Here is a 119,802-nt window from a genome sequence, read left to right as displayed (position 1 = left end):
GCCGCCCAAATTTCCATGCCTGCTCCAGTGCACCAGTGGTGAGGACGGTGAAAGTATAGTCAAGGGAGGTGGTGGAGTGCTTACAGGACTGTTTCAAATCGGTGGACTGGACTATAGTCAGGGATTCATCTTCGGATCTGAATGAATATGCCACGGCCGTCAGCGACTTCATCAAGACCTGCGTGGATGAGTGTGTACCTTCGAGAACATACTGAGTCTTCCTAACCTAGAAGCCCCGGATGAACTAGGAGATTCGCAGTCTGCTGAGGGCTAGATCTGTGGTGTTCAAGACCAGCGATCCAGAACCCTACAAGAAGTACAGGTACAACCAATGGAAGGCAATCGTGAGAGCAAAAAGGCAATTAAGTGTGAAGTGAGAGACACAATCAGATGCACGACAGCTGTGGCAGGGTTTGCATGCCATTACTTCCTATAAGGCGAAACCTAACAGCATAAATGGCAGTGATACTTCACTCCCTGACAAGCTCAATGCCTTTTATGCATGTTTTGAAAGGGAGAATGACACTACACCTGTGCACGTCCCCACAGCATCTGGCAATCCTGTGATCTCTGTCTCGGAGGCTGATATCAGAACATCCTTCAAGAGGGTGAACCCTTGTAAGGCCCTGACAGTGTACCTGGCGGGGTACTGAAAATCTGTGCCGACCAACTGGCTGGCGTGTTGAAGGACATCTTCAACTCTCACTGCTGCAGTCAGAGGTTCCCACCTGCTTCAAAAGGGCATCAATCATACCGGTGCCCAAGAACTATGGCCCGACTATGGCCCGGTAGCACTCACATCTACTGTGATGAAGTGCTTTGAGAGGTTAGACATGGTTAGAAGTAACTCCTGCCTAAGCAAGGACCTGGACCCACTGCAATTTGCCTACCGCCACCACAGGTCTACAGCAGACACAATCTCACTGGCTCTCTACTCGGCTTTGGAGCACCTAGACAACAGCAAAACATACGTCAGGCTGCTGTTTATCAATTACAGCTCAGTGTTTAACACCATCATCCCCTTAGTACTAATCAACAAGCTTCAAAACCTGGGCCTCTGTGCCTCCCTCTGCAACTGGATCCTCGACTTCCTTATCGGGAGACCACAGTCAGTGCGGATCAGAAGTAACATCACCTCCTTGCTGACAATCAACACAGGTGCATCTCAAGGATGTGTGCTTAGCCCACTGCTCTACTCTCTCTACACTCATGACTGTGTGGCTAGGCACAGCTCAAACACCATCTATAAATTTGCCGATGACACTACTGTTGTTGGCAGAATCTCAGATGGCGATGAGGAGGTGTACAGGAGTGAGATAGATGGGCTGGTTGAGTGGTGTTGCAACAACAGCCTCGCACTCAATGTCAGCATGACCAAGGAACTGATTGTGGACTTCAGGAAGGGGAAGTCGGGACAACACACACCAGTCCTCATTGAGGGGTCAGCGGTGGAAAGGGTGAGCAGCTTTAAGTTCCTGGGTGTCAACATCTCAGAGGATCCATCTTGGGCCCAACACATTGATGCAATCACGAAGAAGGCATGCCAGCAGCTCTAATTCATTAGGAGTTTGAGGAGACTTTGTATGTCACTAAGGACTCTTGCAAATTTCTACAGATGTACAGTGGAGAGCATTCTGACTGGTTGCATCACCACCTGGTATGGAGGCTCCAATGTGCAGGATCAAAAGAGGCTGCAGGGAATTGTAGACTCAGCCAGCTCCATCATGGACACAACTCTCCCTGCCATCGAGGACATCTTCAAGAGGTGGTGCCTCAAGAAGGCGGCATCCATCATTAAGGACCCTCACCACCCGGGACATGCCCTCTTCACCTTACTACCATCGGGGAGGAGGTACAGGAGTCTGAAGACCCACACTCAACATTTTAGGTACAGCTTCTTTCCCTCCACCATCAGATTTCTGAACGGTCCATGAACCCATGAACACTACCTGGTTATTCCTCTTCTGCACTATTTATTTATTTTTGTAACTTTATGTCTTTATGTCTTGCACTGTACTGCTGCCACAAAACAAGAAATTTCATGACATACGTCAGTGATAATAAACCTGATTCTGATTCTGCTCTTTCTCCACCTCCCTGTAAATTATTTTACCTCGATGGCCTGTCACAATCCCTTTTGAAAACTCTGATTGACTGCTTCCATCACTTTTACCAACAGTGAGTTCCAGATCATATGGTCTTCCACTCTTCCTTGTAGAACAGTACAGCACAGGAACAGGCCCTTCGGCCCATGATGTCTGGGCCAACCATGATGCTAATCTAAACTAATCTCATCTGCCTGTGCACGATCTGTATCCCTCCATTCCCTGTTTGTTCATCTGCCTGCCTTGCTTCTTAAACATTGCATCATATCGGTTTCCACTACTTCCCCTGGTAGCATATTCCAGGCATCTACTACTCTCTGTGCAAAAATAATTTGCCTCGTAAATCTCCTTTAAACTTTCCCCTCTCAGAAGCCATGCCCTCTAATATTTGACATTTCTACCCTGGAAAAAAGGCTCTGACCACCTACCTTATCTATACCTCTCATAATTTTATATCGTTCTATCAGGTCACCCTTCAGCCTCCTTCGCTCCAGGGAAAAACAGCCCAAGTTTGTCCAACCTCTCCTTCTGCTCTCTGATTCAGGCAGCATCCTGGTGAACGTCTTCTGCAGCTTCTCGAAAGCCTCCACATCCTTCCTGTAATGCGGTGACTAGACTGTACTCAATTTTCTAAAATATTTTTTGCATCATTTTGAATCTTTGTCCAATGGTTCTTTAGACATCCGCCAAGAAGATCAAACTTTCTCCACTCATCCGATTCTAACCCATCATGATATTGTTCATCTTGAGATTACGGATGTTGGTGAAAAATTAATTGGTCAGGTGTTAAAAAGCACAAAGGCACAATGGGAAAATTTCTGTCCGAATCAGAATCAGGTTTATTATCACTGATATACGACGTGAAATTTGTTGTTTTGTGGCAGCAGTACAATGCAAAGACATAAAAACCTATAAATTACAAAAAATAAATAAATAGCGCAAGAAAAAAAGGGAATAAGGAGGCAGTGTTCATGGAAAGCCTGTCATGGAGGTAGATAGCATCGGGAAAAGAGGGACGGAGTGAGAGAAAACAAAAAAATGTCAGGAAGTAGGTCCACGTGGAAATCAACATGTAGGAATTTGAGGAATGCAGAAAGTGTTTTCGAAGAAACATTATTCAGGATTGAATAGAGAGAGCAGAGATATTCTAATCTATCGGCCCCTGTGATGAAAATTCCAGATCATCCCGCAGCATCCCAATATCCCTCCTCCTCCAGGAATGGATACGGGTGGCATTTTCTGATGCTAGCTCAAGGAGTTGATGGTCCACTTTTATCATAGTCCTCGCTGTGAACTAAACATAGAAAATGTGCTAGAGAAACAAAGGACTGCAGATGCTGGAATCTAGATGAAAAACAGGATGATGCTGGAGGAACTCGGCAGGCCAGGCAGCATCCATGGAGAAAAGCAGGCGGTCAATGTTTCGGGTCAGGACCCTCCTTCAGGACTGAAGATAGGAAAAGCCCAATATATAGCAGGGAAAAGCAGAGCAGTGATAGGTGGACAAGAGAGGGGAGGCAGGGTGGGCACAAGGTGGTGATAGGTAGATGCAGGTCAGAGATAGTAATAGGCAGGTGTGGGGGAGAAGGGGAGAGCTGATCCCCTGGGGGATGGGTCAAAGCTAAGGAGAGAGAGAGGGAAAAAAGGGTTTAGAAAAAAAGAGATAGACTAGAAAAGAGAAGAAGCATGGTGGGGGGGGGTGAGCAGGAAATAACTTAAAGTGGGAGAATTCAATGTTTATGCTGTTAGGCTGCAAAAGGTGCTAAGACAGAAAATGAGGTGCTGTTCCTCCGGTTTGCGCTTCGAATTCTCCTGGCAGTGGAGGAGGCCGAGGACTGACATATCAGTGATAGTGTGGGAGGGGGAGTTGAAGTGACTGGCAACGGGGAGATGCAGATCGCGGTTACGGACAGAGCGCAGGTGTTCGCGAAACGGTCACCTGGTCTGTGTTTGGTCTCGCCAATGTAGAGAAAATGTGCTGAAAGGGATTATGAAAAATAAAGTGCATTCCTTATAGATAACTAACTATTATATAATTTGAATTTTTTATTCAAAAATAAACTTTATTCATAATAAAAAATAAAAGAAAGAAAACAGTGCAAAATACAAAAGCTTAATATTCATGATTGTTATATTTGGTAGTGTAAAACATAAAGAGAAAAAAAACCAGAAACAAACATAGTACCATTGCCAATAATGTGGCTCCCTGAGGTGCACTTTCTTACTTGATTGCATTGAATTTACTAATCCCAAAAGTTGATATAATGCAGGTTTATAACATGCTTGCTGCCCCTCCTCTATGTGTGATTGGATAAATTGCGTACCCAATTTGTCCAATCACATATCCCCGTGTCTCCTCAGAATATGCTCTGTTATCCGATTGGCTGAGATGTAAATGTCAGTCAAAATATTAGTTCCTTCCCAACACTGGCAATTCTGCAACTATTAAACGCACGCTTTAAAAAAATGTTTTATTTTCCCCACGTGGATGGGATGCTTCCTTCTTTAAGTTCTGGGATATCCTCCGAAGAGGTGGCATCAGCTTGGATCAAATTATTAAACGACGTGTGTGTAGCAAATGAACGCGACCACCGTCACAGGGTCGGGTAGATAAGGATAGACAGAGCCAAGGAGCAGCTGGGTGAAAGTCTGGCTTTTGGATTAATAATAGAAATTCCACACAAACTGCATCCATATGGGTATTTAAACCCGCGGCAAGGAAAAAGTATGTAATGCAAAGAGTGATTGCTTAGGCGGTTCTGTTTGGAAATGACCATTTGCAATTGAAAGCGACTCTCCTCTGCTGCAGAAAGGAGGTGAAACTGACCCGGAAGGGAAGTTGGGATTTGCCAGAAAGGGAATTGCAGCAATCTTGGAATCTTGCAGCCTGCAGTTTTAGTTCGGGATCACTCTCGCCTCGGTATCAATCATCCCAACAATAACATCGCCCACATATAAATCCTTTATTTGTACCATGCTGGGTCGTAAAGTGACATTAGCGACGTGCGCATTGAACCAGTGGGCTTTAGATTTTGAAGGAAATCTTCAAAGAATTTTGAAAAGTAAGTCTTAATGGAAAAGTCTCGATAACATTCTAAATAAATACTTTGTACCTGTGTATTGTTTCAATCGGAAACATTTTAAACTCTGAAAAAAAATCAATAGAAATATTTCTGTTTATTTTAGGATTATAATTTACTCCACCCTATATTCTGTACCATTATTGTTTTTTACCTGTACTACCTCAATGCACTCTGTACTAACTCAATGTAATTGCACTGTGTAATGAATTGACCTGTATAAACGGTATGCAAGACAAGTTTTTCACTGGTGACAATAACTTGGACAGCCAGTGCCTCTTTCCCAGGGCGCCAACGCTCAAAACAAGAGGACATGGCTTTAAGGTATTGGGTGGGAAGTTCAAGGGTGATGTCAGAGGGTGGTTTTTCACCCAGAGAGTGGTTGGTGCATGGAATGCGCTGCCTGGGGTGGTGGTGGAGGCAGGTACATTGGACAAGTTCAAGACATTGTTAGATAAGCATATGGAGGAATTTAAGTTAGAAGGATATGTGGGAGGAAGGGTTAGATAGTCTTAGGTGTGGTTTGAAGGGCGGCACAACATGGTGGGCTGAAGGGCCTGTATTGTGCCGTATTGTTCTATGGTAATAAACCAATACCAGTTCCCTCGCAGGATTCTCAAACTGACAATATATCTTTTTAAAGCATGGTAGTTTCATTGTGTAGAAATAGCAAGCACAACTGGAGCATTATCGATGCTTTTTATTATTTTCCAGAAATAAACAATTATAATAGCATCCTTCCCCTTCCCCAATGTTTGTTTGAAGGTGCATTTCCCTCCACCCCAGTAAGGAGGTGTCATATGATCTCCGCTTCATCATTCCAGCCCAGCAGGCAATGCTGCATATTATCAGTGGTGTTTCAAAATGCCTCTATTTACACAGATAATGCTGGAAACACTCAGCAGATCAGGCAACATCTCTGGAAAGAGAAACAGAATTAATGCTTCAGATGAAAGACCCTTCACTAGAATTGGGAATGAAAGAATTTTTAGAGACATAATTCACTGGTGACAATAACTTGGACAGCCAGCGCCTCTTTCCCAGGGCGCCAATGCTCAAAACAAGAGGACATGGCTTTAAGGTATTGGGTGGGAAGTTCAAGGGTGATGTCAGAGGGAGGTTTTTCACCCAGAGAGTGGTTGGTGCATGGAATGCGCTGCCTGGGGTGGTGGTGGAGGCTGATACATTGGACAAATTCAAGACATTGTTAGATAAGCATATGGAGGAATTTAAGTTAGAAGGATATGTGGGAGGAAGGGTTAGATAGTCTTAGGTGTGGTTTGAAGGGCGGCACAACATGGTGGGCAGAAGGGCCTGTATTGTGCCGTATTGTTCTATGGTAATAAATCAATACCAATTCCCTCGCAGGATTCTCAAACAAGAGGTGTAAGGACCAGATGAAGGGTCTTGACCCGAAACATCGACTGTCTATTTCCCTCCACAGCTACTGCCCGACCTGCTGAGTTCCTCCAGCAGCTTGTTCTTAAGAAAGCTTTTAACAAGGTCCCACATTAGAGGCTGGTCTAGGAGGTTAAGGCACCAGGGATCTAAGGTGTGTTGGCAAACAGGATCCAAAATTGGTTTGGTACTCGAAGGCAGAGGGTCATGGAGAAATGGGTGTTTTTCTGACTGGAAATCTGCAACAAGTGGTGTACTGCAGGGATGAGTGCTGGGACTGTTGCTGCTTGTAATATATATAAATGACTTGGATGAGAATGTATTTGGTATTGGTTTATTATTGTCATGTGCTGAAGTACAGTGAAAAAATTGTCTTGCATACAGTTCATACAGATCAATTACACGGTGCATTGAGGTAGTACAGGGTACAAACAATAACAGAATACAGAGTAAAGTGTCACAGCTACAGAAGAAGTGCAGTGCAGGTAGACAATAAGGTACTAGGTCATAACAAGGTAGATTGTGAGGTCAAGAGTCCAAGTAGATGTTCTGATTGGTAAGCTTGCAGATCCTGAGGGGACTTGACCAGCTGGATTTAGAGTGTGTTTCCTCTTGTGGGTGAATCTGGAACTAGGAGTAACTGTTTAAAAATAAGAGGTCTCCATTTTATGACAGATGAGATGAATTTTTTTCTGAAGGCGACGTGTCTTTGGAACTCCTTTCCTCTTGATGGTAGAACCATTTGGGTTTGAATATCTTTAAAGCAGAGATATTTTATGACAAATGAGGTGAATTTTTTTCTGAGGGCCATGTGTCTTTGGAGCTTTCTTCCTCTTGATGGTAGAACCATTTGAGTTTGAATATCTTTAAAGCAGAGATGGATAGAAATTTGACAAGTAATTCAGTGGAAGTGTGTAGATATAAATGCAGAGTTGAGGTAAAAATTAGTTCAACTATGATATTAAATGGTGGAGCGTGCTGGTGGGGTGGCAAAATGGCCTACTTTTCGTTCTAATTTGTCTGCTTGTACATTTATCTTGTGGTTACAGCAACACACTCCATACCTTACATATTGGGATTGTTCTGATCTAACTTCTGTAGAATTTCACATTTCTGCCCAGTTATGAGTGTGATATGTTTTCTCTTCACACCTCTATACTCAGCACCATCATCTGAACAGGATAACAAGGGCAGACATCAGAAATAAGTGTCACAAGCACAAATTCCTTATTTTCAAAATGGTTTAGGAATGATAGAAGCAGAGAGGTGGTGTGGTATCCAGCAGCCTGCAAAACTCTTGTTCTGAAAATCCATAGATCCCCTTCAGATCTCTTTCAAAATCCCCTTCAGCAGAATACGGAATGCACAAGCACCTGAACTTTGAATGCGTTTGGACTGGAGAATCGTCTTTGATACCTTCCTGGTGAACAAGAGTTGAACAGCACAAATTCCTGATTTTCAAATGCTGTTATTATAGCGGGGTTGATAATTTTTATCCTTTCCAACAGGGTAACGAATACATCTAGCTAATTCTGGAAATATTTGAATTCTAAATTGAAAAGCTATTTTCAGTATCATAGTTTGCATCAAAGGTATAGCAGAGAGACAGGCCATTTGGCCCAGATGGTCCAAGCTAATGGACATGTCACATGCAAAACTCCCCCCTGTCGCACTGGCTAAACCCCATCTGTTCCATTTTTCCCTTTATTTCCCTTAAATGGATTAGACGAGGGATGAAAGGTTCCTTTGATATCCTTCAGTTAAGAATTTGAAATGCTTTCATACAATATTTCTCGCAAACTGTTGTCGTATATTAAAGTTCACATTTCTGACAATTGTGTCATGACTAAAGCAGTACTTACCTGACACTTCCGCTTAGGTTGCATGGGTGGGGAGTTGGGAACAGACGTGGTTTTATCTGTGCCTCTCACCTGGGTGCACGAGAGAGGTAAGGCTAAAGAAGTAACTTTGTCAACCAGGTAGTTACCACAGAGAAGTTTGTCAATAACAAAGCCAAATCTCATTCCAAGAGCGTCTAACTGATAAATGGAGTAAGAGGGAATAGAAGAAGGAATTTTTTTTTTAAATGTCCAATCGCTTACAGAGCTGAGCTATGTTCTTTGTTCTCATTTTTTCCCCCTTTGAGTGGAAAGGTATTTATTTTCCCATTTTCTCCATGAGTTTCATTTTTTGCAAGATTGGAAAGGTGAATTCAAAGCCCATGGTATGGAGGTAAAGCCAGACTTTGCCTTGGTTTTCTTGTGTAGACAGATCGTTTGATTCTGATCGTCTTCATCACAAATGACCCCCATCCTCGTTTTTAATAACTTACCCGTGTTTTGTGCTTGTCTAAATTTAGTATCTGGTATATTTTCATTTTTGTAATATTTCATTTTAAATATATACAGGTATTGAAATAGCAAAGTCAAAAGGAGCAAGATACAGAATTGGACCTGAGCTGGAAATCTGGTAGGTAATGTAGGAAAGAGGCTAAAAGAAAGGATCTACATGGGTCCTTTTACTACATCAGGACAGTTAAAAAGCTTTCAGACCAAGGAAGTCTTTTGAAGAGCTGTGGATATTGAAATTGTGGTCATCAGTTGGTGGATTATGTGGCAATGGCAACAAGAACCCGCAGATCATCTGATAACTGACCTTGGAATCAGAGTGACAGAGTAATACATCATGGAAACAGGCCCTTCGGTCCAACTCATTCATGCTGACCAAGATGCCCATCTAGGCTAGTTCCATATCCTGCATTTGGCCCATTGTGCATGGAGATTGAAAATTAACTGTGCATAATGGTGATTGATTGGTATTGCCAGAAGACCTACATGAACATTCAGAATCAGTGAAATGTGTAGCATGCAATTTTCTCTGCCTGGTTGAAGAACGGGCACAGTGGCGCAGTTAGTCGAGCTGCTGCCTCACAGCACCAGCAGCCTTGGTTCAGAACTGACCTCCGGTGCTGTCTGTGTGGCGTTTGCACGTTCTCCCAGTGATTGCGTGGGTTTCTTCTTGTGTGCTGCAGCTTCCCTCCATGTCCCAAGGGTATGCAGGTTGGAAGGTTAAACAACTACAGCAAATTGCCCCTCGTGTGTAGATGAGTGGTGGAAGGGTATGTGGGGTATGACAAAATGGATTAGTATGGGCTCCTGATGATTGGCACAGACTCAGTGGGTTAAGGGGCTTGGGCCTGGTTCCAGACTATGAAAATACTTCTACAAGTTACCCCTTGATTGCTTGTGTCCATTACATTGCTGAAAATATTGGGGGGTATCTCATGGTGGCTCTGGAGTTAAATGGCAGCTTTTAAGACAATGACTCTTTGAAACAGCTTAAAAAAAATCAGATTGATGGTTCTTATTCAATGGATCTTGTGTTTGCATCTCTTTCGGAAAGAGTCATTCTCTGTCTCTCTTCTCTTCAGTGGCTATGGCTGTGGCGACCACTACCTGGAATCTGATACTGTGCTGCACTCCTTCCAAATGCTAGCAGAACTCTTGGTCTCTCCAGTTACTGAAGACATTATTTGTGATGTAGGCATGTGAGTAGATGAAATGCAGAAATTTTAATTTTAATTTATCATGTTATTTACATCTGGGATTTTAGATGAATGAAATAATTACCTGTACCTAACACAGGCATTATAACATAATTAAGTTAATGCCTGTATTGAAACAACAGAAAATGGAACTTGTAAACAAGCACTAAGTCTTCACTGCAAGATCTTTTAAAAGAGACTAACTATGACCAATATAAAGAGAAAAACTTGGTGGACTTTAACTTGTCAGAATTAATTCTATTATTATATCTGGCTTTTGCCTCCATGGTGAAATCACCAACCTTATGGTGGAAATGCAACTCCAAGGTGCAAATGGCAGGAGAAACTGAAAAGTAATGTTTGTACCATTGGCTTTACTGATTTGAAGTCTTTTGTATACATTAACTTATAGTAACAAAAGACCTTCAGATTTAAGAAGTTCCCCAGGGTATTGTTCAAAGTGAGAAGAGTGGATTGTACAATGAGTGGAAGGCTGAATTTGGGGTAGTTACTGATACTTCAGTCCATGAGGTAGATTTTTAGGAGGCTTTCATGATACTATAACTGGATAGAAAAGTTAGAGAAGAGAGTTCCAAAGTTCACTGGTGTAATGGTGAAGGTTCTACCAGCAATGAAGGGAGGAGTTGGATAATTCAAGGATTTGCATGGAACTGGTATGAAGTCGACAGATTCTTTGGTAATCGGTGGAATACAGGTTTGGAGGGTTGGTTACCAGAACAGGACACTGTGTTTGGATTTCGACCAAGAGAGCAGAAAGGAAAGGAGATTGAATTGGTCAGACATTTTAGCAAGAACCATGTGGCCTTGGAATGTCATGCCTAAAAGAGAGGATATATCGATTCAGGTTGGTAAGGTGAACTTTGAGATGTCGTTTGGCTCAGGGAGATGCACGGTTTTTGTGGAAGAGAAACAATGATTCTCTGCTGTAACAGCATAAGGATCAGTAGTCAGATTATGAAAAAATTCCCACACCCAAATCTCACGATCATCTAGACTAGGAAGTCAACAATTGAATCTTCCTTCTATCTGTATTAAAATACACTTTCAATACTAACAGAATAAAAAACAAAATGCTGGAGATCTCCATAGGCTGCATCTGTAGAGAGAGAAAAACAGAGTTAACATTTTGGTCAGCAATCTTTTGTTATAACTTTCAGACAGTCCAGTAGTTCCATGGTCAGGATTACTGATCCTAGCTCCAAATGGTGGGTTTCAAACTTTTGTCTCTGAGTGCTAGTCCATTAAATTAATCACCTACTGCCTTCCCTTCTGTTAAGTGATTTTAAAAAAATAAAAAATTGATCTGAATAAGCTAAGATTCATTAGTAATTGGCTTTATCTCTCCATTTCTTATGCTCCAGGCCAGTCATGCATAAAAATTCCCTCTTCAACTGCAGGGTGATCTTCCTCAACAAGTAAGTTTGATCTTTACTGGCTGCCAATTGTTTGTGTTAGATGTTCTAATACTTTTAGTGAGCATTGTACAAAATGTCTACACTTCACAAGGGTTGCAACAAGTAACACTTAGAAAAACATCAACTCTTCTCAATGCACGCTCTACATGATACTGCATATGTTCACAGGTTTTGCTTCATTCAACTACATTGCAGAACTCTGCTTGCCCAACCAAGTATGTTCATGTAAAAAGAGAAAACTGCATCAAATTGTTATGTTAAGATAAGTTTTAAGAAGTTGACACTGTATGGAAAGCAATGAATTGGGGTTGTGAGTGGTCTTGAGTTATTGAGCCAGACATAATGTGTTCCCAAGCATGACATTTGTTTCAAATTGGTATTGTGTGGCAAGCTCTTTGAAATGGTCCAAGCTGTTTGTACTTTTGAAACTCATTCTATATCAGAGAATGGGACCTGATTCACGTCATTGCACTGTTTGATGCACAAAGTTTCCTTTGTCAGATCCCATTGGATATTTTGTTTTCCACCCTATATTTCCCTAAACATCCTGCATACTAAAATTCAGCAGGCCAGCCCAGTAGTGCATGCCATTTGCAAAATGCACTTCATTTACTTGCACAGGACAGCTTCTATCCCACTGTGATAAGACTATTGAACAGTTCCCTTATACGATGAGATGGACTCTGACCTCACAATCTACCGTGGTGACCTTGCCCTTATCGTCTACCTGCACTGCACTTCCTCTGTAGCTGTGACACTTTGCTCTGTACTGTCATTGTTTTTACCTGTACTACGTCAATGCACTCTGTACTAACTCAATGTAACTGCACTGTGGAATGAATTGACCTGTACGATCGGTATGCAAGACAAATTTCTCACCGTACCTCGGTACAAGTGACAATAATAAACCAATACTAATACCAATACCAATATGTAGTCAGCAATTCCCAAGCTCATGATCACTACTACCTAGAAGAACAGGGGCAGAAGGGGTGCATGAATGCCATTGCCTACATGTTCCTTCCACCTCCCTCAGCACCCTGACCTGGAAATGTATTGCTGTTCCTTTAATTGTTACTAATTCTGTATCCTGGACTCCTTACCCAGCAGCATTGTGGGAATATCTTCACCACAAAGTCTGTAACAGCTCACCGCCAACTTCAAGGGCAGTTAGGGACAGATGGTCAATGTAGGCTTTGCTCATGATATCCAGGTTTCTTGATTAAATAAGGAAAGTTTTGGTGCAGTTCATGGTTTTCATCAAATTAAAATGGATCTGGAATGAATCTTACCTGGGATCAGGCTAAGAGTACATGTGCCAGGTTCTTATTAAAATGGCATCAAAATTGGGATGACTGAATAAGGTGACATCCTCAATTGAGACAATGTGGTTTCTTGAATCCAGTTTAATTATTCTTGTTTTCCCTGTGAACTTGCATGAAATTTAGAACAGGAACATTTTATGTCTTGGGTGCAATAACAAATGAAATACTCAAGGCGTTAATAAGCTTTGTGCATCATGGGTCTGTTATCCGGTGGTTTTACCGGCGTGTTTGTGTGTTTTTTTTCCAATCATAAAGAAAATTGGTAACAAATTTGTGCTGTTAATGTTACAGAAAAATTTTGTTAATTAGACCAAAGATGCTGATGGCAAATGGTGGTAACTACAGGGAATTACGATGGTTCCTGCCATGGAATAAACCAAGGTAAGGCAAAGTACACTGACATTTAATAGAATGATATGTTTCTAGACCAGTAACCAGAAGCCTGGACTGTTATGCAGAAGACACAAGTTCAAATCGCACCATGGCAACCACGGAATTTCATTCAAATCTAGGTTGTCCCCAGGCTACGATAGGGTTCTGTTCCTGTGAACCTGAACAAATCGGAAATGCAACCGTGAACCAAGTCTCCATATGTCAGCAGATGCCTTCAGCCATGCAGCAGCCAGCAAATCCATACCGCCAATCTCTGAAATACTTGTTGGTATGTATAGGCTGTATATAAATCAGGCATCCATAAGCTGGGGAGGATCTGTAATAGACAAAGTCTTGGTAATGGTAACCATGAAGCCACTCAATTGTCATTAAAAGCCATTTGATTCATCCATGTATTTCAGGGAAGGAAATTTGCCACTCTTACCAGGTCTGGTGTTTGAGATTCCAGATACACAATGACTTCCTTACTGAAATGCTAGCTTAGTAGGAATTCTGTCTGAAGGCAACTAGGAATGAACAGGGTATGTGAGCTTAGCCAGTGATGGCAACATTTTTTAAATTTATTCATTTATAGTAGAGAAGCTGGTATTTTTGATTAAACACCTGCAATATGTCGATAGCCTTGATTCTGGACTGACACTTTAACTCAGCCACTTTTGCTCAGTTTTTGGAGGTGATGTATGTGGAACTTTCAAAGCAGTGACAAAACAAAGTGTCCGGATATCGAAGTTAATTCAGTTTAATGCTTGTACCTAAATGATAAGTGTCCTGTATTCCAGTGATCACATGCAGTTTTCTTTCACCAGCCACATTATTGTAACTCGTAACTTTATACCTCCTGAGCCTTTTTTTTTAAGCTGTCATTTTCTCTGATTTATTTGATCATTCTCTGAGAAGGAGAATTAATGAGCTACCAAATAAACTAATCTATTATATATTAGGATCTGTGGGAGTGTAACAGGCATTCTGAATAATGATATTTATTCACTCTTTTCCAGTAGGAAAATGCCAATATGTTCAAACTTCTAGCAATCACTAATAATCGGTAAACTCGATCCAACCACTTCATTTGTTTGGAGTAATAGGTCAACCTCCAATAGGGTATTGCCCTTGTGATGAGTCAAGTAGAACATTAATCTGGTCTTGCAACCCATAGTTATAACTCTAGGCACTTTCTGCTTAACTCTCTTCCTAAGTGTGTGAGAAGTGAGTCTAGAGTATAGAAAGGGATGAGAGAGGAAGGGAAATCAGGAAAACAAAGACGTGGACAAATGTTTATGAGTAAAATTGAGTAAGAGTGAGTGGATAATTAAGGAAGGAGTGGGGCCTGTTACCACGCTGTAAATAAAATTAAAAAAAATTATTATCTGAGGCGTGGAATATAACAGCAAGCTGGTCATGCTGGAATTGGTCGAGAGCACTGAGTATATTTTTAATCATCATTTTAAAGGAAAGATGTACAGAGGAGATTTACAATGTTGCCATAACTGGAGAAGTCTAGCTGTGAGGAAAGATTTAGTAGCTTGGAGTTGTTTTCTTTGGCGCATTTGAGGCTGATATGAGGTGCATAAAGGGTTAGGCTGCTTAGCAAGGATCTATTCCCTTTAGCTTTGTAAAGCTAAGAATTAAGGCATTAGGTAGGATTAGAAGGGAGCTGATATTATGCTGCATAGAATCTGATCTAGAGCCTGACTATAAGACCCAGTGGTGTCGGGATTGGATTGATACAAATAAGAAACCATGTTCCCTGTCTTGAGTTGGGTTCCAATTGGTTGTGGTTGGATTAAGTCTGCATTGGCTTTTAATTTTTATATCCAAACAAACTTCTGATATAAACTTTTCCATATCATTGTAGTGATGAATACGTTAACAGGTGGATGACATTAGGATGTAAACACAGGGCTCTTTGTGTGGAAGTCTGCAGAAATTACCGACAATGATATACCTGAGAGGACCAGCTTGAAACTTTATTAAGTTTATTTAAGCTTGTGATATTTTATCAAATCTAGAATAGTTTTTAAAATGATGTATGCAATCACACCTGTTCTAGTGTCAAACAATCTTGTTTATGCCATGCTTAAATGAAAAGCTCTGTTGAAACAAGGAACATAGAAATACTTGCCAGGGACATTAGATATTGGAGCCAAAATGTCTTAATGTTTTGAACTGACCGTTTCAAAAAGAAAAGCAATGCTTAATAGCAGTTAAAAATTTGAATGAATTTTGGACAGAGGTCATAAGCTTAAAGAGGTGTATGTTGGCTACAGAAAAGTACAATACACAAAACATTTTTTAAAAAAGTGTATTGATTGACTTATCAGGAGCAGTACCACAGGAGATGAGTAAATCTAAAATGTTTAAAAGCTTCTATCTGGAAGAGTGTAAATAATTTAAGTGGTTATTCTTTTGTATCCTTAGGGCAGTGGAAGAGTATTACCTCCCAGAAATAATCCAGTCTGTGACAGGACAGGTGAGCTGAACAGCTATGTGTTTCCACTGGTTACTCTGTTTTTGCCTATCGTTATGGGCTGGATTTTGTTTTGAATGCCACTTGTTTGTTACACTAGCATTTGGTATTTGACTTTCTAAGGGTCTTTGCACTGGATGTTCGTGTAAACCCACAAATGAAAAAGCATAGCACCTTCTACAGAGCCTCTTGGATTCAGAGGCATTTATAGGTTGTTATGTTTCTCCTTTCTCGTATCAATGCCTTAGTCCTCCTTTTGGTGAATTTTGAAATTATATCAACCCTTGGGATAGCTGCTTTTTGGCAACATTGTAAGCTTTTTCCTACAATCTAATATCCTCTTTAGCTCTTTTTGAGAACCATACCTGGATTACTTTGTTCCTGTTGTTGTTCTTTTGACTGTCTTTGAGTAATATATTACTTATAAACTATGCATTAATTCTATTAAATGATAGTCATTGCTTTTTACTGTCATACCTTTTGTAATGTGGTTTCTGAATTTAGCATATCCAATAGTTTTGTAGTTTGTTTTATTCATACTTCTGACCCTGGTTTTAATTTTTATATTAAATGCTACCATTTTGTGCCATGTCCCCTAAAGGCTCCTTAACTACCAGATCATCAGTGAACCCTTTCTCATTACACAATATAAGATATAAACTAGTGTGTTCCCTCATTGGTTCCTCAACATACTGATTTGATGCACTCCACAAATTAGTCCTGAACACTCTTGTTGCTGGTTTGATTTGCCTAGTCTACATGCATCTCTGACCTGCTGATTTATGCCATGCCCTGCATTACCATTACTGTTTGGGGGCATTTACTGAGCTTCCACCAATGTTTCTTCTTCCTTGTAATTTCTTGTTGGCCCCCAAACTGATGCTACTCTTGATTTTCTGAGCTAAGATCCTTCCTATCTACCTCTCATTCCATCCCTTATTACAGAGAGTTATAGCGTTATATAGCACAGAAACAGGCCCTTTGGCCCAACTCGTCCATGCCAACCAAGATGTCTATCCGAGCTAGTCCCGTTTCCCTGCGTTTGGCCCATATCCCTCTAAATATTTTCTATCCGGGGTGATTTTCCCTCCTTTTCCATTTTTTCCTGTCTCTTCTAAGTATCCTAAATTATTTAATGCCCAATCTTGGTTACTGTAATTAGTTATGACCCATTTATTTGTATTACTGCCATTTAATTCACCCATCTTGTTATGAATGCTGTGTGTGTTCAGATAAAGAGCCTTCATTTTTGTCTTTTAACTTTTTGTTTCCACTGCTCTGACTCTTTTCCTGACAGACTCTTCATACTGCTACATGCTGAGTATCCCCAGCATTTTCTATTTTCACATTGGGTTATCGTTACCCATTTTGCTATCCTGCACCATTGCTTTTTCCTTTCTCTTTATCTGTCTAAATTTCCCTCACCAAACTCATCCCTCCAGCAACCCTGCCAGCATTAGTTCATTAGAGCTTTATCTACAGCCCTGGTTATTTGATTTGATAGGACACTTGTCCAAGTCTGATTCAAGTCAAACCTGTCCTAGTGGATCGGCTCGTTCCTTTCTAAGTATTGGTTCCAGTGCCCCAGGATCCTGATGGTCGGGGCAATTCTGCCCCCACCTTCCCACAAAATGTTAGTGGTGGGGAGTCTTCAGTGAGGAGGAACTCAGGTAGACTAGCCACATAAGCACTGTGGTTACAAGAACAGGGTAGAGACTGGGTAGTGGCCCATTTCTTTATATCCCTTAGTCTTCCCACCACCTACAATGCTTGAATCATGTGTGATGAAATACTCTCTCCTTGTCTGGATGCGTGCAGCTTGACACCCATTTGGGATGTAGCAACCACTTCATTGGAACCCATCCATCACTCTCAATATTCATTTTACCTTACACCAATGTAGTGCGGCTGCAGTGTGTACAATTTGTAAAAGACACTGCAACTTGGGTTAGGCTACTCCAGAAGTACCTCCCAAATCCACGACTTCGACAACCAAGGCAGGCATGGGCTGTATGTGTGCATGGGAACACCACCACTTGCGATGTCCTCTTCACATCGCACACTAACCTGACTTGGAAATATATTGCTGTGCCTTATATCAGTGGGCTAAATTCTGGAACTTCCTTCTAAACAGCACTGTGGGTGTACTTTCACTGGAACGACTGGAGTGGTTTAAGAAGATGGTTCAGCACCATTTTTCAGGGAAGCTGGTGATCTGCAATAGACACTGGCCTTGCCAGCAACACACACGTCCCAGAATCTGAGTAAATAAAAGAAACCGATACAGCGCAGGTCCAGTAACAAAGTGGGAGCAATTCTAGAGGATTTGGTGTTCACAAATTGACGTACTTCTTTCTTGAGAATTCAGTGTATTGGAAAGAAAAATAAGAGTGGAGGACAATAACAAAATGCATGTTCTTTTTTCAGGAAACGGTTCCATTCGGTGATGCCGTCTTAGCAACAAAGGACACCTGTCTTGGAAGTGAAATATGTGAGGAACTCTGGGCTGCTAATAGGTATCATCCTTTCCATTTGTATTGTACCTTTCACAATCTCAGCATGTCCCAAAGTGCTTTACCTTAAAATTGTCATGGACAGGGACAGGTTCAGAGAGGACAAGAAGATATTTAATTGGGGAAGGGCGAACTATGAGGCTATAAGGAGAGAACTTGGGAGTGTAAATTGGGATGTCCTTTTTGAAGGGAAATGTACTATGGAGATGTGGTCGATGTTCAGGGATCTTATGCAGGATGTTAGGGATAAATATGTCCCAGTGAGGCAGAGAAGGAATGGCAGGGTGAAGGAACCGTAGGTGACGAGAGAGGTGGAACGACTAGTTAGGGAGAAGAAGGTAGCATACATAAGGTATAAGCAGCAAGGTTCAGACAGGGCCCGTGAGGAATATAGAGTAGCGAGGAAGGAACTTAAGAAAGGGCTGAGGAAAGCTAGAAGGGGCACATGAAAAGGCGTTGGCTGGTAGGGTTAAGGAAAATCCCAAGGCCTTTTTCACGTACGTGAAGGGTAGGAGGATGGCTAGGGTAAAGGTAGGTCCGATTAAAGACAAAGGTGGGAGAATGTGCCTGGAGGCGGCGGAAGTGGGAGAAGTTCTCAATAAGTACTTCTCTTCGGTATTCACCAAGGAGAGGGGTCTTGATGACGCGGAAGGGAGTGCTGGTAAGGGTAATGTTCTCGAGGTTGTAGATATCAAGAAAGAGGATGTGCTGAAGTTGTTAAATAATATCAAGACAGATAAATCTCCGGGGCCTGACGGGATATTCCCCAGGCTGCTTCGAGAGGCGAGGGAGGAGATTGTTGAACCGCTGGTAAGGATCTTTGAGTCCTCGTTGTCCACGGGGATGGTCCCGGAGGATTGGAGGGTGGTGAATGTTGTCCCCTTGTTCAAAAAAGGTAGTTGGGATAGTCCAGGGAATTACAGACCGGTGAGTCTCACGTCTGTGGTGGGTAAGCTGTTAGAAAGGATTCTAAGGGATAGGATCTATGAACATCCAGAGAATCATGGACTGATTAGGGACAACCAGCATGGCTTTGTGAAAGGAAGATCTTGCTTCACAAGCCTGATAGAGTTCTTTGAGGAGGTGACGAGGAAGATTGATGAGGGTAGTGCGGTGGATGTGGTCTATATGTATTTTAGTAAGGCATTTGATAAGGTTCCTCATGGTAGGCTTCTTCAGAAGGTCAGAGGCCAAGGGATCCAGGGAGGCTTGGCTGTGTGGATTAGGAATTGGCTTGCCTGTAGAAAGCAGAGGGTTGTGGTGGAGGGAGTGCCCTCGGATTGGAGGGCAGTGACTAGTGGTGTCCCGCAGGGATCGGTTCTGGGACCTCTACTTTTTGTGATATTTATAGATGACTTAGATGAGGGGGTGGAAGGCTGGGTTAGTAAGTTTGCAGATGACACTAAGATAGGCGGTGTTGTGGATAGTGTGGAGGGCTGTCGGAGCTTACAGAGGGATATTGATAGGATGCAGAGCTGGGCTGACAAGTGGCAGATGGAGTTCAATCCGGAGAAGTGTGAGGTGGTACACTTTGGAAGGACAAACTCCAGGGCAGAGTACTAGGTAAATGGCAAGGTACTTGGCAGTGTAGAGGAGCAGAGGGATCTGGGGGTTCATATTCACAGTTAACTGAAAGTCGCCTCACAGGTGGATAGAGCAGTTAAGAAGGCCTATGGGATGTTGGCTTTCATAAGTCATGGGATTGAGTTTAAGAGCCGCGAAGTGATGATGCAGCTTTACAAAACTCTAGTTAGACCACACTTAGAGTACTGTGTTTAGTTCTGGTCGCCGCATTATAGGAAGGATGTAGAGGTGTTGGAGAGGGTGCAGAGGAGATTTACCAGGATGCTGCCTCGATTAGAGTGTGTGGAATATGAGGAGAGGTTTAAGGTGCTAGGGCTTTATTCACTGGAAAGGAGGAGGATGAGAGGAGACATGATAGAGGTATATAAAATATTGAGAGGAATAGATAGAGTAGACAGTCAGCACCTCCCTTCCAGGGCACCAATGCTCAAGACAAGAGGGCATGGCTTTAAGGTTATGGGTGGGAGGTTCAGCAGAGATGTCAGGGGGAGGTTTTTCACCCAGAGAGTGGTTGGTGCATGGAATGCACTACCTGGGGTGGTGGCGGAGGCAGATACATTGGACAGGTTCAAGAGTTTGTTGGATAGGCATATGGAGGAATGTGAGATAGAGGGATATGCGGGAGGAAAGGGTTAGATAGTGTGAGGGTGGTTTGATGGACGGCACAACATGGTGGGCCGAAGGGCCTGTTTTGTGCTGTATGGTTCTATGGTTTTGGTATAGAGTCAGATTGGTACAGCACAGAAACAGGCCCTTCGGCCCACCACATCCATGCCGACCTTTTTGCCCATTTAGATTAATCCCATTTTCCCGCATTAGGACCATATCCTTATATGCCTTGCTGAATGTTTTTCTAAATGCCTTTTAAACATAATGGTTGTATCTAATTCCACCACCTCTTCTGGCAGTGTGTTCCAGATATCAATCACTCTCTGTATGTGTAAAAAAAAAACTTATCTCCCAGAGCCCTTTTAAAATTCCTTCCTCTCACCTTAAACTGATGCCCTCTTGTTTAACGCCCCTATCATGGGAAAAAGATTCAGATTATCTACCCGATCTGTGCCTCTTATAATGTTATATACCTCTTTCAGGTTGCCCCTCAGTCTCCTTCACTCTAGGGAAAACAAGCCCAGGTTGTCCAGTCTCTCCCCATAACTACAATATAGGCAATGTCTTGGTGAATCTCCCCTGCACTCTCTCCGGCGCAACCATGTCCTTGCCGTACTGTGGGAACCAGAGCTGCACACAATACTCCAAGTGTAGCCAAATCAGTGTTTTGTCAAGTTGCAACATAACGTCCCAACTTTTATATTTTATGCCCCTAAGCAAGCATTGTCATATGCCTTCTTCACCACCCTAGTGACCTGTGTTGCCACCTTTAGGGAATTATGGATTTGAACACCTAGGTTTTTCTGTATATCAACACTTCTTAGCACCCTACCATTTATTTCTATGTATTCTACCCCATTTGACTTCCCAAAATGCGTTACCTTACTCTTGACAATTTTTACAATGCTCTGCCAAAATTCCCATCTGATTTATATAAGATATAAAATATTTATTTATTGGTCACCTGTACATGGAAACACACAGTGAAATGCGTCTTTTTGCGTTACTGAGAATGTGCTGGGGGCAGCCCGCAAGTGTCGCCACTCTTCCTGCGCCAACATAGCATGCCCACAGCTCCTAATCTGTACGTCTTTTGGAATGTGGGAGGAAACCGGAGCACCCAGAGGAAACCCACGCAGATGCATGGGGAGAACATACAAACTCCTTACAGACAGCGGCGGGAATTGAACCCAGGTCGCTGACGCTGTAATGGCGTTACACTAACCGCTACACTACTTCTGCTGTAGCTTTGGACAGCTTTCTTTGCTATCCACAACACGACCAATTTTTTGTGTCATCTGCAAACTTGCTATTCATAACTGCTATATTGACATCCCAGTTGTTAATGTATTATCAGAAACAGCTAAGGTCCTAGCATGGATCACCACTACTGGTACCCCTAGTCACAGACTTCCAATCAGAAAAAACATCCATCCACAACCCTCTGCTTCCTGTCGCCAAACAAACTTTGGATCCGACTAGCCAGCTCACCTTGGATCTGGTGTACTTCTGGAGCAGCCTACCAAGCAAGTGACCTTAATCAGTCGCTAAGCTGTCTTGAAAATGTCATGGCCATGCAGATTGATGTAGAGGCCCAAGAATAATGCTAAGCAGGTTCACGAGCTGATTGGCTGATTCCTACTTTTTCTTATCTAAGATTGTTGGACGCTGCCAAATAATGTTGATGCTAAAATTGACTGCATGCAGATGAATGTACAAATAGCCTTGGCTTGTAGATCTTTCTGTTCTTGGCTCTGTTCCAATTTGCCATAGGCGCATAAGGAACTAGTGGTTCTATTATTCAATCATTTATTCATACATGCAACAGCTCACTGGGGGTCTCAGATTATTCCTGTAGACTGGAGGAAGACCCATCTGGTACAGAAACATAGTAATCCAGAAACACAAAACTATCTAAGCAAATTAGTTTAACATTGAATCTTGACAAATTGTTAAGAATTATTAAGGATGCACCAAATGATTACTTGATAGAAGTAGGAGTCACTGAGGAATTTCATCATCTTTCCTGGAAGCTATCTTATCTTACCAACTTAATCAAATTTTTTTGAAGAGGTTATACAATTGGTGAATAATACACATCTAGTGGATCTTGTGTATCTGGATTTTCAAAGATTTGATAAAGTATTGCACAAATCTTTGTCAAGTGGTCTACTGATTGGTTGAATCTGTGTTGTCATCAGGTGTGGGTGGGGTGGGGGGGGGTGTAGTTTTCTTTTAATTTGGGCAGATTGCACTTGTCCCAGCCCAAGCCTTGTGTTCGTCCCCCACTGTCATACTTTCCCTTTTATTGTGATTCCCAATCCTTGCTGCTGCTTCAAATTGGAGTAGGCAACAAGCGTTATTTACTGAGGGACAAAGGACTGCAGATGCTGGAATCCAGATGAAAAACATGATGATGCTGGAGGAACTCAGCAGGCCAGGCAGCATCGGTGGAGAAAAGCAGCTGGTCAACGTTTTGGGTTAGGACCCTTCTTTAGGACTGAAGATAGGAAAAAGGGGAAGCCCAATATATAGGAGAGAAAAGCAGTGCAGTGATAGGTGGACAAAAGAGGGGAGGCGGGGTGGGCAGAAGGTAGTGGTAGGTAGATACAGGTAAGGTATTGTGATAGGCATGTGTGGGGGGGAAGGGGAGAACAGATGCACCAGGGGATGGGTCAAAAGTAAGGAGAGAGAGGGGAAAAAAGGTTGAAAACAAGAGGCTAGGAAAAGGAAGAAGAGAAGAAGTGTAGTGGTGGGGGGAGTTGTGGGGAAGGGGGGTGGTGATTACCTAAAGTGGGAGAACTCAATGTTCATGCCGTTAGGCTGCAAGGTTCCAAGACGGAAAATGAGGTGCTGTTCCTCCAGTTTGCGCTTGGAATTCTCCTGGCAGTGGAGGAGGCCGAGGACTGACATATCAGTGATAGTGTGGGAGGGGGAGTTGAAGTGACTGGCAACGGGGAGATGCAGGTCATGGTTATGGGACAGAGTGCAGGCGTTCTGCGAAATGGTCACCTAGTCTGCGTTTGGTCTCACCAGTGTAGAGGAGGCCACACTTGGAGCACCGAATACAGTAGATGATATTAAGGGAGGTGCAGGTAAATCTCTGTCTCATCTTTTCAGAGATTCAGATTTTCACCTGCACCTCCCTTAATATCCGGCTTGGTGACCACACTGCGAGGTAACTGAGGAAATACAGTGATTATGGCATCGTAGAAAATTTACAACAAGAAGGAAGCTATACCAGTGTCAGTTGAAGAAGAATTTCTCAGCCTAATCTCATCTTCCAGCACTAGATCTGTAGCCCTGTAAGTCCCCATAGTTCTTCTAGCACCCTTCCAAGTACTACTTAAATATGGTGAGGATTTCTGTTACTAACAATTTTTTCGTTCAGTCAATTCCAGACCCAAACTATCTGCTAGACGAGTATAGGAAGCACGTATTTTCTCAGCATAAGGATTTTAAGCAAGTGATCAAGGAAAGAGAAGGAAGACATTGTTCGCCTAGCAGATAGTTTGGGTTTGGATTTGACTGAACGAAAAAATTGTTAGTAACAGAAATCCTCACCATATTTAAGTAGTACTTGGAAGGGTGCTAGAAGAACTATGGGGACTTACAGGGCTACAGATCTAGTGCTGGAAGATGAGATTAGGCTGAGAAATTCTTCTTCAACTGACACTGGTATAATGGGCCAAATAGCTTCCTTGTTGTTGTAAATTTTCTGTGATGCCATAATCGCTGTTAAGCCCCTCAACTTTATAAACCTTATTTAAGTCCTCCTCCAGTCTTCAGCACAGAAAACAGGCCATTCGGACCTTCTCGTCTGTGCCGAAGCTTTATTCTGCTAGTCCCATTGACCTGCACCCAGTCCATAACCCTCCAGACCTCTCCCGTCCATGTATCTATCCAATTTATTCTTAAAACTTAAGAGTGAGCCCGCATTTACCATCTCAGATGGCAGCTCGTTCCACACTCCCACCACTCTCTGAGTGAAGAAGTTCCCCCTAAACCTTTCCCCTTTCACCCTAAAGCCATGTCCTCTCGTACTTATTTCTCCAAATCTAGGTGGAAAGAGCCTACTTGCATTTACTCTGTCTATATCCCTCATAATTTTGTAAACCTCTGTCAAATCTCCCCTCTTTCTTCTACGTTCCAAGGAATAAAGTCCTAACCTGTTCAATCTTTCCCTGTAACTCAACTCCTGAAGACCTGGCAACATTCTAGTAAATCTTCTCTGCACTCTTTCACTGATATCCTTGCTATAGTTAGGTGACCAGAACTGCACACAATACTCCAAATTTGGCCTCACCAATGTCTTATACAACCTCACCATAACATCCCAACTCCTATACTCAATACTTTGATTTATGAATGCCAGGGTGCCAAAAGCGTTCTTTACAAAGCTTTACAAAGAAAACGATCCCAGCCTAATGTGCTTCTCCCTCATGATTGCCAAGTTATCCCTGTTTCTTGTTGATCTATGTGCTCAGAGGGAATTTGCATTTTTTTGCTGATCTGTTACTATCAATTACCTGACCGAACTTGTCCCAATACTCATGGTGAGAACTCTGTGGCAACAAGGCATTCTGTGACTTAGTGCGCAGCTGGAGGGTGGAACAAGCCCTGCCCATCAATGAGTTGAAAATGCTTTTATAGCTGGCTGTGACTTCTGAAGCTTTCAAGAACTATTTTAAAAAATCAGACAATTAAAACTTGTAAAAATAATTTAAAATCAGATTTTTTTTTAAAAAAGGAAAGCTTAAAATACTTAATTGGTCCAAAAATGCCAAGTGAATTCAGGTACCTTCTAAAGAAAAGCAATTAATCCAGAAATAAATGCAAATTAGCCAAGCCTTTTATCCCTTGCAGTCATTGTCATGCTGATTAGTTTTGGGTGGATTCCCCAGTCTAATTGATGGAGAATTGCCCCAGGTTCACAATGGACTTGTTGATCCCTTTCTTAACACCAGCAATCTGTTCATCTCGCACCTTAACGTTACAGCTGGTACCAAGGCAAGATGCAACTCGTCACAAACATGATAGAACCTGGTATAAAAGCAATAAATTTCGTAGAAATCTATTTACTACTGATATGCTGCTCTTGTGACTAAATTTCACTGGAGTATCTGAATGAATCAAAAAAATTGAAAAGCAATTGCTGTAGTTTGCTGAGCTGGTATGTTTCAGCTCCTTTCTGTGAGAATGTCTCGCTCAATTGTAAACTCTTGTCGTGTGTTCAAAAAGGCTACAGAAAAGAAAGAGAGAGATCCGTTGAGCCACATTGTGCCTTGAGCAGCTTGGGATGTACTAAAGTTCACTATAGCCAATGAAGTACCCCTGAAGTATGGTCACTGTGAGGAATCAAGGGTATAGTTGCATAATGATTAAATAACTTGACTTTCAATCTAGACACTATATCTAATGCTCTGTAGGGATGAGCTCTGATCCTATCATGGCAATCAGTTAAATAAAACTTAGCCACTAAATACTCTGCCACCTTTTTATCCAATGCTGTCAGCCAATGAGTTGGAGGTGGAATGGAATGTATGACTCACACTAAATATCCAATTATTTATTATCCAGTAAACACAGTCTACATAAGGAGCAGAGGAAATAGAACAAGTTCTGCAAATAAAAATGGTTATTTCTGCAGGAAAAAAAGACAATGAGGGGAAGATATTTGCTTATATTTTATGCGTATTGAATCAGTTTAAATCACTTACAGCAGTGTGGTCACCAAGCCTGATTGACAGATGATCCAGTTGTCCACCATTTCATGCATGGCTTGTCAATGCGTGCAGCTTTAAGAGAAACTGTAATGAAAGACCATGAAGCAAGTAGATTAACACAACTCTTCAGATGGTTCAGTTCTTTAGGGAAAGAAATTCGCTATCCTTACCTGCTGTGATTAAATGTGACTACAGTACCATAGCAATGAGGTCGATCCTTGTTCTTAATTGCCCTCACAAATGGTCAAGTGAGATACTCAAAGATAGTAAGGGGCAAACATTAAATGCCCAGCCTTTATTTATAGAGATAGACAAAAGGAGAGTCAGTGGGTGTTGTTTACTTGGATTTTCAGAAGGCCTTTGATAAGGTGCCGCACATGAGGCTGCTGATCCAGATAGGGGCCCATGGTATTACAGGAAGGTACGAGCATGGATAGAAAATTGCCTGACAGGCAGAAGGCAAGGAGTGGGAATAAATGGGGCCTTTTCTGGTTGGTTGCCGGTGACTAGTGGTGTTCAGTGGGGCTCGGTGTTGGGTCCGCTACTTTTCATGTTACATGTTAATGATCTGGATAACAGAATTGATGGCTTTGTGGCCAAGTTTGCAGATGATGTAAAGATAGGTGGAGGGGCAGGTAGTGTTGAGGAAGCAGGGAACCTGCAGAAGGACTTGGATAGGTTGGGACAATGGGTAAAGAAGTGGCATAGGAAAGTGTATGGTCGTGCACTTTGGTGGAAGAAATAAAGGCGTAGACTATTTTCTAAACGGGGAGCGAATTCAGAAATTGGAGGTGCAAAGTGCCTTGGAAGTCCTAGTGCAGGATTCCCTAAAGGTTAACTTGCAGGTTGAGTTGGTAGTAAGGAAGGCAAGTGCAATGTTAGCATTCATTTTAAGAGGACTAGAATATAAAAGCAAGGATGTAATGCTGAGGCTTTATAGGAGGTGGTCAGACCACATTTGGAGTATTGTGCCCCAAATCTAAGGAAGGATGTGCTGGCATTGGAGACGGTCCAGAGGAGGTTTACAAGAATGGTTCCCAGGAATTAACTAATAAGGAGCGTTTGATAGCTCTGGGCCTGTACTTGCTGGAGTTTAGAGGGATGAAGGGGGATCTCATTGAAACCTACCGAAAATTGAAAGGTCTGGATAGAGTGGATGTGGAGAGGATGTTTCCAGTAGTGGGAGAGTCTAGGACCAGAGGGCACAGCCTCAGAATAGAAGGACGTCCCTTTAGAATAGAGATGAGGAGGGATTTATTTAGCCAGAGGGTGGTGAGTCTGTGGAATTCATTGCCACAGACAGCTGTGGAGGCCAAGTCATCGGGTATATTTAAAGTGGAGGTTGATAGGTTCTCAATTAGTAAGGGTGTCAAAGGTTACAGGGAGAAGGCAGGAGAATGGGGTTGAGAGAGAAAAATAAATCAGCCATGATTGAATAGTGGAGCAGACTTGATGGGCCAAATGGCCTAATTCTGCTCCTATGTTTTGTGGTCTAAGTGGTTCTGTGCAAAAACCAGTAACGTTGGTTGAGGGAGAAGTGCTTGCTGGGACATTGTGGAAATCTTTCCTGCTCTTCTTTGTGATACTGCCATGAAATATTTCCTATCCACCTGTGAGGGCAGACAAAAGACAAAATCTAAAAAATGCTTGCACACTATTAAAAAAAAGTCACCTCTGCCAGTTGCATCATAAGTTTGAGAAACACTGACTTCCCTTGTTCTTTTCCCTTCCCAGTCCTCACATCACCATGGCGATGGATGGGGTGGAGATATTTACCAATTCTTCAGGGAGCCACCACGTTCTTCGTAAAAGTTATTTGAGGACCGACATTGTAAAGTCAGCTACTGCAAAGGTAAAATTGTGGGAAAGGAGATGTTTGCAAACGTCAGTGGATTTCTAGGTCTGCTGCAAGAACTGTTTAAGGAAGTACTTTAAGTAGATTGAAATGCTGCTGCCATGAGCAAGTTTCTTTGTTTATCAGTGACTTTTTCACGTTGCTGGCCAGATATTGCACCACATTATAGTTTAATTAAAGTACAAGTACATGACTGTGAAGTCACTGGAGTCATGATCTAGTGGCTAGGCCTGGTAATCAGGAGAAATGAGATTAAATCTCAGTCAGTTCAGCTGCTGAACATGTTTATACAATTAGTGCAACACACTGAGTTCTGTATTTTCTTTGCCCAACTTGGTTTTGCACTAACTCTACACTAAATCTGTATTCTGTATACACCGTATTTTGCTCTATTGTACTTGCACAATTTCTTTGTCTGTGTTTATTGTATGTCTTCTGTTTTATGTATGTCCTCTGTTGTGAGTCTGGGGGAAACGACATTTCATTCCTTCATGTGTTTTTATAGCATATGGGTGAATGACAATAAAGTAACTTGAACTTGAACTAAAAAAGAAAGAAAATTAAGAAGTGGTTAAAAAAAAGCAAATGGGACTTTGGGGTTTGATGAACAGAGGCCCAGAGTTACAAGAACAAGGAAATCATCATGAATTTTTATTCCAGTTGACGCCAAGCCATTGTTTTATATAATATCTTGTTTTAGGCACCACAGATGTAGAGTGGGTGCAGATAAAATCACTGAAATTGATTCCAGACTTCAGTTATGTGGGTAGACGCTGGGGATTCTTCTCCTTGGATCAGAGCAGATTGTGAGGAGGTCTGAGAGAGGTATTTCAAATCGTTAAGGAAATAGACAGGAGGATAATTATACAGAATATTATGCAGAGCCACATCATGTGACATTAGGGGTGATGACCAAAAACTTGGTCAGACGTAGTTTTACAGGTTTCACAGGGCAGAACTAGAGGGACAGTAGAGATCTGAAGGTTTTTGGACTGGGGATGGAAAGGTATGTTGAAATTTGATAAGAGTCATACTGCACGGAAACAGGTCCTTCAGCCTATGAAGTCGGTGCTGGTCACCAATCACCTGTTTACCCTAATCCTGCACTAATCCCATTTTATTCTGTCCACATTGCCTTCAACTGCCCTCCAGGTTCTACCCCCCACCCCCACACTTGGAGTACTTTACAGTGACCAATTAACTTAACCAACCCATTTGTCTTTGGGACAAAACCCATGCAGTCGCAGGCAAAATGAGCAAACTCCACGCTGACAGAACTGGAGGTCAGAATTGAACCCAGATCACTGGAGCTGTGAGATAGCAGCTCTACTTGTTAGGCTGCTGTGTTGCCCTTTTGGTCCGGTGCAAGATCCCTATAAGTAATTCTTGCACGTTGGACTGTTTTCATCGAAGGGGTACAGCTCAAATTAATTGTTGTTTTTTAAAAATCCTTTCTAGTTTTGCCCTGTTGGGTTTTAAGGAAGCATTTTCCCATGTTTACAACTATTGTTTCTGATTATGTCAACCTGATTTGTGTGAGGTAAAACCAAATTAACCTGTTAGCTGGTTGACATCATTGGAACTGATGAGAGGTCGATACCTTTCTCCCTCCACAGATGCTGACTGACTTTCTGGATACTTCCTGCATTTGCAGTTTAATTTCAAAATTCCGGAGTATTTTGTATTTTGCACCTAATATCTGAAATATTGTGACAACGTACTGTTGTAATGGGTGCCAGTATTTAGGTTCTTGCTTGCGTTCCCCACAAAACAAGCTCCCATTCATTCCGTTAATGGAGTAGGAACTGAGCACACCTCTTTTGTAGTTTGGAAAATTGGATGTGGAGCCTTTCCACACCCAGTGTGTCCTCCTGCTCTGTATTTCACAGCCTCTACAATCTTTTGTCTACATTCTCACTCTCTAACTGCTGTCACTCGCTCATTGACCAGATAACCCTGTTTACAGCTCATCCCCATGGTCACCCCAGTTTTACACTATCAGAGAGATCTACCCTCCCGGCAACTTGATCAGCTGCTTTTCTCTCTTTCCCAGTTCTGACGAAGGGTCTTCAACAGTACACGTTAACTCGGTTACTCTTCCTGCTGAGTGTTTCCAACATTTGACCTGCTTGACCTGCTGAGTGTTTCCAACATTTTCTGCTTTTATTCAACTTTGAAACCATGTAGTTGTTCAAAGGAATCTTAGTGATGACCCAGGACTGATTTCTCTCTTCCATCCCTTCAGAATGGTGGAATATACCTCCTCGCCAACCAGAAGGGCTGTGATGGTGATCGCCTGTATTATGATGGCTGTGCTATGATTGCTGTAAATGGACATATTGTGGCTCAAGGATCTCAATTTTCATTGGATGATGTGGTAAGATATGAATAACGTAAGCATTTCTGACACTGACTCTGCTCGTGATTTGAATGTTCAGAAAGTACAAAGTTGCTCTCTGCAGAATTAAACGTTAGTTGGAATCCATCCATCTCCAGAATTTTTCTTTTCTTCTTTCTTTAGGAAGTTCTAACTACCACTCAGGATTTGGAAGACATAAGAGCCTATCGTGTAGACAAGATCAATAGAAGATTGATGGTTTGTAAATGAGTTTTCCTCTTTGTTGAAGTCTAAGTTTTAAAACGGTTTACTTTTCGCAGGCTTCCCTATTTCAGAATGCCCCAATACACATTACACTCAATGAGTGTGGCCATGTTTGGATTGGATGAAATGCAGAAGCCAACTTGGCTGCCGTAAGAACCTGTACACAGCAATCAATGAAACATTGGAATAATCACTTAAAATCAATTTTTAATGTGTTAATCAATTTTTAATCAATTTTTCCTGAAGGAAATCCATGCGGTCACAGGGAGAACATGCAAACAGCACAGAGAGCACCCGAGGTCAGGATTGAACCCAGAGGCAGTAGCTCTACTAACCTCTTGATATCTCTTGTAAACTTTTGTATCCTCCTCTCAATTAGGTTTTCCATGCTTTTTGTGTCATCTGCAAATTTGGCTTCTCTTAAGCTTCCTGCCTCCAAGACACTAATATGTTTTGTAATTGTTTGTGATTCCAGCACTGATCCCTATGGTCACAGGCTGCCAAATGAAAAATGATCCCCTAGTCCCTGCTCTCTGCTTTCTGCCAGTTAGCCACTCCTCTATCCATGCCAAAATGTTACTTCCAAGACCATGGGCCCTTGAGACTTTGTGAGGCACCATGTCAAATGCTTCTGAAAGTCCAAACAAAATACATTCACTGGTTCCCTGCTATCACTCTGGCTGAGACCTTAAAAAAAACTCTAATGAATTTGTCTGAAATGATTCTTCTCTTCATGAAGTTCTGCATACTCTGTTTGATTATGATTTTGCAAGTGTCCTGCCATTGGTTCAATAATAATTGATTCTAACATTTTTCCACGTTAGATCTTAGGCTAATTGGCCTATAGTTACCAGCTTTGTGTCTCCTTCCCTTTTTGAATAGGAGTATCACATTGACATCTTTCCTATTCTCTGGTACTTGTCCAGAATCTATGGATGTTTATAAGATTGTAACTAATTCGTCCACTAAGTAATCACTTTGTTTAGGCTCCTAGGATGCAAGCTGTCCAGGCCAGGGGAATTATCAACCCTTCAGCCCCATTAGTATGCTTGTTTATATTTCTCTAGTGATAGTTATGGTTTTTAATTCCTCCCCAATGTTATTCAGTAATAATGAGATGTTCATGGTATCTGCTACCATAAAGACTATAGAAAATGTCTGCTTAACTCCTCCACCATTTTCTTGTTCCCTGTAACTATTTCCGCAGCCTCGTTCTCTCAGGACCTGTGTTTGCTTTGACCTCTTTCTTCCTTAAAGAAGCTCTTATTATTTATTTTTATATTCCTCACTAATTGTAAGGAGTTTGTAGGTTCTCCCCGTGTCTGTGTGGGTTTCCTCCGGGTGCTCCGGTTTCCTCCCACATTCCAAAGACGTACGGGTTAGGAAGTTGTGGGCATGCTATGTTGGTGCTGGAAGCATGGTGACACTTGCGGGCTGCCCCCCAAAATCACTACGCAAAAGATGTATTTCACTGTGTGTTTCGATGTACATGTGACTAATAAAGATCTTATCTTAGCCTTCTTTCCAAATTGAAAGCTGATATTCCAGGTCACAGAAAAGGTTGAACAAAATTTTCTCAAAACTCACACCTTTTTTCAACCCGTGGTTCCTACTCTACTGTGCATCTCCATCAACCTTTCTCACCAAGGCAAACTGGTCTGATCTCTTACTAGCAATCTAATTAGCAACAGCTTGAATTCTCAGAACTGTCAATATCAATTTTCTTCATTGGTCTTGCTAAACACATTTTTGGGAAGAGTGAAACAAAGTAGAAATTCATCCATTGAACTAAGAGTGCAGTATGTTTTTGCATGGAATTTTAAGGTCCATTTCTGACATTGTCTTTCATTGGCCACTGGAAATGAATTCCACAAGTGGTCTTGGATGTGTATCTGTGTCCGCATTGTGAATTTAGCATAAGCAACAGAGGATGGATCTCCACCCTTGTGTTCAATACTGTTCCCTGTAATTATCTGTGTGATTAATGGGACTCAGTCGTGGGTGAAATTGGGCCAAGATAGCCACGTAAAACAGACTGGATTGGTTTGCAACTCATTGTTGGATACACAGCTTTGTTGAAACTAATGTTATGATAAGATTTCTTTATTAGTCACATATACATTGAAACACACAGTGAAATGCATCTTTTTTGCGTGGAATATTCTGGGGGCAGCCTGCAGGTGTCGCCATGCATCCGGCGCCAACATAGCATGCCCACAACTTCCTAACCCGTACGTCTTTGGAATGTGGGAGGAAACCGGAGCAACCGGAGGAAGTCCACGCAGACATGGGGAGAACCTACAAACTCCTTACAGACAGTGGCCAGAATCGAACTCGGGTCACTGGTGCTGTAAAGCGTTACGCTAACAGCTACACTACTGTCCTTGCCCACTTGACACTGAGCATGTAACACTGCCTGACACTTGAGCATGTAAATGGGGAATGCTGTCTATTGTTGTCACCATCACCGGCTCCTCTTGTGGGAGTTTCGTCTGTGTTACTGACAGCTGCCCTGCTGGTATCTTCACTTGTGCATATTTCCAAATCTCAGAATTAAACCAGTCCTGTGAATGATATTCCAAACAGGCAAATGAAGTATATCATCGAGTGAGCGTCAGCTTCACACTGTCCTCAGCGGATGATGTCTACATGCCCTCTATTCAACCCATTCAGATCCGATACCATACTCCTGAAGAAGAAATCAGGTGTGTTGGGGCTTTCAAATTTTGGCTTTACGGGGTGACATTCTAACCTATGATAAATAGTACAGCTAACATGTTCCTCAATGGAAATACTTGTGTCCCAGCTGTGGGGAAAGAGCATGGGGTCTGGGACGTTTTGGAGATCTGGCAAGGATACGGCAAAATGCACGGATCTGATTGTTAGATTCCTTGATTCCAAACAGTGACATGAAATTTATGCTTTGTGAAAGTGGCAACAATTTAAAAAAAATTATGTCTAGGTCTTAGATTCCTGTGCTGGCACTAACTCTTCCTGCTCAGGTTGTAAATGAATACAGGACGTAGCTCCAGTGAGTGTAAAAGCCAGGTGTGAAACGGGAGAGAATTTTGTTTTAATTGTTCTTGTCTCTGAGCAGAATGCTGTCTAGTATTGGTACTGGTAGTGGTTTATTATTGTCACTTGTACCGAGGTACAGTGAAAAACATGTCTTGCATACCAATCGTACAGGTCAATTCATTACACAGTGCAGTTACATTGAGTTAGTACAGAGTGCATTGAGGTAGTACAGGTAAAGACAATTACAGTACAGAGTAAAGTGTCACAGCTACAGAGAAAGTGCAGTGCAGATAGACAATAAGGTGCAAGGTCACAACAAGGTAGATCGTGAGGTCAGAGTCCATCTCATCGTATAAGGGAACCATTCAGTAGTCTTATCACAGTGGGATAGAAGCTGTCCTTAAGCCTGGTGGGCAATAGATGGGCAAAGGAGTAAGCCTCTCAAACCTGTCCTGCCATTTACCCCATCCCCTTCTACAACTCTCACTTCCTCAAGGCCCTGTATAATTGTTGTAAGATATCTTTACTCCTGTGGCAAAAAACAAATTGCTGGAGAAACTCAGTGGGTCAGGCAGCATCTGTGGAGGCAGAGGGACGATTGACATTTTGGGTTGAGACCCTGCATCAGGGCTCCATCTTTACTCCTGTACTCAACTCCTCTCGTAATTAAGGCCAATGTACCATTTGCCTTCCTAATTGTATGTTGCCTTTCAATGACTTGTATACAGAGACACCTAGGTCCTTTTGAACAACAAGATTTCTTAATTTCTCACCATTTAAAAAAAATAAGTTTGCCTTTTTTGTTTTGTACACCGAAGTGGATGGCCTTACACTTTTCTACATGATATTCACCCAGATTATACTCGCCACCATATTTTCCCGAACATATGACAGACGTCAGGCTGATTTACAGCATGTTTAATGGGGAAATAAAAAAGGAAAGGAGAGAGAGCATGGGAAAAGGCCGGCTGCAAAGATAAAAGGGAATCCCAAAATATTCTCTGGGCACGTCAACAGGGAAGGAGTTGTAAAAGAGACCAAAAAAGGAAATCTTCTGGGGACAGAGGGCATGGATGAGATCCTTTTGATCAATCTGTACTGAGGAAGGAGATGCTCTAGGAGTCTAAGTAAAGGCCAGTGTTGTTGAGATTCTGGATGGGGCTAAAAATTGATAAAAAGGAGGCAGTAGAAAGGCCAGCAAAATTTAATATGGATAAATAACCTGGAGCAGATGGGAGGAATCCTAGGGAAATAGAGGAGGAAATCGCTGACAACCTGGACATGATCTTTCAAGATTAGGTGGTGCCTGAAGACTGGGAAATTCTAAGTGTTGCACACTTGTTCAGAAAAAAAGATGTAGAGATGAGCCCATTAGTTGTACACTAGCCAGTGTAACCATACTAGTGGGGAAGGTATTGGGAAAAACAATTGGAGATAGAATTAGCAGTCACTCAGATGTGTTGATTGTTTAGAGATTGAGAGCCAACCTGGAATTTTTGAAAGCAAATTGTGTCTTTCGGTGAAGTAATAAAGAGGATCAATGATGGAAATGTGCTTTATAATGGACTTCCAGAAGCCTTTTGATAAGGTAGCACATAGTAGGCTTATCATTGAGGCTGAAGCTTATGGAATAGAATAGGCTGCAACAGCGTGGATAGAAAATACGCTAAGTAACAGGAAATGAAGTAGCGGCGAAAGATTGTTGTTTTGAATTGGAAGGAATTGTACATGGAGTTCCCCAGGAGTTGGTACCAGCACCATTGCCTTTCTCTGTATATGTTAATGATTCAGCCTTAGTGCACAGAGCACAATTTCCAATTTTGCACATGGCACAACATTTGGTTGAAGTATAAGGAGAATAGTACTGGACTTCCAGGAGATGAAGGCAGGCTGGATAGGTAGCAGGTGACATTCAAAGGAAAGAAATGTGAAGTGTTAGATTTGATAAGAAGAATGAAAAGAGGCAATGTAAACTAGAATTAACAACTCTAAGTAAGGACAAGCACAGAATGATGTGGGAGTAAACATGCATAGATTATTGAAAGTGCCATGGGAGGTTAAGAAAGTGGTTATAAAAACATAAAGGATAAGATATCTTTATCAGTCACATGTACATTGAAACACACAGTGAAATGCATCTTTTGCTTGGAATGTTCTGGGGGCAGACCGCAAGTGTCGCCACGCTTCCGGCGCCAACATAGCATGCCCACAACTTCCTAACCCGTATGTCTTTGGAATGTGGAAGGAAACCAGAGCACCCGGAGGAAACCCATGCAGACACGGAGAGAATGTACAAACTCCTTACAGAGAGCGGCGGGAATTGAACCCGGGTCACTGGTGCTGTAATAGTGTTACACTAACTGCTACACTACCGTGATCCTGGGCTTTGTAAATAGATGGACAGAGTACAAGGCTAGCAAGTCCTGACGGATGTTTGTAAAACACTGGTTCAGTCACAACTGCAGTGTTTTGGCCAGTCTTGGGCACTACAGTTTAGGAAAGATCCAAAAGCTTCAGAGAGTGCAGAAGAGATTTACCTGTGTGATTCCAGAAATGAGGGACTTTAGTTATTTGCAAGCTGAGGTTGTTCTCCTTAGAACATGCCCTCTTCTCATTACTACCATCGGGGAGGAGGTACAGGAGCCTGAAGACCCACACTCAATGATTCAGAAACAGCTTCTTTCCCTCCGCCATCAGATTTCTAAATGGTCCATGAACACCACCTCGTTATTCCTTTGTTTTTGGCACTATTTATTTATTTTTGTAACTTATAGTAATTTTATGTCTTTGTACTGTACTGCTGCTGCAAAACAACAAATTTCATGCCATCTAAGTCAGTGATAACAAATCTGATTCTGATTGGAATAGAGGAAGTTGCAAAGAGATCTAATAGTGGTATTTAAATTATGAAGGTTATAGTAGATTAGGTAGAGAGAAACTGCTTTTATTGGTGGAGTGATCAAGAACAGTGGGACATAGAATGAAAGTGATTGGCAAAGGAACCCAATGTGACATAAGGAAAACCTTTTTCTTTTTACACAGCAAACACCTAGGGTCTGGAATGCACTGTCAGGGGTGGGAGTGGGGGTGGGTTCAATTGTAGCATCCCACAGGGAGTTGAAAAATACCTGAAAGGAAAGAACTTGCAGGGTTAAGGGGAGAGAGGCTAGCTTCATTGCTCTTGTATAGAGTCAGTGCACATGTGGTGAGCCAAATAGCCTTCATCCATGCCGTAACCATTCAGTGATTATGGGGTTAGTATTAGAAAGTGGCAGTGATTTAAAAGATTTGCAATGATTTTATTGAATAGCAGAGCAGGCTTGAAGATGCAAATGGCCACTCCTGCTTCTATTTGTTCTTTTACATTCAAAAATATTTGTGAAAAAGTGCATGATCTTTTGTTGTTCACTAACTCTTATTCATGTTTTATTTAGTCTTGGACCTGCCTATTGGCTGTGGGATTATCTCCGACGTAGTTCTCAGGTAAGTCAATGTGAGGAGCGAACTGCAGTGTGAGGTATGAATAGAGGCATTTTTAGCAAAGTTGGTTTAACTGTATGAGACTCAGAAATGAAGAACTGACTTATTCTTGCTGTAAATTTAAGAGGGATTTGGTAAAACGTTGGGGTCATATCATGGACTGAAGACTGGTTGCTCGGGATTCCATGTAGCATCTTGTAACAAACACGTGATGATTTAATACTTGGATCACACCACAATTTAGCACTCATCCCCTGTTTGAGTGACCATTCCATATTGTGCTGGTGGTCATTCATATGACAATCTCTGACCATTTCCTTGTGTAGGGAAGAGAGAGACTGACCCTTTGAGCTACATCGAGAGGTTATTTCACTGTGCATGTTTGGATCTTAGTCAGTGTGAGGCATTGCTGCCAAAGATGGAGTAACAGAAATTAGTTTTATTTTAACCCTCTTGCATGGTGATTTTAGCATTAAGTTACCAGTTGGATTTTTAAATGTTCCTATGTAGCCACTTATAAAGAAAGGGAGAAAGTCTTTCATTTACATGTCAGCTTTAATGACTACTGATCATTTTACTTCCCATAGTTTTAAAGATGTTTTGTTTATACATTTTCTTGTGATATGGAAGGAGGCTATTTGGTCCATCAAGTTTATGCTGGGTCTAATCCCACCAAGCCCGTCACTTATTTGCCTGTTACTTATTCTCTCACATGCCCACCCTGATTATCCTATCACTCAAGTACACTAGGGGTTGTTTATAGTAACCAATTAACCTACTAACCAGCATGTCTTTGGGATGTGGGAGGAAACCAGAGCATCCAGGAAAATATGCAAACTCCACATTGACTGCATCAGCTGTGAGGCATTAGCACTACCTGCTGCATCGCTATGCCACCCAGTTACTATTGTAATGTGGGAACTGTGGTGGAGAATTCGTATACAGCAAGTTTCCATGTACAGCAACATGATAATATTCTGATAACATGACCAGTCTCCCAATGCGATAACAAGTCCACGTATTGGGAGCAGACAGAGGTCCCACGTAAATAGCATGAGAAGCAAGCCACCTCCCAAACCTCCAAGCCATTCACCCCTCAGACATTTGTGGAAGCATTTGCAGCTCCCGCTTTGGTCTCGCCAGTTACCCCAACACACAGAATCGGAGTGAAAGCAAGTCGTCCCCGATCCCGAGGCACTATTTAAGAAGAAGAAGAAGACCATGTTTTCTGGTGTTCAGGATATGCTCGTTCTCTGCCATAATTTAGAGCGTTTTTGAGATAAAAATCTGTTGCTTGCAAATAAAACTGAGTTTCAGGAATGCAGAGCATAAATTTAAATTTGACTGTTTACGGAGGGTGCACGATAACACACATTTAAACTTGCACACATTCCCTTAACATGATTATTGTGGGAATAATGAGAAACAATGCCCTGTTAATGTGCACGCTAATACGACTGATATTTACCTCTCTATCTGTAGGAAGTGGGAGTGTGGAGCCTAGGGCTGTGATGATAACTCCATTTCCAGTTTCAATCTTTTCCTGTCAGACCATTCACAAAGTCTGTAGTTGAACACACTGCCTCTTGCCACTGAGTGTCTGTTAGTGTTTAGGTTTTGGCTGATGTGTTAGAGATAAAAATCTGTTGCTTGCAAATAAAACTGAGTTTCAGGAATGCAGAGCATAAATTTAAATTTGACTGTTTACGGAGGGTGCACGATAACACACATTTAAACTTGCACACATTCCCTTAACATGATTATTGTGGGAATAATGAGAAACAATGCCCTGTTAATGTGCACGCTAATACGACTGATATTTACCTCTCTATCTGTAGGAAGTGGGAGTGCGGAGCCTAGGGCTGTGATGATAACTCCATTTCCAGTTTCAATCTTTTCCTGTCAGACCATTCACAAAGTCTGTAGTTGAACACACTGCCTCTTGCCACTGAGTGTCTGTTAGTGTTTAGGTTTTGGCTGATGTGTTAGAGGTTTTCAGAAGTGGTTCAGCATCATCCAACCTCCACTGGGAGTGTCCCCCTGTTCTTTCAGTCAGGATAGAAAGATTGAGAGTGTGAGCTGATGTGATATAATTCTATGGTGCTCTGCATCGGAACATGAGTTTTGGTGCCATAGCTCCTCCTCGTGGTAGACGTGTTTCACTGTACCCTATAATTCTCAAAAGCAAATTTATGTGTATTACCAGTTGAAAATTTAAAAAAAGCTGCAGGTGCTGGAAATTTGAAATAAAAACAGAATGTGCTGGAAAGAATAAGCAGCCAGGCAGCACCTGTAGATGATTCTTCATTGTCGCAGATGTATTGATTGTGGCTTCACTTCTTTATACCTTTTCCTTAGTGAACAAAGTTGCGATTACAAAAATGTTCAACTGTTGTGAAGTGGAGGGATTTGCAAGCTGATTAACGGGGGGACGTGAATGCCTCTCTGTCTTCATATGAGCCATGAGATATGCTCAATTATATGATGGAACCATCGATATGATGGAGAGTTTTGTGGCCTGCTCACAGCTCTTATTGTCAGTGGTGGTGGAGAATACCTCCTCTGTTTGCACACCCAAACTCACCGTGGATGTCCAGCTGCATGACAGCTCTAAACTTAAAGCAACAACCAAAATACTGGAGGAACTCAGTGGGCCAGGCAGCATCCGTGGAGGGAAATGGTCCAGATGAAAGGTTTCGACCTGAAACATTGAACATCCATTTCCCTCCACAGATGCCTGACCCATTGAGTTCATCTAGCATTTTGTTTGTTGCTCCAGATTCCAGGATCTGCAGTCTCTTGTATCTCCACTCTGTTTGGTCCACATCTTGTGCATAAGGTGGGATACTTACAGCTGAACCAAACTGTTTTGTTTTACTTGTGCTGGAGGCAGCTTGTTTGGTCATGTATTCAGCAGACTAAATGGACCTTGCAACAGGAACACAGTGTTTCTTAGTAGTTGTTATAAATTGTTTTTTCTCTAGAACATAGAACATTACAGCACAGTACAGGCCCTTTGGCCCACATTGTTGTGCCGCCATTTTATCCTGCTCTAAGATCTATCTAACCCTTCCCTCCCTCATAGCCCCCCATTTCTTTATTATTCATGTGTCTATCTAAGAGTCTCTTAAATGTCCCTAATGTATCTGCCCCCACAACCTCTGCCAGCAGTGCGTTCCACGCACCCACCACTCTCTGTAAAAAAAAAAAAAAAATTTACCCCTGACATCCCACTTATATCTTCCTCCAATCACTTTAAAAATATGTCCCCTCATGTTAGCCACTGTTGCCCTGGGAAAAAGTCTCTGACTGTCCACTCGACCTATGCCTCTTATCATCTTGTACACCTCTATCAAGTCACCTCTCATCCTCCTCCTCTCCAAAGAGAAAAGCCCTAGCTCACTCAACCTGTCCTCATGTGACATGCTCTCCAATCCAGGCAACATCCTGGTAAATCTCTTCTGTACCCTCTCTAATGCTTCCACATCCTTCCTATAATGAGGTGACCATAACTGAACACAATACTCCAAGTGTGGTCTAACCAGAGTTCTATAGAGCTCATGACCTCACGAACTACCTTGTTGTTCCCTTGCACCTTATTGCACTGCACTTTCTCTGTAGCTGTGACACTTTACTCTGTACTGTTATTGTTTTTTTTTAACCTGTACCACATCAATGCACTCTGTACTAACTTGATGTAACTGCACTGTGTAATGTATTGACCTGTAAGATCGGTTTGTAAGACAAGTTTTTCAATGTACCTCGGTACAAGTGACAATAATAAACCAATACCAATACATCACCTCGCGGCTCTTGAACTCAATACCCTGACTAATGAAGGCCAACACTCCATACACCTTCTTACCAACCCTATCGACCTGCACGGCAACCTTGAGGGATCTAGCCTGTGGGTGTGTGGCTATACAAAGGGCAGAAGCACCTTGAGAGCCTCCAAGAACTGGTCTCTGGGTTTTCTAGTTTCAAGTAGAACATCATCATTTAATCTGATTGACAGATGCTCCATTTGTGTTTCAGCCACATTTCTTGTAGGCTGATCTACACTGACGAAGATGGTGTACTTTTCTTGGTCTATGCTTGCACTTCCTCAAAAAAAATTAAGTAGTGGGATGCGGACAGTTCTGGCAAGGTCAGCATTTATTGCCCATACCAAACTGTTCTCGAGAAATTGTGGTATGTCATCTCCTTAAACCGCTGCAATCAATGGGGTTCTACTTTTGTACAACTGAGTAACCTGTTGGCCCGTTAATGGATAGGGAGGTGTCAACCATTTGACTGTTGCTATGGATTTGCATCTAGGATAAGGATGGCAGATTTTATTCTCCAAAGGACAGTACATCGATTTTAATAGTTTATGGTTGCCATTACTTATGCTTGTTTTTCAGTTAATTTGGCTAGTTAATTACAATGATCTGAATTTACAATCGCCAACTGTCATGGTGGGCTTTGACTTTGTGCCGCCAAATCACCTCCTCCACTCCTCGGGATTGAAGCCCAGTATCATAGTTATTCATGATCAATGCCTGAACTTTGCAGCATGGTTTGTAGGCCGGGGGTTCAGCGTTAGGATTGAATTGTTGGGACGGTTATTATCTCCTTCACCACAGGGTAGAATGGCTGAAGTGTTGGAGTGGGACTACTGGCCAATTGGTTCTCCAGCTGAGCTGGGAGAAGGAAGTTTTAGGATGCTTGTGCAGTGTATGTTATTTGCCATATGTCATCAGGTGCTGATCTTCGGTTCATCTTGGGGTTGAAGTATCTCCACGCCTCTGCTCTGCTGTTTGTTCGCTCAGTTAGGTCACCCACAGCTGCTCAGGACAAGAGTAAATGTCAATCAACCTACAACCTGAACACAACAGCCAAGAAACGATGGGATTGATCTGCAATGTACACTTCTCCTGCCATGTTTAGTTGGCATGCTGCAGATGCCAAAAAAAGGAGCTGGGATATTTTGTAGCTGTAATCGTCCATCTGTTAACTTGGCCCCCACTTGTCCTCCAGTGAATTCAGTCCTCCAGTGGCAGCAAACAGTTTTGAACCTTTCCAGTCCTGATGAAGGGTCTTGACCCAAAACGTCGACTGTTTATTTCCCACCCCCCCCCCCCGCCCCCCCACTGTAGATGCTGTCTGACCTGCTGAGTTCCTCCAGCATTATGTCCAGATTCTGGCATCTGCTGAATCTCTTGTGTCTCAGTTGTGAACATTGCCAAGTCTCCATCCTGGCCAACAGTTTCATTCTGGCCTTTCCTGTTTTGGCCGGACTTGCCAGATGAGCTTTCAGTGTGCACTGATGTTGGAATGGGTGGAGCTGGGTCCCCTCTGCAATGAGAAAATTTGCCAGTCTGACAGCTCTGACACTTTGCAGCTGTTGATTCTCTTTCTAACCTCAAACGAGTTACGTAATTTAGAAATAGCTCCGGTGAATGTGCAGGGACATATATGGGAGCTGTGTTTTTTTTAACTTGGGGTTTAGCAGGCTCCTTGCATGTTGTTCCTGCCTTTTCATCCTTTTCTCTCTGTGTCTGCAGGCTGGCTTTTTTCTACCTCTCAGTGGGGGCATTGATAGCTCAGCTACAGCCTGCATTGTCTATTCCATGTGTTGTCAAGTGTGCTCTGCTGCAACAAATGGAAGTAAGTCACTTCGCGGATCCATTTCTTCTTCTCATTTACCCTCCTAATCCCCTGCAGTTATGGTAGAGGTAGGAGTTGGCCATACAGTCTGTCAAATCCGCTCCATCATTCTGATCCTGCGCCTCAAACCAACTTTCCCATCCCATTTGATTTCCTTGTTATCCAAAACAAGGTCTGTTTGGGTTGAAGTGTGCAAAGGCTTTGACGCTTGATGTCTGTCCTTAACTAATAGCAACCAATGGTTGATTTCAGCAGTGTTGCATTATGGAATGGTAGGTTTCCTATCTGCTTTGTATTGGTGTAGCTTGTGTTTCATACCAAAGTGCAACTAACTTGGCAGTAATATTGAGTAAAAGTCTTATGGTTCCCGACATTTAGAGATCTACTCTGGTGTTAACTTCAAACCAGACCCAACCACGGTCAATATAAACCTGTCCTTAAGCTCCAGGGTTCAATTTTGTTGCCACATCCAACGTGCCACTGCCATTAATATAATAATCACAAAAAGGAATTTGATTGGATTGATGTCAAAACACCGAGCATCGATCATGCAAATCCTTATTACCTGGATGAAGCATGGCCTGATCTGACCCAACCCAAAGCAAAATGTTTAATCAGATTTTACACCCAAGCCGACCCAATCCTGACATATTTCATCATGGCCCATTGGACTCTGGTTGGGTAGCCAAGTTCATTCCCCTCATGAAGGGAAAAGAATCAGGCTGACTTGTTTGTCCCAGCTGTTCTCAAAATCTCTGACCAGCTGTGCACAGACTAGTGCTGGCAGGCAGTGACTAAACCCTGTGTCAGGGTTAGTGTGTGAGGTGAACTAACTGGAGCTGTGTGTTTGTTTTTGATGCTTGGTTTCCTGAGTTGTGTGAGGTTTGTTTTAAAATATTTTAAAAAAAAGAATCAATTATGAATGATGGGATATTGCTGGAAAGGCTAATATTTATTGTCCTTGAAGTGAAAGGCTTCTCAGACAAAGTTAACCATATTTACTGTGCATCTGGAATCATGTTTGGCCGTTTTAATTCCCTAAAGGGCATTGATGAACTGGTTGGATTTTAAAGAAAATTTGTTATTTTCACGACCACTATTACTGACCCCAGTTTTCCGGATATTTTTAACTAATTTGTTGAATTTAAATTTCTCTTCTTTCATGCTGTGCTTTGAACTCTCATCTTTAGATTATTAGTCCATGCTGGTACTAATCCAGCAACACAACAATTTTGCTTTTCAGTGAAAATATTTGGGGAAAGCAATTGAACAATTTCACCAGATTTTGGATCAGAATACTGCTTATTGATGACAGATTGCTGACAATCATTACCTGTGAATTAGCTCTGAAAGTCTCCATAATATCCCTTTAGATCAGCAGGTGCTGGAAGATGCCCGGAGGGTTGTAAATGACCCTAATTACATTCCCAAAGAGCCACGGGAACTCTGTCAACGCATCTTTACCACTTGCTACATGGCCAGCGAGAACTCGTCTCAAGATACCTGTAACCGGGCCAAAGAGCTAGCCGAGCAAATAGGCAGGTGAGGCGTGAGTTGGAAGCACTGAATGTGCAGAATTGGTTCATTCATCTGTCCTAGGTTCTGAACCTTGTACGTTGATTTACAACTCTGCAAACAAATGACCTCGTTGCTTTGAGGCTATAGATGTTGAGTTTACTCGGTAGTGCTTGCAGTTCGGAGAAACCGCAGATGCTGGAGGACCTCAGCAGGCCAGGCAGCATCCGTGGAGAAAAGCAGGCGGTCAATGTTTCGGGTCAGGACCCCTCTTCAGGACTGAAGATAGGAAAAGGGGAAGCCCAATATAAAGGAGGGGAAAGCAGAGCAGTGATAGGTGGACAAAAGAGGGGAGGCGGAGGTGGACAAAAGAGAAGAGGGGAGGTAGATACCTATCACCGCCTTGTGCCCACCCCGTCTCCCCTCTTTTGTCCACCTATCACTGCTCTGCTTTTCCCTCCTATATGTTGGGCTTTCCCTTTTCCTATCTTCAGTCCTGAAGAGGGGTCCTGACCCGAAACGTTGACCGCCTGCTTTCCTCCACGGGTGCTGCCTGGCCTGCTGAGTTCCTCCAGCATCATCGTGTTTTTCATTCTTGCAGTTCAGAATCTGTTTTGAAGACAAAACGTTGATCCCATTTTAATCTGTATAACTATTTTTCCATTAATCTTTCATAGAATTTTTTTGCCTGTGATTTTTCACTCGTCATTCATTTCAAAAGCAGTGTTCTATCTTACAGTTTGCAGTCAGTTTACTGACATTCTTTTCTGCTTGGTCCAGTAGGAACACTTTTATTGTCAGTATTTTTCCCAATTTCTATTTCCACTTGTAGCTTCTCCAGATCTTTATGTCCTTCTTGTGATAACACCATACACTTCTGCCTTGCATCTAAGACTTTTGTCTCGCATCTTTGGGACGTGAGAGGAAAGCAGGGGGCGCATGTTCACAGGGAAAAGCTGCAAACTCCACACAGATAGTACAGAGGTTAGAGATGAAAAACAGGTCTTTCCTGTCACTCTTTCATAGACCTCCCTTTGTGTTCATTCTTCTTTTCCCTACTTTCTCTAATTTCATTTTATTTATTATTTTATTCAATTTTTGGGATCTGGGCATTGCTGTTAGGGTCAGCATTTATTGCCAATCTCTTTGCCCTCATGTTTATTTTGCAACGTCCAAGTGGAACTTACCTCATAAGTTTTCACAGCACACAGTAACACTGCAGATAGCATAGCTCTATCACCGTTCCAGTGACCCAATTCATCTCTGACCTCTGTACTATCTGTGTGGAGTTTGCACGTTTTCCCTGTGAACATGTGCCCTGGTTTCCCCTCACGTCCCAAAGACATGCTGGTTGTTAGGTTAATTGGCCACTCAAAATTGTCCTCAGAGTAGGTGGATGGTAGGAGAATCAGGGGTGGTTAATGGGCAGAGAGTTGGTCACAAGGAAACACTGGGGAATGGGATTGATTGGATTGCTCTGAGCTGGCTGAATGACCTATGTGTAAGGAAATATAAAATATGAAAAGATACCATGGCACTCATTGGCATATCTAAGTGAGCTCTGTCAGTGGGGATCATAAATATTTACAGCAAAAGCATGAAGCTTCTTTGAGAGGAACTCTGTTGTAAAATACCAATTTATGTTGCATTTAATCTCAATATCCTTATGGTTTTGCTTCAGTCATCACATCAACCTGAACATTGACTCTGCAGTGAAGGCTGTGATTATGATTTTCAATTTGGTAACCGGCAAATTACCACAATTTACAGTGCATGGTGGCTGTAGCAGGGAGAACTTAGCTCTCCAGAATTTGCAGGTACGTATGACTAGTTGATTGCTTGCCCAATGTCACTTGCATGGTGTACACAGTAGATGAAGATGGGATATAATACGGTTACAGTTTGTGGAAATTGGTGAATCTGGCTGCATGTGACATTCACACACTGATCCCAATATGCCCAATGTCAGCTTACAGTGAAACTCATGCCCCCTGACAGTACAGTTGGGATTCTTGCAGTAATTCAGCATTATTGATTTGTTTACAGTGCAGTGCACACAGCTGGAATGAACAGCCTAATGACCCCTCTGCAGTACCTTCCCCAAGTTAGTTATTACCTAGCAATGTTTATTTGGTTCTTCAAACTGTTGCCTTCAGCAACCTGTCCCGGATTGTGACCTCTCTCTTCAGTGGTTTTGGAAAATTATCATAATTTATGCAGTGCAGTACATCCAAATTTACCCTTTTGAACTAGTTAATGTTTCCAAGGGATCCTATTGGTGAACCAACTTGATAACGTGCATGTGATTTTTGCAGAAGCAGTGAGAAGTTTCGATCAATGTACGATAGCAATATTCGTTCACAGAACATCTTCCTCCCTGTGCCTGGTCTTAGACCAGCTGTTTTGAATTTAGTTTACTTTATGACTTCCTTTTTTCGATGTTTCTCTGTGTAAATTCTCAATCTGCTAAAACACAAAGATCCAAACTCCTCTCCTCTTACTGAAATGAGAAAATATCTTTTCTGTACAAGTAAACAGGAGAGAATTTTTTTGATTAAACTTGTAACTTCTGACTTGGTATATGAAACATATTGTTTGATTGATTGATAGATTAATGTGTTGGTTCTAATAGTGTTATACCCACTGCCACGAGATGAGGTGCTTTGTTGGTGCAACACTGTCAACAGTCCCATTATCAAGAGGAGACATTTATTACAATTAATGACCTTCCTTGATCCAAAATTTGCTGCTTAGTTTTGATATTTGAGATGTGGTACTTGGTAGTTACCATCTTTTGTTAAGATATTAAGATGATAGAATAATCTCTTCTGATCTTCTCGTCTGTTAAAGGCTAGGATCCGAATGGTGCTTGCCTATCTCTTTGCTCAGTTGAGTTTATGGACTTTTGGGAAACCTGGAGGATTGTTGGTTCTGGGTTCAGCCAATGTGGATGAGAGGTGAGATTAAAACAGCTGGAAATTCTCAACAGATCAAGCATCCTCTGTGGAGGAATAAACCAAAAGACCATGAAATATAGGGGCAGAATTAGACCATTCGGCACATTGAGTCTGTTCTGCTATTCAATCATGGCAGATTTTTTCTCTCTCAACCTCGTTCACCTGTCTTCTCCCCGTCACCCTTAGCCCCCATACCGAGTCGGTACTCAGCAACACCTGTGGAAGGAGGGAATGGTTAATTTTAAGTGGGTCAGGCAGAAGCTGTGAAGACAGAGATCAAATCTGATGAGAGATTGTTGGCCTGAGATGTTCACTTTGTTTCTCTCTCCACGGAGGCTGTCTGACGTGTTGAGTATTTCTAGTATCTTCTGCTTCTATTTCTGAGTTTCAGCATCCCTTTTTCCCTTTGCACGGATGAGAGGTGAGCTTTCTCTGCCCAGTTTGAAAAGTCCCATATTTGGTTGGAATCTTTAATTGTGAAACAACTGCCTAATAAGCAGTGCCATACTGGGTGTGCTCCCAGACTCTGTCCTGGGGCAGGGTTTTGACCCACAACATCGACAGTTCCTTCTCCACACAGAAGCTGCTTGACCTGATGAGTTCTTCCAGCAGTGTATTGCTCCTATGATACTGATGTTGGGTTATCCATGTTGGTTGATGCACGTTGTGGTCATGGGTTCAAGTGTCAAGGCTGCATCAACAATGCATGTATAAGTGCTTTCTTCTCTACCAGACTAATTGCGTTCTAGGGGCAATTTATTTCTTTTAGGGGAAATGATGTAGTTGGCACTCCAGGCCATGTGAAAACACGCCTCCTTGTGACAACTTTGAAATGAACCAAGCATGGACATGGAACTTAAGAGTGCAAAACTGGGGAACCTTTAAACAGTTGCCAGGAATCTTTATGAAGTTGACAGAGATTGGTTGGTATGTTTTCTAACTCTTACTTCCTAACCACTGATCTATTTCAGTCTTAGAGGATACATGACCAAGTATGATTGCTCCAGTGCAGATATCAATCCAATCGGTGGCATCAGTAAGACTGATCTCAGGAACTTTATCCAGTACTGTATTGAAAACTTCCAGCTCACAGCTCTCCGAAGGTAAGCTCATGCAACATTATGTTTTGTTCTTAAATTTTGTATTCAGGATGTAATTTGAGGTTACCTTGGATTCAAGGTGGGAAATACTTTGGTACTTGCACTGCCCATTAGTACTGAGGTGCCATGGTGTTGTTCTGTTACAGCATTATGTCTGCTCCACCAACTGCTGAACTGGAGCCACTGGCAGAGGGACAGATAGCACAGACAGATGAGGTACTCATTTTTTTTACTTGTTGAATGCATAGAAACTTCTAATGGTGTACAATATGCATTTATATTTACCGTATAAATGTAAGAAGCAGCATTGAGCAGAAAAATTAGGGCCAGATGTATTATAAATTGCAATGGAAATCTTGGTGTATGGACCAGCTGAGGAGGAGATCAACTTTTTGAAAGGTCTGTCCCATGTCACATACAACTACTCTTTGACATATTTTGGCTTTAGTACTTGATACTTACCTATCTCCCTGTGAAGACTGGTATTCAATCTGCTCTCATTGGTTATTCATCTTAATAAAGATTCCTGGCAGCTGTTCAATTTTGCACTCAAAGTTCCATGTCCATATTTTCATCATCTGAGCTCTGATTCATTTGTCATTGCACAGAACTAGAAACAATTTCTTTTTTTAACAAAACACCTCATGGTTTTGAGTAATTGATCTCCTTGTAAATTTCTCTTTCATCTTACAGAAATCTGCATTATCCCCTTACCATTCTGGTAAATCTCTTCTGCCACCACCTTCAGATATTCTTCCTGAAATGTGATGGCCAGAGTTGGAGTATATCAGCTGGTGTCTAACATCTGTTTTATGAAGATTCTGTTATAACTTACTTGCTTTTGCCTAAAATTATTTATCAAGTCATGGGTCCTGTATGCCTATTTAACAGCCTTCACAACATGCTCTGCTACTTTCAAAGATCTGTGTAGGTTCACCCGTGGGCATTAAATTTAACAGGTGATCATATTTAACTCCTTGACTGCAGTGAAGTGATGTGCAGTGTGTCCAGGTTAGTACATGGGAAGCACAGAGAGCTCTGAAGATGTGTTAGGTTTATTCGAGATGAACACATGGAAAAGCACAGCACAGGAACAGACCCTTCAGCCCACGATGCTGTCCCGAACTAATTAAACTCGTAATTAAATGCCTAACTAAACTAATCCATTCTGCCTACACAATGTCCATATCCCTCCATTCTCTGCACATTCATGTGCCTATCTAAGAACCTCTATCGTATATGCTTCCAGCACCAACCCTGACAACGTATTCCAGGCACCCACCACTCTCTGTGTCAAAAAAATATTTGCCACGCACATCTCCTTTGAACTTTACCACCTCTCACCTTAAATACATGCCATCTAGTATTAGATATTTCAACCCTGGGAAAAAGATACCAGCTGTCTCTATATCTATGCCTCTCATAATCTTATAAACTTCTATCAGGTCTCCCCTCAGCCTCAGCCACTCCAGAGAAAACCACCCAAGTTTGTCCAACCTCTCCTTGCAGCACCTGCCCTCTAATCCAGGCAGCATCCCGGTAAACCTCTTCTGCACCCTCTCCAAAGCCTCCACATCTTTCCTATAATGGAGTGACCAGAAATGAATGCAATACTCCAGATGTGGCCTAACCAGAGTTTTACCATGATGAAGTACATCATGCAGAGTTGTCACACCTGTCAGCATAATATTATAACATGGCATGCATGAGCTGCAATAAATGTGTTTATTGTTTGCAAGACTGTAGTTCCACCCGGTGGATGACCCAGTCCATTGTCTCACAGTTATTGTGTAGACTGATTGAACTTCCATTTCAACATAACGTAAGTGTTTCAATGCCTCAATCATTTCTGCATAGGCCGATATGGGAATGACGTACGCGGAACTGTCAGTGTATGGGAAACTAAGGAAGATTGCGAAGTGTGGCCCTTACAGCATGTTCTGCAAATTAATTCACATGTGGAAAGCCATCTGCACTCCTAGGCAGGTGAGCCTAAAATTGTACTAACTTTGCAAACCTTTCAAGTACATGGGAAATTGAAAGAAGAAACTCCACTAAATTTTTCAGGATGTATTTTTAGTGTTGCATAGTATCAGAACTGCATGGTGTGTGAAGATGTTGGAAACCAAGTTTTAGATTCAGTTTCAGATTTAGATACAAGATTGTTAAAATCACTAGTTTTGCAAAACTTACATTGTTAATTTTCCACAGAATGTCCAAAATTAAAAAGGAATGTATGCACATAGGATTTTGTACCCCTGATGCTTAAATTGGCTTGCTTTATTCTACTGCATAATTTAGTGCAGAAGAGTTGATTTGTGGACTAAAGTAGTTATGTTAACATGGGAATTGACCTAATGCAATCACATTTCCTGAGGAGTAGTACTCAATCATCACATTACTGAGCTATGCTTAGGAACGGATTTAGACCATTCAGTCCCTCAAGCCATTTAACGACCAAGGTGTATTTGTAATCTAACATCGTATTCCTGCCTTTGGCCCATATCCTGTGACACTTTAGACTAACTAATATCTTACTAATCTCAGAATTTAAAATTAACAATCATCCTATTCAAACTGGAATTTGAAAGAGCATTTAAGCCATGGCTGTTGAAGTAAATTTGAAATGTTAATGTGTTTCAAGGTGGCTGAGAAAGTAAAGCATTTCTTCCGCATGTATTCTATTAACCGGCACAAAATGACTACGCTGACTCCTGCATACCATGCGGAAGACTATAATCCTGATGACAATCGGTTTGACCTCCGACCATTTCTGTACAACATTACCTGGTCTTGGCAGTTCAAGTGCATAGATAACCAGGTAAGGCTTTTGGATAAAGTGGGTCTGAGAGTCTACTTGAATGATCAGATTGATTTGCATTAGCCTTTAGGCTGTAACATAACTGAGAGGAGGGCGATTGGACTGAGAGGAGGTGGAGAGTTCTTCTGGGAATGTTATAATGATGTGGCTTGCAGAATGCTGCTCCAATTACTAGTTATGCAAAAGCAAAATGCTGCAGATGCTGGAAAAACAAAATTAACAACAAAAACACCAGAAATACTCTGCAAGTCAGACAGCATCTGTGGAGAGAGAAACAGAAGCAATGTTTCATTGGTTTCTGGCTCCACAGGAGCTGCCTTACCCACTAAGTATTTGTGGCATTTTCTGTTTTTATTACCAGCTAAGGTTGTGCATAGTAATTTGTAGTGGGATCATAAACATGGCACCTTTTAGGAGAAATCTTCTCATATGACATGTTAATAAAATTTATCAAAAGAAAGAGTAGAAAAAATGGCTACAGTAAAAAAAAAGCAGACGTGAGGCGTTGATGTAAAAAAACAGAAAATGCTGTGGATACTGAGCAGGTCAGGCAGCATCTTTTGAGAGAGAAATGCAGTTCATGTTTTAGGTGGATGACTCCTCATCAGAAGTGGAAAAGTGAGAAAGCAAGTGCGTTTTACTTTGCAAAGAGGGAAAGGTGTTGAGAGAACAAAGTGAATGTCTGTGATGGGGTTTAGACCAAGGTTGTCCAAGTGCTGCAATAGCTTTCGGTACCATCTGGAGGAGTGAAGGTTGTTAGAGAAAAACAGCAATGCTGGTACTGCAGCGTGCTGAACAGAGCAGTGGCTGGACGTCGTGAAACAAAAGGGAATGTGGGAAATTCTCCAGAGATCGGGTGGCATCTTTGGAGAGAAAGTAGTCAATGTTCCAGATCGGAGACCCTTTGTCAGAACTGCGTGTTGACCTTGCATTTGAAGTAACCAGTTCCAACATGAACAAGAAAAGCTGGTTACCTGAAATTGTTGAATTCAGTATGAGTCCTGAAGGCTGCAGGATGCCCAGATGGAAGAAGAGGTGTTTTTCTTCAAGCCTGCATTAGACATTATTGGAACTACGTAGGAGGCCAAAAACAGAGGTTAGAGTGGGAATGGGATGGAGAATTAAACTGATGGGCAACTGGAAGTTCAGGGTCACCCATGCATACTGAATGGAGATGGGTGAGTCACGAACAAGGGAACACAGCTACCAAATAAGGGGATGTTCATTTAAAACTGAGGTGCATAGAAATTTCTTCTCTTGGAGAGTAGTGAATCTCAGCTGAGGGTGATGTAGGCCAGATCATCAGATATATTTAAGGTGGAGATAGATAAATATTTGAAAGATTGAGGAATTGAGGGTTATGGGGAACTGGCACAGAGAGGAGTTGAGACCAGCATAGACCAGCCATGATCTCATTGGATGGTGGGGCAGGCTTGAGGAGCTGAGTGGCCTGCTCCTGCTCCTATTTTCTTGTGTTTGCAGAATAGCTATTAAAGCTGCATTTGGTTTCTCCGGTATAGAGGAACCCATAAATGGAAAGAAGTACGAGTGAATTGCTGCTTCAGCTGCGTCTGTTTGGGTTCCTGGATGGTGGGAGTGTAAGTGGAGGCAGAATGGGTTATGGAGGGAACTGCAGAGCTCAGGACCTCAGCAGATAAGTTGACTGGTTAAACTTAAGGATGGCCAAGAGATCAGAATTGGAAGATTGCAGTTATCTCAACAGGATGCGAAGCTGGAGGAGGTTACAGAGATGAGAAGTTTTGAGACTGAAGAGAAGTTTGAGGAGAATTGCAAAATCATGAGGTTGCTCACAGGCACATTTGGTCAGTAACAGGTAGGTGATGGGTGAAATGGAACGATGCAGTTTGGGACACAGCCACAAGAGATTTTGATAACCTCTAGTTTAAACTGCTTGTGTTCCATGCACAATAAAAGCACCAACTATCTACAGACTTCAATATCTAAATTTGGCGTACTAATTAATATTCCTTGAAGAAAATTCCTTCCTTACCTTCCTTCACTTGGAGCTGCACTTTGGAAGAGAAATGAAGTTTGTCAGTTGATACCTTCAAGGTCTTTCAAAACAGGATATATTGTAGAAACATCAATTTTAATATGATTGTACATTTAATAATTGCCATTTCTGATGTCATTTAAATTTTTTCTCCTCCAGGTCACAAAACTGGAAAGTACTCAAGGAAATTGTGTTGATGCTGTTTGCAATGAGCTCAACTGAGTGCTACTACCTCAGTGTTAAGTACAGGCTCCTTGGATGGATGTAGCCTACCATGTATTCATAGAATCAGACTGCAAAACTTGTTGATACATCTGATCCAAAAATAGCATGATTGGTTCTAATCAAAATGCTTTCTTATTGTGTGATAATACTTGAGGTTTTCCTTCACTTTAATACTACCAACATGTATTTAATTTGGACCTTTAACATAGCAATACCTCCCAAGTTGCTTCACAGAACTATGATCAAGCAAACATTAAGACGATGAACAAAAGGCTTGGTTGAAGAGAGCTTTTTGACCCAAGCAGGTGGATCGATTCATGCAGGGAATTCTTTTACATCTACAATAATAACAAGAAGTGATCCTCAAAAAGCAGGAAAAATCCCACCCACCTAATTACTTCCCATTATCACTAACCTCAATGATCAGCAGCACAGTGCTCTGAAACACTTATGAATTGATGCTCCATTTGGATGATACAAGCAGCACACAGTTCCAGATCCCACCACAGCCTTGGACACAAGGACAGAATTCCAGAGGCAATGCAAGACTGAGTACCCTTGACATTAAGGCAACACAGACGTGGGCCGAAGGGCCTGTCACTCCATTGTACTGTTCTATGACACTTAGTAAAATAGAAATCATTTGGAATTGGGGGGAAACTCTCCGTGGGCTGACATATTATCTCACTCAAAGGAGTTGAGATTGTTGCAAACCAATCCTATCAACTCCAAGACATTTCTGCAAGAGTTCTGTAAGGCAGTCTCGAGGGCTCAACCATCATGAACTGTTTCATCAGTAACCTTCTCTCTATTGTAAAGTCAGAAATGGCCATGATTGATGTAGTTCCACTTCCTACTGCTCAGATAATGGAACAGTCCATAACTGTTTGCAACAAGACATAAGACAACATTCAGGCATAGCAAATAATAATTGTGCCTCATAACTGTCTGGCTGTATATGCCAACTCTCCATGCAATCCCATCAGTCCCATTCCCCCACTTATTTCCCTGTAAACTATTCTTTTTGATATGCCCAAAAGTCTACCCTTGATTACCTTGCCACCTTATCCAATACTTGGAGTAATTTACATTCACCAATCAACCTACTAACTAGCATATCTTTGGAATATGGGAGGAAATGTGGTGACAGGGAGAATGTGCAGATTCTGCACAGTCAGAAACCAAAATCATGATTGAACCCAGGTCACTGGAACTGTGCAGCAATAGCACTAACTGCTGCAACACGGTGTGTCACCCATGAAGAAAATGATATCCCTGAACTGACACAAACATGAACATTGAATTAAAGGAAGAAAAAAATTGAGGAAACGTGGTATATTAGAAAGCCATTCAGCTGCCAGAATCTGTACAGTCACTGAGATGGGGACTGATCTTCATCCAGCTGCCATCTCCTTAAATATTTGGCTCACAATCAATCTTTTCTTCACTTTTCCAGAATGTTGTGGTTCTGCTTTTAAGATTCTGTCCTCATCAAGAGAAAATGTTTCTCTTTGCCTTATTAATTCTTGATATCCTCAGAGAAGTCACTTTTTAAATCTATATATCAGGCAGGCACGGTTCTGCAGCAATTAGCGTAACGCTATTACAGCGCCAGCAACCCGGGTTCAATTCCGGCCAATGTCTTTAAGGAGTTTGTACGTTCTCCCATGTCTGTCTGGGTTTCCTCCGGGTGCTCTGGTTTCCTCCCACATTCCAAAGATGTATGGGTTAGGAAGTTGTGGGCATGCTGTGTTGGCGCCAGAAGCGTGGCGACATTTATGGGCTGCCCCCAGAACACTCTACGCAAAAGCTGCATTTTACTGTATGTTTCCATGTATATGTGACTAATAAAGATATCTGATCTTGATGTAATCTATTGCTTGGTAGTCCAGTGAAACTGTCCTGGACTTTATTTAAGGATATTATTGCATAAGGCAGAGGTTTCCTTCCTTTGTGCTCCTGAGGCAGACCCTCTTATGTCATTGACTCCTTGCCCATTCCCTTTCCCCAACCAAATGGCCATGTTCGTTCCCGTGCTGTTGAACATGTCTCCACCCTGCATGCACACAAATGTGCCGGTGCACTGGACTCGGGCCGCCCGGGAGGAGTCAGATCGTGAACCTGTGGATGTTTTCTCAGATTACATGAATGAACTGCCAGCGCGAAGGCTTGGCGCCAACGGCAGGAGGTTCTGGCACATGGAGCATGTTGTCATCGGCACTGAACGATGTCAGCTCTGGGCCATTGGAGAGAGGCGTAGCTGAAACCAGAGTTGTCGAACAAATAGTAGAGCAGCAGATGTGGTGTTGTGGACCAAAAGAGAGGGGAGGGACAACTGTGGAGTTTCAAAACAATTGTGAGCAGGGGAAAAGTGACCTGCCAAAAGCTTAGTTCGCTGGGGTTCTAAAGTACTTTTGGCCCTTGATTGAGATATATCCAAAGGACCAATTACCTAAAGATTAATTAAACAATAGCTTGTATTTTCAAATTATTTCCGATGCAATGAAACATGCAAAAGTGCGACATAAAGTAGAGTAACAGTATTCCAGATGTATTGGTTTATTATTGTCACTTGTACCAAGGTACCGTGAAAAACTTGTCTTACATACCGTTCATACAGGTCAATTCATTACACAGTGCAGTTACATTGAGTTAGTACAGGTAAAAACAATAGCAGTACAGAGTAAAGTGTCACAGCTACAGAGAAAGTGCAGTGCAATAAGGTGCAAGGTCACAACAAGGTAGATCGTGAGGTCAGAGTCCACCTCATCGTATAAGGGAACCGTTCAATAATAGATGTAGGAACTTTGTAAAGGTGTATCAAAACTTTCACATGACAATTATATTTTTACAGTCAATATATGTGAGTTCCTAAACTTTTAGTAAATCTACTGTATTTATCTATTTCCAGTTTAAATCATACCCTATCTATGGTCCACAATGGAAGTCTTAATACTTAACTGAATTGAAATGTATCTGCCATGGTTTAACCCACTCACTCGGGCTATTACAACTTCTCCATGATAGGGGCAGTCCCCAGGTTGTGACAGGGTTCTGTTCCCGAGAACTGTTCGTAACCTGAACAGTTCGTAAGTTGGGGATGAACAACGGCGTGTGGGAGCAGCTGTGAGGGGAGAGAGAGCAAGTGCGGGAAGAGCGGCCGCCAGCAGGCCTCAAGTGACTCGGTGAGTGAACGAGTGAGTCTGCTCAGCGCTCCTGGCTCTCCTTGACTCCACCCAGCCCCCAGTTGTTGAGGCTCAGGGGAGGAGGGAGAAGGCATGCCCTGTTCCCACCTGGCAGAAGATGCCTGCAGCCCCACAGCAGCAGGCAAATCCGTCCCCGTCCATTCTGCTGGAATGCTCGTTAGTATGTATGGGGTGTCCATAAACTGGGCAGTGGTAATCTGGGATTTTGCCTCTTTTCTGTACCACTTATTCTTCCGGCAATCTTAATGCTGTCAGCAAACTTGGGTTCCTTCTGGTTCCGTGTCACTTCAACTCCCCTTCCCATTCCCACGCTAATCTGCCTGTCTTCTGCCTTCTGCACTGCCGCGGACAGGCCAAATGCAACCTAGAAGAACAAGACCCCATATTCCACCTGGGTTACTTACAACTCAATGGTATGAACATAGAATTTTCCAATTTTGGGTAACTCACATCCGCTGTGTTCCTTTCCCACTTCCATCAGTCTAAGTAGGTTATCTCTCCCTTTGTTTACCTTTCGCATTTCCAACTGCCCATCACCCACATATCTATCCATCTGGGTTTCTTCTACCTATCCCCATCTGGTTCCATCTGCCTGTCTTCTGCCTCCACTTCCCACCTTCCAGCCTCTGTCTCTCCCTTCCCCCTCCCCTTCCCCCACCTGGTACCATCTGCCCATTATTCCCCACCTCACCTGTTCCCTCTATCACCTACCAGCCTCTGTCGCACCCCTCCCTCTCACCTCTTTATACTGACTATCTTCCCTCTGCTCTGTAGGGTCACGACGTGAAACATCGAACATCCCTTTGCCCCCATAGATGCTGCTTAACCTGCTAAATTCCTCCAGCAGTTTGTTTTTTGCTCCAGATTCCAGCATCTGCCGTCCCTTGTATCTCCAGCAAACTTGGGTATATGGCTCTTTCTAAGTCATAGAATTGTGCAGTGCATATTCAAGGCTCCGCCGTAGAAAATTATTGGACATTACTTTCTTCCAGTATGATAATATTAATCATAGCATAAACATTGCATTTTGTTTAATGAGGTTTCTCAGTGACCTAATAATTTGTCTTCAATTCCATGAGCTTTAATTTAAGTTGACTGTGAAGCTTTATCAAATGGCTTCTGGTTGTCTATGAATAAATAAATAAACAAATCTATTGTCTACATCCGTAGACATCCTCTGTCTTTTATTTTTGATGTTTTATGACACTAAAACGGAGAATGTTGGAAATACTCAGAGGGAAACAGAGTTAACGTTTCAGATTGATGAAATGAAATCTATTTAACAAAGTCTATATGGATTCTGCTTCACTGAGCAAATTGTTTTTGTTAAATAGATTTCATTTCATCAAGCTGAAACACTAACTCGGTTTCCCTCTGAGTATTTCCAACATTCACCGTTTTAGTTTATGACCTCGCATGGATGTTTTTTTCAACTTGCAATTTCTAATTACAAATTAGATAACTTCTATCCCTGGAGTTAGCTGCCACTTTGCCTCCTACTCTAGCTTGTTTTATAGCCTATTTTCCCTTGGATGCATATAGAGACAATGGTCTGACCAGATGAGGAGTGGAACAGTGGAGGTTGCATGATTCCATTGCCAATCAAGCTTAACTGAGGTTGATTTTACGCACATGGTTTACATGCAACCACCTACCAATCACTGCATTTTATATTTGAATAAATTACCTTGCTTTTATTCTCCTTTATATAGACTCTGTTTCTCTGAGCAAATTGACTCTGTTAAATAGATGGCTGTGAGTCATATACCCCACCCATTCTCCAACTCATCGGCTGATGTGATTTTGTCAGTAAGTATTGTTTTTCTTCAGCTCTTGAGAACATACAAATCAAATGATAAAGAATTACAAGGTCATGAAGAGCATAGTTTTTTAATATCAATGCCATCAGAAATGTTCATAGTAACGGTGTGTTTGAATTAATGCCAACTGTAAACATGAATTGCAGCATTTCTTTGAATTATATTAAAACCATGGGTGTGGTGCTATATTTGGGTGTCAGACTGTCTCCTTAAATTGTATAAATGGGCCACCTACATTCACATTTTCCTCCAGAGATGTCACAAAAATGTAGTCAGTTTTTCAATATCAGCCATGGCTGAACAGGCAGCATGCTGCCTGATGTCGAAAGTTGCAAGTCCACCTTAGAGCAGCGCTGAAGAGATGCAGCATTGCCGAATGTGCCACCTTCCAGAGGAGAGGTTTAAGTGAGACTGCACCCTTCTTTCCTCTCAGTTGGTTGAGCTATTTTAAAGAAGAACAGGAAATTATTCCAGAAGCCTTGGGCAATATTTATCCCTCAATAAACATTTTAAAATGATATTGCTCATGTATTATGCTTGTGGGAGCTTGCTGCGTGGAATTGGAAGGTGGTTGCTTTATTTTCTACATTACAGTATTGTAAAGTGACATGAAGAGGACAGCTCAATTGGCACTGTAATATTTTGATTCTATCTCAATACAGATGACCCGACTGTGGCTCCAGGATAGTGTGTTTTATTGGCTTAGAGTGAAGTGGCCATAAATATCAGAACACCAATACATAAAATAGATATAGGACTCATAACAGATGGACTGAGATGGCTAATGACCAACAAGGCAGGTCAATCATGATAGCTTAGAGTGGTGGTCTTCTTAGCCATCTTCTCAAATTGGCCAAGATGTTAAGCAAAGACTTGCACCTCCATCTCTCCTCTTCTATTGAATGCTACTCTTTGCAGTCTGAATTTATAATAGATTTGGGGATCAGGGCAGTCTGCCCAAGCAATCACTGATGTAGCTACTTATTTAGACACACCCATCCAATTATGAAGAAGGCAGGCAGTAAAGTGAATGTGTTTCAGCTTGGAGATCTGTCCTAGGACACTTATCTTTTTATTTAGGCATCCAGCTAATTTCTTAAGGGCAGTTAGTTTAATTAAAGGGTCTTTAGGAAGTTGTGGGCATGCTATATTGGTGCCGGAAGCATGGTGACACTTGCGGGCTGCCCCCAGAACACACTATGCAAAAGATGCATTTCACTGTGTGTTTCAATGTACACGTGACTAATAAAAATATCTTACATGGTGCATCCCTAGAATCTTATCAAAAGTGAAACATACTTTAACATTACTTGTTCCACCAACAACTTCTGTAAAGAGTTTGGACTGTATCATGCCATGTCCAACGGCCACTAAGGTGGACAGGGCAAAAATGTTGGAACCCAGACTATGGAAATATGCTAAAGGGAGCTGGCGTTCTCGCATGCCACAAACTCTCAGCATATTTTATTGATCTGGTGTTGGTTTATCATTGTCACGTGCACCAAAATAGAGTGAGACACTTTTGTTTGTGTGCCGTCCAGACAGATTATTCCATGCATTGAGGTAGTAAAAAGGAAAATGGAATGCAGAATATAGTATTACAATTACAGAGAAAGTGCAGTGCAGACAGACAAGTAAAGTGCAAGGGCCAACGATGAGGTACATTGGGAGGGGGAGAGTTGATCTCAACCCATTTCTTCTTATCTGCTCCAATTCTGCTTGTTCCAATGCTTGGAAAGTGCCAGTCCTGATGAAGGCTCTCGACCCGAAACATCGACTGTCCATTTCCCTCTATAGATGCTGTCTGACCTGCTGAGTTCCTCCAGCATTTTGTGTGTTGCTCCAGATTTCTAGCAGCTGCAGTCTCTCTGGTGTCTCCGCACTGCACTTTCTCTGTAGCTGTGACACTTTACTCTGTTGCTGTTATTGTTTTTAGCTGTACTACATCAATGCACTCTGTACTAACTCAATGTAACTGCACTGTGTAATGAATTGACCCGTATGAAAGGTTTGTAAGACAAGCTTTTCACTGTACCTCGGTACAAGTGACAATAATAAACCAATACCAATAGCGCTTTTTGAATTCTGTAATTGAATAAACACAGGATGGATTGGAAAGCAGGATGTATTATTTTATATATAAATGGGATACTTCAGCTCGCTTGATGACGACTGATGGGAGCGCCATCCTAATGGCAATTACCTGCAACGAGGTAACTTCTCGCTTGTGAAGGTGCAGGCGTGCTGCCGCACTGTACACTGGGAATTGTAGTCCATCGTCTGGAGACTTCCCCGGGATTCGAATGCGAGGCTGCGCCGGAGCGGACTACATTTCCCAGAAGCACCACAGCCCGCCACGCATGCGCACCAGTGGCCTGCGAGTTAAAATGCCAAGTTGGGGCAAAAGTTTGGCTTCAACTTCGTCTGAGTTTCAACGGTGGAGCCGCTGAGCCAAGGACGAAGCCCGGAGGAGGAGGAGGAGCAGACCGGGCGGCAAATGTTAGTAACCTGTTAGCAAGCTTTCCACTACAGAAGAAATTAATTTTAAGAAGGGGAAAAAAGTTTTATGGAAATATTTTTGTGGGCGTAGATTTATATGAAACCTACCCCGCCGGCTTGAGCCGGACTTTTCTGTCTCGTCCCGCAGCAACACACCATGGAGACCGAGCCGCTCTTCCGCGGCGGCAGCTCGTCCTACGGCGCGGACGAGGAGAGTCGCCGGTCGGACTCCTCGGGGTTCCGGAGCACCATCAGCCGCCAGAGCAGCAGCAGTAACGGCGGGCAGCTCGGTACGGTGGAGGTGCGGGGTCTCTTGGGGGTGGGGGTGTGGGGGGGATCCCCGGGAGGGTGCGGTCCAACTGTGGGGTACCCCCGAGTTAGGAAATAAGTTCTCTCCCCTCCCTACCGTAGTGGGTGGGGACACTATGCATGCATCTTGTTCCAATCCCAGCGTGTACAGATATTTGTTGCTGTGTCAGGTTTATTATTACTGACTTACATAGCGTGAAATGTGTTGTTTTGCGGCAGTAGTACAGTGCAAAAGACATCAAAATTACTATAAATTACAAAATTGTGCAAACAAAAAAGGAATAACGAGGTAGTGTTCAGAAATCTGAGTGGCGGAGGAGAAGAAGCTGTTCCTAAATCGTTGAGCAGCTTCTTCCCCTGAGGCACTTTAAACCCTGTTTGCACTTCCATGTATTGTTGAGCAATTGAGGGGCAGCTCTATTGACTGATTCTGCCATAGACTCATGGGTTGGGCTTCAGTGATGGAGGCAGGAATTGCAACATTAAGTTCTAGTTGATTTTATTGTCATATATACAAGTACAGTGAGGTACGGATAATGAAAAATTTGCTTGTAGCAGCATCGCAGGCACTTGGCTATAGACAATACACAAGATATAAATTGTATACAATTGGTGTATAATTTATGTATAGACAGTAAAGAGAGAGAGGGGAAAAAGACCTTGCAAACATAAGAGACACAAGGAATTCTGCAGATGCTAGAACCTGGAGCAATACACAAAAAGTGCTGGAGGTACTCAACAGGTCAGGCAGCTTCCATGGAGGGAAATAAACAGTCAACGTTTCGGGCCGAGACCCTTCATCAGGACTGGAAATGAAGAGGGCAGGAGGTAGAATAAGAAGGTGGGGGGAGGGGGAGGAGCACAGACAGGTGATAGGTGAGTTCAGGTGACGGGCGAGTCCAGGTGAGAGGGGAGGGAAGGAAGCTAGGTAGGTGGGAATGATGTAATAAGTTGAGAGGTGGTAGGTAGAAGAGGCAAAGGGCTGAAGAAGGAATCCAATAGGAGAGGGCAGTGGACCATGGAATAAAGGATGGAGGAGGGAAGGAGAGGAGATGGGCAGGTCATCAAGGCGGGGGAAGGGAGCCACAGAAATAATGGAACATGAAGGAGTGGGGGGGGGGGCAAGAAAGAGAAGGGGTGGGGGTACCAGAAGTTAGAGAAATCAATGTTGAGGCCATCAGGTTGGAGACTCCCAAGGCGGAATATGAGGTGTTGTTCCTCCAACCTGCGCCTGACCTCAACGTGGCAGTAGAGGAGGCCGTGGATAGACGTCAGTATGAAGTGGGATGTGGAATTGAAGTGGGTGGCCAGCAGGAGGTCCTAGCTGTTAGGAGTTCCTCCAGCACTTTTTGTGTCTTGCAAAATAAGAACTCAGTAGGGGAAAAAAAAGACCCAATCAGACTCAAGTCCATGATAGTGCAAGAGGTGGTCTGTAGTGTTGCGTTGCTGAAGTAGGGTTAAGGTTGTGCCTGATGGTTATAGGAAAGTAGCTGTTCCTCAGCCTGGTGCTGTGGGACTTAAGGCTTTGGAATTGCAGTACCAGACCATGATGCAAACAGTCAGGATACTTTCAACAGTGTATCTATAGAGGTTTTTGAGCACTCTGGGTCTTGAACAAATGTTCTATTTGAGTTGAACTCCATCAGCAGTTTCAGAACATGCCCCAACACTTGAGATGGGAAACATCTCACATTGACAGTCAGGACAGAAAAATGAGTTGTCATATAAAGGACTGAAGTAATTGTACTTTCCATAATTTAATAATAGCAAGATTGGATCTATGATAGTGCTCTATCAAGTTTAGAAGTGGCAATATGCAAGCCCCATGAACTACAGGGTTATCTTTGCAGCATGAATTGTGATGTATCTTGAGCACTGTTTCATATTTTCTCACTGTTAGGGCAGTACTGGCCTTTGCTGCTTCAATATGAAGTTGCTAAAGAACTGCTTTGTCCAAGTTGTATGTCAAAAATATTAAGTATTAGCTTGTAACAATAGCTTTATCCAATGGGGTCTTGTATTCTAAGGCAGGAAGCCATTGAGAGGTCAAAATTCCTGACGAGAAACCTAGCCAAAATCATCTTCCGAGTACCTGTAAAGACCAAACGCTCTAAAGGCTTGGGTGGAGTAGGAGTTTGGCAGTGTGTCCTGGTTCAGGGCTACTGGGGAAGGACCTGTGGCAGCAAAATTGTTGACTGATTCTTTTGGAGCACCCATGAAATTATAGAATTCTGCAACACTGAAGGTGGTGTTCAGAGTAAACTCTTTTGTTGAAAGGATTTTCCGGTTTAGTTCCACACCCCAACCTTTTCTCCAAAACCCTGTAATATAGTCCTTTTGAAATTTATTTTTAAAGTGTTATTTACTGATTTTGGACAATCTTTTGGGAAATGGCTTTTCTACAATACACAACAGCTCTAACATGAAAGTTCTCCAATGGACTTGATGCCTGGAGTAGGTATTACTCATACTGTCTGTTTTCAACTGATTGGATTCTATGCATATTCATGTACATTTACATTAATTATTTTTAGAACATTGTTTTTAAAGAGACTGGGGGGAAAATAGTCACTCATGTAAAATTGGTTTCTTTTCTGATGATTCAGTTGATCTGTTTTTCACAGCTGCAAGACCTCGACTTTAATTGTTAAAATTTAATTGACAGATGACCTGTGCATTCAACAAGCTGCTGTGTTTATTGAGGATGCAATCCAGGTATGTTTTGAACAATTTCTTCAGTATTAAATATTTTAAAGGCAAGAATTACTTGTTCCAAAACAAGGGATGACTTTAAGATTATTTTCAAAATCCAAGAAATGATATTGAAGGTTTTATAGAACTGTTCCAGCAAATTTCACCAAGCCAGTGTTGGCCTCCAGTCGAGCAATCCTGTTGGTCCCACACCCCTCATGTTTCTTCCTATAGCCTTGTACATTATTTTCTTAAATGTCTATCCACTACCTTTTTGAGAACCTTATCTAACCTGCTACTATTTTCCTTGTAGCCCAAGTTACACATCACAACTACTGAGTAAAATTTTACTCTTTTCCTCCTTGCATTCCCATTGTATTTTTGACCAAAACATTAACTTGTGGCCTTGGTGTTCTGGTCATTTGCTAATAGAGCACCTTTACTGTAACTTGCCCAGTCATATTTTATACCCCAAACAGATCTCTTTTCAGCTTTTCTTGTTTCAGGGCATGTGACAAGGTTCTGGTTTCTGTTGAAGGCAAACTTGTAACTTGCATGTGCCATGACTCACTGAGCTACATTGGGTGGTGGTGAGACCACATCTGGAGTACTGTGTTGAGTATTGGTCTCCCTATTTAAGGAATGATGTTAACCTATTGGAAACAATTCAAAGAAGGTTAATTGGTAGATAATCTGCAATAGGCAGATTGTCTACTGAGGAAAGATTGGGCAGTATTATAAACTTGTATCTGTGGGTGGGGTGTCAGGGGGAGTGATGATTGAGTCTGGAATTTTCTTCCTCAAAAGGCAGAGGAAGCAGATTCTTTGAATGTTCGTGAGAAGTAAAGTGATAACAACTGAGTGAAAGGTTGCTGTGGGTAAATGGGAATGTCGAGTTGAGAGTACATTGGATAAGTTGTGATCTTGTTAACTGGAGGAACAGCTCAAGTGGCAGAGTAACATATCCCCATTCCTCATTTAAATGTTTGTATGAAAACTAAAATGTGTTCTCCCAACCAGTTGTGTAGGATTCAGAGCTAAATTAAAACAATTTGATATAAATGAATAACAACATGACAGCAATTGTGCTTTGGACATGAGGAAATGAATGCCATTTTTAGTTTCAGAAGCAAATATTCTGCTGCTGTCAATACTATATTGGCTTTAATTTAAATCGGCAATCATTGTACTATACTTTGGGTAAAGGAAACAGTTAAATTGTAGCTTGGCTTTTGCAAATTATTCAGTCTCAAAAAGTAAGCAGTTTGTTAAGTAATGGCTACTGACCCAATGTTTGTGTAAGCAGACCGTGTGGAATATCTAATCAAATAGATTGTCGGAAGGGAACTGGGGGGTCAGCAGTATTGTAATGAAGAATTTTTCCACACATTCTGCAAATATTTATTTCGGAGAACAGAGTTGCAAGACTGCATGTCAGACAGTAGGAGGTGTGTGTGGGAAATAATGCAAACAACTGAGGGAGCACAAGAGAAAAGGAATGTGTTTATTTGTATTATCAATTTACATCTAATATCTGAAACGATTCAAAACCAACAAAATGTGGAGGAGTTTGTATATTGAGGACATGAGAGCATGAATTTGTTTGAGGTATTTGTAGCAAAAACTTCGAATAATTCTGTGGGATTTATTTAACAATTCTAATCATGCATTCAGTTGATGTGTTGCAAATAAAGTGGCACCTTGAGTGAATGTGGACTTGTGGCTGATGGCCTGTTTCTGTAATGCTAATGTCAAAAAAAACCTTTCCTCCTTGTGTTGCCATGGAATTTTCTGAGACCAACACAGTGCAAACTGTTTTACTGTATGCTAAACCACTTCAGCATTCAACAGTCCTCCTTGGGAGGAAAACTTATAAATGTCATGGAAATACTGAGAGCTGAATTGGTTTACTATTGTCACATGTACCAAGGTCCAGTGAAAAAACTTGTCTTGCGTACTGTTCATATGGAACAATTCATTACACAGTGCATTGAGGTAGTACTAGGTTAAACAATACAGAATGCAGAGTAATGTGTCACAGCTACAGAGAAAATAGGTGAAAGGTCATAACGAGGGAGATTGTGTGGTCAAGAGTCCATCTTATCGTACTAGGGAACCATTCAATAGTCTTATAACGGTGGGCTAGAAGCTGTCCTTGAGCCTGGTGGTACGTGCTTTCAGGCTTTTGTATCCTCTGTCCAATGGGTGGGTATTGGTTTATTATTGTCACTTGTACCGAGGTACAGTGAAAAACTTGTCTTGCGTACTGATCGTACAGGTCAATTCATTACACAGTGCAGTTACATTGAGTCAGTACAGAGTACATTGATGTAGTACAGGTAAAAACAATAACAGTACAGAGTAAAGTGTCACAGCTACAGAGAGAGTGCAGTGCAATAAGGTGCAAGGTCACAACAAGGTAGATTGTGAGGTCATAGTCCATCTCATTGTATATGTTCAATAGTCTTATCACAGTGGGGTAGAAGCTGTCCTTAAGTCTGGTGGTATGTGCCCTCAGGCTCCTGTATCATCTTCCCGATGGAAGAGGAGAGAAGAGAGAATGTCCCGGGTGGGTGGGGTCTTAGATTATGCTGGGTGCTTCACCAAGACAACAAGAGGTAAAGACAGAGTCCAAGGAGGGGAGGCCGGTGTCTGTGATGCGCTGAGCTGTGTCCGCGACTCTCTGCAGTTTCTTGCGGTCACAGGCAGAGCAGTTGCCATACCAAGCCATGATACGTCCAGATAGGATGTCTTCTATGGTGCATCAATAAAAGTTGGTGAGTGTCAAAAGGAACATGCCAAATTTCTTTAGCCTCCTGAGGAAGTAGAGGTGCTGGTGAGCTTGCTTGGCCATGGTGTCTCTGTGGTTGGACCAGGAAAGGCTATTGGTGATGTTCACTCCTAGGAACTTGAAGCTCTCAACCCTCTCGACCTCAGCACCAGTGATATAGACAGGAGCATGTGCACTGCCCCCCTTCCTGAATTCAGTGACCAGCTCATTGAGGGAAAGGTTGTTGTCATGACACCATGTCACTAAACTCTCTATCTCCTTCCTGTACTCATCGTTATTTGAGATCTGGCCCACTATGGTGGTATCATCTGCAAACTTGTAGATGGAGTTGGAGCAGAATCTGGCTACGCGGTCATGAGTGTATAGGGAATAGAGTCGGGGGCTGGGAAATAGCCTTGTGGAACACCAGTGTTGAGAATAATCGTGCCGGAGATGTTGCTGCCTATCATTGCCGATTGTGGTCTGTTTGTCAGGAAGTCAAGGATCCGGTGGCAAAGGGAGGTGTTGAGTCCCAGGTCTTGGAGTTTGGTGATAAGTTTCCCTAGAATTATAATATTGAAGGTGGAGCTGTAGTCAATAAACAATAGTCTAATGTAGGGTTAAATGCACTCCCAGTTGAACCAGCTTTCAAAGTCAGAAAAATTTAAAATACTAAAAATGCTCTTTAATAAAAAATTACATTTTAAGTCACGGTAGCATAGCGGTTAGTGTATCACTATTACGGTGCCAGCACCTGGGTTCAATTCCTTCTGCTGTCTGTAAGGCATTTGTACATTCTCTCCGTGACTGTGTGGGTTTCCTCTGGGTGCTCCAGTTTCCTCCAACATTCCAAAGACTTTCAGGTTAATAGGTTAACATGGGTGTAATTGGGTGGTGTGGGCTCATTAGGCCGGAAGGGCCTGTTACAGTGCTGTATAAATAAAGTTAAAAAAATTTAAAAAAAAATCGAAGGCTATTTGCTTTGATCAGAGGGTGAATTACCTGCAAATTTCCCATCTCCTTCTCTGCCATTCCTCTTCGTGAAAGGAATAAAATTGCTGAACGTGTTTCAGATCTACCCTGGCTTTCATTCATTTGGCAGTTGGGGAAGTCGGTGTGCAAAACCAGAACAACAGCAGTGAGATGGAAACACAAGGCTGCAGGTGCTGGGCTTTGACCCAAAATGTCGACAATTCCTTCAGAAAGTTGTTTTGCATTCCATTGCTCAGCAACCTTTGGAAAAATAATTGCATTAAGTTCACTTTGTGGTGCTGCAAAGGCATCCATGATCCTTAAGTTAATTGGTCAGGACACTGAAATAAATTGCTCCATTATAATATATGAAATCGAACGTACCAGTTGACAATTCCTTATTTTGTCCCTGAAAATGTAATCGTACATCCTTGAGACCTTCCTAAATACTGGAAGGAGTTAGATCAGAGGCTGAAACTTGCATTCTGTCAATTTGCAGAAGTTTTCCAAGCTGTCTACATTGGCATTTCTTCTAATTTGTACATATTCTAACTCTTTGGCTGTTTATTTTTGCCTTTTTTCTAAAGCCAGTTTAGTGCATTGGGAGGAATGGTTTGAACTATCTGAAATATTTAAGTCTACCTCCAAGCAGAGAAAGGTGGATTCCTCTTAACATAGTACTTGACAGCACTTTCTTTTTTTTTGCTTTATTGAAGTATATGCACATTTAATTTGATTAAATTCCAGTACAAAAGTTTTTAAACAACCTTGATGTTGCTAAGATTTATGCTTGCCCCTTCAGTGAACAAGAAGCTTTTCTTCTGGATCTATTAATTTGGAGGGAATATTAATTTTGTTATCTTGACCAGCTTTGAGTAGTTTCATTTAACATGTTCAAGTGCCCTTTTTTTTAAACCTGAAACTGGCAACCATTCATTGAATTTGTTCCATGTCTCATTTGGTCTTTTCAACTTGTTTACAGTATCGTACCATAAATCATCGAGTAGATTCCCAATCTTTACAACTTTATCGATGGTACTACTCAAAGACGTGTCAGGGGTAAGTCCCATACTATGAGATTCTTTCATCAATCTTTGCAATTCTTTTTAAAAAGTTGTCTGTTAACTTTCAAATATATTTGCATGTTTAATGATTTTGGTGTTTTCAGGTTTGTAACAACCTTTTGGATTGTGCTTTGAATTTAAGTGGCTGAATAGTTTTTAGGTGAAGTGAATGACGTGTATTGGATTATTCAGAAAGTGTTTGAGGTGTCTCATTGTTAGCTAATACAAGCACATGGGTTTTAAATGGAAATGGAGCAAAGTGTAATAATCAAATTATATTTTCGTTGGGGAGAGGCTGGGAAATTCAGTGGGCAATTTAATTTTAAAACTACCACTGTGTAGGCACGTTAAATGACATTTATCCAGAGGTTTGCTGAAGCACACAAGATCCAAATGGGGCTGTGATCAGTATAGTTGGAATTGCAATCTGGTTTTTATAACTGTGACAGGGAGTTTACGGTTACTGTTACTAGACCGGTCTTATAAGCACCAGTTATTATGATGTAGATGTTGCAGAACATTGTTCAGCTCCCATTATGAACTCGATCATGAGTGACCAAATCTGTGATTATTTTTGGCAGGATTATGATTATAATTGGGGAGAAATAGTTTGAATGGATATTTCTCCATCAGAATCTGGCTCCCTGATGGAACCTGGCCCATGTGTGTCAGGTTTGGGTTAGGTAAATATTCTGCTGGCCTGGCTCAATACTTTCTACAACTTGTGATGATTTGCTTGATATTACAGGCATGTGAAAGGCATGCTTCATTTGTTAATTCTAGTTGGTTCTGGATGAAGTAAATTCTGTCATGTTGTGTTTTGCTTTGGCTGTAATAGGCTTGGGCTTACATCAGTGCTTTAATTTTTACCTGAGGAGACTACTACCATCTTCTGTGGCCGCTGTTTATTGAAAGTTAAAACTGTAGAGATTAAATTTTTCGTTTGCCTTGAACTTGAATATGTGAAACTGAAGTGTTTGAACCTGCATTCTTGCCTCAGTGTGGATGTGATTGTTGGGGATGATTACTATTATAGATTGACCTCATAAAGGAATGTTTTGAGAGTCTTGAATTAGATTACTATAGGCTGATTTTCTGCTCTCCAACCCCACCCATGTCTTGTACATGATACTAATTGTTTTTCTTCTCCCAGGGTTCTGAATACTACTATTTTTGTGATTTTGATCTTGGCCTTCTTTGAGAAACCTTCATCTTTGAGTGTTACATCTGATCTCCGATTCCGTCATATACTTTGGGAGCCTCCTTGTGGACTAACTGAAGGGATTGAAGCTTTTTGTCTTCTCATATTTATAATAGATGTAATAATAAAGGTAAGGCACTAACCATTGGTCTTTTTAATCTTTGTCCAAGTTGTTATTGAATTTTAAAGTTTCTCAAGCATGCTTTGGGAGTCTCCAGGCTAAGGATAAAGCATTGTTGCGATATTTATCTTGCTCTAAGGTTTTTTCTTAATTTCAATATTCGCTCAAGTTTAACCTTGTATTAAACATTTTGAATGTCGCAGAACTATGATAATGGGTTCAATAGAACTTTTGATTATTGTAACTGGCATCGAAAATTCTATTCTTAAATATTTAAAAAAAACTCAGGCCAATAACTGAAAGATTGAGAAGCTTCAATTCAAATGTCTACTGTTCTATATTGCACTAATTTCAATAACATTTCACATTCTGGAAGTTGCTTGCTGATTTGTGATTATGTTTCTGGTCACCTAAGTGACATTACGATTTGTTGCAAGCGATATAACGTCATAGCTTCCTCACCACGTCCTTTTGTGGGATTGAGGTGTTGAGGGATTTTTTTATGTCTATGATTAAAGATGAGATGGTTGGGACTAGGGAATTGGAAACGATCAAAGTGACAGAGGGCATCAGAGGTGTCACAGCTGTAAGTGGGAAAGGACTGGACCAGGGAGAAAGGATGTTGAGGTAGGAATGAATCTGTTCAGTGGGGCAAGAACAGGTTGAAAGACAAGTCTGTCTGAAGAGTCCTGCTTATGGATCTTGGGGTAGGAGGTAGAAATAGGCTGTGCAGAGTTGGAAAACCATAAGGCCGGTGGTTATGGAGGGAAGATCTGCCAAAAAAAATCAAATAAACTTATGACTGACTTAATTGTGCTTGTTTTGCCTTTATGAACACTTGCATTTTGTAATGGCATTGCAATGGTGCTTTGAATTGTTTAGTTCTCTGGACCACTGGGGACTCTTGCTAGTCTCTTTTCTTCATGATTGTTTGTTTGTTTCTGTTCTGTTAAAATGCATCATCTCTGGGGTTTTTCTTTGAACACATTTTGTTTTTAATGCAGAGCTATTTAATTGGATGGGAAGAATTCCGGAAGACAAAATGGCTGATTGCTTACACTCTTGTACTTGCTGCTTCCACTATAGATTGGACTGTCACCCTGTGCTTGTTTTGTGAGGAGGTAAGATGTGCGTTGGCAAGTAGATTGGATGCAGTAAGTCATACAAAGTGAGCTATTGTGCAGGATGATGCTGTTTAATCCTAGCTCTGTAAATCAGTGCTTAAGATCACGTGACATCAAATTATCCTCATTTTTTAACCTCTTGTACGTTAGTAATTGGTGTTCTGAATGGGTTCTGTGTTCAACAAAAGGAAATTGCTGGTTGACATCTGCCAAGGAAGTGGCCCCATTTTTGGTGCTAACTGGCACTTGAGCTGGGCAAGCCATTTAAACCAAACTCTGCATTCCTCTTCACTTTGAATTAGCTTTATTCAGACATGCTTTCCACCATCTCATCACCTTCCTGTGCAGCAGGAAATATTCTTTACTGCCACACATGAATGGATTTTGCTTTCCTTATCACATTGTTGTTTCTGGGAGCTTGCTGTGTGCAAATCAGCTTTCTCCGCCAACAGCATTTGTAGAAGTGACTATACTTAAGGATTACTTCATGGTAAAGTACTCTGTAGCATCCTGAGATTGTGGGGGAAAAAAGCTTTGTAAATTGCACGCTATAAATTGTTGGGTATCTCTGGACAGCCTCTTTTGTATTTTAACTGGCTTTACAGGTGCTGTGCTGTTTGAGTCCATTTATGCTTCTGCATCATTACTGATCTTTAACACTTGGCTCTACCAGCAGCAAGTCCTGTTCTCTAGTGCGTGTAGTGCATTTGCTGTTATCAAGCTTGGCCAAGATCATGCAGAGGGACCTAGATTGTATTGCTAATGAACGGTAGTGTACCAGTTAGCATTGTGCTATTACAGCACCAGCGACCCGGTTCAATTCCGGCCACTGTCTGTAAGGAGTTTGTACGTTCTCCCCAGGTCTGCGTGGGTTTCCTCTGGTTGTTCCGGTTTCCTCCCACATTCCAAAGACGTACGGGTTAGAAAGTTGTGGGTGTGCTATGTTGGCGCCGGAAGCGCGGCGACACTTGTGGGCTGCTCCCAGAACATTTTGCGCAAAAGATGCATTTCACTGTGTGTTTTGATGTACATGTGACTAATAAAGAAATCTTATCTTTTCCTTCTCCCATTTACAGAGGGTCAGAGTGAGGAGAATTTTACGGCCCTTCTTCCTCCTCCAGAACTCGTCACTGATGAAAAAGACTTTAAAATGCCTCCGACAAACATTGCCACAAATTGCCAGGTAAAACCTGTCAAACTGCTTTAAGCTTGTATTAATTTCAAAATGGAAGAAATGCAAGAAGCCGAGAGTCCACTTGAAACCTTATCTACAGAAGGAATGCTTATCTGGGTATGGGCCTTTGCAGTACATAGTGGTTTTTTTAATAAGTCCAATTTGGGTGCATTGGGTTATCTGATAGAGCAAGTTCTTGAACTAGAGTTTAAATACCTTGTCCCATGAACACATGGTTGCAGGTTTTTAAGTGGGTGATTTTCAGATTAAGGATGTGGAGGCTTTGGAAAGGGTGCAGAAGAAGTTTACCAGCATGCTGTCTGGATTAGAGGACGTGCTGTAAGGAGAGGTTGGACAAACTAGGGTTGTTTTCTTTGGAGCAGAGGGGGCTGAGGGGAGACCTGGTAGAAATTTATAAAATTAAGAGGCATAGGTAGTGTAGACAGCTGGTATCTTTTTCCCAGGGTAGAAATATCCAATACTAGAGCTTGTGCATTTAAGGTGAGAAGGGGAAAGATCAAAGGAGATGTCTGGGCCAAGTTTTTTTTACCCAGAGTGGTGGGTGCCTGGAATGCACTGCCTGGGTTGGTGGTGGAAGCAGATACAATGGAGGCATTTAAGAGGCTCTTAGATAGGCACATGAATATGCAGAGAATGGAGGGATATGGACATTGTGTAGGCGGAAAGGATTAGGTGTTATTAGCTTAATTAGTTCGGCACAACATTGTGGGCCAAAAGGCCTGTTTCTGTGCTGTACTGTTCAATGTTCTAAAACCTTGCCGGACACTTTTGACCCAGAAGTGTGGCTTTTTTTTTGTATTGTTTGGTAGCTGAAGAGTTTTTCAAATACAAATGCAAGTAAATTAGTTTAAAAATGTACAGTCAAGCTTCTTGGGAGATTAATTCATTTACCTCAAACTATGCTGGTATATAGGGAGGTGAAGAAAGATTAAAACTGTAACTAAATGTTAATTATGTTTGTACTTCTCTAGTGTTATGCTGCTTTTGGCCTTGCACCTGTTGCTGTTCACAATGATTGCCATGTTGCTGTTTGCCCGAGCTCAGGTGAACTGCATTCCATGATTATAAGTTATTTTGATGTGTTGTTCAACAATGGAAATCTTTAAATGTCCTTTGCATCAACATGAGTCAAGCATTTTCAGTTCTCATTTTTCAAACAATGACGCATTATATTCTACTCATTTTATGTCTGTTTTTTGTCTATATGGTAATGCTGTTCAGTGGCTCATGTTCAATCCACGAATACATTGGGATGGGGGGAGGGTGTAGAAAGGGGAAGGGAAAGAGGTGAAGTCTGATAATCAAAGGAACTAAATTAGGAACTAGTGTTGCTTCCATTTTTTTTTTGTTGTCTTTAAACTCTTCTATTTGTTCCCTTTGTCAATGAGAGCCAATTCAAACTTCCCCAGAGCAGGTTTGCTACAGTGTGATTCTTGCCTCTTTCGTCTCAGTCTTGCTCGTCTTGTAACCAAAGCAGGTTCCCTGCCTTGCCCTGCTGTTTGTGCTTAAAGTTTTATTTCTTGCCTTTGGGTCGTCATTAATGAGAATCTGAGACCAGGAAAACAGATTTTCTTTTCTGTCATTCTTCACGTGATTCATTCCACATCCAAAGCTGGAAGGAGCGTTAAGAATTGTCCAAGGCTAAGAGCTGTGTTTCCTTTCTCCCCCAAAGTGCTGAAGATTGGAATATTTCAGCAAGAGGTAGACTGCCTTGCTTATCAGAAGCTTTATTTCCCCCCCCCCACCCCCTTAGACCCATTTTGAGAAGATGATTTCTGTGCCTGTTTTCTCCAAATGAGATGACAGGGTTGCGGAGAGAATGTGGAGGCAAAGCTATTTGAACAGCGAGTAAAAGCAAAAACAAAAGATCATGGATCAGGGAAATTTTTAAAGGACAAAGAACAATGTGCTATTAAAACAAAGTCGCAAGATAAAGATTCAAAGAACAGGAAATTGTCATAGAAATTGATAACAGCAGCAGGAATAGGCTGGTTTCCCTTCAATCTTTCCATATGTTTTATCACTCCCATGCTCGCTCTCTACCATAGTTCTGCTCTCTTTCTCGTACTTTGTCCTTAAATATATTCAGTCATTTGCAACTGCACCCCTTAGTCACTGTGCATTCCACAGGTTCACCACCCTCTGAGTGAAAAAAATTTTTCCTCATTTCAGTTTTAAATATCTTGCTCTGTGACCCTTCATTCTAGACACCCCAGCCAGGAGAGAAACACTTCCCACAACTAGTCTGTCCATTGCTGTCAGAACTTTGTATGTTTTTGTGAGGTCGCCTCTCATTCTTCTAAAGTTTGGTGAATACAGCCTTAGCTGACCTAATCTCTCTCCATGGCAGTCCTCCTGTCCCAGGAATTGGTTGTTGTACACCCTCTGTGGCAAGTACATCCTTTCTTGTGTAAGAGACCAAAATTGTGCACAATACTCCAAGTGTAGTCTCAGTAAGGCCCTGTGAAATTGTAGCAAGACTTCCTTGCTGCTGCACTCATATTGGCCATTGTAGCAAGATTTATCATGTACGGCCTTACTGTTTGCCGCACCTGCATGATTTATAGAGTTCTGGAGGTTATAAACTAATGCATCCAATGTTTCTGTGGCTGCCTCTAGTACGGTAGTGTGCAGGCACGGTAGTATAGTGGTTAGCGTAATGCTTTACAGTGCCAGTGACCCGGGTTCAATTCCGGCCACTGTCTGTAAGGAGTTTGTACGTTCTCCCTGTGTCTGTGTGGGTTTTCTCCAGGTGCTCTGGTTTCCTCCCACATTCCAAAGACCAACAGGTTAGGAAGTTGTGGGCGTGCTATGTCGGCGCCGGAAGTGTGGCGACACTTGTGGGCTGCCCCCAGAGCACTACGCAAAAGATGCATTTCACTGTGTGTTTCGATGTATATGTGACTAATAAAGAAATCTCTACCTATCTCTATTTTGGGATGCAAATGATCGGCTCTTCACATTTATCAGCTTTCAGAACCATTAATTTCCATGTACTTTTTTTTTAACCAATTAATTGTCCTTGTCACTGGATGACTCCTTATGATAAGCTATTTATTCTCTATGCATGTTAATTATATCATTGGCTATTACAAACTCGGTGGTTAAAAATATTTACAGCTTTACTTTCCTTCTAAAACATTCTCTAGAACCAGAAAGATGATGAAGAATGGAAGACCTATTTTCGGAATTTGCCAGAGTCTTTGACCTCTTTATTAGTGCTGCTAACAACCGCCAACAATCCTGATGGTAAGTTATGATATTTCCCTCTTGTTGCCAAATATTATTGCTGTATCATGCTTGCAATTGTTTTAGTGGGAAATATTTCATGTTTCATCCGAAGCGCAGTTTAGTTTACTTGAAATCAGGAAACCTTAATGCAGTTTTTAAGCTCTGTAAACAGAAAGCATTGTGTGGTTTTTGTTACTCTAATCTAGAAAAAGATTTATGATCGATTAGCAAGCTGGATAGTACAATAATAACATTTGCAAGGTATTTGGGTAAGTACATGGGTAGGAGTGGTTTGGTGGGATATGGGTCAAATGTGGGCAACTGAGATTAGCTTTGTGGGCATCATGGTCAGCATAGATGAGTTGGGCTGAAGGGCCTGTTTCCATGCTATCTTACTCTGTTCTATGACCTGTACACTAAAGCTGCAATAAATAACAGAAAAATCAGGAGTGAGTCTTTTAGTCCCTATGAAACCGTTCCATGTAGTACAAGGTAATGACTGATCTGTGGTTTGACTTTTCTTTACTGCCTTCATTTGCTAAATCTGGTATATAAATTGGTGTCTGATTTTTCATAATTCAACAAATGACCTGACATGCTAGAGAATCAAAGGACTGCAGATGCTGGAATCTAGATGAGAAAAATGATGATGCTGGAGGAACTCAGCAGGCCAGGCAGCATCTGTGGAGAAAAGCAGGTGGTCAATGTTTCGGGTCAGGACCCTTCCTCTGGACTGAAGATAGGAAAAGGGGAAGCCCAATATATAGGAGGGAAAAGCAGATAGGTGGACGAAAGAGGGGAGGTGGGGTGGGCACAAGGTGATGACAGGTAGATGCAGGTAAGAGATAGTGACAGGCAGGTGCAGGGGAGGAGCGGAGAGCAGATCCACCAGGGGATGGGTCAAAGGCAAGGTGGGGGGGGGGGGAAGCTAGGAAAAGGAAGAAGCATGGTGGGAGTGAGGGGGGGTGGTTTACTTTAAATGGGAGAATTCAGTATTCATGCCGTCAGACTGCAAGGTTCCAAGATGGAAAATGAGGTGCTGTTCCTCCAGTTTGCACTTGAAATTCTCCTGGCAGTGGAGGAGGCCAAGGACTGTCATATCAGTGTTAGTGTGGGAAGGGGAGATGCAGGCCGTGATTATGGACGGAGCTCAGGTGTTCTGTGAAACGATCGTCCAGTCTGCGTTTGGTCTCACCAATGTAGAGGAGGCCATACTTGAAGCACTGAATGCAGTAAATGATATTAAGGGAGAATCTCTGTTTCACCTGAAAGGACTGTTTGGGTCCCGTGATGGAGGTGGTGTATGGACAGGTGTTGCACCTATGGCAGGGGCAGTGGAAAGCTCCTGGGGTGGGAGTGGGACGGGTAGGGTGGGGGAGGAGTGAACAAGGGAGTTGCGGAGAGCGCGGTCCCTTCGAAAGGCAGGAAGGGGTGGGGAGGGGAAGATATGCTTGGTGGTGGGGTCCTGTCGGAGATGGCGGAGAATGATGTGTTGCCAACATGCTAGTTGGAAGAATTCATAATCCTTCCATAACTATTGTTTGCTGCACTCAATTCCCTTCTCCCCACTTCTTAAAAATGTCAGTAAGCAAATTGGGTTCTGGTTTGTGTGGTAATAAAGCTAAGCGATCATTTGTTTTTCAGTGGGAGGCTGGACACCTGCATGGTTTGTAACTGGTCAAATGGGAGAGTTATTCTTGCTCTACATTCTAGATGTATCCAATGGGGAATGGATGATAGCACTTATAAGGGAGTGATGCTTGCTCCTTCCCATTCCAGGGACACTAAAGATGGAGTGTTCCCAGTCCCTTGTACATATTGGTGAACAGAGATTACCAGGGGTTGTACTTCACTGCTTCCTGAGGGTACAATGCTCCTGGTTACAATGTCTCCACACCTGTGTGTTTCATGTCAGTATACTTGTGAAACAGCTAAAGCATAGTCAGTACTAGAATTTGACTTGGTCTTTTCCCACTGCAGAAATCTATTTAATGTTAACAAATTGCCAGTCACTCCCTTGGGTAGCTGTTAAATGGTATGCTAGTCATCTTTTACCGAATTATACTCTGCTTTCTTTCCTCTCAGTGATGATACCAGCCTATTCAGAAAACAGATTCTACGCACTGTTCTTCATTACCTTCAGTGTTATTGGTAAGTCTTGTGCTTTGACTTATAATTTTCATGCATATAAATACAGGAATGTCTTTCAATCCAAGAGTCATTAGATGACCTGAAGGTCGATTGGTTATACCTGTATGGGTTGGGGGGTGGGGGACGCGGGGAAGAAACTGCTCTCAACATTTGTCGAACTCTTGGTGTTAACTGCATCCCAAATGGATGGTTATTTTTACCAGAAACCTGTCTGCGTTCAAGCCTTTCAATCTACCCTTGAACCTTGTTACTGGCTGAGCATTTCTCTCTCTCTCTCTCTCTCTCTCTCTCTCTCTCTCTCTCTCTCTCTCACTCTTCACCTTCCTGCTGTTCTTCCCACCACCCCCTTTCTTGGAAAAATACCTGGTTGTAGAATTTTTATTTTGCAAAGGAGTTTGGGTCACTTCTTTTGCAAAGCTGTATAAAAGTATTAATGTGGAACATTACAGAATAGTAGAGGCCCTTCGGCCCATGATGTTTTGCTGACCTTTTAACCTACTCTAAAATCAATCTAACCCTTCCGTCCCACATAGCCCTCCATTTTTCTATCATTCATGTGTCTATCTCAGAGTCTCTTAAATGTCCCTCATGTATCTGCCTCTACTAGCACCCCTGGTAGTGTGTTCCACACACCCACCACTCTGGTTTATATAAAAAAAACTTGCCTCTGATATACCCCCTGTACTTTCCTCTGATCACCTTAAAATTGTGCCCCCTTATGTTAGCCAATTCCACCCTGGGGAAAAGGTCTCTGGCTGTCCACTTGATCTATGCATCTTATCATCTTGTAGACCTCTATCAAGTCATCTCACCTCCTCCCCCTCTCCAAAGAGAAAAGCCCTAGCTCACTCAACCTATCCTCATAAGACATGCTCTCCAATCCAGGTAGCATCTTGGTAAATCTCCTCTACACCCTTTCTAAAGCTTTCACATGCTTCCAATAGTGAGGTGACCAGAACTGAACACAATACTCCAAGTGTGGTCTAACCAGGGTTTTATAGAGCTGCAACATTACCTTGTGGCTCTTGAACTCAATTCCCCGACTAATAAAAGCCAACACACCTTAACCCTATCAACTTGCGTGGCAACTTTAAGGGATCTATGGATTTGGACCCCGAGATCCCTCCGTTCCTCCACACTGCTAAGAATCCTGCCATTAAACCTGTATTTTGCCTTCAAATTTGACCTTCCAAAGTGAATCAGTTCACACTTTTCTGGGGTGGAACTCCATCTGCCGCTTCTCAGCCCTGCTTTGCATCTTATCAATGTTCCGTTGTAACCCTCAACAACCTTCTACACTATCCACAACACCACCAACCTTTGTGTCGTCTGCAATCTTACTAACCCACCCTTCCACATCCTCATCCAAGTCATTTATAAAAATCACAAAGGGCAGGCATCCCAGAACAGATCCCTGCGGAACACCACTGGTCACTGACCTCCAGGCAGAATACACTTCATCTACAACCACCCTCTGTCTTCTATGGGTGAGCCAATTCTGAATCCACATAGCCAAGTTTCCCTGGATACCACACCTCCTGACTTTCTGAATGAGCCTATCATGGGCAACCTTATCAAACACCTTACTAAAGTCCATATACGCCACATCCACTGCTCTATCCTCATCAGTGTGCTTTGTCACATCCTCAAAGAATTCCATGAGGCTCGTGAGGCATGACCTGCCCCTCACAAAGCCATGCTGACTGTCCCTAATCAGCCTATGATTCTCTAAATGCCCATAAATCCTGTCTCTAAGAATATTCTCCAGTAATTTGCCCACCACTGAAGTAAGACTCACTGGTTTATAATTCCCAGGGTTATCCCTACACCCTTTCTTGAACAAAGGAATAACATTTGCCACCCTCCAATCATCTGGGACTACTCCTGTGGCCAGTGAGGATGCAAAGGTCATCACCAAGGCCTCAGAAATATCTTCCCTCTCTTCCTGTAGTATCCGGGATATATCCCACCTGGCCCTGGGGACTTATCTATCCTAATGTTTTTCAAAAGTTCCAGCACATCCTCCTTAACATTGATATGTTCTAGCTTATCAGCCTGTTTTATGCTGTCCTCACAAATGTCAAGGTCTTTCTCTCCAGTAAATACTGAAGCAAAGTATTCATTAAGGACGTCCCCTACCCCCTCCATCTCCAGGCACATGTTTCTTCCTCTATCCCTAATTGGTCCTACCTTCACTCTAGTCATCCTTCTGTTCTTCACTCACGTGTAGAACACTTTGGGGTTTTCCTTAATCCAACTGACCAAGGTCTTCTCATGCTGCCTCCTAGCTTTCCTAAGTCTTTTCTTAAGCTCCTTCCTGGCTACCTTGTAACTCTCCAGAGCTCTGTCTGATCCTTGCTTCCTAAAACTTAAGTAAGCTGCTTCTTCCTCTTCACTAGATATTCCACATCCCTTGTCAACCATGGTCCCTTCACCGTACCATCCTTTTCCTGCCTCAATGGGACAAACCCATCCAGAACCCCATGCAAGTTTAACAACCTCCACACTTCCATTGTGTATTTCCCTGAGTACATCTGCTCCCAGTTTACATTCTCAAGTTCCTGCCTAATAGCATCATAATTCACCCTCCCCCGATTAAATACTTTCCCATACTATCTGCTCCTATCCCTCTCCAAGGCAAGGATAAAGATCAGGGAGTTGTGGTCACTATCTCTGAAATGCTCACCCACTGAGAGATCTGACACCTGACCAGGTTTATTGCCTAGTACCAGATCCAGAATGGCCTCTCCTCTAGTCGACCTGTTTACATATTGTGTCAGGAATCCTTCCTGGATAAACTTAACAAATTCTGCCCCATCCAAACCTTTTACACTAAGGAGGTGCCAATAAATATTAGGCAAGTTGAAATCACCCATGATGACAACCCTGTTACTTTTGCAACTTTCCAAGATCTGCCTCCTGATCTGTTCCTCAGTGATTCTGTTGCTACTGGAGGGCTGAAAGAATACTCCCAATAGAGTGATTGCTCCCTTCCTGTTTCTGACCTCCACCCACACTGATTTAGTGGATGATCCCTCTAGGATGTCTTCCCTTTCTGCAGCTGTGATAATCAGTGGCTTGATTAGCAAAGCCACTCCCCTACCTCTTTTACATTCTGCCCTGTCCCTCTTGAAACATCTAAACCCCAGAACATTCATCAGCCAATCCTGCCCTTGTGACAGCCAAGTCTTTGTACTGGCCACAACATTGTAGTTCCATGCACTGACGCATGCTCTAAGTTCATCACCCTTATTCCTGATACTACTTGCATTAAAATCGACACATTTCAACCCATCCAACTGACCTGCGATTTTTCCCTATCAACTGCTTATCCTTCCTCCGTCTCTCTACATGCTGCATCAACCTGTGCACCAACTGCCCCATCCCCTGCCCTATCACTTGAGTTCCCATCGTGCCCCCACCCCCCTCCGCCAAAGAATCTGGTCAAAGTGAATGTCTGTAACTTGGGTTTAAAACGTAGTCTGGTGGCTTCTAGAAAATTAATCTGGTCATTCATAAAATTGAGGTGCTGCTTTTTTTTCCCTCCTCAGGAACCTTCTTGCTAATGAATTTACTAACGGCTGTTATTTACAATCAATTTCGTGGATATTTACTAGTAAGTATTCCTTTTGAGCAGTGATTGCTATTAACAATCAAGGCATTCAGGAGAATTCCCAGGGGCAAGTTTGATTAGTGGTTCTGTTATGAGGCAGCACTCCGTAGATCTAGGATTCGACACAAGGTTTGATATTCCTTAAATCTTTTCCTCCTGGGATTTGTGGGTGGAATTAAAAGGAGGTGGTTTTAGTTTAATTTTCCCTTTTTTGTTTGGAGAACATTTATCATTTATCTTGATTATTCAATGACTTTTTCAGGACTCTTGTCAATAAGCTGATTTGTTGACTTCAGTCTTGTTTGAACAAGTATTTAGGTGTGCATTCAATGTTGCCTCTGCTTTATAAACTGCAGCAGCGTAGTCTGTCACTTTTCTGTGCAACAAACCAGATATAAATTGCCCCAAAACATGTTATCAGCTCTGACCCAAATGCTGCTCATAAGATGCATTCAAGTTCTTCTTATCTCCTTTGAAGATTTAAGAGATGTGGAGTTGGGATTTTTGTGTTACTGATGAGCTATTCTGGTATCTGGTCTTTAGTCTTTGTCACAGTACTTGACCTTTTAGGGAAATGTTATAATTTTTAAGTGTGTATGTAGAGGATGTTATGGTGACGCTGTTTATAAATGGTGTGGGAAGCTTGTAAACTAAAATGTCCCATACCCAGTTCTTGTGATTGCTTTCAGTTATTGGCTTGTCTTTTAAAACATGAAGCAAAGAGTACAAAGTGAATCACTCTGATGTAAATGTCACCTGTTCCACACACATCTGATAGGATTATTGGTGCTTATGAATTTTGGATACGTGGCTCCTTGGGTTCATAAAAAGATTGGTCAAACTGAAAGTAAACAATTCAAAGAACTCCAGTAGAAGAGCAAAAAAGCTGTTTCAAGGGAAAAAGAGCAGTTTTCAATTTTAAAAAAGTCATGCTTGGTTACTGTTCAAGTCAGAGCCAATTGTTCTAAAAAGACGTCCAAGAAATTGAGACATTTAATTAACAGTTGCCTCAATTTTGTAATTTCTGTTGAGATGAAGAGTCATTAATCTGAAATGTTAAGTCTGTTGCTTGAACTGAGTTTTTTCCAGCATTATTATTTAGCTCGGAGACATGAGAGACTGCAGATGCTGGAAATCTGGAGCAACACACAAAATTCTTGAGGAACTCAGCAGATCAGATGGGCCTGATGAAGGGTCTCGACCTGAAACGTCAACTGTCCATTTTCCACCCACCCCCCAAGATGCTGCCTGATCCACTGAGTTCCTCCAGCATTTTGTGTGTTTCTCATATTAGTTAACTACTTCGTTCAAATTCTGATAGTTTGAACAATGTGAAGCCGGAATTGCACATAATCATGACATTCAGAATGATGATGATGCTTGAGGGGTCTTCCCCAGTCTGAGTAAGCCAATTATTTCCTTTAGCAAGACCCCACGCATTCTGGGGATGGACCAGCTCTTGCTCAGTGCTTTCGTTTTCTTTTTAGTTGAGCATACAGATTCTTGAATATTGGGGACTGGAGCTTGAATTGTGGTTTGATTCTTGTCAGCTGCTGGACCGATGCTGTAAAGAGGCTGGAGTAATCTTCGTGAAGCCAAGTCCAGGAGTGATGCGAGTTCTGCTTGGTGGTGATGTTGATGGATTCTTCATTTGCTATGCAAAAAGCCAAATCATTTCCAGAAAGTTTTCTAAAAGGAGAAAATGGGAATTCTAGTCAAATGAAAACAAAGTCAATTTCCAATAAGTCTCTTGTGGATCCGTGTGTAGTTTATCCAAGTGACACTCTTACGTGATAGAGATGTTGCATAGAAACTGGTCCTTTTGACCCACTGAGCCTCCATCAACTGTCCATTGATGATCTGATGGAAGCTTTGCAAATTCTTCTCCCATTATTTCCTACAAGATTTGTTCATATAGTTTATTCTGTCTTTCTGTAGAGTTCCATTCAGACATCCGTTGTGCGAAGATGCTTGGGAATTCGCGGTGCATTTGAGGTGCTTTGTTGTGGTCGTGCAACTAAAGCTGGAAGAAGGGGTTCTTTGTAAGCTACTAGATTCCTAAGGCTTGCATGGGAACGTGATCTAAGTCTGTCCTGAGGTTGAAATATTCCATTGTCAAAGCTTTTGAATTCACTTTCTAAATTTGTATTCCCTTGTATATTGATTCATGATGTAACTATTGACCAGCAAATATAAAAACAATTTTTTTTATAATTGGTTATCTTGTTATATAGTGTATCTAATGAACTTTGCATTTGTAGAGGAAATATGGGAACAGAGGAGGTTGGTAATGAACTAATTCGCAATGTGATCAGATTTTAAGATGGCAAACCTCAAGCTTTTTTTTGTGGGAGGTCGGGAAGCAAATACTGGCTGAGTGGGATAGTGTGGTCTGGGATATGACAGATTTCAGTTGGGCTTTGTTCAGATGGTGGAGGATTGCATGACACATCAGGATATTACAGTGGCTGAGTGAAGATCTTGCACGGAGGTGGAGGTTGAACCCAAAGGCAAGGATTCTCAGCATTGAAACTGATTGCCTTTTGAGTGCATGTGGGGCTGGAAACTCTGTGTTTCTCTGCTGTGGAAAAGTTGGCAATGAGCTTTGGCTGCAATGACATGATTTTAAAACAGTCTTTTATTTTAATTAGGAGAATGACAGTAAGCACCAACACAGTGCTCCAAGTCCTGCAGAAAGTAACAATGTCTCCAATGCACAAGCAAGAAATTATTAAGGTGAGTCAACTTTTGTCTGGAACCGAATTTCCCTTGGTATGTGAGAAGCTCCTTCTTGGTATGGAAAAGGGCATTAAAATACTCAATATTTACCTAAAATGTTCTTGGAGTTATCACCTGGATTGTACTTTTCCCTTGCTCTATTACATCTGAGGAGGCAAAGCAATCAAGAGCAGGATTGGTTGGCAAAAGTGACCTAATAGTTCTAAATAGAACCTGGACGACAGAAGGCCTGTAGGTCAGATTAAGTCAACTGACCTAGAGAGAAGCTTTTTAAGATGCTAAAATTGGCACTAGCTGCCATCCAGGATTTTTGCTCTTGCTCACTGTCAATGTTCCTTTAGCTTGTTGGCTGAAGACAAACTATATGTGGAGGGTATTTTATGCTGGATACATGGGTGGTTGGGAAAAATTTGAAGTAAATTTGGGCATAAGGTTCATCTTCAATTCTGGCAACTTGTCAATGTTTGTTTGAATTTTTAATCTCTTGAAGTATGGTATTGGCAGCAGTCGGAATGGGAATACTGTGCCTTTATTTTATATACACGTGTGTGTATATATAGTATATATGTATGTGTTGATGTGTGTGTATATCATCGGGTAGTAGTTCTGCTTTGAAACCTCTCTTACACAATAATGTAATTGGCTATATTTTCCAAGAATACATTATCTGTTTGCCCAGTTTTAATTGCTGCAATCATTTTTGCATTTATAGCAAGCCAAGGCATACACTCATGATTGTGTTACAGCAGAACAGTTTCGAGTCCTCTTTGATGAATTGCAAAAGGAAACCATGAAAGAGGTTTGTGATCAAATGGAATTAATTTTTTGTATGCTTGGATATGGGATTGCCTGGGCTTCAGAGATGAAATTAAATATTAATTCCATGTATTGATGTTTTCAAAGAAACTTTGGTGACTTTTTTTAAAAAAAAGTAACAAGGAACATGGGGATAAAATTCATGCTGTTGTATGCACTGATTCTGCAATGTAGTAACATAGTCTCCACTTCTGAGCTTTAATTCAAGTCAAAAGGACTCTCAAGCCTTAAAACCTTTAAGTTTTAAAGCCTTTTGCACACAACAGATTTGTCACTTCAATGAAACACATAGAACAATACAGCACAGGACAGGCCCTTTTGCTCATGATGTTGTGCAGAACTAATTAAACGAATAACTCCTGATTAATCTAATCCCTCTTTCCCCGCACGTTGACTATATCCCTCGCTTCTCTGCATATTCATGTGCCTGTCTAAGAGTCCCTTAAATGCTCCTATGTGGTCTGCCTCTACCACCACTCCAGGCAATGCATTCTAGATCTCCATCACTCTGTGTGTGTGTGTGTGTGTGTGTGTGTGTGTGTGTGTGTGTGTGTGTGTGTGTGTGTGTGTGTGTGTGTGTTATAAAAAAAACATATCTCACTTGTACTTCCCCCTCTTGCCTTAAGTACATGCCCTCTAGTACTAGGCATTTCAATCCTGGGAAAAAGATACTGGCTGTCTATTCTGTCTATGCCTCACATGATTTTATGAAATTCTATCAAATCTCTCCTCAGCCTCCACTGCTTTAGGAAAAAAACAGCCCCAGCTCTCTTCAGAGCACATGTCCTCCAAACTAGGCAGCATCCTGGTAAACCTCTTCTGCACCCTCTCCAAAGCCTCCACATCCCTTGTATAATGAGGTGACCAGAATTGAATGTAATGCTCTAAATGTGACCTAACCAGAGTTTTACAAAGCTATAACGTAACTTCCTGGCTCTTAACTCAATGCCTCAACTAATGAAATCAAGCATGCTGTATGCTGCCTTTACAACCCTATCAACCGGTGTGACCACTTTTGGGGAGCCACATACCTGGATACCAAGATCCATCTGTTAATGAATGCTGTTAAGGGTCCTGCCATTAACTGTGTACTCTCCCTTTATGTTGGATCTTCCAAAGCGCAACATCTCTCAGTGGCCTGGATTAAACTCCATCTGCCACTTCTCCACCCATATCTGCAACTGAACTATATCCTGCTGTATCCTTTGGCAATCTTTTATGTAATGCACAATGCCACCAATCTTTGTGTTGTCTGCAAACTTGCTTACCCACCCTACCACATTTTCATCTCTATCTCTGCAGAACACCACTAGTCATAGACCTCCATCCAGAATAAGACCCACCCACTGCTACCCTCTGTCTTCCAAGGGCAAGCCAATTTTGGATCCAATCAGTCAAGTCACTGTGGATCCTGTCACAAACCAGCAACAAAAGAAACACACTGAGCATGATTCAGCGTTAAAAACTATTTTATTAATGACTACTTATGGTAATACGTAAAATAAAAGTAAAAATGTTAGTATGTTAGAATTCAAAAATGTTAAACCTCGAACGTTAACCCCAAAACTAAACTCTTCGTGTGTGTGTGTGTGACAAAGTCCAAAACTCCCAGTTCCGGAATGGTCCTTAAAGTTCAGTTCCGCAAGCCATAAGGTGAAACGTGAGCAAGGGCTTCTTCAACAACCACCGTTGTCTGAAGATAAGATGTAGATGTAGAAAAACATAGAGAGAGTACATACGAAATCCAAATGTTCCACGATGGAACCCAAACGACACTTCAGTGTTTACTCGGTAGTGACTTCCTCACCCCGAAAAGCATCCGAACCGTGGTCGTCCACACACAAATACCTGTTTCCTTCTACAGGTCAGCAACAAAGTGAACTCCACCGGATTACTTCCAACTTCCATACATGGATTTCAGTGGTAAACACAGTTATTGTTTCTCATCCATCGATAGAGAAAACAAGCAGGCTGGTGTCTCTCTCCCTTCTCTCTCTCTCTTTTTCTTCTTCTTCAACAACGTCATTACGTCCTTTATCTTCTATTGACGTAAGCACGCCCCACACACACATACACACACACTCTCTATCTTAAAGGGACTTTCACTGAGTCCGTAACAATCCCATGCATCCTAATATTCTGGACGAGCCTACCATGTGGGACCTTGTCGAATGCTTTACTAAAATTTGTATAAACAACATCCACTGCTCTACTTTCTTCAATCCCCTTCATCACTCACCTTGAAAAGCTCAGTTGGGTGAATCAGACGCAACCTGCCATGCACATCGCTGTGCTGATTGTCCACAAGAAATGTTGGCATTGAGTTGTACTCTAACATTTTTTGTGATTGCTGTTCAATTCTCAATCTCCAAATGAATGGATTGAGTTTTGAGGTGGGGTTGGTAACTGCACCAAGATGAGGTGTGAGTAAGAATCATTTGATTTTGATATTGCAGAAGGTGTAACTTTAGTCTTTTACTGCTTTCATTCTCAAGCTACCCAATAACGTTATGCTACTATGATTCTGTTTCTATGCCCACCTCTGCATAGGTACTTTGTATCCTAACAACTGTTTTCTGTTCTTGCTTTCTATTGTGTGGTCCTGAATCTGTCCATGTGCCACTGAATCTGACCAATTGGAATTCTTTCACTGGATCTAAAATCCTTCTGAATGCTTGTTATCCCTGTGTAATCTACCAGTCACAAGGCAAACATATAAAGTTTAAAAACTGGCACAGTGTAGCTCCCAAGATGGGGTGGAGCAATGGAGGAAGGAAAACTGAATATATTGATGCCATTTTGATCATGACTTGAACTTAATTCCCAGCTCAGTGGTGGAATTTTTGTCATGTCCTTTTTTTTTGGGTGGAGCATTTGTGTGGGTTAATGGGGGCTGGGCTGTAGCAGGGTTGGGTGGTGCTTGATAGGAATTGAGCTCTGCATTAATCATTGTTTAATTTTCTTTCACTGTAAAGAATGCTTAATCATGAAGTTTGGTAGATGGAAAGATTGTACTTACACATAATTTAGAAGTGCCTCTTGAACTGACCAGTGTCTGCTTGCCTATCACTTGGGATTTTCTTTGCTTCCTTTTGTTCTTTCATCTCCATTTAAGGATTGGTCATCCCTCCCAATATTTCTGTCCCCTCAATGTGCACAATTTTTGATTAAATGTCCATGTAGATTTTTGGAATTTACTGTTCAGTTGGCTGTAGTAACCCTAAATATGTTGGTATGATTAGCTTTGGGTCTCTGCAGTTTGTGTGTTCCAGGCAGTGGAAAAAAAATCATCAAATATTTCAACTTGGAAGATCTTTTTTTTGTCTTAATATTTCATTCCTTATTCAGAAAATTCCTCTAATATTGCTCTTATCATTCTTCTGCACATCTACTCACACAGAATTACCTTGCATGTGCTTAATGGAGATGTTATTGTTTAATTTCCCATGGGTTTGTAATCACAAGTCATTGAAGTTTGGTACATGAAGTGCGGTCTTGGGAATACCCTTGCGAATTGAATTTTAGTCTAATTGTGTACCTTTTAGCCGGGATTGATTAATCCCAGGATTTGGATTTAACAGTACTAGTTCGAAACTCTCCGTGGCAATTTTTGCATTTGGTTGATCAAAAATTTGATTTTAATGCATTACTTCCTTTCAGCACCCACTAAAGCCAGCATATCGATCACCGTTCCTGCAAAAAGTGCAGACTCTGCTATGCCACCGCTACACTGATTACTTTGGAAACCTAATGGTTACGGTGCACTTGACTTGCATATTTGTAAGTAGTTAAATTTTATTTCCATGGAATTCTAGGAAAAGATGGTGGGCATTCCAACAAATATCTTAATCCAAGATAATAAAAATTAAGCAGACCTATCAGGTGTTTTGAGCTGCTTCTGGTGCTTCACTTGCTGCTAAAAGGTAGAAACCTAGGGATTCAAATCAGTGTGGCCATGATATGTTAGATTACTATCATTATAATGTGACACTGTTTGGGATAATCTTTGGTTTAATGTTGCAAAGTTCTGTGAGACCCATGCATTCTTCTCATTGGTCTTGTAAATTGTTCACTTCCTCTCTCTTGTTAAAACCATGTCATGTTGAAGTGGAATTGGGTAGCACTGGGAGGGGCCTTTGGAGAACATATCTAAATGTAACCAGGTGAAGAGCTAGAGCAATACAGCAGTTTTCCCCTTATCCCTGTACATTCAGCTCCTTGATGTCTATCCAATCCTCATTAAAACCCTGGCTTAATTCTGTTTCTACCATCTATATAAGCAGTGGGTTCCAGATCATAATTACTACTTGCATTAAGAATTTTTTTTTGCATCTTTTTGCTCTTAATGTTAACCTCTGTTCCTTGGTCTTGAGCCATCTGCTAAACTACACCATCTGAATCAGTCATAATGTATGATGATGATATAGTTTAGCAGATGGCTCGAGACCAAATCTTCTCTCAATCTTTGTTCCAAAGTGAATTACCCCACATCTTCCAGATTAAAACTTGTACCTGAAATTCCTTGTCCTGGAACCTTTGGAAGTAAATCCTTTTTTGACTAGAAACCAGAAATACTCAAGTTGTGCAGCATCTGTGATAAGAGGGACAATAAACGTGATTAGCAAATGATGTTTCTGGACCCTGCCTAACCCATGGAGTATTTATAGCATTTTCTGTTTTTACTTTGGGTTTCTGGAATTCTGCAATTCTTTTTAAACTTCCCCCACATGGGAGCCCTCCATCCCTCCTATGATTACGTGACCAAAATTAGTTGCAATACTCTAATTGTGGCCAATTCAGTATTTTATGTGGAGGCTGTAGCTTCCCTTCTCTTGTAGTTCATACTCTTGCTGATGAATCTTCAGGTTACTGTTTGCGTTGTAACCCCCACCTTGCCCAACCAGTTTCAAGGATTTGTGTGCAGATACACCTGCACTCCCTTTATAGATTACTTGGCAGCATCCTATTGTCTCTCTCTGTTTCCTGCTAAAGTCCAGCATCCAACACTTTTTTGTGTATGAAATTTCATCTATCACTTCTGCCTGTTCAGCCAGCCCATGTGTTGTGCTGCAGCCTGTTGTCATTGTCTGTCAACACGCACCCAAGGTTTGCAGTTGAGACTAATTTGGACTGTACCTCCTTGTCGAAGTCTTCAAAAGCAGTGGTTGCAAGTCTGACCCCTGGGAAGCCCCATTTGTCCTCCATCCTCAAGTCTGGGGGGAAAAAAAAGTTTTTTTTTAATAAAACCTCTTCTTGGTGTTATCTTTTAAGCCAGTTTCCCAGCTTTGCTGTTGTTGACCCTTTCACTCTGCTTCAGTTTTGCTAACTTTTTTTTGTGTGGCGCTCAAATACCTTCTGTAAATCTCCGTAGATGATCTATTGCATCCCCTTCATCAGCCTCTATAACTGTTGCAAAGAAAAAAAGTGCACTAGGGTTGCGGTTCCTTGTTTAGCTGAATGATGCAAGGGAAAGTCCTTAAGTGCAGGAGTAGAAATTTTATAGGGAAAGCTGAAATGCAAGTGATGAGAATTCTGGTAATTGAGTTGCCATATTTTAATAGGTTGCATTGGTGCTTGATGCAGAGAAACCCGTTTCTGAGCGTGATGGGTTCTTTTCTGGGGTAAGTATTTTTACATGCATTTGCTTTGGAAAATGAGTGGATTTTTATTTCCTTTCAAGTTTTTAAAATGGCCATAGGGAAATAAAACTTGTGTTCTTGGTTTTTTTTTCAGGTTGTGAATGGTTCCTTTGTCCTGTACTATCTATTGGAAATGGCATTGAAAATTTTTGCTCTAGGCATTAAGGGTTATTGTTCGTACAAAAGCAATCTATTTGATGGGTTGCTAACTCTCATTCTAATGGTAAGTGTACTTTTTAATCTCAATGGGCAAAATATATATGTCCTCTTAGCTGTTCATGGATTTAAACTTATGACCTTGCCTCAATAGTTAATCTATTAACATGTAAGACTTTGATGAAGACAGTCTGTATTATTATGGTGAAAGAGGTTTGCTCAAGATGTTTTGCCTGTGATACGCTGGTTTTGCTTCAGCTCTCGAGAAAATTATCACAGCAGTTTACTGAACAGCATGAAAGTCTGGCTCTAAATACACATGCATGAGATGTGTGCTTGTTAATGATGGTGCCATCGTTAACATTGGGAGTTGTGCCAATGATTTAAGTGTTTAGTTTGCAGTGCTTGATGCTGGAATAATTTTGACATTTGGTAGCTGTTCCCTCGAGTCTCTGTTTCTGAGCCTGCTCCTTATGTATTATTTGGCTGAATGTGGGCTGACAGTTTAATTTGCCTGTTTAAATTACTGCTCATTTGCTGTCTGGGGAAAAAAGAGCCTAGTGCTTCCAAGCCAATTAGATGAACAATTTCTAACTGTTGAATAGTGTGACCATGAGTAATTTTTGACCTTTTTATTTATATAGGTTCTACAGCTGTCATCTTTTGTACAATATGGCTTCCCTCATCCTGGATGGTATGCTTTGAATTTATTATAAATTGATAACATTTTCCTATTAAGTAATGTTCCAGAAAATGTAATCAATTTGCTACTCTTTTTCAGATCATTCTCTGGGCAGTTAGTATTGTTGTAAGAGCACTTTTTTTTTTGCAAGTGGAATCTTTGATTATAAGTGCACTTCTCCAGAGGAGTAAGGAACTATAAACGGGTGTTCTTTTTGCCTCTAATATGAAATAAATTTTCATTTTCAAAAAAAAAAGACGTCTTCCTATTCTAATAGTACTTTTTTTTTAATAGTATGTAGGTTTTCCCATCACTTCAAAGCCCAAAAGATTCTTTTAGTTTGATTTTAGCAGAATTATTATCTAAAGTGTGAACTTTAAAAATGCATACCAGTCAGATTCTTTGCATCAAGAATGCTCAAAAGACATGAAGTATTGCTTAAAACTCAATTGGGCATTCTGATCTGTAGGTGACAGAACAATGGTATTGGCCTTTTGGAATTTGAAGCTTAGTGTCTCATCATTTTCCCAAATTTGTAGTTGTTCACATTTGCACAGAATACATTTTCATTCTTTTAACTCTTCACTCCACACTGCAAGGTTGCTTGCATTTTAATTTTGGTTGAGGTCTCCAAGATCGGGGAATAGGTGGTTACACTTGTCTGCATTCTGCTTCTCTTTTTTTTACTAATGATTAATTTTTAGACTGATGTTATTTTAAAAAAAATACATCTTGTATGACATGGTGCTTTAGAATATCAAATGAAACTTCAGATGCTCCATTGAGGGTGATTTATAGAAGTTTTATTGGTTGATATGCCCAGCATTTGTCTTTTTGCCACAGCTGTCTATAGTTTATCAGAATTAATTGATCAAATTTAGAACTTGATGTCTGATCCCTCCAGGAATCCAGATTTGCATGGGCTGCTCACTCTTTGGGAAATTGTTCGACTGGCAAATATGCTCATTGTTTTCAGATTCCTTCGGATCATTCCCAACGTCAAGGTGATTTTTGGATTATAATATCCACATTGCATTTTAAATTTTAAATGGAAATTAGAATTTGTAAGATTAATAAAGGTTTAGGTGTGTAATCAGTCCAATTAATATACTCTATGGAAACATACATTTTAAAAAACTTGGGTATTCCTTTTACTAAATTCAATTTCATGAACTTCATGTAATGAGAAGGTGTGTTTCAATGTGAAATTGTGCAATAATTTGTATACAAGGTGTAATTCTCAGTATGAAGCAGGTTGGTCTTTGGTAGTTCTGCGTTCGCAATCTGTCTCAAATTTGATCAGCTATGCAATTTAATAGAAACTCTTGAAGTGACTGGATTCGTTGAAAAAGTACATCAATATGTTTGATTTAGCCTGCAACTTTTCCTGCAGTCTGAACAGGGTTTTCCCATGTAACTTTAGTCAGTCTTTGAAATTCTATACCGTGGGGAACTGAGGATTCTTGGCACTATTGAATATGTTACTTTTTTTTGGGTGAGAAAGTATGGCCCACCCCAAGCTCTTCTATCCTTAAGTTATCATGGTAGATCTTTGTCCTGCTTCAGAACTCCAAACTTCTTGTGAAAGCAGCTTGAAGTTAGGGCACAGGTGAGGGATATCTCAACGGAGTAAAAGTGAAGTGGAGTAACTTGTCAGACGTGAATTCTCAAATGGTGGTTTTTCTGAATGTAGCAAATTTGATGCAAGTAAATTTTGACTCCTTACTGTGTGCACAATGTGCCTCTTTTGTATGTAGTTTTGAATGGTAATGTGATAGTTGTAGATCTTTTTGTCAAGTATTAGTTTTGCAAACAACAATACAGGGCCTTGTGTTTGATTTGAAAACCCGATTGCAGGCACATGCCATTTTCATAGATGTAATGTGTTTTTGTAGAATATCCCAACTGGCGAGGAAAATAATTAAGCAAGATTTGTTCCTGACGTAGTGGAGACTGACCTGGAAACGTGTAGTTTTCTTTGTATTGTCCACTCTGTATAAATTGCCTGATTTGTGTGCTGGAATTATTTCATGTATTTACTGTTTGCATTTTACAGTTGATGGCATTGGTTGCTAGTAGTCTTCTTGATCTGATTAAGAATTTGAGAGCTTTCGCTGGAATTCTTGCGGTAAGTGGTGGAACTTTGATGATCTTAGCCATTGTTAAGAAGATAATGATATTAAAATGCATTAACAAATAAGGTAATTTTAAAATCTCATGTTTGAATGCATGCTTGTGGAATAAATAGTTTTAATGATGTGTAGGATGACTGATACGAGCTTCAGTTTTTAGGCTTGTGCTAAAACAATTCTCATCCTGCTTCCCTTGCTCCAGACAAATTCTTTGTTAAAATGCTTCTTTCTTTTATTTTATGTACTTTTACTTGTCCTTTTTTTTTCCTCTTGATAATTCCTCTCAATTTTATCTCTGAATTTCCTCATTTCTCTTATTTCCAATAGCATCTAGGCTGTGGACAGGCATACTTAAACATTCACATTTCTGATCACCTGCTTGCCCACATCACCTGCCTTGTGGTTCATGCAGTTGGTGAGATCTTTTTGAATTAATAGATTGCAAGCTTGCCTCACCCTCTGGAGCCCAGAAGACTCTTGAGGCTGAGCATACAAATTTTCAGTAACTACATTTCTCATCACATTTAACGCCATTAAGTAACATTTGTGGTTCTCCAGTTCCACTCTACACCACTGCCCTCCCCCACCAAAGGGGGAAAAAAACGTTTTTTTTTCAAGAGTTGGTGCTATGCATCTCGATAGAGCTGGGCATTTGTGCTTCGTGACAGGAAGGTGGCTATCAGTGTAGATGTAAATATGATGTTGCCAAATACTGCTGTCACTTTACTTAAACAGAATATAGCATTTCCCTTTTGTGTAATGTAGAAATTAAAGCTTCTCTTACAAGGCTTGATGCTTACCTTATTGACCATTGTCTTTCTGTTACAGGTTGCATATTATGTGTTTGCAATTGTTGGTGTAGTACTTTTTAAAGATAAAATACCAGCTCCCTATAACTCTACAAATTCAAGGCAAGTTTGAGTTTGAATGCAAATCTTTTCTCATTGGTGTTAAACTGTTGGTGCAAGTACATAAGGAATAAATATTTGTATTTTTGTGCCCATTTCTATGGAAATGGACAGACTGGTTGGGTCTGATGTGGCCTTTTCATATCTTGGATGAGTTTGCTGTTGAATGAGCTTGTAGAGTAAGTGGGATGCTTTTCTGCTGGTTGCAGTTGGGAGATGGAGTGCTTGGGTGAAAATCTGGCAAATGGAGTTCAGTGTGGGGAAAGTGTGAGGTCATGCATTTTGGTGATCAAAAGGCAAATTATCTGCTGGTAAGTGAAGTTCAGAGGGATCTAAGTGTTCTAGTATGTAAAAGGTTAGCAGGCAGGTCCACAAGTAGTCAAGAAGGAAAATGGCATGTTGGCCTTTATTGTTAAGGGGCTGGAGATCAAGAATAGGGAGGTTAGTTACAGTTGTACAGGGTGTTGGTGAGGTCAGACCTGAGATACTCTGCAGTTCTGGTCCCTTTACCTTAAGAAAATAGTGCATAGTAACATTTGGAGGTGGTCCAAAGAAGATTCACCAGGCTAATATCTGGGACGAGGGGGTTGTCCTATCAAGAGAGGCTAGAGAGTTTGGGTCTGTATTCCTTGGAGTTTAGAAGACTGGTGGTCCTATTCAAACATGAGATCCTTCAGGTGCTTCACAGGGTAGAAGTTGAAATATTTCTCATAGTAGGAGAGCATTTGAACAAGGGGACTTGGCTACAAAATCAGGAGCTGGTCATTTAGAAATGAGGTGCATAGAGACTTCTGAGGATAGTGAACCGCCCAAGGGTGGTGGAGGCCAGATCATTGGATACATTTAAGGAGGAGATAGATAAATTTGAAAGATTTGAATTGAGGGTTATGGGGAACTGGCGTAGAAGAGGAGTTGAGGCTATCTTGAGATGTGCCATGATATTGAATGGTGGGGCTGGCTCGAGGATCCTGATGGCCAACTGCTATTCTTTTGTGTGGTGATGTTCATGTAATAACCATGCACAAGTACTTGCAGCTGAGGACAATAACTAGTGATCAGGATGGGAAAATTCTCCTCAGAGTCATGACTGAAGCCAGTTAAGATCACCTTGCTATCACCTCTGTCCAATCTTCTTCCTACTTTGTATAGTTCAGCTACCCTTAACAGAGTGATTTGGAAAGCCAAATTCAAAGTTTGCAGCCAAGGTTGATGTGGGTGAATAATGAGGTTACAAGGCCTCCAAACATGCAATGAAAATGGTTTTATATTAGGCTAAGAAAACATTGCTCTTTTTCTGCTTTGTGATTTGCATGGACTTGCAGTCCCTTGACTTATCACAAAATGCTCTTTGAATCAGATGTGGAAATTATACATTTTAATGTGTTCAGAAATTGAATTTGGTGCAATTTGTGCTCTTTGCTCTTAGTCTGAATGAAGACACTTCAGAAAACATAACACTCCAGTGTGGTACTTATGAACAACTGGATTATTGGCCCAACAATTTCAATGACTTTGCTGTAAGTTGCCAAATTCTGTGTCAGAAATTACTGAAGTTGCTTCTGAAATGAAACTTTGCTCCTCATATAACTGCACATTTATTATGTAGATTCTTTAAGGAATAGCTGTAATTGGTTTCTATTTACGATAGGCTGCTTTGGTTACCCTATGGGATCTAATGGTGGTAAACAACTGGCAGGTTTTCCTGGATGTTTTTTCAAGATATGCAAACCCGTGAGTACACTTCCTGACCCGCTGACTTCCTCCAGTTTTTTGTGTGTTGCTCTCATTTACTTTAAAATATTGATTTTGGCTTGTTCTTATTGGCCGTTCTGAGAGAGTGACAATTAACCCTTCAGCAGGGGTGCTGGTAGAGAAGTGGGTGCTGCCTTGTGTTGTAAATGGAACTGTATTGTGTGTTAATTAAAACAAAATCAAAGCAGTTTGCTACCTTTTTGCTTATGGGCAGATGCACATGATTAGAAGGCTTCCTTCTGCCTCCGTTCTGCTGAGGTTTTGAACTGCTGCAATCAGCTTTCACATTGATCTTCAACCCTTTATCTTTACGCACACCAAGTTCAATCAATCTGTCCAAAACCTGCAACGACTCGTAATCAGAAGTGGTAAAAGTGGCAAGTTTTGAGGTGATGTTCACTCCTGCTGCCTCCAGCCTTTTAAAGAAGTATTTAACCAAACTTTGTGTTTTATGTTCTGCGTTTAAGGGAAACTCATTGGGCAAAATGCGTCATCCCTTGAATTAAATATTTTTCTGAAAGCTGTTAACAGTAAAACATAACTGACTATCTGTGCTATTTGGCCAGTGTCTTCCAATTAGGTCCTTTCTGCTGCTTTGCTTGTAATTGTTTCTATGTATTATAGACTGCGTCACCATTGGTGTTTACAAAGTTTGCCGTACCATATTGCATGTTGTATTGTCGTGAGGCACCACCAAGTGGCCAAATTAAGTAATAGAAGTCATCACAGGGGAGGAATATAGAACAGTACAGGCCCTTCGGCCCACAATGTTGTGCCGACATTTTATCCTGCTCTAAGATCTATCTAACCCTTCCCTCCCACATAGTCCTCCATTTCTCTATCATTTATGTCTATCTAAGAGTCTCTTAAATGTCCCTAATGTATCTGCCTCCTCCACTGATGCCGGCAGTGTGTTCCATGCACCCACCACTCTTTGTGTATTAAAAAAAAACTACCCTTGTACCTTCCTCTAATCACCTTAAAATTACTCCCTCTCATGTTAGCCATTTTCGGACTGGGAAAAAGTCTCTGATTGTCCTCTCAATCTATGCCTCTTATCTTGTAGACCTCTATCAAGTCACCTCTCATCTTCCTTCCCTCCAAAAAGAAAAGGCCTAGCTCGCTCAATCTATCCTCATAAGACATCCAATCCAGGCAACGTCCTGGTAAGTCTCCTCTGCACCCTCTCTAAAGCTTCCCCATCCTTCCTATGGTGAGGCAACCAGAACTGAACACAATACTCCAAGTGTGGTCTAACCAGAGCTGCAACATTACCTCATGGCTCTTGAACTCAATACCCCAACTAATGTAGGCCAATACACCATACGCCGCCTTAACAACCTTGTCAACCTGCGTGGCAACCTTGAGGGATCTATGGACGTGGACCCCAAGATCCCTCTGTTCCTCCACACTGCTAAGAGTCTTGCCATTGACCTTGTATTCTGCCTTTGAATTCTATATCCTGAAGTGTATCACTTTACATTTTTCTGGGTTGAACTCCATCTGCCACTTCTCAACCCAGGTCTGCATTCTATCAATGTCCTGTTGTAACCTACAGCAACCTTCTACACTATCCAGAACACCATCAACCTTCGTGTCATCTGCAAATTTACTAACCCACCATTCCACATCCTCATCCAAGTCATTTTATAAAAATCACAAGGAGCAGGGGTCCCAGAACAGATTCCTGCAGAACACCACAGGTCAGCGACCTCCAGGCAGAATATGCTCCATCTACCACCACCCTCTGTCTTCTATAGGTGAGCCAATTCTGAATCCACACAGCCGAGTTTCCCTGGATCTCATGCATCCTGACTTTCTGAATGAGGAGCTTTATCAAACACCTTACTAAAATCCATGTGCACCACATTCACTGCTCTACCTTTAATGTGCTTTGTCACATCCTCAAAGAATTCAATTGGGCTCATGAGGCATGACCTGCCCCTCACAGAGCCATGCTGACTGTCCCTAATCAGCCTATGCTTCTCCAAATGCTCATAAATCCTGTCTCTAAGAATCCTCTCCAGTAATCTGCCCACCAGTGAAGTAAGACTCACTGGTCTGTAATTCCCAGGGATATCCCTACTCCCTTTCTTGAACAAAGGAACAACATTTGCCACCCTCCAATCATCTGGCACCAGTCCTGTGGCCAGTGAGGACGCAAAGGTCATTGCCAAAGGCACAGCAATCTCTTCCCTCGCCTCCCATAATAACCTTGGGTATATTCCGTCTGGTCCCGGTGACTTATTTAGCCTAACATTTTTCCAAAAGTTCCAGCCCATCCTCTTTCCTCACATTAACATGCTCTAGTGTATCAGCCTGTTGTACACCATCCTCTCAAACGTCAAGGTCTCTTTCTCTGGTGAATACTGAAGCAATGTATTCATTAATGACCTCCCCTACCTCTTCAGGCATGTTTTCTCTTTTATCCCTGGTCAATCCTACCCTCACTCTAGTCATCCTCCTATTCTTCACACACACGCAGAATGCCTTGGGGTTTACCCTAATCGTACTTGCCAAGGCATTCTCATGCTCCTTTCTAGCTCTCCTAAGTCCACTCTTAAGCTCCTTCCTGGCTACCTTGTAATTTCCAGAGCCCTGTCTGATCCTTGCTTTCTAAACCTTGGGTAAGCTTCTTTCTTCCTCTTGACAAAGATATTCTGAGGATGAGTGGGTTTGAGTAGCAAATAATCAACATTGACTTGTGGAAGTTCAGTCAGATATTATGGATTAGACTTCATTAGCTTGAATTTTATTCTTTCTTGGGGTATGGACAAAGTATTGTCCTTCAAATCTTGTGGGGAAGATGCTTCTAATGTGCTGTGAGATTTAGACCCAGCAGCTATGATAGAAAAGTGAGTGTGGATATGGTGGTCCCAATGGCCTGTTCATTTGTTGTATAACACTGACTCTATTTCATTAGGATGATGTACAGCATGGGCAATTTGCAGGTGGTAGCCATGCACTTGCCTGTTTTCTAGGCATTTGAGGTACCTGCCTTCGTAGTGGAGCAGGTCATAACCTAGGAAAGTTTGGGAGTTCAGTTGAAGATATTTCTGTGCAGTGATTGACAGTTTGTTGCTTGACTTGTCTGTCAATGTGGCTCTATTGAGGCACAAGACCCCTAAGTTAGGTGGTCTTGGCATGGGTGACTGGGCTTGACATGTGTTGTCCTGGTTGAAAATTGATCAGGTAAACATCACCGAATGGTGAGCAAGAAGTGCTCTTGAATGTCCTTTGTACTGATACTGGCTCTTTATTCATGATTAATTTATTGACTTTTGATGTGATTTGAACTAGTCCAGTAATGTAATGTTACAAACTTGCTGCAGTACCATACTTGTACCTGCATGTGAAATTTGTGCATTATACATGATGGCACCAGATCATCTATACAGCAGCACTCTTTAATCTCTCACCATCTAAACCTATTCTTACTTCCCACCCTGTTTCTCCTCAAATTATTCTATATGCCAATTTTTCTTGTCCTTTTGCTTAACCTAGTTATATCCCTCCTTGCAAACTGCCCTCCTCCTTGCTTTCCCATGTCTTTGTATGGTCTGGCCTCCCAGACATGTGCCACAGCCTACCCATTTACAATGCATTGCACAAGCAAGATTAATGTGCTAGTAACTGCTTTCATTAGGCCATTGGGAGTTGCCCTGTTGGAGAGAGTTCTCAAATCCTTCCCCTACCTGCTGAAGACTAACTTGTATTTTTCTTTGCAGTTCTAACAAAGTCCTGGACCTGAAGCATAAACTGAAATCTCCTTTGACAGATGCTGCCTGACCTGCTAAGTGTTTCCAGCATTCTGTTTTGGTTGCCTTCCCACCTATCACTGGCAGATTTGGCTACCATTCCCCGTCTTCAACTTTGTCATTTAATGCATATTGCAAACAGTTGACACTCCAGCCTTGATCCCTGTGGCATCCTATTAGTTTGAACTTGGCAACCTGGAAAATGACCCATTTATCCTGACTGTTTTGGTAATTGGCCAATCTTTGCTAATTAACATTGAATGCCTTGAGCACTTGCTGTGTGCAGCAAGCTTTTGATTTGCTACCTTTTTATCAAATGCCCTTAGGAATCCAATATGCTGCAGGTTCCACTGTAAGCCATTCAGCTGGTTACATCTTCAAAGAACATTTTTTAAGGTAATATGGCAGTTTCCCTTTCATAAAATCAATCTGTTTTGACATGATTTTCTAATAAAGTAATACTGTATCTTGATGGATTCTAGCCTTTTTCCCAAAGACTTAGAATAACTACCTTGTGATTTCTTTTTCTCTCACATGCTCCCTCTCAGGGCACTACATTTGCAGTTTCCTGATCCACTGAAACTTTACCATAAATCTAGGGAACTTAGTTATATGAATGGAAGTTGTTTTATTATTTGGACTATTAAGGCAGATACAGTGGCTTGACATGAATATAAAAAGGATCTAAATTTGGATTGGAGTCTTCATAAAATACTTGTCCCGATTGACTTGGTGTTATGTTTGATAAGATGAGGTATCTTTATCGTCACATGTACATCGAAACACCGTGAAATGCATCTTTTACGTAGAGTGTTCTGGGGGCAGCCTGCAAGTGTCTCCACGCTTCTGGCGCCAACATAGCATGCCCACAACTTCCTAACCCGTATGTCTTTGGAATGTGGGAGAAAACCGGAGCGCCAGGAGGAAACCCATGCAGACACGGGGAGAATGTACAAACTCCTTGCAGACAGTGGCTGGAATTGAACCTGGGTCGCTGGCACTGTAAAGTGTTATGCTAACCGCTACACTACCCTGCCTGCCCCCAATCAATTATGACTCTAGAAGTTTGGTAATTAGTCTGCCATCCAATTGCTTTAATCAAGAATGAGCTTGAGCTAGCATTGTTCAGGGTGGTGCTGAGTTCATGCAGTGTGGCTTTGGAGCTGTATAATCCTTTTGCCGCAAGTAGCAACTGTAGCCAGGTCCATTGTGACATTTAAAACACAATTTGAAACAGAAAAGCGGAGACTCAGTACTGGCGGTCTTCAACTGTGTGTTATTTTGTAGCTTGCTGTCATTGCCAAAAAATCAACTGATGTCAAGAAACAGCAATTTGTTTCAATTTGTGTACATTTTTCTCTTTGTCTTTTTGGGTTAACAATTTATTCCATTCTGCAAGACCACTTTAATAATGGATGGCGTCTTGTTTAATTTCTGAAGTGAGCCTTCTCATCCTGCAGGTGGTCCAAGCTCTATTTTGTAGCCTGGTGGCTGGTTTCCTCTGTTATTTGGGTTAACCTCTTTGTGGCTTTGATTCTTGAGGTAAGTGTGGGGTTTTAGTAATTCTAAAATAAAACTGCTTACTCCAATAACTTCTGTATGTTGACAAAGTGCCACTTGAAGGGGATCTGTTTAAAATCCAGGTTTTCAATTAAAAGCTGATTTCCTGACCCAAAGTGGGATTTGAAAATGCAAGAATGTCTGGGAATAAGAAATGTCTTTGCAATTGTATACAATTAAATCTTCATAGTTAAATCTTTGCTTTTCCCTTTTTACTCAGTGTGTACATTTTTTTTCCAGCCATGCTCCCACCCCCACTCCCCCAACTTCATGTACCATTACCAGAAGACCATGAGAGTGCCAAGCACTTGGTTAGCCTTGATGTGAACTATTTTCAAGGAGGATTTGAGCACAGTTGGTGGTGACTCTGCTCCTGCTAGTTTGCACAGACAAGGAGGTTCAAATTTAACTGAATATGGGATTAAATCTATATTAGAATGTTTGAACTCCGTTGTATCTCTGTAGATTTTTTTTAATGTGGTATGTTTGTCATGGGTGTATCAACTGTACACTTCTGTTTAATTAAAACACAGAACTTCATTCATAAATGGGATCGGAGCTACCATCCGTCTTTCTCTGATCAGGAATCTGAGTATCAGATGAGTGTGCAGGATATGTTCAGGTGAATACCTTTCCTTCTCTCGTGAATGTATTTGCTCCTGTAGAATTTTGTCCTCCTTGACCTGTCTACAACTCTCAATGCACAGTTGACCAATTCACCCACTTGCCTGGTTCCATTTATTGAAAGCTACCTTGACTTTGCAAAAGTAACGCAGGAAATTCTCTCGTGCCCTCCAAATATCCTAGGCTGTCATCTTTATCTTTGCATTCTGCTCCTTGGTGACATTCAGAAAAGCAAATTCATTTCCCCACATAAGTTGAAGATACCACCTCGCCATCTCTAAATTGCGAGGTGGGAATTTAGAACATGCAAAACAGAAACAGAAGGATAATTGGCTGCTCCAGTCTTCAGTAAGATCAAGGCCCAATTTGTCAGCTCAAGACCAATTCCCGGCTGTCTCCCCCATACACCTTTTGACTCTCTTGTAGCTTAAATGTCTGTCAGTCATGACCCCTGCAGCTCTCTGGGGTAGAATACTCCAAACATTAATGACCGTCAGAGAGTTATCTCAGTCTGAACTGCGCCCCCCCCCCCCCCCCCCCGCCCCCCTCCTGAGACTATGCCCTCTAGTTCTATTTAAATCCAACATGGGAAACCGTCTCTCAGCCATTTCTTGATGTTACATGAAACAAAGTGAATTGGGTGGAGACTGGCTTCTGTTAAATTTGAAATCTCAGGAGGAATCCAGATCATCTGTTGGCATTTCTGCCTGAACGTGATTGTGAATGGTTCCACCTTGAATTTGGTGTTCATTTCAAGGACGGGGATCTCTTTAGAGATGTCTCCTCCCCATTAGCTGTTTGGTTGTTCACCACCATTCACAACTAAATGTGGCCAGACTCCACAACTTTAATCTGATCTGTTGTTTGAGAGATTGCTTAGCGGTCTATTGCATGCTACTTTTGATGTTTAGCATACATGAAATCCTGACCAGATTCACTCATCTGGACTTTATTTTTAAATAGGTCTGGTATTGCTTCTGGCAACAGGTATTGGTTTATTTTTGTCACTTGTACTGAGGTACAGTGAGAAACTTGTCCTACATCCTGTTCGTACAGATCAATTCATTTCACTGCATTGAGGTAGTACAGGGTAAAAACAATAACAGAATACAGAGTAAAGAGTCGCAGCTACAGGGAAAGTGCATTGCAGGTAGACAATAAGGTGCAAGGTCATAACAAGATAGGTTGTGAGGTCAAGAGTCCATCTCATCGTATAAGGGAACCATTCAATAGTCTTATCACCATGGGATAGAAGCTGTGCTTGAGCCTGGTGGTATGTGTCCTCAGGCTCCTGTATCTTCTGACTGATGGGAGAGGGGAGAAGAGAGAATGACCCGGGTGGGTCGAGTCTTTGATTATGCTGGCTGCTTCACCAAGGCAGTGAGAGGTATAGACAAGAGTCCAAGGAGGGGAGGCTGGTTTCTGTGACGTGCTGGGCTGCGTCCACAACTCTGCAGGTTCTTGCGGTCCTGGGCAGAGCAGTTGTGATGCATCCAGATAGGATGCTTTCTATGGTGCATTGATAAAAGTTGGTGAGTGTCAAAGGGGACATGCCAAATTTCTTTAGCCTCCTGAGGAAGTAGAGGCACTAGTGAGCTTTCTTGGCCATGGCTTCTACGTGATTTGACCAGGACAGGTTATTGGTAATGTTCACTCCCAGGAACTTGAAGCTGTCAACCCTCCCGACCTCAGCACCGTTGATGTAGACAGATGCATGTACACCACCCCTTTTCCTGAAGTCAATGACCAGCTCTTTTGTTTTGCTGACATTGAGGGAAAGGTTGTTGTCATGACACCACCACTAAGCTCTCTATCTCTGTCCTGTACTCTGACTCATCTATTGGAGATATGGCCTACGACAGTGGTATCATCTAAAAACTTGTAGATGGAGTTAGAGCAGAATCTGGCCATGCAGTCATGAGTATATAAGGAGTAGAGTAGAGGGCTGAGGATGCAGTCTCGTGGGGCACCAGTGTTGAGAATAATCATAATGAGTGTTGTGCCATAGGGATCAGTACTGAGACCCCAACCTTTTACTAGTGGTACCATTGAGTTGGGTGAAGGACCAGATTTTTTCACAGCACAGTAATTGGTAGGAAAGTAAATTGTAAAGAATACATAAGTTGGCCTTATAGATGTAGAAAGGTTAAGTGAGTTAGCAAATGGAGTATAATGTGGAATTGTCCATTTTAGCACAAAAAAAGGCCTATTATTTAAATGGTGACTCATTTGCAAAACTCTGAGCTGCAGAGGAATCTGGATGTTGTGGTTCTTGGATAGTGTCCTCTAGTTCACTGAAGGTCAGTATTCGGGTATTGCAAGTAAGTACAGAAGGTAATTGTTTATTGCAAGGGGAATTGAATACAAAAACATGGAAACTGTGCTTCAGAGGTGAACATTTTAACGTTCCTTCCCATCTCTTAATTAACAAAAATGTTCTCCTCTGGATAATGCTAGTTTTGTTTGTGATCTAGATTTCCCCAAAAGCATTGGGAGACAGTGTTTGCCATTTGTCACTTGTAACAAGAAAAACAAACGCATCACTTCTAGAAAGCACTAGCATTCACATGGGTGTTGTGACTTCTTACTAGTAATCTCTTGTCTAATTCTAAGTTTTTTTTTTAAATAATAGGGATGATTTGGAGGAACCAACTGAGGAAGAATTGTTGGAGAGACTTCGACAGCATCCACACCTCCATTTACCCAAGGGACCCATTTAGTCTTTTCTCCACAGCATGAGAACACTTTGCACAAATCCCAGAAAGGGGTCATATTCCAAATGGCTCACACCTGGTTTGGCTGTTGTACCAACTGCTGACCTTAACAATAGTCTCCAGAACTAAAAGAACAAACTGAGTTGTCTCAACTATTAATGATAGCCCTCAATTTCCCACAGTGTACCATATAGTTTGTAAATGCACTTGATTCTTTTTATCAAATAATTGAGATTTTTTAAAACACTTTTTCCTGGTCCATATTTTAATGCTGACAGTACTTTAACAGTCATGCTTTCCCCAAAATGTCAAAGGATGGGAGAAATGGAGAAAAATTTTGGTGCAACAAAATGTGGCTGTAACACATTATACTCTGAAGATTTATCAAATACACCTGTGTCTAATTCACACTTGTTACCAATTTCATAGTATAGATCAGGGTCTTGGTATTTTTCACTATTTGTGACTTTCAGTTGAACTAAAACACTGCAGTGGGTGAAATTTGTTTGTAAAGCCACTTAATGAATATACTCTGTATCATTTCCAGAAATGTGCTTTTGGACTTGTAACATGTGGATAACACTTAGAAAAATACAATACTTGAAATGACTTGTGGTCAAACTTGGTCAGAGAAGGGTAAGTTCTTTTGTATGATGTGAATTAAAGGCAACTATTTTTCTAATTGGATCTTGAGTTTGTGTTGGTGCCAATTGCTATTTTGTAATATCAAACCCCCTCAGTAACCTGAGGATCATCATTGACCAGAAACTTGACTGAAATGGTCATTTCGATACTCTGTCTACTTGAGCAGGTTGGAGGTGGGATGTCCTGTACAAGTAACTCACCAAAATTTTCCACATGTTCAAGGCACATTGGGAGTGTGATAGAGCAGCTTTGACGACAGTCTGCTATGGGATACCTATGAGGTCTTAGTTCCTAAATACCTCCTGAGCTTTGCTTCTGTGAAAGCTGCAATTAAATAACTGAGATCAGAACTGCATAAATACTTTGTACAGCTACACGACTATGGGGAAAAGTATGATACCAACCTGGTACACAGGTAATGGGCTAAATGGCTACCTTTTGTGTTACATCATTCTGATTGAGACTTCAATGAGCAGGTTCCAATTGCCTGAATTTCCTTGGGCAGTATGTGCTTTCAAAAAAAAAATTTGTCTGATTTCTCGATGAATGTAATTCTTAGCATTAACATGCAAAATTTTTGTACTGTTCTAAAACTCCCTTTTAAATTCATAACTGTTCTCTTCAATCAGTTGGCAAAGAGCTGCTAAGTGTAGTTCTCCCTTCCAGCACCAGGTCTACAGCCCTGCAGGTCACAGCTCTTTAATATGAAGGTTTCTATCTTGACCATAATTTCAGGAGTTCCAGATGCGGAGCATCCTGTGGATGAAAATCTACTTTTCCTCCAGCCCTTCTGGCAATCACCTTAAATGACTGCCACCAGCTTTTTGAAGCCTCTGGAAAGAAAGTGCGGCTTTCCTGGTTATCTTGGCCTGCATAATTTTGTACAAGTAACATTAAATTTTCACTGAGCTGCCTGTTTGAATGAACAGAAGCCCAGTCCTAATTCCTGTAGTTTACCAGACAAGGCACCATCCTTCTAACTGTCCTTCACTCCCTTGGATCTATTTCCATCTCATGAGAATTGAAAGCAGTACTTAAGGTACGGCTGAAATAGTGCAGTATGCAATTCTAGCATTAACCTCCTCGTATTCCTTGGCTGTATGCCTGAATCACCTTATCTACCTATCCTGCCACTCTTCAGGATCTGTGGGTATATACTCTAAGGTTCCTCCACAATCACTGAGTATATTCATGACACAACCACTTTTATAAGATATCTTTATTAGTCACATGTACATCGAAACACAGTGAAATGCATCTTTTGTGGCGAGTGTCCTGGGGGCAGCCCGCAAGTGTTGCCATGCTTCTGGTGCCAACATAGTCCACATAACCCTAACCTGTACGTCTTTGGAATGTGGAAGGAAACCAGAGCACATGGAGGCAACCCATGCAGTCACAAGGAGAACGTACAAACTCCTCACAGACAGTAGCTGGAATTGAACCCGGGTCGCTGGCGCTGTAATAGCGTTACACTAACCACTATGCATGCCCATCTATACTAACCCCACTTGCCTGCATTATTTCCTTATCCCTCTATGCCTTATTCAAATACCTGTCTTGCTGCTGCTTAAATGTTATTGCTATGCCCACCTCTTCTGGAACCTCATTCCATTTATCCCTCAGATACCCTTTAACCATAGAACCATACAGCGCAAAACAGGCCCTTCAGTCCACCATGTTGTGCCATCCATCAGACCACCCTCACACTACCTAACCCCTTCCTCCCGCATATCCCTCTATCTCACGTTCCTCCATATGCCTATCCAACAAGCTCTTGAACCTGTTCAATGTATCTGCCTCCACCACCACCCCAGGCAGTGCATTCCATGCACCAACCACTCTCTGGGTGAAAAACCTCTCACCCATAACCTTAAAGCCATGACCTCTCGTCTTGAGCATTGGTGCCCTGGGAAGGAGGCGCTGACTGTCTACTCTATCTATTCCTCTCAATATTTTATATACCTCTATCGTGTCTCCTCTCATCCTCCTCCTTTCCAGTGAATAAAGCCCTAGCACCTTAAGCCTCTCCTCATATTCAATACTCTCCAATCCAGGCAGCATCCTGGTAAATCTCCTCTGCACCCTCTCCAATGCCTCCACATCCTTCCTATAATGAGGCGACCAGAACTGAACACAGTACTCTAAGTGAGGCCTAACTAGAGTTTTGTAAAACTGCATCATCACCTCGCGGCTCTTAAACTCAATCCCGCGACTTATAAAAGCCAACATCCCATTGGCCGCCTTAACTGCTCTTTCCACCTGTGAGGCAACTTTCAATGAACTGTGAATATGAACCCCCAGTCTGCTCCTCCACACTGCCAAGTACCTTACCATTTACCCAGTACTCTGCCCTGGAGTTTGTCCTTCCAAAGTGTACCACCTCACACTTCTCCGGATTGAACTCCATCTGCCACTTGTCAGCCCAGCTCTGCATCCTATCAATACCCCTCTGTAAGCTCCGACAGCCCTCCACACTACCCACAACACCGCCGATCTTAGTGTCGTCTGCAAACTTACTAACCCAGCCCTCCACCCCCTCATCTAAGTCATCTATAAATATCACAAAAAGTTGAGGTCCCAGAACCGATCCCTGCGGGACACCACTAATCACTGCCTTCCAATCCGAGGGCACTCCTTCCACCACAACCCTCTGCTTTCTACATGCAAGCCAATTCCTAATCCACATAGCCAAGCTTCCTTGGATCCCTTGGCCTCTGACCTTCTGAAGAAGCCTACCATGAGGAACCTTATCAAATGCCTTACTAAAATCCATGTAAACCACATCCACCTCACTGCCCTCATCAATCTTCCTGGTCACCTCCTCAAAGAACTCCATCAGGCTTGTGAGGCAAGACCTTCCCTTCACAAAGCCATGCTGGCTGTCCCTAATCAGTCCATGATTCTCAAGGTGTTCATAAATTCTGTCCCTTAGAATCCTTTCTAACAGCTTACCCACCACAGACGTGAGACTCACCGGTCTATAATTCCCTGGCCTATCCCTATTACCTTTTTTGAACAAGGGGACCACATTCACAACCCTCCAATCCTCTGGCACCACCCCCGTAGACAACGAGGACTCAAAGATCCTTACCAGCGGTTCAGCAATCTCCTCCCTAGCCTCTCGAAGCAGCCTGGGGAAAGTCCCGTCACGCCCCGGAGATTTATCTGTCTTAATATTATTTAACAACTTCAACACATCCTCTCTCTTGATATCTACAACCTTGAGAACATTACCCCTACCAGCACTCCCTTCCGCATCATCAAGACCCCTCTCCTTGGTGAATACCAAAGAGAAGTACCTATTCAGAACTTCTCCCACTTCCGCCACCTCCAGGCAAATTCTCCCACCTTTGTCCTTAATCGGACCTACCTTCACCCTAGCCATCCTCCTACCCTTCACGTACTTGAAAAAGGACCTTGGGATTTTTCCTTACCCTACTAGCCAAAGCCTTTTCATGTCCCCTTCTAGCTCTCCTCAGCCCTTTCTTAAGTTACTTCCTCGCTACCCTATATTCCTCACGGGCCCTATCTGAACCTTGCTGCTTATACCTCACGTATGCTACCTTCTTCTCCCTAACAAGTCGTTCCACCTCTCTCGTCACCCACGGTTCCTTCACCCTGCCATTCCTTCTCTGCCTCACCGGGACATATTTATCCCTAACATCCTGCATAAGATCCCTGAATATCGACCACATCCCCATGGTACATTTTCCTTCAAAAAGCACATCCCAATTTACACTCCCAAGTTCTCTCCTTATAGCCTCGTAGTTAGCCCTTCCCCAATTGAAAAACCTCTTGTCCTCTCTGCATCTGTCCCTGTCCATGACAATTTTAAAGGGTGAATGGAGCAATGGTCACTGTCCCCCAAATGCTCACCCACCAATAGATCCTTCACCTGTCCCGGTTCATTTCCTAAAACTAGATCTAACATGGCATTCCCTCTAGTCGGCCTGTCAACATACTGTGTCGGGAATCCCTCCTGGACACACTTAACAAATTCTGTCACTTAAACCTCCTTCCTTTCGCCCTAAACCTATGCCCTCTAGTTTTAGACAGACCCCACCAGGGGAAACAGAATATACCTCTATCATGTCATTTCTCAGCCTCCTTCCCTCCATGGGAAACAGATCCAGCCTATCCAATGTCTCCTCCTAACTTGAGCCCTCCAATCTAGGCAACGTCCTTGTGAATCTTTCCTGCACTCTCTCAAGCTTAGTCATAACTTTTCTCTTGTGTTTGGACCAGAGCTGCAAACAGTGCTCTAAGTGCAGCCAAACCAATGTTTTGTACAACAGTAACATGATGTCCCAACTCAAATATTCAGTGCCCTGATGCATGAAGGCAAGCACACTATACACCACCTTCACCACCCTGTCCACCCAAGTTGCTACTTTCAGTGGTGTTGAGGAAGGTATTTGGTGTGTTTATCAGCCGAGACACTGATTATAAGAGAAGTTGAGTTCAGTGGTGGTGCTGAGATGAAATCAAGCCATGCCTATTTTTTTGAATGCCAGAACAGGAGGAAATGGCTGAATGTTTTACCCCTGTATCTATTCCTATGTTACTGTAATATAGAGATACAAGAGATTCTGCAGATGCTGGAATCTGGAGCAACACACACAAAATGCTGGAGGAACTCAGCATGTCAGGCAGCATCCATGGAGGGAAATAAACAGTCGATGTTTCAGGCCGAGACCCTTCATCAGGACTGGAAACAAAGAGGGCAGAAGCCAGAATAAGAAGTTTGGGGGAGGAGTACATGCAGGCAGGTGATAGGTGAGTCCAGGTGAGGGGGGAAGGTAGGAGGAGGGGGAAGATGTAAGAAGCTGAGGGGTGATAGGTAGAAGAGGCAAAGGGCTGAAGAAGGAGGAATCTGGTAGGAGAGGGCAGTGGACCATGGAATAAAGGGAAAGAGGTGGGGAATAGATGGGGAGGGGAAAGAATCAGTAGGTCATGAGGGTGGGGAAGGGGGGAGGAGGCCACAGGAATGCGGGAAAACAAAGGAGGGGGGCAAAGAGGGGAGGGGTTACCAGATGTCGAGGCCATCAGGTTGGAGACTCCCAATGCGGAATATGAGGTGTTGTTCCTCCAACTTACATCTGGCCTCAATGTGGCGGTAGAGGAGGCCACGGATAGACGTGTCAGTATGGGAGTGGGATGTGGAATTGAAGTGGCTGGCCACCGGGAGATCCTTGCTTTTGTGGCGGACGGAGCGAAGGCGCTCGACGAAATGGTCACCCAATCTGTGTCGGGTCTCACTGATGCAGAGGAGGCCGCACCAGATGCAATAAATGACACCCTCGGATTCACAGGTGAAGCGCTGCCTCACCTGCAAGGACTGTCTAGGGCCCTGAATGGTGGTGAGGGAGGAGGTGTAGCATTAGTGCAGTTGCAGGGATAAGTGCCAGGAGGGTCGTCTGCGGGGTGGGACAAGTGGACAAGGGAGTCGCGAAGAGAGCGATCCTTATGGAAAGTGGGGAGGGGAATATGTGCCTAGTGATGGGATCCCGTTGGAGGTTGTGGAAGTTGTGGAGAATGATGTGTTGGATGCGGAGGCTCGTGGGGCGGTAGGTGAGGACAAGGCAAACCCTGCCCCTGTTACATCAGGGGGAGGGTATGGGGTGAGGGCAGACAAGCGGGAAATGGAGGCGATGCGGGTGAGGGCAGCATTGATGGTGTGGAAGGGAAATCCTGTTTACGGTTAGCGTAATGCTATTACAACGCCAGCAACCGGGGTTCAATTCCGGCCACTGTCTGTAAGGAGTTTGTACGTTCTCCCCGTGTCTGTGTGGGTTTCCTCTGGGTGCTCTGGTTTCCTCCCACATTCCAAAGAGGTACGGGTTAGGAAGTTGTGGGCATGCTATGTTGGTGCCAGAAGTGTGGTGACACTTGCGGGCAGCCCCAGAACACTCGACGCAAAAGATGCATTTCACTGTGTGTTTCGATGTACGTTTGACTGATAAAGATATCTTATCTCAGGCGTCCTGGAGAAGAAAGCCTCATCATGGGAACAGATGTGGTGGAGGCAGAGGAACTGGGAGAAGGGTTGGCATCCTTGCCATTGACTGGGTGGGAAGAGGTGTAGTTAAGCAACTGTGGCAGTTTCTGGGTTTGTAGAAGATGTCTGTGGTTAATCCTGCCTCCAGAGATGGAGACGGAGAGATCCAGAAAGGGGAGAGAGGTGTCGGAGATGGAGCAAGTAAATTTTAGGGCAGGGTGGAAATTGGAGGCAAAGTTGATGAAATTGACGAGCTCAGCACAGGTGCAGGAAGCAACCCCAATGCAGTCGTCAATGCAGCGGAGAAAGTGTTGGGGAACGTTACCTGTGCAAGTTTGGAACATGGACTGTTCCACGTAGCCAACGAAAAGGCAGGCATACCTGGGGGCCACGTGAGTGCCCATGGCTACACCTTTAGTTTGGAGAAAGTGGGAGGAGCCGAAAGTGAAGTTGGTGAGGGTGAGTACCAATTCAGCCAGATAGAGGAGGGTGGCAGTGGAGGGGAACTGGTGGGTCTGTTGTCGAGAACCCTCTTCCTTTCCAATCCTGATGAAGGGTCTCGACCTGAAATGTTGACTGATCATTTCCCTCCATAGATACTGTTTGACCTGCTGAGTTCCTCCAGCATTTTGTGTATGTTCTGTAATATGGACATGTTTCTGCACATACGCCAGGTTAGCACTAGATGGCATTGTTCCCGTATATCATGAAAAGTCAAAAAGGCTGGTGCAGAATGAAGTGAGCTTTTAGCGTGTACCTCTTTCAAAAAGGTACGTTTGTAAATTTTGTCAGGGAAAAACATTTACTCTTGATTCTCACTGGGGCTTTCTCGTTTCAATATGCATCAGGCACAATAGTCTGAATGATTGCAATTATTTTAAAGTATGCACTGTGGGAACCAACTGGGTTGGATTTACCGAGGCTTTTGTGGATTTAAGTTCATATTTGTACTTGTTTGTGGGTGGTTTTGATTAATGAATATCCTTTTGAGTTTCTGGAAGCTTTACTTGCGATGGTTTAATTTTCTGTTGATTCACTTTCTGTCTACACTTAAGCTTGCGACTGCTATAATGCAAATGGATTATGAAGAGATAAGTTGGCATTGTAGAAGTGACTAAAGATGAAGGAGCCTTTTCTAGCTAAATTAGACTGGCTGTTGCCTTTTGGGAACTTAGATCAGAGATGGAGAAGAAATCTCTCGGGTAACTGGAACACTGTTAGAAGCCACTTATTCCTGCCATATATTGTCAGTGTAGGAGTTCCCATCAGCATCCTTGACCCAACAACCTTCAGCATTTAATGACCTTCGCTCTGATGTCAGAAGTGGGCAGTTCACTGAGAGCTGGTGATCAGTGACATTCATGAGTCCTCCCGTTAATCAGGGAGCCAATGTCCATGAGGTTCTGGAAGCCACTGCCTTTCGAGGCTGGTGAGAACAGAATCAACCAGTACCTTCAAAATGCAAGTGAGAATGGTTTGTGGAAAGAGCAGGAGAGTGAGACTCATGGGGTTGTTCTGCTAGGAGCCGGAATAGACTCACTGGGCTGAATGGCCTCCTGTATGAATGGCTCTTCGATTCTATGATCAGCACAAGATTTCAATAGTCTGGTAACCAACAAGCAGGTCTTGGTGGCCCTGCACTAAAGGTTAGGATGGAGATGGGCAGTTCTGCAGAGTTTGTAAGAGTTCAAGGCCAGCATATGGCATGATTGCCTTAGGGGTCACACCAAAGGAAATATGTGCTTGCCATGGAGAGAGTGCAGAGGAGATTCACCAGGATATTTCCTGGATAGGAGGACTTTAGTTATGAGGAGAGCTTGAATAGGATGGGGTTGTTTTCCTTGGAGCCAAGGAAGCTGAGAGATGACCTGATAGAAGTGTATAAGATTATGAAAAGGCAGATAGTCAGAATCTTCTGTACCATCAGAAACGGTTCCCTAGTATGATAAGATGGACTCTTGACCTCACAATCTACCTTGTTATGACCTTGCACCTTATTGTCTACCTGCATTGCACTTTCTCTGTAGCTGTGACACTTTATTCTGCATTCTGTTATTGTTTTTACCCTGTACTACCTCAATGGACTGTGTAATGAATTGATCTGTACAAACGGTATGCAAGACACTGTACCTCGGTACAAGTGACAATAGTATTCCAATTCCAATTCTTTTTGCCATGGTAGGGGTATCAAACATGAGGGCATAGGTTTAAGGTGAGAAGAAGGAGTTTTAAAGGGGATCTGAGGGGTAAGATTTCTTTTCATACACAGATGTTTATATCTGGAACTCACTGCCAGAGAATGTGGTGGAATCAGTTACAACCACTGCAAGTAAGAGACATTTAGACGGACACCTGAATAGGCAAGGCATAGAGGAATAGGGACCTAATGCAGGCAAGTGGCATTTGAGTAGATGGGCAAAAAGGTTGGCATGGACAGAGTGGGTCGAAGGGCCTGTTTCTGTGCTGTACAAATCTACGACTCTATAACAGAAGCTTAGACTCTGGCTCATTCTTCCCTGTGATTGGTTGGAAGAGGTTCGGGTTTATAAAAATTGTCTGAAGAGCAATCTTTCAGTCAAGGCTGTGGCAGGTGGTGTTTTCAGCAGCATCTGATATGGGTGCAGGCATGTATAGAGGAGGGATTCTTGGAAACATGTTGGAGGGCTAGTAATAATATTGCTAAGTTAGGAGAAAATATTGGCTGCAGTTTCACGTATGACATCGAGGAAAGCCTCATGGGTCCTCAGTCTCCCTTTCTTTGCCTTTTTTGACCAGAAATTCGGTTTGTCCCCTTTGACTCTCACCAACTTTTATTGATGCACCATAGAAAGCATCCTATCTGGATGCATCATGGCTTGGTACGGTAACTGCTCTGCCCAGGACTGCAAGAAACTGCAGAGAATTGTGGACACAGCCCAGCACGTCACGGAAACCAGCCTCCCCTCCTTGGACTCTGTCTTTACCTCTCGCTGTCTTGGTGAAGCAGCCAGCATAATCAAAGACCCCACCCACCTGGGTCATTCTCTCTTCTCTCCTCTTCCATCAGGTAGAAGATACAGGAGCCTGAGGGCACGTACCACCAGGCTTAAGGACAGCTTCTACCCCACTGTGATAAGACTATTGAATGGTTCCTTATACGATGCGATGGACTATGACCTCATGATCTACCCTGTTGTGACGTTGCACCTTATTGCACTGCACTTTCTCTGTAGCTGTGACACTTTACTCTGTACTGTTAATGTTTTTACCTGTACTACATCAGTGCACTCTGTACTAACTCAATGTAACTGCACTGTGTAATGAATTGACCTGTACGATCGGTATGCAAGACAAGTTTTTCACTGTACCTCGGCACAAATGACAATAATAAACCAATACCAATACCAGTGCAAAGAATGTTGAGGTTTGGTTGAGGAATTGCTTTGAGTATTGTCTGTTGCAAACTTCAACTTCCCTTTAACTACTTTAGTGCCATTCAATGAAGATGTGTGTTGTTTTACTGCCAGCTTGCATTTCTGCCCCGACTCACTTCTGTCTCTCCTGGCCTGACCCCATCTAATTTGATGGCTTCCTTTGTTGGTGTCATCTGATGAATTTGCCAAGTTTTCACTATGTCTCTGTCCTTGCAGCTAAAGGAAATTTGGGTCCAAGAACAAATTCACCCTCCTTTTCCACCAGCGCCTTGACTAAACCTTTCTAATACCTGCTCGCTACTTTTCCATCCTTTAGCTGAATACTTATGCAGTCCCAGATATTATCTGAAGCCCGTGCTACCTTAATCAGAAGGGCCTACCATGCAGCACATTGGTCAACCATTTCTTGAAGCAGAATTGCACCATGCATTACAGCTTTCAGCTGTCTACCCAGGATACCACACTTTTAGAGTCAAGGGCTCGGAATGATGCCAACTCCCCCTCTCCTGTGCAGCTGGTGAGTCAGTTGTTCTTTGGGTCTGTTGTCTTAGGTGACCACCTGCTTTCAACAACTTGGTCCCTTGGAGTCCTGTAATATTGCAACTGGAAAGCCTTTCTGTTTCTTTGAGATGGACCTCATGACTTTCAATCATTAGTGCTCTGGCTGCAAAGGGAACACTTAAAATGATATTAAGAGTATTTCTTAAGAGTTAATCTTCCCATTCCAGAACCTTCTGCTTTACAACTCATATAGAAACCACTTAACATAAGCTTCCTCCCTTGATTCAAATCCATTAATGTAACATGCAATCTAAAATGATTAAAATGGCTGGGATATGTTTCTGAAATGAACACAAAACTTGCTTTAACTATGGACGATGCATTTTAGTTTCCAAAACGATATCTCAACTTTTAAATGTGATTATTGGCTGTTGGACTTCTTGAGTTGATCTGATGCTGTATAAGGTTCCTTATTAATGTTAGACTTCCTCTTTTCAAAAGCTACTAAGGAGATAGCCCTGGTCATGTGTTCATAGTTCCACAATTGCCTGTTCAGCCTGAAGAGTATTCTCTTCGCTAATCATTTTCCAGCCTGGATCATTATGAACATGTGTAGGTCAATAGCAGCTTAAATCGGAATATTGCAATGCAACATAAACATTTCGTTCTGGAGCAGGGAGGAGAGGTAGAATACAATCTGCAGAAAGACCCAACATTTCTGTACCTGCTGAATTTTTCGACATGAGGAATTTGTTACCAAGTGACATGTCCATAAGACAAAGGAGAAGTCGGCCATTCGGCCCATCAAGTCTGCTCCACCATTCTGTCATGAGCTGATCCATTCTCCCATTGAGCCTCACTCCCCCGCCTTCTCACCATAAACTTTGATGCCCTGGCTACTCAGGTACCTATCAATCTCTGCCTTAAATACACCCAATGACTGTGCCTCCACAGCCGCCTGTGGCAACAAATTCCACAGATTCACCACTCTCTGGCTAAAGAAATTTCTCTGCATCTCTGTTCTGAATGGGCGCCCTTCAATCCTGAAGTCATGCCCTCTTGTACTAGACTCCCCTACCACGGAAAACAACTTCGCCAGATCTACTCTGTCCAGGCCTTTTAACATTCGAAATGTTTCTATGAGGTCCCCTCTCATTCTTCTGAACTCCAAGGAGTACCGCCCAAGAGCCATCAAACGTTCCTCATATGTTAACCCCCTCATTCCTGGAATCATTCCAGTGAATCTCCTCTGAACCTTCTCCAATGTCAGCACATCCTTTCTTAAATAAGGAGCCCAAAACTGCACACAGTACTAACATGGTCATGTGAACGGTTTTAGCCAATCTTCACCAGTCTAAGACTCAATCAGATACTATGGTCCAGAAACTGTCGTGTACTTCTATAGATGCACTATATAGTCATTACTGAACCAGCGTCACTGGGCACCACCTTTGCCTTTGTGAGTTGCACAGCACAGAAAAATACATGTCATCCAGGATAGAGGTGGGGTTGAGAGTTGGGATGTGGCTTGGGGGATGGGTGTGTTGGGTTGGCCATCAGAAGGATGGTGGGGATGGCAGGGGACCTCCCAACCTCCGCCACCAAGAGGGACAAGGGCAGCATGTGCATGAGGACACAACCACATGCATGTTCCCTTCCACGTTGACTTAGAAATATGTTGCTGTTCCTCCATTGTCGCTGGATCTAAATCCTGGAACACCCCACACAACAGTACCTTCATCAGAAGGACTGCAGAGGTTCAAGAGAATGGCTCACCACTACCTTCTCAAGGACAATGAGGGATGGGCAATAAAAGTTGGCCAGCTCCCAGAATAAATTTAAATTGAAGACCACTTTTCTGCCTTCACCATTCCCTGTTCGACAGTCAATTTTTCTATGGATGCCAAATGTTACCTCCTTCAACATGAGCTATTAAAACTGATGTTTCCAGGACTGCTTTTGCTGCTCACCTGATGTTGCCTCCACTGCAGAAGCACGCAGTATGCAGATGGTGCTTGCATCTGCACAGGTTTGGAGGCTGAGCTCTCAGCCATCACTGATTTATTCGATGAAGTACACAAGGGGACAGGCTTGACACTCAACATCTATAAAAAGATCCTCTACCAAGCTCTCCCTGATATGCAATACTACCCTCTGGCAGTAGTGATTCATGGTGAGAACCTAGAAAACGCCACCCACTTCTCACACCTCAGGAGCGACCTCAGTGAGGGTGGATATTGAAATTCACCATTGTCCTTGGTGTGCCAGCATAGCTTTTTGCCAACCAAGCAAAAGGATGTTTGGAGATCAAGACTCCAATCCTGGCACAGAACTCATGATCTACTAAGCAGCAGTGATTCCTGCCCTCCCATATATTTCTGAGACTTGGACTACCTACAGTAGCCATCTGGAGAGATCCCACTTTGCACCCAATATTACCTGTAGGGCAGGCATGGTGTAAGGGTTAGCATAACGCTATTATAGTGCCAGTGACCCAGATTCAATTCTGGCCGCTGTCTGTAAGGAGTTTGTACGTTCTCCCCGTGTCTGCGCCGGGTGCTCTGGTTTCCTCTCACATTCCAAAGACGTATGGGTTAGGAAGTCATGGGCATGCTATGTTGGCGTTGGAAGCATGGCGACACTTGCGGGCTGCCCCCAGAACACCCTATGCAAAAGATGCATTTCACTATGTGTTTCGACGTACATGTGGCAAAAAAAGAAATCTAGTCTTATCTTATCAGCATAAAGTCAACCAACTCCCAGACCAATATCCCAGCACTGTGGTCCCAATTACATTAAGCTCTGCTCCGCAGGTCACATATCTGAGACAGATACTTTACTCGAAGCTCTGTCTTGGGAAGAGACTAGCGGGTGGACTGAGGAAAAGATTCAAGGATGTTCTCGAAACCTCCTTGAGAACTGTAACATCCCCATGGAGTCCTGGGAATTCCTGGCCCATGAGCACTTGCAGTGGAGAAGGAGCATTTGGAATGGCACTAAGAACTTAAGTTCATGTGCTGGGAGAACACAGAAACCCAATGTAACTGGTAGACCGAGTGCATCTCTTCACGAACTATCCACACCCCCACCCCCCCACCCTGTCAGGCACCAATGGCCTATCTACGTTGATGTCTAATGATCCCACATTGGCCTCATCACTCATCTCAGAACCCATGGAAGTAAGCCGTTCTTGATCCCAAAGGTGTTGAGAAAGAAAGGGACCATGGATTTATGCCCACAGATCCTTAAAGAAAAGCTAAAAAGGTGGTTAAAGAGTCACATGGCAAGCTATCCTTTATCAGCCAAGACACAATAGAGAGGATAGTTTGTTCTAGAATGGTAAACCGTTGTTTAGCACAAACTACCCTCTATATGTAACTAGAATCTTTTTCCCAGGGCAGAAATGTCAAATACTAGAGGACGTGCATTTAAGGTGAGAGGGGGAAAGTTTAATGGAGATGTGCAGCGCAAGTTTTTTACACAGAAAGTAGTAGGTGCCTGCAACGGGCTACCAGGGGTAGTGGTGGAAATAGATCCAATTGTGGCATTTAAGAGGCTTTTAGACAGGCACATGAATATGCAGGGAATGGAGGGATATGGACCACGTGCAGGCAGAAGAGATTTAGTTTAATTTGCATTGTATTCGGTGCAGACATCGTGCGACGAAAGGTCTGATTCTGTGCTGTACTGTTCTATGTTCTAACACTAACTGCTCCACTGAATCTTGCATACATTATAGGAAGGATGGAAAGGCATGTGAGAGAGTGCAGAGATTTACAAAGACATTGCCAAGACTGAAACATTTTAGCTATGAAGAAAAATTGCTTACTGGGAATTTGGAACTGAGGGTGCTGAAGGGAGACAAGATTGAAGTGCACGCAATTATCAGGGGCCACCTCTCTTGCCAATGGGGTCAAAAACCTGGTGGTTGGGGGAACTAACCCATTGGTAGAAGGATGAAAAGGAGAGGAGGGAAACTTTCTTCACCCGTATGGTGGTCAGGATCTGGAACCCTCTGAGGAAAGGATGGTAGAGGTAGAAACGCTCGCTATAATTAAACCTGAGCCTAGAACAGATGAGAAGGTTGAGCAGCTCTTTTATTGACCAGTATGGGCATGATGGGAAGAATGCGCCATCTCTGACTCTGTGATTCATATCTAAGGCACTCTTCTGAATGAAGATTTCCACACAAATTATCAATGGATAACCCAGGCTTATTGCTTGCACTCTTTCTGTTAATTAATGAGATTTTCACTTGGGGGAGGCCATCTGTAAACTTCTGTCTAGGTCCTTGTGAACCAATCATTCTGCAGTGTTCCAGATGGGTCACTTTTACTTTGGAGTTAACATTTTGCTGACCCATAAAATTTTTTTTTGGAATA

At 42.2% G+C, this 119,802-nt stretch overlaps 2 protein-coding genes across 6 annotated transcripts; both read left to right on the top strand.

Annotated features, from left to right (window-relative positions):
• Positions 1-4,615: 4,615 nt before the first annotated feature.
• Positions 4,616-55,255, top strand: nadsyn1 (NAD synthetase 1). 2 transcript variants are annotated; one of them, XM_052029186.1, is made up of 21 exons: positions 4,616-5,167; positions 8,992-9,052; positions 10,014-10,130; positions 11,510-11,563; positions 13,180-13,269; positions 15,700-15,751; positions 18,176-18,264; positions 27,915-28,032; positions 30,281-30,412; positions 30,557-30,631; positions 33,224-33,342; positions 37,090-37,138; positions 42,682-42,784; positions 44,158-44,326; positions 45,981-46,116; positions 47,150-47,256; positions 48,228-48,359; positions 48,503-48,572; positions 50,214-50,342; positions 51,001-51,177; positions 53,351-55,255. In XM_052029186.1, exons 1-21 carry the CDS (start codon positions 5,080-5,082, stop codon positions 53,411-53,413), a joined length of 2,130 nt encoding a protein of 709 aa, XP_051885146.1. In that variant the 5' UTR covers positions 4,616-5,079; the 3' UTR covers positions 53,414-55,255. The 2 variants fall into 2 exon arrangements, with proteins under 2 accessions (XP_051885146.1, XP_051885147.1); XM_052029187.1 differs by lacking the exons at positions 42,682-42,784; positions 44,158-44,326; positions 45,981-46,116.
• A 5,584-nt stretch (positions 55,256-60,839) lies between these two features.
• On the top strand, positions 60,840-105,547 carry tpcn2 (two pore segment channel 2). 4 transcript variants are annotated; one of them, XM_052029139.1, is made up of 26 exons: positions 60,840-60,941; positions 61,090-61,231; positions 63,916-63,965; positions 68,666-68,742; positions 69,901-70,078; positions 71,074-71,190; positions 72,270-72,376; positions 73,360-73,432; positions 75,538-75,637; positions 77,705-77,770; positions 81,322-81,386; positions 83,322-83,425; positions 84,035-84,119; positions 84,835-84,921; positions 88,599-88,718; positions 90,500-90,559; positions 90,672-90,800; positions 91,378-91,427; positions 92,320-92,419; positions 93,472-93,543; positions 94,376-94,458; positions 95,882-95,972; positions 96,104-96,186; positions 101,426-101,507; positions 102,059-102,147; positions 104,782-105,547. In XM_052029139.1, exons 2-26 carry the CDS (start codon positions 61,099-61,101, stop codon positions 104,867-104,869), a joined length of 2,289 nt encoding a protein of 762 aa, XP_051885099.1. In that variant the 5' UTR covers positions 60,840-60,941; positions 61,090-61,098; the 3' UTR covers positions 104,870-105,547. The 4 variants fall into 4 exon arrangements, 2 of the variants coding, with proteins under 2 accessions (XP_051885099.1, XP_051885101.1); XR_007957421.1 differs by adding an exon at positions 100,292-100,361 and having other exon boundaries at positions 60,848-61,231; positions 104,782-104,829; XR_007957422.1 differs by lacking the exons at positions 102,059-102,147; positions 104,782-105,547 and adding exons at positions 99,936-100,193; positions 100,292-100,361 and having other exon boundaries at positions 60,848-61,231; positions 101,426-101,476.
• Positions 105,548-119,802: the final 14,255 nt, after the last annotated feature.

Source organism: Pristis pectinata, chromosome 14, assembly GCF_009764475.1.
Source record: "Pristis pectinata isolate sPriPec2 chromosome 14, sPriPec2.1.pri, whole genome shotgun sequence".
NCBI classification, from domain to species: Eukaryota; Metazoa; Chordata; class Chondrichthyes; order Rhinopristiformes; family Pristidae; genus Pristis; species Pristis pectinata.
Note: the sequence above shows the minus strand (reverse complement) of the source record. Positions and strands in the feature narration are given on the sequence as shown.

What these genes read in the sequence shown, in the direction of transcription:
- nadsyn1 (XM_052029186.1), top strand. Translation starts at nt 5,080, where the DNA reads ATGCTGGGTCGTAAAGTGACATTAGCGACGTGCGCATTGAACCAGTGG. An exon ending in AGGGTGATCTTCCTCAACAA is followed by an intron (nt 11,564 to 13,179) that starts GTAAGTTTGATC and finishes TTAATGTTACAG; the next exon opens with AAAAATTTTGTTAATTAGAC. An exon ending in AGATCAATAGAAGATTGATG is followed by an intron (nt 30,632 to 33,223) that starts GTTTGTAAATGA and finishes TATTCCAAACAG; the next exon opens with GCAAATGAAGTATATCATCG.
- tpcn2 (XM_052029139.1), top strand. Translation starts at nt 61,099, where the DNA reads ATGGAGACCGAGCCGCTCTTCCGCGGCGGCAGCTCGTCCTACGGCGCG. An exon ending in TGTGCTTGTTTTGTGAGGAG is followed by an intron (nt 71,191 to 72,269) that starts GTAAGATGTGCG and finishes TCCCATTTACAG; the next exon opens with AGGGTCAGAGTGAGGAGAAT. An exon ending in AGTGTGCAGGATATGTTCAG is followed by an intron (nt 102,148 to 104,781) that starts GTGAATACCTTT and finishes TTTAAATAATAG; the next exon opens with GGATGATTTGGAGGAACCAA.